The 144,179-nt window shown below is 48.1% G+C and overlaps 1 protein-coding gene and 1 pseudogene across 1 annotated transcript; both read right to left on the minus strand.

Moving 5' to 3' along the window:
* Positions 1-18,374: 18,374 nt before the first annotated feature.
* Positions 18,375-90,631, minus strand: ST8SIA2 (ST8 alpha-N-acetyl-neuraminide alpha-2,8-sialyltransferase 2). Its single transcript, XM_065906303.1, has 6 exons — positions 90,522-90,631; positions 49,512-49,574; positions 47,185-47,313; positions 40,273-40,530; positions 36,489-36,782; positions 18,375-19,720 (listed from the first exon to the last, which is right to left on the minus strand). The coding sequence occupies exons 1-6, from the start codon at positions 90,617-90,619 to the stop codon at positions 19,435-19,437; spliced, it is 1,128 nt and encodes a 375-aa protein (XP_065762375.1). The 5' UTR covers positions 90,620-90,631; the 3' UTR covers positions 18,375-19,434.
* Positions 27,505-28,217, minus strand: LOC136147301 (cysteine and glycine-rich protein 2 pseudogene; annotated as a pseudogene).
* Positions 90,632-144,179: the final 53,548 nt, after the last annotated feature.

Consider the following 144,179-nt stretch of genomic DNA (forward strand, 5'->3'; position numbering starts at 1 on the left):
AGATCTTATTTTGATGCTTCTTACGGGGGGTGTGAGTAGTCCCAGAATGGAAAAGCAGAAGTACTGTGGCTTAGAAGAGACTGGTAAGTATGACATCTGAGTCACATCTACAACTAAAGTAAAGCCTTGAGTGTTTGGAGGGATTGATGGGAAGAGTGGACCACAGGTATGTAAGAGAGAAATGCTCGTTTTCCCATTTATTCAGGATGAAGTGATTGAAAGAACATGGAACAGTGGTCTCGTTATTTCTCTACTTTTGACCTTGAACAAGTAATAGGACAATGTTCCTCACCTGTACAACCAGGGAGTCAAGTAGAACTGGCCAATCAATTTCATCTTTGGTGTCATCTTGCATTGATGTGTACTGATTGAGGCTGGGATTTGTGGATGCAGCCACGTGGTGAGATAAATTAATTGTTTGACACGAGTCTGGGACCTAAGACTGAGTGTGTTTAACTTACTTGATCCAGCTTCAAATGTCTCCAAGGTCTCTTCCGGCCATAACACTTTGTAACTATGATTTGGTTTGTTCAACAATTGACTTTCAGAAGCCTGGGCATTGCTGGGAAAACTCCCAGTCACAGAAAAAGGACACTTCAGTTTCCAAATCATTCTCTAACCCCAGGAGAGCTTCTGTGCAAACTCTATTTTCATTGGCCCATTGCTATGAGGTTTAACTTCCTGGTTAGGGGACGGTTCTAACAACAAACCATTTGATGCCATGGTAACACAGATGCAGCTAATCTGGAATTCTGATTTTAATGAGATTGTAAACCAGAAGCAAGAGGCAGATAATGGAATTTCATCTTGTTTCAGATTGCTAAAATATGGCCCACATCTTCTTACAGTTCTTCAAGTTTCAATCAGCTGTGATCATGGCTCTCGAGTTACCATATGTCTATTTTCTGGTTCCTTGGAGACGGAGCTCTAAGTACAAACTCAGGTCTCTGACATTATCTGACCCTGTAGCATGGGCTTTCAAGTAAGCTGCCTGAACCATTACCTGTAACAGCACATTGAATTTCTTTCTTTTAGCTGAGATGCCAAAAGCCAAGAACAAAACAAAAGCAGACACACACCTTCATATTCCAAAGCCAGGATCTAGACATCTAAACAGGGTTTACAAAGACAGTGACCTAAAAACCAGTGTCTTGACCCTTCATCCATCACCCATCTCAAAGGTATAAAGTAATTGAAACTGGAAATTGGAAAGAGAAGGTATTTGTGGGGAGAAATGTTGGTATGTGATGCAACCCACTCTGTACCCCAATCTACACTGTAGGGGAGCGAGGCCATCTGGAGCACCACCTGAAAATTGGAGCACCCTGAAATTGGGGAACATAGTTGACTGTGACCTGATATATATCTGAGTTAGAAATGAAGGCACCAGGTTGGGAGAAACAGGGATGCTGGGTGATGGCGTGGTATATTTCTCAGGAGTCAAAAAAGATTTATCTAGAGATTCCCTAAGAGGGACTTCGACAAGAGATACAATTGGAAGGGTGATGGACCAGATACCTGAGCATCTTTGAGTGCTTGCCTTTTGCCATTGTACACCTAAATGGTGTTTGAAAATCCTGCGTGTGTGCGCATGGCTTTGTGTTAGTCAGGAGAGACTAGACTTGTGTTTTGAAACAGCCTCCAGTGGCTTCACACAATAAAGGTTAATTTCGCACATAACACAAGCAGTGAAGTTTGCTATGGAACGTATTCCACGCTCAGCGACCCAGGCTGATGGAGGGTGCCTCATCCTGGAGATGTTTCATCTGGATCCTGTGGTCTGTTTGTGCACCTCATAGGGAAATAGACAGCCAGATGGTTGCGTGCTGGCTCTTATGCTTCATTCCAGAAGTATCATGCCACGTCTGCCTATAGTCAGCTGGTCAGATCTAGTTACAGTTACTGCTAAATGCAAGTGGGTTGGAAAGCATGGATAGCAGACAGAGGGCTCACTGACCATCTTAATGACCAATGGAATGCTCACTGCTGCCTTTGCCACAGGCTTTGGTGTTTTTTTTCAAACTTTTAAACTATTTTGTATTGGGATATAACCAATTGACTGACAATGTTGTGATGGTTTCAGATGAATAGCGTAGGGACTCAGCCACATGTGTACATGGATCCATTCTCCCCCAAACTCCCCTCCTATCCAGGCTGCCACATAACATTGAGCAGAGTTCCTTGTGCCACAGACTTTTGGATTGTGAGCGTCAGTGTACGGAGATCTGACTGACCTCTAACGTCAGTATCTTTGTGTGTTTCTCTCTCGAGTTGGTCATACTCCAGAAGAAATCTCTTCTACCCTCTTCCCTGGGGAGTGAGGCATAGTAGCCCATCTCTGGAAGGAATCTGGAACAGTGGGCGGGGAGTCTCAGTCCTGAGTGTGCACAGGGTCACTCAGTTCCTCTGTCCTATGCCTGTTCTTTGGTTTCATCTGCTTTAAATTTAGGTGTGTATAGAGCCATCATCCAGTTTCTTAGAGGGGAGAGGGAATTAGAGGGTCTAATCATTTCTTTAGGGTCTTTTAACCAACTTTCCTGTTTTTAGCCTCATCTCCATCTTTGCAACCCCATGGACTGTAGCCCATCAGGCTCCTCTGTCCATGGAATTCTCCAGGCAAGAATACTAGAGTGCATAGTCATTCCTTTCTGCAGGGGATCTTCCCAGCCCAGGGATCAAACCTGTGTCTCCTGCAAAGCAGGCTGATTCTTTACTATCTGAGCCACTAGGGAGGCCCAATCACTTCTTTATGGTCTTTTAACCAATTTTCCTGTTTTTAGCCTCATCTTCATACCCCGGTTTATAGGCACCTGGAGCCACCTTTCCTGCTGCCAGCCTATAGCTTAGCCAAGTCAGTTCCCATTCACCCATCTGCTTCTCATCTTTCCAATTTCTCATTTTCTCTCCCATTCTGTAGGTGCCAACGAATTTGTATCCCTTTTAAAATATTTTAATATTGAAGCAGGTAGAGGTACATGGATGCTTTAAATCCCCATCTTGGTGCAGACTTATTCTCATAGTTTTTAAAAAGCGCCATTTCCAATTGGACACCCACACCTGGACTGTGCATGCATCTTACTTCAAGTTGTTTTTATTGGAACTTGGGACAGCTCTGTCCGACTATCATTCAGGAAGCAGAAAGGGCATTTTTACTCATGCTGTCTTTCTCCTCTTTAGCTAGGGTGATAAGCAGATTTTTTAGCTTTCTGTAATATTTTTTGTAGATGGCAGAACATGGTTAATTTAAGGAAGCTTGGTGGAGTGGGGTCAATGTAGTCGGACAAGGGCTTTTCCTTTCTCATTATCCAGATCACAAATTCATCCACCCAATATGCCCTCAAGACCTAAAACATAGCTTGTGCTATAACTGGTACTATAAACCTTCAGGGTGTGAAAGAGAAGTACAGTGTGGCTTTTTAAAAGTGCTTTTCATTTTATTTCTTAAATTTATTTTAATTGGAGGATAATTACCTTACAATACTGTGTTGGATTCTGCCACATATCAGCATGAATCAGCCGTAGGTATGTGTATGTCCCCTCCCTCCTGAACCTCCCTTCCACCTCCCACCACCGTGTGGCTTTATTACAAACTTTTTCAACATAGAAGAGGCAGAATGTCTCTTAAGGTTTTAAGAGTTTATTTAGTGGTTTATTTAAAGCTTGATGAAAGCCCACTTTGTTCTCTTTATAGGGAGTCATAAAAGAGCTGATTTCCAGAACACATTGTAATTTAGCCAGTTCTTTTTTTCCTCTTGGAGGATATGGCAGGATGAAGGGAGATTGGGGAGGGGGTGGTGTATGTGAGACACAGAGACACGATGTTGAAGTCACAGCCTGGACTGGGCTCTCACGGGCTTTACTTTGCCTCCAGCAGAAATGAGCCATTGCATGTGCTTTCCAAAGGGAAGACAAACAAGTGTTTTTCGCTTGGAAATTAGCTTCTGAAGTCTGGTACAGCTTTTGGAAGATTACTGGTGGTGGTGGTTTAGTCACTGAGTTGTATCTGACCTTTGTGACCCCATGAACTGTAGCCCATCAGGCTCCTCTGTCCATGGGATTCTCCAGGCAAGAATGCTGGAGTGGGTTGCCATTTCCTTCTCCAGGGGATCTTCTCGATCCAAGGATCCAACCCACATCTCCTGCATTGCAGGTGTATTCTTTACTGCTGAGCCACCAGGGAAGTCCTTGGAAGATTATTAGGACTCAGTTAATTGACACTGCTTTTAACCCACCTCTGGATACAGGTAAGTCATCTGGGGTCTAGCCCTTATAAACAGATTTACACACGAATGTTTGACATCTTCCTCTTCCCTGGTGTGCAGCTAAGGCCCTTCTGAGTTGAGCTCTGATGGGAGTCACCTGATGTAACGCATAGGAACCAGGGGCTGGAATTGTGGGACTGAAACAATGTCCTCCACACCATCTAGGCTTGTTTTCTGCCTCTAGCACATGCAGGAGTAAAAGTCTGGTTGGAATCTAACCTATGTTTAATGTTTCCATGGGAAGCTTCATTGTAATTCCATAATGGAAGTCATTGTTCTTGAGTCTCTCTCAAGCTTGGCAAGGGCGATGCATAAGTCATAAGCAGGCAGTGCCTGCTTTCCTTTGTGCCCCTGTTCTAGAAAAAGGTTAGATCCCCCTCAGTGTGTGTGTTCTTTTTAGATAGGCTGAGTTCAGATTCACCATCTGGTATAGGCAGGAGTGGAGTTGGTGTCTTGATTTTACCTTGCTTCTTCCAGCATCTTTTCATCAGTCTTGTTGATTTTCCTGTCAATTTATAATAAATTCCTTACATATGAATGAATTCTGTCCTGAAAGTGTGTTCTAAAGTCCAGCAAAGTTAGCCTAGGTACCCAACTAACACCATCGTCTATATAGGACTATACTGTAATAGGTTTATAATACTTTTCACACAAATAACACATAATAAAACAAACAGAAAATATTTTTAATCTTACAGTTGCTGTTGTTCAGTCTCTAGGTCATGTCCAACTCTTTGTAACCCTCTGGACTGCAGCACACCAGGCTTCCCTGTCCTCCACTCTCTCCCGGAGTTTGCTCAAATTCATGTCCGTTGAGTCAATGATGCTATCTAACCACTCTATCTTCAGCTGCCTGCTTCTCCTTTTGCCATCAACCTTTCCCAGCATCAGGGTCTTTTCCAATGAGTTGGCTCTTCACATCAGGTGGCCAAAATATTGGAGCTTCAGCTCAGCATCAGTCCTTCCAATGAATATTAAGGGTTGATTTCCTTTAGGATTGACTGGTTGGATCTCCTTGCAGTCCAAGGGACTCTCAAGAGTCTTCTCCAGCACCACAGTTTGAAAACATCAATTCGTTGGCGCTCAGCCTTCTTTATGGTCCAACTCTCCAATCCGTACATGACTACTGGAAAAACCATAGCTTTGACTATATGAACCTTTGTGGGCAAAGTGATGTCTTTTCTTTTTAATATGCTGTCTAGGTGTGTCATAACTTTCCTTCCAAGGAGCAAATGTCTTTTAATTTTATGGCTGAAATCATTGTCCACGGTGAGTTTGGAGCCCAAGAAAATAAAATCTGTCATTGCTTCCCCTTTTTCCCCTTCTATTTGCTATGAAGCGATGAGATTGGATGCTGTGATCTTATTTTTTGAGTGTTGAGTTTTAAGCCAGCTGTTCCACTCTTTTTCACCTTCATCAAGAGGTTCTTTTGTTCTTCTTCCCTTTCGGGCATTAGAGTGGTGTCATCTGCATATCTGAAGTTGTTATTTCTCCTGGCAAGTTAGTACAATACCTTGGAAAGTACAGTAGTACAGGACAACAGCTGGCATGCAGGGGCTGGCATCGGGTGAACAGGCAAAAAGAGCTGGTGATGGAGGAGGGAGAGGAGGCGGGAGGTGGTAGAGCTGAGGGGTTGTCAGCAACAGGAGACAGAGGGCAAGCTGTGATTTCACTCACACACACCTGACATTGATGGAACACACATTCACATCTTTGCAAGTTTGAGACTTAAAGGTTTGTATGTAGGGGACTTAAGGTGTTACCTTAAAGAGCTTTGAAAAGCCACCACTTTGTAGAATGGGCTTCTCTTCTGTCCTCTACCCTCATCTCTAGATATGATTCAGGGGAGACACTCCTGTTAGTTTTTCTGCCTTCCTTTTTATCTGAGAAAGCAAATTGCGAAGCACCCCACTATTTACCAAACTGCATTTATTCCTGCATTCATCTCTTCCTCTTGTAAGCAGGGTGGGGGCTTGGATTTAAGAGTGTATGTACTTCATGTCCATGGACAGGGTAAGAATAATGCCTTTGTTCAGGATGGGAAATTGGAGATAAACTCATTTTAGTGGTGTCCTGACTGATGATATCATTAGGTGCTGAGACGCTGCTCCTCGTCACCAAGATTGGTCCTTTTTTCTCTGATGCTGCTGCTAAGTCGCTTCAGTCATGTCCGACTCTGTGCGACCCCATAGACGGCAGCCTACCAGGCTCCTCCATCCATGGGATTTTCCAGGCAAGGGTACTGGAGTGGATTGCCATTGCCTTCTCCGTTTTGTCTCTAGGGCAGAAGAAAAATCATAGGCTCCTGCTAGCCCAGCTGAGTAATTTATGGAGCTCCCACTTCTTTCCTCCTCAACTCCTCTTCTCTGTCTAGTTTGACTGCCATTAGAAGGTGGCGGGAGACTTCTATTATCTCTGAAAAAGATCAGGTGATAGCCGAGTTGCACCTGAATGGCCTATGTAGTTGAAAGCAATCTTGGGAAACTCTAGTATTTCCTCAAAGACTGTAATGGGGACTCAAGAGATTTTCAGAGGTCATCACAGACCTTCTGAAGAGGTGCATTAGAAGTTGAAGTAGGGGCTTGTGGGGACTCCCCTATGTACCAGCTTGGAAGTTAACAATATCAAGTTGAAAGTGAGCAAACGTCACAACTAGGGATCAGTTGAAACAGAGAGGTGGGGTTCAGGATGGGGGGGCACATGTATACCTATGGCTGATTCATGTTGATGTATGGCTAAAACCATCACAGAATTGTTAATTAAAATAAATAAATTAATTCTTAAAAAAAGGAAACTGGTAGAGGAGATGTGGACATCCAGCATCAGGACCATCTGAGGCAGAATATCACTGGAAAGGGGAGACAAACCAGCATGGAAATGCTATGAAATAAGACATCTAAACTGACTCCTGAAGTAGGAGAAATTTATTCCTGGATAATTTCTGAAGATGCACTGCAAGAGGATAGTTTTGGTTATGAAAGTTTGTGTCCTAAACATTATATGAGGCAGGAGAACGTTGTAGAAAGAATGTGGGCTCAGAAGTGAGGTCAACTCTCACTTGTTGATTGTACGTCCTTGGACAAATTACCTAACAAGCCTGAGCTCCACTTCTTCATGTGGAAAATGTGGAAATGTAGAAGAGCTGTCTCTATCTTTCTATCAGTGTTTACCGCACTAACATAGTACTTGGAAAAATGTGGACACTTGGTGTGTTGGTTGTGGGAAACTAACATTCATCCCTATTTCCTTATAAAGTCTGCTGTATCTGTGGGCTTGGATTCTGAGAGCTACATTTCCCAGCATCCCTCATCAGCAGGATTCTGATTTAGACTCAGAATGGGAGGCATTCAACGTGATTCAGAAGCAGAAAATAGAAAGCAGAAGTCATTATTGCACCTGCAAATTTTTGGACAATCACATGAACTTCAGAAGACAGTAGACATGAGCTTTTGCCAGGGTCTTCTCAGATCACCCCCTAAAGATGATGTACTTTGTGGCGATGAGCAGCATAGATCACCCGTGGCCATTTTAGGGGTCTCTGTATTTTCTTATTTCCTCAAAGTTAGTTTTGGTTTTCCCTGACTTTATCATCTCTGTTTATCCAATAATATTGCAAGCCTCTAACTCCCTGCATTAAATCTCTTCCTGCTTAAAATACCTAGATAGGTTTCTGTTTTCCTGACTGAATCCCACAAACATATCTGAGTTTGGAAAATACAGAAAGATTGGTCAGAAGGAATGATCTTATGTTTTCCTAATAAAAAGAGGAACATTTGAAAATCTGAAAGATAGACTCTTGCGAAATCTTGGCTCAGATTTAACCAGGAGAGCTTGAGGAAGATTGGATGGGAAGTCATAGGCATCTGGGTAAGAAGTGAAATTTTAAATTATTTCTCTCTTGCTGCCACTGGACAGGGAATTCTTGACAGCAGAATGATCTCAAGCAGAATGAATTGAACAAAGAAAAATGTAATTGGAGTTGAAAAATTATCTTCCTCATACTGATGTGCATGAGACTGTAGGTGGAGAAGGGGAGGTTGAAATAAAGAGATTTACTCCATAATAGACAGAGGTGCACCCGCGTAACCTGTGATGGGAGGCAGAAACCTATAATTGCCATGAAATGATCTCTCTTTAACGTTTTACGGGGCAAACCTCCTGGCCCTCAGAAGTGACATTAAATAAATGTCATCTGCACCCCGTTCAAATAGCCCTTTCAGAGTTGGCTAAACGGTAAGATTTGTCTTTCTATTATCTGAAGAAAAGCATGGGCCTTTCCTCCCAGGCAGACCACAAGGCACTTCATGGAGAGGATCTCAGGCTGCAACTTGGTGTAACAGAAAGCCTATAATTTTGATACGTTCAGCGGTGGACGCGGGGTTGTCAGTCTTCTACTTATGTGAATTCACTTCACCCTCTTCTTCCATGCAGCTTTTTGGTAAAGACAAAGGCTTATTTTTAATTGAAGTATAGCTGATTTACAATGCTGTATTAATTACTGATATACAGCAAAGTGATCCAGTTATACATTTTTAATATTCTTTCCCATTATGGTTTGTCATAGGATACTGAATATAGTTCTCTGTGCTCTACAGTAAGATTTTGTTGTTTATCCATTCTATATATAAAAGCTTGCATCTGCTGACCCCAGCCTCCCACGCCAGTACCCCCTCAACCACCTCCCTCTTGGCAACCACCAATCCGTTCTCTATGTCCACGATTCTGTTTCTGTTTCACAGGTAGGTTCATTGGTGTCACAGTTTAGATCCCACATATAATTGAAACCATATGGTATCTGTCTCTTTCTGACTTACTTCACTTAGTATGATAATCTCTAGTTGCCTCCATGTTGCTGAAAGTGTCATTATTTCATTCCTTTTTATGGCTGAGTAATATTCTATTGTATATATGTACCACATCTTCTTTATCCATTCATCTGTCAATGGACATTTTGGCTGTTTCCCTGTCTTGGTTGTTGCAAATAGTACTGTTACGAGCATAGTATTGCATGTATCTTTTTTGAATTATAGTTTTGTCTGGATTTATGCCGAGGAGTGGGATTAGTGGATCATATGGTGATTCCATTTTTAGTGTTCTGAGCAATCTCCATACTGTTTTCCACAGCAGCTGCACCAACCTACATTTCCACCAACCATGTAGGAGGGTTCCCTAAGACAAAACATTATTTTAAACTCTGAGTCTGTTATCTTATTTTCTACAAAAAAATCAGTTAAGATAAAGAAGCAAATATGAATCAGTAACAGGAGTGTGTCTCTTCCATGATTTGTTCATGGTTCCCCACATCAGACTGTGGTTGAGAGAACAATTTCAATATTTTCAATTGTCCAGGTGGCTCCTTCGATCTGAGCTTCCATTTTCTTCTGAGGCTTGAGTGCAATTTCCTCCAATGCCCACATCTGATTGGTTGACAGTAGAGTATCTAATGGTGAAGTCCAGGAAATTCCCATCTTTACAAACCTAACCCACCCAATGCTTCCCTTGTGGCTTAGCTGGTAGAGAATCTGCCTGCAACGTGGGAGACCTGGGTTTGATCCCTGGGTTGGGAAGATCCCCTGGAGAAGGGAAAGGCTACCCACTCCAGTGTTCTGGCCTAGAGATTTCCATGGACTATACAGTCCATGGGGTTGCAAAGAGTTGGGCATGACTGAACGACTTTCACTTTAAGCCACAGAAGGGAAATTTCTTTGGAGAGATTCAGAGATGAGCCAGGGCGCTCAGTCATTCTGGGGTCCACTCAGTGTACCAGGCCAGGTGGAAGAAGGTCATAATGAATGGATACAAACTAGGGAGGATGTGGCTAGTCAAGGTCACAAGGAGTGGGAAATGGAGATGCTGTAGCTAGAGACTGGGCATAGTGATGCCAGCGGCTCCAGATGTGAGGGGGAGCAGACTCAGAGCTCATCCTGGCCATAGTCGGAGGAACTTGTGATTGCTGGGTTGGGCATCTTTCATGTATAATTTTGAATTGCCACGCCAGAATGCATTAAGGGTCTAGCTACTTCTCACTCCAACTTTTTCTACCATTGGGTAGATGTGATCAGATATCTACTGCTTTGGAGGACACACATATATTAGGATAAGCAATGAACATGTTGATAATGCTTGAACATGTTGATGATACTTTCTTAAGAAACTATTCAGGGTGTTTGTAAAGACTTAAGATTGTCCTTATTTATACATGGACGTATTCTGACCATTACCTGGATAGAATTAAAAGTGTTAAGTAAATCAGGAGAGCAGATCCCCTATAGCAGGGACTGGGAGAAAGAAGAGATTAGGAGGAGGGCGCTGCAGTGCAAGGCCACAGTGAGGAGGTCCAAGAGCACAGCTGACTGATGCTTGGGTAGAGCAGAGGGCGTGCCAGGAACACACTCAGCAGTCCCCCCTCCCCTTCTTCACCCCCCCAGCCCACTCCAGCTGCTATGGTTAGAGGGTCTTCTGCAAGGAAAATAACGGAGTCCTGCCCCGCCCTCCCCCCAGCTCAGTGCAAGAGCTGCCACTACTTGCATCTTTAGCGCCTCATTTCTATCCACTTGACTCCCACTGGTGAGCAGCAAAGGACTGCAATCCTCCTCTGGAAAGACCAGGAGAGGATGGGGCTTCAGTAGCTTCTGGAGTTAACTGCCATTCTGGGAAATGCTGCAGCATTTCCTCAAGGACTGGATGGGTGATGGCTTTTACAGTGAGAAGAGCTGAAAACCAACCAAGGTAACTGACTAAAAGCGGAACACCGAGGTCTTGGTAGCCCCACCTCGGGGGAAGGCACCAGGGGAAGAGGATGAGGGCATGGAGGGTGGGCTTGGATTGCAAGAAACAAGCTGACTCTGTGGACCCCAGCTGCCGACGGAGAGGGAAGCTACCTGTCCTTCCTTCTCCTGGCTCGGCAGACCATTACCACACACAAATCAAGGATCTCAAGGATCCAGGTGGTCTCTCCAGGGACAGCATCTGGATCTAGAGGGGTGGCTGGACCAATGATAGCATAGCTGATGCCTTTGGTGGCTTCTGTGAACTGGCGGAAATTGGCAACAATATGCTTGAGTCATCCCCTGTCCTTTGCTGTCACCAAGGAGGGGGGAGACTTCCTAGAATGGGTAGTCTAGTCTGTCCATTTCTCAAAATTTCACTCATTCGAGGCCCAGCTCATCCAGCATCTCCTCTGTGAAACCCGCTTTAAATCCCCCCAGCTTGGATACGTGGTTCCATTTTATCTCATTCTGCCATTGGTTGGGCTTCCCAGGTGGCCCAGTGATAAAGGACCCGCCTGCCAGTGCAGGAGACATAAGAAACGTGGTTTGGGTCCCTGGGTCAGGAAGATGCCCTGCAGGGCCCAGCAACCCATTCCGGTATTCTTGCCTGGGAAATCCCATGGACAGAGGAGCCTGCTGGGCTACAGTCCTTGGGGTTGCAAAGAGTCAGACACGGCTGAAGCGACCTAGCAGGCTGGCAGGCCATCGGTTGTGCATAATTGTCCCATTAGACTTGAGCCTCCAGGGGCAGAGGTTAGATCTCCCACAGTGCCCAGAACAGGGCTACCTCCTTGCTGGGGTGCAGTGTGTCCCTGAAATTGATTGAATGACTGAAAGCAGATGTCCTTGGGCATGCTGGGAGCCTCCTCCTTACCTGTTCCTGCTCGCTCCATCTGTTGAGCGGCCCACTGTTGGGGGTTGGGTAGGGTGCATGTGGACTACACCCGACAACTCCCCCAGGACTGAGTGCTCACCAATCTTCGGGTATGTGAGAGGGGAGGGGCCAGAGTGTCTTTGTGTGTGTGTTTAGAGGAAAGGGGAGCTGCCTTCAAAGGTATGTGGACTCAGTCCCTAGGGCTTCTTTCCAAGTTCTGCTTCCTCTCAGTAGTAGAGGTTGTCACAGAGAACAAATTGAAGATGAAGAGGTGGATTAGAGAACTACCAGCTAGAGCTCAGCGAAAGGGTTTATGCTGGCCATCACTTGGGGGACCACAGGGACAAAGTGTCGCCAGGAGAGTTCAGAGCTACTCTGCGCCTCCGCAGAGGGCCAGGAAAGCGGTCTGCTGCCAGCACCCCAAGTAGAGACATTATCCATAACCCTGGAGGGTGGCCAATTCCGCTACCCAGGGCACAAGCAACTGCTATGGAAAAGAAGTCCCCACTGAACATTTTAAAAGGGCAGACGGACAATAAACAAGGGAGCAAATAGCAAATACGTCAGGTTTTCCCAACACTGGCTCTGCACTAGAGGGTTTTTTTTTGTTTGTTTGTTTTTAATACTGAGCCCCTCATTCATTTCTAGAGATACTGTGGACCCCACTGTGGCCTTGGCAAGGGGGTCTGTTACAAATTTTCTGCAGGGTTGTATACGTTGTGCTAAGTTGGTTCAGTCGTGTCTGACTCTCTGCGACCCTATGAACTGTAGCCTGCCAAGGTCCTCTGTCCATGGGATTCTTCAGGCAAGAATACTGGAGTGGAGTATTGCCATTTCCTCCTCTGGGGGATCTTCCAGACCCAGGGATAGAATCTAGTCTCTTATGTCTCTTACATTGGCAGGCAGGTTCTTTACCACTAGGGCCACCTGGGAAGCCCTTCCCCAGGGTTGAGAACTACAGAATAAGTGAGATGATTCAGATGGTTTATAAGGACCACCTAGCAGAACAATGTGTATGTAATAGACAGTGATTGACTCAGAGACCAGGGATGGTCATTCCGGGAGGTAACATTCAGTTTGAGACTTGAAAGACAAGGCAGAGGTGTCCTGCAAGGATCTGGAGAAGAAGCTTTGGAGGCAGAGGACACAGAATGTGCAAAGGTCCTGAGGCTGGAATGAGTGTGGCGTGGCAAGTCCTGGGAGAAGCAAAAAAGCCTGTGTGGCTGGCATGTAGTGAGTCAGAGGGGAGAGGAGCATTCAAGACTACATGAGCAATGAAAAGATGCTTTGAATTTTCTTCCCAGGGTGAAGGAAAGCCACTGACAGGTTTAAGTAGGGCAATTGCGTGAGTAGAATTCTGAAACTCAGAGCTGCATGCATTTCATTTGCTCCCACCTACCCCCACTGGACTTCCCTCTCTGCCCAATCCTTTATCTGCATTTTCACAATAACTCCTGCAAGGAGCTAGTTAGATGTAGTTAGATATCTTCTCCATTTTACAGCTGAGAAGGCACCAGTATTGAGTGTCTCATCCATGTTCCCCGGGCTCTTGAACTGGATCCTTTGGTACCCGTCCCAGAGCTCTTGCCTAGAGATACTCCTGAGCATGAGGAGCTGCCTCAGTTGCTACACTGAGTTACACGCACTCCAACCCTGGCCATCAGGATGAGAAAGCTCAATCTTGGCTTTCCTTAGTGAAGCAGATCGCCCCCAAATGGGTCTTCCTTTCAAAAGGTGCTGAGTCAGCCATCCCATGTCAAAGGCGGCCCAGCAGCTCCAGTGTGACAACCTCGGTCTAGAAAATGATGATGCTTTGAACTAAAATAAAGAGGTGTTTTGCAGCATGAGTCTCACCCTGACTCACCTGGAATCTGCACTCCTCATTGGCTGGGCCTGGCCTGCCTGGTCCACATGGGACACGGGGCTGTCTCCCCAGAGCCTGGCTGCCAGCTCCTCATAATCTATTACTGCCCCAAGGTCTGGCTGCGGACAGCTGGTGCTGGATCAGTGTTAGAGAAGCGAGTTTAATATTTAACACTGGACTCATCTTCATGGCTACAGTATTTGGGGTTTTCTTGACACACTTCTTGGAACCCCTTGGGAACCCCATTTCCCACCCCAGGTTCCAGGGGGATGTGCGATGGATGGCTGGGGAAGTGGCAAGGAAGACCAAGAAAGGCCACCAAGGATCTTCAGCATCTTTGTTGGGTGGGTCTGTTGAATTTTGGCTATAGATCTGGATGATCTGAGGTTGGCGAGCTCGATGCACTGTGTGTGGAAACTGGCCTCACCACCTAAGGATGGAAATAAGACTCCTACCCTCATCATGAGGCCCAAGGGCAATGAAAACATTGCTTCTCTACAGTAGCCATGGAAACCTCCCATTGCTGTGGATGTCCTTTCCCCACCACCAGAACAGTTTGTTCAACGGCCTTGAGGGCCCTTCTGCCTCCTTGCTCCGTTGCTCCAGGCCAAGCCTCGGGTTCCCAAAAAGAGCTGTAACTTGGCTCTCCAAGTACCCACCTGATTTTGGTGGGTACCAAGGGAAAGAGCCCTGGAGAGGAGAAAACAAAAGGATGGGGATAAAGATGGGAGGAGATGATGACACCCCGCAGTGCTGCTGAGAGCCGGGCGGGCTGGGGCAGGCTGTCAGCGTCACCGGGAATGCAATCAGGGCACGTAGGAGGCAGCACGCACGTCTGGAGCCCCATCTGACTGGCATCATTCACTCCCCTTCCTGTTCTATTCATTCTGGAAGGGGAGCCTTAATTAGGCATGAAGAGATTTATCAAACAGCAGCTCCCGTGGAGCGGGTAGTCTCTTTTGCCATCTGGATGGACAGTTTCTGCCCTGTGACAAAGGCAGTGGGAATGATTCATGAGGTCCCACAGCTCCACCCCCTGGGCCTGGAAAAACCTGAAGGGCTCTTATCCTCTCCAAAACAGAGCGAGATTTCACCTGTGCCGCTGGGCACACAAGCGGCGGTTCACACCGAGGTTCTCCTGACTCTCTGACTGATGCCCAGACTCATGAGAGCCAGGACTGTGCCTCGGGTCGGTTTTCAGTTTACAATGACTCAGCGGCACTGATTAACAGAAAAAGCCCTGAAGTGGGAACCAGAAGACCTGGATGCAAATTCTTTTGGTGACCTGTGTGGCTTCACATGGTTTTTGCCTCAGTCTTATGATCTACACAGTGGGGATAATGATTTCTGTATCCTCTCAACTCACTGATTCTTTGGAGGTTCCTGTGGCATCATATGAGGCAAAATGATTTTCTTAATTATATAGTCCTTGATAGGCATTGAGGATTTAATCCAACAAACATTTATTGAGCAATTGCTGTGTGCTATGCACCACCCCTGGTGCCGTGATGGACATAGATGAATAAAACACGGTCCCTGCCCTTGGCGAGCTTACAGTCTAAGAACGGTCATAAGACAAGTGCACAATAACTATAATACAAGGCAGAATATGGTAAGTGCCGTGAGAAAGGTACAAATAAAGTGCTATGGTGGTTCAGCAGATGGAGAGATCCCAGTGGTTGGTCGATCAGGGGAGCTTCATGAAAGATGTGGTTTCTGCATGGGCCTTGAAGGAACCAGAAGAGAGTGTTCCCGGGGATGGGAACAGCAAGACCAAAGGCACGCAGACAGGGAGACCGGGCGCCTCTTTGAGGAATGACAACCATTCTAGATGGACCAGTGCACGGTGTAAAGGAAGAATGGGGCCTTCTTGGATGGCCTGTGATGTCAGGACAAAGACTTGCACATGATTTTAAAAGTTTGTGAATGGTTGGAGATTAAAAAGATAAATCTCGATGAATGTTTAGGATAGACTGGAGAACGTGCAAGCATGCCCAGAGGAACTTTGCAAGAGGAGACCAATGTTGAAATTGCCGGAGCAACCAGAAGGCAAGGATGGTGCAAGGGCAATGAGGGAATGCATGCAGAAGAAACCAAGATGACTTCAGGGTTTCAGAACTGGGTGGAGAGACTGAGGAAGAAGAGGAGGCAGAGATGACAGGTTTGGCTTCAGAGAGACTGAGTTTCTGGCACCGCCAGAGCAGATGGGATGAATGATCAGTGAGCAGTGTACAGGCAAGCCTGGAGCTCGAGGGAGGCGCTGAGCTGCAGGAAGTGGAGGATGGCTTCACAGCAAGGTGGGGGGTTGCCAAAAGAGCATGCAGGGCTGTGATGAAAAGGGGCCCAAGGAGAGCACACCACGGTGGGGGAGGTCTGAGTGTGTGCCAAGGAGGAGAGGGATACAACAGTCAGGTCGACCATGGCTACTCTCTAGATTAAGGTAAGGGTGTCAATAAATAATTCATAAATACATAAATAAATAAATACATAAATAAACAATGAAGGGGCAATGGGGAAGGGAAGGAAAATCATGAGAATGTGGCCTTCTGGGCATCCTGGGGACAGGGAACGTCCAGGAGTCGGTGCGGGGCTGAGCAATGCAGAGAGCTTGGTGATGAGAAGGGGCTTTTGACCTGAAGTCTCTGGTCACAGGAGTGTGGAGGCCAAGAGGGGGTTGAGAGGGAAGGTGGCACCAGCACCAGAGAGCCCCTCCCGGGCCTGGGGATGAAGGGGTGAGGCCACGGGGGTCAGGATGGGCGGGTGCGTGCCCGTTGGTGGAGAGAGAGAGCACAGAGGGCAGAGTGGCTGAGGACCAGCGAGGGGCTGGATGTCCCCTCAGAAATGGGAGGAAGGCAGTGAAAAGGGAGCAGGGAGGCCAAAAGATGTGGAGGAGACACTGCACTTCAGATGGTTCCATCTGCAGCAAAGGAGCAGGTCAAGAGCGGCTCATCTGGGGGCTTGAGGAGAACGCAGAAGGGCTGAGGGGCTTCAGGGTGGGTGAGGATGAGGGCACTGGGGATGACTTAGGGTCAGGGGGAGGCTGGCTGACTGCACCCGCTCCCGGAGGCCTGTGGCCACTGTCGTCACAAGGCAACAGATCAGGGTGCCGGATACCAGGTACCTGGGACTCCTTGGGGCTGCCCCAGGCTAGCCAGGCTGGGTCAGACGCTACTGTGGACTCTCGGGCAAATTGAGCTCTAAGTAGCAGAAGACGGCTGCCTCCTGATCGTGGTGCTCAGATGGAGAGGGGTGGTTGGGGAGGGGAAGCCAAGGCCTCGGAGCTCCTGCCATCACATAGCCGAAGTGTTTTGGCGGCACAGAGCCTGCAGGTTGGGAGTGGGGTCAGGTGGACTGTCCGGGGTCCCCAGCATTCTCTAGAGAGAGCCCAGAGGCAGACAGTCCCTGCCCCTTCAACTCTATTAGTTTCAGTTTAAGGAACCAAGACCAAGAAGAGACAGAAAGAAAGCCATGTTTTAAAAAGATCTCTGGCCCCTTGACTCCCCTGCAGGGGGGGACACTGACGGGAACATGGACGCAGGGTTGACTACGGACCTGACATGAGGCTCCTCTCTGCACTTGCCACTGGAACCTGCTGGAACCCAAGGCCTTGGCTAATCCCCTGAGCCTGGAAATTCTGCCTGTTCCCCAGGATGCTGGAGGCTTCAACAAGGAAACGTCTTCCAGGGCCTCTGAGATCTTCAGGGTGAAAGGCCCAGGAGAAGTGCAAAATACGAGACGTTAATTTCCACTTCTTGTGAGAAGTTCAAACCACTCTGCTCCCACAGAGGCTGTGAGGGCTGTTGCTTTTTAAAATACTCACTTAACAATGCAAATCCCAAATCTCAGACTTCAAGTGTCAACAAGAACAACAACAAGAGAGGTAACACAGAGATGCGGATGTGGTTCAAAGCTGGAGCGTCCGCGTGTGGGGTTAAGAGGTTCCGAGCATCCTTCCACCGCCCCCACTGGCTTCCCATCAGGCATTAATTTCGAGCAAATGTCCTGCTCTGAATCATCATTGATTATGTCTGGCCTCCTAGGCTTGGAAGTGGATCTTGATCCCTTTTCTTAACTCCCTTCACCTTCAAGACAATGTTGGTGGTGGTGTTTTTTAAACTTATCTTTCAAATAGATTTTAAAACACTTATTTATCAGGCAAGAGAATGAAGCTAACAAATCAAGCTGGCTAATGCTCATCTACACATGACCTGTGATTCTAGCCCCAAGTTATCCGCATGGAGCCAAGGTTTCCCCAGGGAGATTATATCCAGTATTTTGATACTGCATTTGGATATTCGGGTTTTAAAAAAAGTCTGAACTCTTCATCTTCATAGGATTTGTGCCAAATTCTAAAATCACTGCCTCTGTGAAAACAGGGAGGGGGGGATGGACGTTGAACCCTCTCCCCGGAGAGCTGAAAACCTCAGTGTTGGAACTCAGTGCTGGCTAGTGTGACCATCAGGATAAGAAAGCGACAAGAAAGTGACAGTGAAACAGCAGTCTAGCTGCAGCGGCCCCGAAGCGTGCATGATGCAGAAGCAAACAGTGGCCGCAGAGAAATGGAGCGCGGCGCTTACCGTTCTTCCTGGCCTCACACTCTGGGCCTCCCGAGGCACCCAGAAAGGCAATTTTAGAAGGATGACATTTACCTTTGCCATGCCCTTTCAAGCTTTTGCAGTGGCTTCCCTGGTGGCCGAAGAGAACAGGACTGTCCCTGTAGTGACATTCTAACAGGGCAAGGAAGGAGGCTAACCCTGAGGATGAAACCCCAGGTTCCCTTCCTCCATGATGGACTCAAGTTGCTTTAAAGAACCACCACCACACTTGGGACCCTCGTTTGCCTTATTCTGGGCCAGAGCACCAACTCTCTTGGTAGGAAGTTGTGATTTTTCAAAAACATGCTTTGGAACACCCTAGCAATTGGGTGTCATCTGCCTGCTCCCTGCCGGGTTCCTGGAGGTTCTTGCAAAGCCGGAATATGACCTGTCCACTGTGTCTTCTCCAGCCTTCTCCCCAGATCTGTGCAGGCCAGTCTTGGACAGGCAGGTCAACCATGGTTCATCCTGTGGACAGTTCAACTCTAAGTTCATAGAACCAAGTGCTCAGCTCTGATTTGGCCTCCGCTCCTCGGTGACCATGTGTTCCTTTGCTGGGCTGAACATGCCAACCTCCCTCTGCTCTAAGAACAGCACCATGTTAGACATGGGTCCAGTTTTCCCCTCTGGGTCTTGGCTCACCTAGAATCCACATTTCTCAGAGGCTCGGGGCAGCTGTCCACAGGTGACTCTCCGATCACCCATGAGCCCAAAGACCTCTCCATTCCGGGAGGCAGCGTGCCATTCCAAGTCGTGGGACTGGCTTCTTTTCACGTCAAGTCCTTCTGCCTCCAAAGATGCACTGAGTCTCAATCTGGTCCAGGTGGGTTCTCCACACCTTCTTCTTGTGGCTTATCTGCCTAATGCTAGATGAACACCACACAGTTATAAATACTCAGGTCAATATATATATGCAGGAATAGATATATATATTCTGGTCACTGTTTTACACTTGAACAAAGAAAACCACTAGCCTGCTTGTTCTAGAGTTTGTGCCACCCCGACTCCCATCTGCCTATGGGGTAGCTGGCAGGAAACGTGAGCCACTGAGTCCCATTGGGTGCCCAGCTTACGTAGCCCCGTCGCACTGGCCGACAGTCAGTTTCAAAGCCCCCTGCTCGTGGAGGCTCTTCAGGGCCTTGAACTCCAGGGGCATGGTGTGGGGGCTGGCCTGGGAGGTGTAGCCGTACTTGAGGCTGTCGTAATAGTGGTACTTGACAGGATTCTGGTTCTGATCTAGTGGAAAGGGCCAGAAGCCATAGAGGTAGATCTGGTTGCAGAAACGCGTGGCCAGGGTGTACATCAAGAGCCCCGTGGTGGGTCTTTTGATGTGAACTTTGTTAGTCAGCCAGTATCTGGAGAAAAAAAATGGAAAAAAAGAAAAACACAAAAATTAACATGAGTTTATGAATTATCCTTTCCAGGAAGGGGGGGGATTTTTATCTTGCTCCACAGCCTGCCTCTTGCCACTCCAGGAACTGTAGATATCAATCAAGTGACTGATTCCAAGGTCCTTTCACAGAGGACTGACAGTCACCATTTTAATTAATTTATTTTAATTGGAGGATAATTAGAACATTGTGGTGGTTTTTGCCATACATCAACAAGAATAGGCCACAGGTATACATGTGTTCCCCCCATTCTGACACCCCCTCCCTCCCCATCCCATCCTTCTGGGTTTGGGTGCCCTGCTTCATTCATCGGACTTGCACTGGTCCTGTTTCCCATATGGTAATATACATGTTTCAGTGCTATTCTCTCAAATCATCCCACCCTCTCCTCCTCCCACAGAGTCCAAAAGTCTGTTCTCTACATCTGTGTCTTCTTTGCTGCCCTGCATGTAGGATTGTTGGTACCATCTTTCTAAATGCCATATATATATGTTAACATACAGTATTTGTCTTTCTCTTTTGGACTTACTTCACTCTGTATAATAGGCTCCAGTTTCATCCACCTCATTAGAACTGACTCAAACGCATTCTTTTTATAGCTGAGTAATATCCCATTGGGTAAATGTACCACAACTTCCTTATCCATCCACCTGCCGATGGACCTCTAGGTTGCTTCCATGTCCTAGCTATTGTAAATAGTGACAGCCATCATTTATCAAGTACTGGAAATGCCTTTAGACTCTGTGCTTTCATATATGTGATTGGATGTCAAGAACACAAGCCTGTGAATACATGCAGATGCAGACACGAGGTTGAGAGATGGAAGTGGCTTGCCCAAGGTCACCGAGGTAGAAAGGAAACGACCTTGTCTCGAGCTCAGCGCATAGCAGTTGTGTGCGCTCAGGCGTTTCCGACTCTTTGCGACCCCATGGACTGTAGCCTGCCAGGCTCCTCTGTCCGTGGGACTTTTCCAGACAAGAATCCTGGAGTGGGTTGCCGTTTCCTACTCCAGGGCACAGTCCCGACCCAGGGACTGAACCTGAGTCTCTTGTATCTCCTTCATTGGCAGCCGGATTGTCTACCACTGAGCCACCAGGGAAGCCCAGGCCTGTTGAAATCTAAAGCAGGGCCTGGCAAACCTTCTCTGTAAAGGGCCAGCTGGGTGGCCACACTCCTGGCCTCTGCCGTCACGGTGCTAAACAGAGCCACAGACCACACACGCGGGTGTGGCCGATCTTGGTGCTCTGGCCAACTCAGATAAGGGGCCACCTCTTGCGAGATGCCCACCGCCTAGCGCCATGCCTGGCTTTGGCAGGGGTGGACCTCCTTGCCTCCTAAGCATCATCAGGTTTCCTTCCCATCCCTGCCCAGAGGCCCCTTGACCCTCTGATGTGGGCTGCCCATCTCTGAGCACATGTGGCTTCCCTGGAGGGCTGGAGGCCGGGGGGAGGGAGCGTCAAACAGTGGCCTGCCCTATGCGGCTGGGTCCTGCAACGGAGTCTGCCAGGAGTGTTAGAGGAGACAGGGGTGGGGTGGGGAAGAGTGCTTGTTGTTGTCTAGTCGCTAAGTCATGCCCGACTCTTTGCAATCCCATGGACTGTAGCCCGCCAGGCTCCTCTGTCCATGGGATTTTTCAGGCAAGAATACCGGGGTGGGTTGCCATTTACTTCTCCAGGGGATCTTCCCGACCCAGGGTTGAACCCACGTCTCCTGTGTGGGGAAGAGTGGAGCCTCAGGCTAAGGCTTCCTGTGAGTGAGGCGCTGTGCTCCCTCTGTGCACAGAGGGCCTCAGCTTACCTGCACAAGAGAACAGTAAGGGAGAAACCACCTCCATTTCACCGACTAAGAGACAGAGGTTGGAAGGGGGTATCAGTGACAGTTCTGTCAACAGCCACCTGTGTGCCCTTGAGCAAGTTGCTTCTCCCTGCTGAACCCGCTTTTCTCGTTTATACAATGAAGGGGCACAGACCAAGGGATCACCAAGACAGCCTCCAGGGGCTTCTCAGGTGGTTTGGTGGTAAAGAACCCACCTGCCAATGCAGGAGACGCAGGTTCGATCCCTGGGTTGGGAAGATGCCCTGGAGGAGGGAATGGCAACTCACTCCAGTGTTCTTGCTAGAGAATCCCATGGACAGAGGAGCCTGGTGGGCTACAGTCCATGGGGTCACAAAGATTCAGACATGACTGAGCGACTAAACAACAACAACAAAGACAGTCTCCAAGTTCCATATAATCCAGAAGTGGGAAAACAGCCACTCTCGTTGTCATCACTTTTGTTCCCCTCATGGTTTTTCTCCTGCTTGGATTTAGAATGAGAGTGTGGTCCAACCTCTTTATCTCTAGTAAAACCTTCCACTTACCCTATGCTGAGCCCCTTTATTTTTTTTTATTTAAAAAAAATTTTGGCCACATCACATGGCATGCCAGATCTTCCTTGATCAGGTACCAAACCCATGCCCCCTGCGCTGTGTGTGGAGTCTTAATTATTAGATGGTCAGGGATGTCCTGAAGCCCTGTAAGTGTAATGTGCAGGCTCAATGGCACTGAGCTGAGCTTGGGGGGACCCTGTGACAGGGAGACAGGGAGAGTGCAAGGAGGAGAAGAATCCACAAGAGCAGCAGCTGGTCCCTGCTAAGTGCTTATCTATGTCGGCTTAACCACCTCTAGCAATGGGGAGCTCATCCCCTCCTGAGCTAGTCCACTGCACTTTCAGCTTTAACTCAACGCTTCTCACCCTAGGCTGCCCACTGGAATCGCCTGCAGCTTTAAGAGGACCGAAGCCTGGCTCCCACCATCCAGGTGCAGCCTGGACACTGAGATTTTTAAGACCTCCCCCAGTAAATTCAACAGTACAGCCAAGGCTAAGCAGCCCTGCTCTAAGTGGGAGGCAGTTCTGCTACAAGAACCTAAGAAGGAGACTTACTTAGAGAAAAGAGAGGGGTAAAAGTAAGCACGAGGCATAGTCACAGAGTTTTAAAGACTACTGGACCTGGAGAACTCATCCAGCTTAACAATCTGACAAGGGGATATAACAGAGCGAGCTGGGACATGTGTGGAGGGAAAACTGACACTGGCCTCTGTGTTGCCAAGGCAACAGGGAGCAGCATGACCTGCAGCATCTAACAGGGCACCCGGTTTTACGGCCGTCCTGTGTGGTGTCAAATTTTCTAGTTTTTTCAAAGCTATCCGAAATCTGGATTTTCAAGCAAATTATCCAAAGTTTTAAATGCTGGCAACTGATTTAAAACATTTAAAAAAAAGTCACGTGGGTTCCTCTTGAGTGAGTTAATAGACCACATCTGTGAGTAATCCACAGGTCCCCTGGATCAAACTCGTTTTCGTCTCTCAATGTACAGAGGGAAAAATGAGAATCCAGGGTGACCCGCCTGAGAAGAGGCAAACTTCTCACTCAGCTGGTCACATACAGCTCGGAAAAGTGCAGTTTCCCGGCTCCTGTTTCCTGGGCTGTTTGCGCGCCATGGTGATTCTGCGGGGGAGGGTGTCGGGGCTGAGATGAGCTGGCTGCAGCCGCTGTTGACGCTATCTAGAGACACACGAGCCATGGGCTGTGTCCCCACATGGGAGCATCTCACAGATTGCTCACTTTCTGAGATATTCAAGCCTAACAACAGCCACATGCCATATTTGGGATTTGCAGTTTGTTTATTTTCTGATCGCAAGGCTTTAGCAGGGTAAGACCTTTAGAAATTACTTTTTTTTTTTTCCTGGCTATCGATGCTCTGCCCAGAGAGGGGCTGGGAAGAATGAAATCAGTGGGGAAACGTCCAGGTGGCTCCTAGGTGGGTCTGAGGTTACCCAGACCTGTGCTGTGCCCTTCTCATAGATATGCCTGTCCCCTATGTGTCCTCTGGGTGAACTCTCTCCCCACCCCTGCCGCCCCCAAACTAAGCTCATGAATCACGTCTTCCTTGGAAACGCTCCCTTTGTTCCCCTCTCTTCTCCTCTGCTCAAACTGAGTTAGTCATTCCCCCGTTATTACCATGCGTTTTGCTCCCATGTTTCCTATTGTGCTTTTCAACCGGGGCTGATCCTTCATGACTGTCTGGGTTGGGCTTCCACTCGAAACTACACTGTGATCTCCCCAGGAATGGGGGCCATGCCTTACCCTCCTTTGTGGGGCGATCAGAGGCCCCTGGCTCGGTGTGTGCTGCAGGCAAGGCACTGTGGCAGAGACAGCATCACTCGACCAGTCTTCCCTGGGCTCGCCTACATCTCTCAGCATCCCTTGTCAAGGAACTGGGGTCACGTGACCAGTTCTGGCCAATAGGCTGCAGCCGGAGATGGCCCCCTGCTGGACTAATGGTTCCTCCAGTGCTTTTTTTTCCTGCCTTGGAGAACATCAGTGACTCCTGGAAAGATGTCAGCCTAAGATAGAAGAATCCTAAGTCCTTGAATCGCTGGTTGGAAGAGAGCCCCCACCAACCTGCATCACACTTTGCGAGGATGAGAAACTTCTGTTGTGCGAAACCACAAGGGCTCCGGGGATTGTTACTGTAGCATAAACTAGAACTGATTATCTTGGCTTCCATGGCGCTCAGCAAGTGTTGGACTTAAATGGAACTGAAAAAGGGGAAGTGGTAGAAAAGGAAGGGGCGGCTAGCAGTGCATGCAGCTTTGTGAGTCTGATCGGCTGGGACAGGAAGAGAAAGGCTCAACCTCTCAGATCTGCTGCCCAGGATCACTCAGGGAAAGGTATTAGGAGCAGGAGAGGCTCCAGAGTGAACTGAGCACAGAGGCAGGAGGGACCCTCTCGTTTCCGATTCTGCCTGTCTCGGTAAACAAGAACTCCTGAGCGAGGTCTGACAGGGACATGGGGCCGCCGTCTAACGAGCAGCTTGTTCTAGAAGCCGGCAGGGTGATGCAGGAACAAATCACTCTCCATTTCCTTTATCTCTCCTCAGCCACCCTGGCCAATTTAGAGACGGTGTGCGTGGCCGACTTGTAGACGATTTCTTTTCCTTAGGATAACAGCTGGGTGTTAAAACACAAACTAATTAATTTTGCCTTCCCAAATGAGGTTAGCTGGGTGTATCCGGGATGCTGCATTGACAATGCACCTTTAATATCCCAGTCTGGAGGTTTTAATTAGAAGGCAAAGTAATCTCCAAGAAAGCAGTAATTATTTTTCAAAGCGGTTACCCCAATTGCCAAGACGATTAAGCGCCATGTTTTACGAGTGTGGACGGCAATAAATGAGGAGGGCCAAAAATCATCGCCAAACTGCCTTTTTTGTCTTTCTCCCTGGATTCCCATGCTCAGCACATGGCAAGCATGTGGCGGTTGCCATGGTCAGAAAAGGTGGCTGAGAGGGCTTTCTCTAAGCTGAGACCACTTTGTGGGATATGGCTCATATCATCCCTAAGGAACAGGAATGTGTCACGGGTGGTCGTGGAGGGACTCTTGGGGATGCTTTGCACAGATCAGCAGCAAAGCCAGGAGCAGGGCTCTCAGACAGCCTGGTCTCTCGTCAACTACATCGCCAGCCAGCAGTGGTCCAGGGACCCCACAGCCCATCACTGTCCTTTCCGTGGCAGCACATGAGAGCTGTGGCGTCTTGGGGGGATCTCAGGATGCGGCTTTCCAGCTTTGTGGAAGTCGAGATCGGAGGTTTGTTTCAGAGGCGGGGGATTCTTGAGGCTGATGCCTGGTCTCCAGGCCTCCATGCTCATTACCCAAGTCAGCGCTCTCACTCCAGTGAGCCAGGCTAGCCTCAAGTCTGACCATGCCACCAATAGAGCCCCCGTGACTCCTGGGGTCCACAGGAGGACATCCAATACCCTCAGCCCAACTGGTGAAGCCCTTGAGATCTGGGCCTGAAATCCCTCCCACCACCTGGCGTGCCCAGCCACACCATTAGCAGGGATTTCCGGCTTCTTCCAGGACACCACTACCTCCTACTTCTCCTGACTCCTTCTTACAGTCTCAGCTTCAATGCCACTTCCTGCAGGAAGCCTTCCAGGACCTAGCTGGAAGCTCCTGTGTCCTGTGTGCTCTTCTTTTCCTATCCTAGCACCGACCACACTATAACGACTTGCTTACTTGTCTTTCTCCTCCCCTACAATTTAAATTTCTAAGACAAGTGGGTTGACTCTCTGCTTCCATACTACCCCAGATCTGAGTATAGCTCATCCACAAAGTGGGTGCTTCACAATCTTTATTTAATGAAGCAATGAGTGAAGATGAGCAGATAGAGGTTAGTGTCTCCCCTTGGGGGAACCGGCAGGAGAGGTAGAGTTCGGCCTTACCCTAAACCCTTCTAGGCAGACACTGAATCCTCAGGCTTACAGCATCCTAGACAGTATGTTGCCTAAAGAAAGGAGGAAAAGCAAGATGCTGGTTACTTAAGGGGTTCCTCCTGCTACATATGAGTTGGGGAGCTCCCTGCTCAGGGTGTCAAAAGACAGCCACTCTCACATAGGTATTACGTATGTCCCTAGGGGCCATGTGGGGACCTGGCAAAACCATTTCCTGGGGGTTTAAACCTTCTGGCTAGGGCTTTCCTGGTGGCTCAGTGGTAAAGAATCAGCCTGCCAATGCAGGAGACGGGTTTGATTCCTGTTCCGGGAAGATCTCACATGCCTTAGAGCAATTATGCCCGTGCGCCGCAACTACTGAGCTTGTGCTCTAGAGCCCCATGAGCCATCACTCCTGAGCCCACATGCTGCAGCTACAGAAGCCCTTGCACCCTGAAGCCTGTGCTCGGCCACTGCAACGAGAAGCCCGCACACCACAACTAGGGAGTGGACCCACCCCCCGCAACAGAGAAAAGCCCAAGCAGCAACAAAGACCCAGCACAACAAGAAACAAAACAAAACAAACACCTTCTGGCTAGATTCTAGAATCTAAACTGATGCCACTCCGAACAGAAAATATATATTTATACATTTAACCTCATTCATAATGGAAGGAATCCAGTTTCACACAACAATCAGATGTCCTTTTCTTCATCAGATTGGCAGAGATAGTAGGTATTAATAATATGTCATGTTGGTGAGGTTAAGGGGAAACAGGCATTTTCAATAATCATAGGTGGAAGTGTAAATTGGTACCTACCTCTAGGTTGGGCAATTTGGCAATCTCTAGGAAAACTAACAATGTGTGTAGCAAAAACCATCTCTTTGTAGCAACGGTGCATCTAAAAAGCAAGCCTACATATATACATATGTGTGTAGATGTCAGACTCGGATGATCTCTGTAATAATGATTATACCAGCAGAAGACTGGAAAAGCCTGTGATGCCCACTGATGCCTTCTGCTTACAGAAATTATGGTCCAGATATGGTGGACTGTTAGGCAGCTGTGAAGGAGAATGAGGTGGTGCATGTCGATATGGAATAATTTTCAGAATTTAGCAAATGCAGTACTTAAAACATGCTCCCTAAGGTGTGAAAATGGATATCTTTGGAAGGTTACACATAGAAAAACCAGTTTAACAGGCTGTCTCTGTGGAGAAGGGCTCACTTTTCACTTGAAATCCTTCTGTACTATTTGACTTTTTCTTTGGACTATGTACACTGCTATTAAGAAAAAAGACAATCCATTAAAAATGACCAAATGCCATCTGTGCTTTAACACCCCAGTCCTTCCTCCCTTCCTTTTTTTTTTTTTAAGTTGAAGTTTTATTTAAAATGTAAAAGAAATAGTTCTTGAAATACAGATGAATAAAGTGAAAAGATATAGTCCTGTCTTCCTACTAGTCAGCCAGCCTATCCAAGTACAGGGCAACATAGAGTACTTCAGTACTGAAGAATTTCACAGTAGTTTAGTGTTAGATTATCTGTGCCTAGATTATGTAGAGATTCTCAGTGTGTGATCTTTCTTGGTTCTGGGTTTGCACCTCTACTGAGCATGAACAAGGGCTCCTGCTCCTTGGCTGTAACCAAATCCCTTGGGCCCAGAGTTCTTTGCATAGCATGCTTTATAATAGATTTCACCTTCTCAGTCAGAGTTGTTGACTCAAGACTCTTCCCACACTTAGCACATCGGAAACAGTTTCTGTGCCAGGGCTTTCCCGCTCCAGTGATCTTCTCGGCAGCGTATACGGAATCCCCACATCTGGAACACTTCTCGGCACCTCCGTATTTCTGAGCAAATTTAGAAGTGTTTGGGTTTGTTGTCGGCCTGTGAGGTTGAACACTCTCACCCGGTCCATGTTGAGCGTGCCTGCACCCTGGCCATACCCGTAGCCTTTTGGCCCGTACTTCTTTCCGTAGCAGGATTTGCAGTCGATCTCTTCATCATGAATTGCCACTGTTGCACTATCTAAATGCTTCCTGCAGACCATGCACAGAAAGCAGCGGCGGTGGAAGCTCCGGCCGTCACACTGCACCTCCTCGGCGTGGTGCACGGTCCTCCCACAGGCCCCGCACTCGCTGCCGCCTCCCCAGACAGGCATCTCGAATCGGAAGGAGGACCACGCTGAGCGCTCGAGAACAGGTCGCAGAAACGGCGGCGGGAGTCTGGCCTTCCCCCCTTTCTTTAGGTAACACAACCATGAGATTCCCTGGTGGCTCAGCTGGTAAAGAAACTGCCTGCAATGAAGGAGACCCAGGTTTGATCGCTGGATTGGGAAGATCCACTGGAGAAGGAAATGGCAACTCAACTCCAGTCTTCTTGCCTGGGGAAATCCCATGGACAGAGAAGCCTGGCGGGCTACCGTCCAAACAGAGGTGGTAAAGAGTTGGCTACGACTTAGTGACTAAACCTCCACCATGGAACACACTTTCACGTCTGTATCTGTGTTCGCCGGAGGAGACTGGGGCAAACTACTACCACGTGCCTTGTGGCCAAAGAAACCAAAACATAAAACAGAAACAGTATTGTAACAAATCCAATACTTTAAAAATGGTCCACATCAAAAAAAAAAAAAAATTTATTAAAAAAAAAAACTTGTATATTGAAGTCATGTCTCCCAGTGCTTCAGAATGTGGCCTTTGGAGATAAAGGTCTATACAGAGATAACCAAGTTAGAGTGAGGTTATGAGACTGAGTTCTAATCTAATCCAACTGATGTCCTTAAAGCTGGAGACAGACACACAGGGAGGATGATGAGGATGGCCACCTACAAGCCACAGAGAGACACATGGAACAGATTCTTCCCTTAAAGCCCCCAGAAGAATTTCTAGCCTCCAAACTGTAGGTCAATGCATTTCTGTTCTTTAGGTCACCTGCCCTGTGGTGCTTTGTTACAGGAGCCCTTGCAAACTAACACACTCGCCGTATAATACGGATTTCCCTTTCCACAGCCCAGGAAGAAGCATGCCTTGCAGACTGGACATCTCCAAGAATGCGGAACTCATCCATTCCTAAGAGGCAACCCTCACTTCAGATGATCGTATTTGATGGAATGTTCTTCCCAGTGTCCAGAGGAAACTGGACTCACTCTAGATCAGGTGTCCCCAGCCTCGAGGTCACGGACTGGTACCTCCTGTCAGATCAGTGGCAGCCTTAGATTAAAGTGCACAATTAATATAATGTGCTAGAATAACACCATCCCCTATACCGGCCTGTGAAAAAAATTGTCTTCCATGAAATTGGTCTCTGGTGCCAAAAAGGTTGGGCTTCCTAGGTGGTGCTATTGGTAAATAACCAGCCTGCCAATGCAGGTAGACATAAGATACGTGGGTTTGATTCCTGGGTCGGGAAGATCTCCTGGAGGAGGGCATAACAACTGAAGCCAGTATTCTTGCCTGGAGAATCCCATGGACAGAGAAACCTGGTAGGCTACAGTTCATAAGGTCACACAGAGTCAAACCCGACTGAAGTGACAGCACGCATGCACACCAAAAAGGTTGTGGACTGCTGCTATAGATTCTTTCCCAGAACTCATTCTACACCTGCAGCCTCACAGCCCAAATCAGTGACTCTTTCAAGGCAGGAGCCTTCATTTAATGATTTTTGTGTTTCCCCAGCACAGGCCTGGAACCCTCAAGGTGCCTGTAAGCATTTGCTGAATGAAGAAAGACTGCTGTCATGCTCTTTGGAGACTGCTCTTTTCAAATCCTTTCAACTTTTGAATTTCTTTGCCCCTGTGGTCCCTCTCCAGCCTGGTACCCAAAACTGAATGAGGTTTTCTGAGTGGGATTTGACCAAGGCATAACTGAACTCCCTGACTCTCAAAGATAAGATGTTACGATCACGTTATCCCTTTGAGCGACCACACATCTGCTGATCCCTCTGTACCCGTACAATTGTTTGGAACCCAAGTAGAGAGTCTTGCATTCATTCATTCATATGAAATATCTTCCTCTTAGATTGGCTCATTGTTTCAGCCTGACAAGGGCTTCCCTCATGGCTCAGACGGTAAAGAATTCACCTGTGATGTGGGAGACCCAAGTTTGATCCCTGGGTTGGAAAGATCCCTTGGAGAAGGGAATGGCTGTCCGCTCCAGTGTTCTTGCCTGAAGATTTTCATTGACAGAGGAGACTGGCTGGCTATAGTCCAGGGGGTTGCAAAGAGTCGGACATGACTGAGTGATTAACACTTTCACTTCAGCCTGACAAGAGAAATTTGCATTCAACGCTGAGGACCCAAATATTGGGAATTCCCCAAAGTCACACCGCCTGTGAATTTGCTAATCAGACAACTGAGGCCTTCACATGCGTCTGTGCTGTTGTGGTTTAGTTGCCAGGTCTTGTTTCTTTGCAACCCCATAGACTGTAGCCGGCCAGGCTCCTCTGTCCATGGAATTCTCCAGGCAAGAATACCAGAGTGGGTTTCCATGCCCTCCTCTAGGGAATCTTCCTGACCCAGGGATTGAACCTGCATCTCCTACGTCTCCCACATTGGCAGGCGGATTCTTTACCACTGAGCCACCTGCGAAGCCCCTGCCTTCATGTAAGTCACAGGTGAAAAAAAAATGGGGACAGTTGGCAGGACAGGAGGCTGGTAGTCAATCAATTAGTGACTCTGGGGCATCAGTGGTCAACAGACAGAGATCAGTCTGTCTGTCAAGGACACGGGAACAGGGTGGCGGTGGGAGGAGCAGAGAACTTTGAAACCTCTATTGTGGATTCTAATCCCCCTCCTCCCCATCTGAGTGAGCTCAGGTGATTCTCTTTTAGCATTCCTGAGCCTGTTTCCTTATGAGTAAAATCGGTCTGGAAACAGAATCTATCTCATATGTTTATTCCGAGGTGTGCTGACCTTCCTGTCTGTTCCGCCCGGTGGGGAGGCTGACCTGTGTTTGGGACAATGGCACTGTGCCGGTGGAGTCTTGATACGCTGCTACCCACTGTGGTTTGCTCAGGCCCCCTGGGGAGTGCAGCAGTTCCCAGCCCCCTGAACTCACTCAGTTCAGTCGCTCACTCGTGTCCGACTCTTTGCGACCCCATGAACCACAGCACGCCAGGCCTCCCTGTCCATCACCAACTCCCGGAGTCCACCCAAACCCGGGTGGATGGATGGTGCCATCCAACCATCTCATCCTCTGTCGTCCCCTTCTCCTCCTGCCCCCAATCTTTCCCAGCATCAGGGTCTTTTCAAATGAGTCAGCTCTCTGCATCAGGTGGCCAAAGTATTGGAGTTTCAGCTTCAACATCAGCCCTTCCAATGAACACCCAGGACTGATCTCCTTTAGGATGGACTGGTTGGATCTCATTGCAGTCCAAGGGACTGTCAAGAGCCTTCTCTAACACCACAGTTCAAAAGCGTCAATTCATTGCCACTCAGCTTTCTTTATAGTCCAACTCTCACATCCATACATGACCACTGGAAAAACCATAGCTTTGATTAGACAGACCTTTGTTGACAAAGGAATATCTCTGCTTTTTAATATGCTGTTTAGGTTGGTCATAACTTTCCTTCCAAGAAGTAAGTGTCTTTTACTTTCATGGCTGCAATCACCATCTGCAGTGATTTTGGAGCCCCCCAAAATAAAGTCTGACACTGTTTCCACTGTATCCCCATCTATTTGCCTTGAGGTTATGGGACCAGATGCCATGATCTTAGTTTTCTGAATGTTGAGCTTTAAGCCAACTTTTCCACTCTCCTCTTTCAATTTCATCAAGAGGCTTTTTAGTTCTTCTTCACTTTCTGCCATAAGGGTGGTGTCATCTGCATATCTGAGGTTATTGATATTTCTCCCGGCAATCTTGATTCCAGCTTGTGCTTCCTCCAGGCCAGCATTTCTCATGATGTACTTTGCATATAAGTTAAATAAGCAGGGTGACAATATACAGCCTTGACATCCTCCTTTTCCTATTTGGAACCAGTCTGTTGTTCCATGTCCAGTTCTAACTGTTGCTTCCTGATCTGCATACAGGTTTCTCAAGAGGCAGGTCAGGTGGTCTGGTATTCCCATCTCTTTCAGAATTTTCCACAGTTTATTGTGATCCACACAGTCATAGTGTGCCCAAATACAGAAACTTGGTGACCTCATATAAGTCACAAAACCTGTCTGGGCATCAGGTTCCTCATTTGTAAAACAGAGAAACACGGTGTCTCAAAGTCAATTCCCACTTGACAGTCCCATCAGCAAGCACAACAATGTCAATTTCCTCCCACTTTTTATTTTCCACTGCTTTGATAATAGCCATCCAAGTGGGTGTGAAGTGGCAATGCATTGTGGTTTTGACTTATACTTCCCTAGTGATTAGTGATGTTGAGCACCTTTTCATGTACTTATTGGTTCCTTGTATATCTTCTTTGGAGAAATGTTTATTCAAATCTTTGGCCATTGTTGAAGTGAGTTGTTTGATTTTTTTGTTTTTAAGTTATCAGAGTTCTCTATATATTCTGAATGTTAATCCCTTGATAGATACATGATTTGTAAATATTTTCTCCTATTCTATGGTTTATCTTTTAACTCTCTGGTGTGTTGCTTTATTGGCACACACAGAGTTCTAATTTTGACAAAGTCCATTTTTATCTATTGTATTATTGTCATTGTTGCCTGTTCTTTTCAAGTCATACTTAGGAAACCATTGCTAAACCCAAGATCATAGACATTCGCCTACGTTTTTCTGTAATAGTGAATTTCTTCTGAATGAACTGTACACTTTAAAATGGTTAAAATGGGCTACTCTCAAAAAACAAAATAACAAATGTTGGTAAGGATGTGGAGAAATCAAACAACAAATGTTGGCATGAATGTGGAGAAACTGGAACTCTTGTACACTGTTGGTGGCCTGTAAAATGGTGCTGCCACCGTGGAAAACTGTATAGAGAGTCCTGAAAAAATTAAAAATAGAACCACTGTATAATCCAAAGATTCCATTTCTGAGTGTATATCCCAAGAACAGAAAGTAGGTTCTCAAAGGGATATTCGCACACCCATCTTCATAGCAACACTATTCACAGGAGTCAAAAGGTGAAAGCAACCTAAATGTCCATTGATGGATAAATGGACAAACAAAACATGACATTTATACACAATAGAATGCTATTCAGCCTTCAAAACGGAGGAAATTCTGACACGTGCTACAACACGGATGAACCTTGAGGACATTACATTAAGCAAAACAGGCCAGTCACAAAGCAGATACTATATAAGTAATACTCATATAAGTATTACTTTACTTACTTATAGGAGGTGTCTTTTAGGGGAACTAATGGGCTTCCCTGGTGGCTCAGATGGTAAAGAATCTGCCTGCAATGCAGGAGGTCCAGGTTTGATCTTCCTGGGTTGGGAAGATCCCCTGGAGAAGGAAGTGGCTACCCACTCCAATATTGTTGCCTGGAGAATTCCATGGACAGAGGAGCCTGGTGAATACAGTTCATGGGGTCACAAAGAGTCAGACACAATTGAGCAACTTACACTTTAATTGAGCAACTTTAATATGAGGTATCTAAAGTAGCCAAATTTATAGTGCCTGAAGTAGAATGGTGGATACCAGAGCTTGGATATATACAGAAAAGGGGACTTGTGTTTAATGCATACAGAATCTTGGATTTGAAAGATTAAAACATTCTGGAGATCTGTTTCACAACAATGTGAATATGCTGGACACTATTGAACTGTACAGATATAAATGGTTAAAATGGTAAATTTTGTGTGGTGCATATTTTACCACAATAAAAAGTGTTTATCTGGTCTTATCGCATAAACAGGGTTTAGACTGGATTAAAAACCTCATAAGTAGAGTTTTAATAAGGAAATGAGATTATTCTGCAAACTACAGCCCGTCTTGGAACTTTGAGGTGAAGGGCTCCTGACAGGTGAATTTGACTTGGTCCACTGTTCTTGAGAAACCTTTATCAGATGGAGCCTAAATGTACTTTCCTTTCTGTGGTTTCACCCTCTGATCCTAATTCTACCTCTCGAGGCTACAGAAGAAGTCTACTCCCTCGGCCGGGGGTTGGAGGCAGCTGCCGTGACGGCAGTAGCCATGCCTGACTGCCTGTCTCCCTGTGTGGCAGAGGCCACACCGTCTAGGACCGAGGACAGTACCTTCTGTCGTGGCTCCTGCTCCCCAGTGGACACACAGAGAAGGCAGGGCTTGTGAGACAAGCCGCCTGGTCAAGCTCGTCACGCATCTAAGGAGTAACTGAGCAGGAATGTGAACCCAGGTGTCCCTCCCTCCCAAACCCATGTTTTTGACGCTAGGCCAGATTGCCTCTTAGCCAGCTTCCTCCTGAGCCCTCTCCTCTATGACCCCTTGGTCTTTTCTCAGGGGCCTTTGCTCTGCCCCCCTTATCAGCCCATTCTTCTTCTTGCAGTAAACACCAGATAAGCTCCCATCAAGACAGAGGCAAGCCCTTCCTCTCAATACAGACACTGTTCATCTCCTCGATGATCCCCGCTGGACACAAACCCTACAAGGCCCCGCAGAGGGAGGGGGTCCTTGGCAGAAATCTGTCCCAAGCCCCCGAAGTCCTCATCCCCCACCTCCTCCGCTTGCTAAAAGAAGAAGCCCTCTCCATTTGTCTCTCCTGCACTATTTCCTCCTGGGAGTTCCTGCAAAGGAAGACGAGGCAATCTCAGGATTAACAGCCTGTTTGTTTAAAGGGTTTATTACTGGCTCTTAATGCTATTTTGACAGGTGAAAGTGAGTCAATTATAGCTGGAAATAGCTCTGGTTGCATCGTTTCTTCCAGGTGGTTGCCCATTCCCCAGCCAAGGGACTTTTTCTCTCTTTACCAACAGGCAGTTCATCTCCTTCCCTTATATCCTCTGACCTCCAAATCACATAAAGACCTCCTTCCAGGAAGAAATGACGTTAAAGGCATGGAGAATGAACCGATGAGTTGGGGTTGCTGCGGCAGCCCCGCCCTAGGAGGGGATGAGCTGAGCTGAAAGTTACTCAGTCGTGTCTGGCCCTTTGTGACCTCATGAACGGTAGCCCGCCTGGCTCTGCTGTCACTGGAATTCTCCAGGGAAGAATACTGGAGAAGGTGACCATTCCCTTCTCCAGGGGATCTTCTGGACCCAGAGGTGAACCTGGGCCTGTTGCATTGCGGGATGATTCTTTATTGTCTGAGCCACCAGGGAAGCTCCCTGTGGGGGCGGGGAGGTGAAGTGGGCGCTAACGGGAGGCTTGACAGGTCAGCCTCCAGGATGAGGGATGTGGTCCCAGTGAGCCCTGGTCCACGCAGGTACCACTCTGCTCCATCAGCCACGAATGTCTCTCACCGCGTGTTTCTCTGGGTCTTTCTTGGGAGCAATGAGTTTCTGTACTGATACCTACTCTAATGAGACCAGTGTGGGTCACAGGCTTGGGTGCCTCGAGGGGTCACCTTTATGAGAATAGCATGAGTCCTTTCTGGGTGGCTCAGAGGGCTTCCCAGGTCACACCGAGTTAGGCTAAGGCCCCAGTGAAGATCATTCCAATATGCCTCAGAAACTGTCTTACGACACCAGAGCAAGACTGTGAACTGCCAGGAGACTGGATGAATCATTAGATGCAGGACCAAGACGGGGGTCAGGAGTGTGGCGGGGTATATTTGTGATAGACATCTCATACTTAAGATGTCCAAGAAAAAGCTCTGTTTCTCAACATGCCCAAACACACACAAACTTCCCCCAAATTCTCCCATCACAGAAAATGACACCACCGACCAAGCATCTGCTCCACCTCTAATCTTGACAGTCACCTTAAGATTTTCTCTTTCTCTCACGCCTTGAGGTCCTTAAACAGAATCCATTGGCAAGTCCTGCCGCCTCTATTCCAAATGGCTTCCCTGGTGGCTCAGAGAGCAAAGAACCTGCCTGCATTGCAGGAGACCCAGGTTCTATCCCTGGGTCGGGAAGATCCCCGGAGAAGAGCATGGCAACCCACTCCAGTGTTCTTGCCTGGAAAACCCCACGGCAGAGAAGCCTGGCGGGCTACAGTCTGTGACTTTCACAAAAGAGTTGGACATGACTGAGCAACTAACACTTAGATGCTACTCCAAATGTTCTAGCAAATCTGGCCACACTGTGGCACATTCACGCCCAGCATCTCAGTCTAAGTCACTGTAAGTCCCAGCCTGGACTCCTGCAAGAGCTTCCCAACAAATATTCCTGCTTCTGTTCCTGCCCCCTTATGGTTCCTTCTCCGCTCAACAGCTGTTGGCAGATCATTCTCCACATGGCTCTCTGGGCAAGCAATACCCCTCGGTCAACACTGGCATGCCACATGCTGCCCATCTGCCGACCCACTTCTCCAGGACACGAGGCTCAGAAAGGCCAGGCGACTTGCAGAAGTTAGACAACTAGTGAGTGAGGGCTGCAGATGCAGCTGGGAAAGGAATACGGCCCCCCCACCCCTCCCGCACCCCGGGGCCGCTCACCCGCGGACGGCGTGCAGCAGGCGCAGAGAGGGGTATGCAGTACGCACGTTGACGCGGTGCTTCAAGATGAGCTCGTTGACCCACTCGACACGCTGCTTGCCGCCCCTGGCCATGAAGGCGGGGATCCACAGGATGCTGCCGTTGAGGCTGTGCAGCCGCTGCAGCAGCTTCTCTCGCCACGTGGCGTTGACCAAGTCCTCGAAGGCCCGCTGGACGACGGAGGGGTTCATGGTCACCAGGTCAGTCTTGAGCCCCACATCCCGGGCATACTCCTGCACAGGGGCCAGGTTGCACCTGCCGGACGAAAAGGCAGCAATGAATGACCCTTCGGGGAAAGCCAAGGCAGCACTGCATATCCTTAACTCTATCCATCCTTTACTCCCCTTGCTTCCTCCTCATCCCCAAACAAAGACCCAGGGTACCTTCCTGCACTTTCTGGTCCCTTCTGGCATCCCTGTTTCTTCTTCTCCTGCTATGTATATTTATCGGGTCCTTAGCATATTTGTGGGCTTCCCAGGTGACTCAGCAGTGGAAGAGTCCTCCCGCCAATGCAGGAGATGCGAGTTTGATCCCTGGTTTGGGAAGATCCCCTGGAGGAGGAAATGGCAACCCATTCCAGTATTCTTGCCTGGAGAATCCCACAGACAGAGGGGCCTGATGGGCTACAGCCCATGGGGTCGCAAAGAGTCAGACACGACTGAGCACACTCTCTCCAGCACATTCACAGAACCTTGCTGGGCCCAGGAGTGGTACAGTGCCTGCCTTCTGGCGCTCAGGATCTTGTAGAAGAGCCCTCAGCCCACATGATGACCATGCTATAAGCAAGTGTGACCTGGTCACATCAGGTGACAGAGCGTGGGCTCCAAAGACACACTCCTGGGTTCAGAATTCAGCTCTGATACTTTCTACCTGGGCTCCCCAGGTGGCGCTAGTGGTAAAGAACCTGCCTGCCAATGCAGGAGACATAAGAGATGCAGGTTCAGTCCCTGGGCCGGGAAGATCCCCTGGAGGAGGAAATGACAACCCACTCCAGTATTTTTGCCTGGAGAATCCTATGGACAGAGGAGCCTGGCGGGCTACAGTCCATAAAGTCACCCAGAGTCAGATACGACTGAAGCGACTTAGTACGTTCTACCCGTGTGACTCCAGGTCACCTGCTCAACCTCTCTGCTTTCTGAGAGCTTCCCCACTGCCTAAGGAACAGTCACAACAGCTTCTATGATGGAGATCACAGCAGGACCCCCTCCTAGGGATGAAAGGGCAGTGCCTAGACATCCACGGTACTTAGAAAGCTGCTGGGCCACAGGGAGAGCGCAGTACATGTGTAGTTACCAGCATCCTCCCAGGGAGGAGGCGCTTCGGGTGGTCTTCCGGAGGTGGGAACCGTGGCAGGAAGTCTAGGAGGACGGAAGAGCAGAAGCCCGTTTGTGGGTGAGGCTCCTCAGGAGAGTGTTTCTCCAGCTTGCAAGAGCTGGAGAATCACCTCAGGCACTGGTTAAAGATACAGACTCCCCAGGTCCCTCACCTGGAGATCTGGATTCAGCAGGCGAGTTGAGGAATTGATAGCTATTTTTACAAGCTCTTCAGCTGAGTCTTATAACTGGGCAGCTTAGGAAACATCACACTGCGGCCCCAGTGAATGTATCCCTGGGGCAGAGAGGTGTGGACACGTGCTGGTATGTAGGGGAAGGCTGGTGATCTGGTCTGAGAGAGGCACATTGTGCAGTGGGGATGAGGCTGGAGCGGCAAGCAGAGTGAGATGGCAAAGGGCCTGTGTGTCGCGGGTGCTGCCATCTGGCATCAAATGGAGGTGTGTACACAGCCGGGCCATCTGACTTTTGTCCCTAAAGACCACACAAGGCTGCCCCACAGACACGCAGATCTGCAAGAGCCATGGAGTCAAGGTCAAAGGACAACCACACGTTGCTTCAAGCAGCTCCCTCTTTTCTAAGTGTGTGTAGACCACTGCGGATGTGGGTCCCAGGAGAGGCAAAGCAGGCTGTGGCTGAGCCTCTCCAGGTGTGCTCCACGCATCGGCCCAAAGGCATTAGTCAGGCCTCACCCCAGCCTGATGACCCTGCCTCTTGGTAAGCTCAGGTGGTTCATACACTCATTGAAGTTCAGAGACCACCAGCCCAACTACCCATTTTACAGATGATGAAACCGAGGCCCAGAAAGGGGAGTGACATGCTCCGAGTCAAGTGACAAAAGGGCAGCAGAGCCAAGACCAGACTCCGGACACCATGCTGCTCATCTCTCTGTGCAAGTGTCCAAAACAAAATGTTGACTAGAACCTGCCGCGGCCTCTGGAAATCTTGGGGCCAGGCTGGGTGGAGCAAAGAAAGATCACCGTGAAAATCAGGTCACCTCTGCCCTGGTCCCCAGGAGGTCACTGGTCCCTTTGCATCTTTAACATTCTTCCTACCAAGACCTTCTCTGGTGGCTCAGGTGATAAACAATCTGCCTGCAATGCAGGAGACTCAGGTTTGATCCCTGGGTCGGGAAGATCCCCTGGAGGAGGGCATGGCAACCCACTCCAGTGTTCTTGCCTAGACAATCCCATGGACAGAGTAGTCTGGTGGGCTACGGTCCATGGGGTCACAAAAAGTCAGACACGAGTAAGCAACTAACACTTTCACCTACCCCTCACCTCTTCTCTGGCTTCAGATCAGACAAACCTGCCACTTCCCTCCCCTTCTTGCCTCCGGCTCCAGTCTTTAGACTCGAGGGCTTTGAAAAAAAGGACTGAGCCACCGGGGATGCCAGGCACAGACAGAACCAGGCAAAGGATAACAAATTAAAACAAGGGTGGGTGCTGGGCCGCGGTGGCGCGTCCAACACAGCGGACACAGGAGTCAGGACACCGTCAAGTCCCACGTCCTGAGGTCCAGGGAGCTCTGTGATAAGGCCACTTCCCAAAGCCGAGGACAAGGCTCTCTTTGCATGAAGACGGGCCCAATAGAAACATGAGACGCGGTTCCGCCAGGGCCGGGGTGTGTTTGGGATGAAATTTGAGGCTCTGTGTGCCCTATTTTTGATCAAGGGACAGCAAGGCCTTGTTTCTGAGTCTGGGTTGGGGGGTCAGATGTCAGGGCTGTGGGTAACTGGGTCCAAATGTGTCCCCAGGTGACTGGAAAATGAGAGCTGATACTTTGGAGAGAGTAACAGTCATGTACAAATCCAAATTTCTCTGTTGCCCCCTCAGTTCCCAGGTTTTGTCTACATGGTAATAAAGATACTAGTAGCATATACCTTAAAAGAGTTTTATAAGCTTGGACCAAAAACTGGCCAAGAGACTATTTTTTTTTTTTACCGACATTCTGTACTGGGCTCTGTCCAGGGGTCAGCAAATTTTTCTGTAAGAGGCCAGATATTATTTTAGGCTTGTGGGCTGTATGCTGTCTCTGTTTTGATTCTTCAACTCTGCCCAACTAATCCACTGCCGTGAGAAAACAGCCATTGAGGACACGAGCATGAATGAGCTTGGCTGTTGTTTCAATAAAACTTTATTGATAAAAACAGGCGGTGGGACAGAGTCTGCCTGCTTCCGTTCTAGATCAGCGATACTCAGTCTGGGTTGAACATCAGAAGCCCTAAGGCTCCCTGGGCTCTGACCCTTTAGATGGATTTAAATGGTCTGGGGCACAGCCTGGACTTTGGGACTTTTCAAGGCTACCCGAGCAATTCTAATGCACAGGAACCTAAGCCAACTAGCCTGGTTTCAGCCTCTTGGGATAACTGGCAATGCCTGCCACTTTGGGTCCAGAGCACCTATTGCGGTTACCTGATGACAAAGCTGTGGGTGTCAATCTCCTGCCCACAGCCGCTGTTCAGCAAGACCCCGGAGTTGCCCACGATGGCACACGTCCCGAAGTGCTTGTTTTTCAGTGGAGACGTTCTGGGGAGGAGCTCATAGAGGTTCTGGGACACGTTCATTGTGCTGTCTCGGTCGAAGATGTAATGAATAATATCTCCAGGTTTCAGGGTCCCCTTGAGGACAGAAATATCCTTTTCAGCATCCAAGAACTTTAAGATTTGCTTCCTGCAAAAGCCAAACACACATGAGGAAAAAGTCTGCTGTTGCCAGCTGCCTTTTGCCCACCTGGCTTTTCCTCTCCTCGGTCACCCTGCAGAGCTGCCGCAGACCCGCACCCAGGTGAAGTGAGAGGTCAGATGCCCTCAGAACAGGTTCCAGGCAGAGACTGGCAAAGTGGCCCAGAGGCCAATCTGGTGGCTGTGCTCACACCCCCTTTCTAAGAAGACACCCGCCCTGGGAAATGCCGTCATTAGGACTCAATGCGAGTTCATCACGGAGGGATCTTGAAGGAAGGGTGACCCATCGAGCTGGTTTGCCTAGGAAAGCACGGTCTTAGGCTGAAAGCTCTGTGCCCCAGGGACAAACTGTGTCCCTGAACCTTGGGCAAACCCAGACTGCAGTCATCCTATGTCAGACCCCCTTCTCTGAGCGGGATTCAGGGTCACCATCTGACAAGCAGTCCTGAGTTGGAACCGGAACCCAAGGTGACACCTGTCCCTTCTCCTCAGGGCCCGCTTTCCTCCTTGGCAGCCGTGTCTGGGCCACAGGGGCCTCCCAGACGGCAGGGGGGTGTCAGCCACTCCCCCTCGGTGGGCCCGAGAACACGGCCTGAAGTCTCGGCGCTGGTCCGTTCTGTGCTGTGGGCTCTCTGGCCCTCCTCACTGCTATCTAGCTTGGCGTTTGTCAATTGCGATTTACGAAGCCCAAAGAGGTCTGGTCTATTAGTGCAGCACTGCTTTGTGTGGAGGACAAAATAAGAGGACAGCTCTCTCGGCTCCAGGGTGAGTTCTGGGGGGAAAGTTCCAGAATCATCCAGCAGAGCACATAAATGGGATGGGATGTGGTCAGACCGGAATCTTCTCAGAATCCCCTGGGGAATTTTATCCCAAGAAGTTGGGGATCCTAACTGGAGGTTTTATTATAAAAACTGTATACTGTCCCAAGGGCTTCCCTGGAGGTTCAGATAGTAACAAGTCCACCGGTTAGTACAGGAGACCTGGGTTCAATCCCTGGCTCAGGAAGACCACCTGGAGAAGGGAATGTCTTCCCCCTCCAGTATTCTTGCCTGGAGAATCCCATGGACAGAGAAGTCTGGCAGGCTATACAGTCCGTGGGGTTGCAAAGAGTCGGACATGACTGAGTGACTAACACACACACACACACACTGCCCCAAAGATTTTTAGACATGATTCAAGTCATCAGGAGAAGGAAATCTGGTACCCAGATCAGCTGGAATTAACTTCACTTCCTATAGCAAGCGAGCCCCCATCTAGAACAGATAGGATGAGATTGTTCTTCATTTCCACCAAGCTCCAGAGGGACAGGACCATCACAGATTTTGCAAATGTAAGGATTTGCAAGGTGGCTGCCCCATTGGGCAGATGGTAACACTGATCCCCAAGAGTCCATGTTCTCTGAGATTGTCACAACCTGTGATGTATTCCTGTGGGGTGAACATTCAATCACTTGAGGAACCATAAAGAATTCAGAAGGTCCAGGTTGACACCTGAGAAATCCTGATTCTCAGCATGGTGCGGGTCTCAGCACCCTTTGAAAGGCTCCACAGGGGACTCTTAGGTGGGTCCAGGTTTGGGAGCCTTTGGCATTGCCCAGGGGTGGCTAGAATGCTTGACAGGGCATGATGCTCTTCTTCCACTGGTCTTGCCTTATTAATGACCTGAATCTCATGTTTTCATGCATGGGAAACCACCTTTGATGAATAATTTCTATCTCTTAATGGAAAACAGAGGCATTGTTTTTATTTACTGAACCTTTACCAAAGATGACGCAATTGACAAACTAATATGGCTTGGAAATTGCTGAAACTTTTCCAATTGCTTACCCCAGAGTATTTAAAAGCAAAGAGCCCCCAGAAAGCCCATAGAGAAATTCCTCTGTGCCTGAATTAATTTCTAACTAATTATGAGAAATTACTACCAATTATTAAACAGCATTCCAAATCACTCACAGAATCTTTATTATGAATAATGTTGGTGACTAATTGAAGGAAGATGAAGGAGATCCTTTTCCCCGCTGGGTGAAGGCACGTTGTTCCTGCCGGGGTGGCTGTGCGTTTGCACGCTCCCTATGAAGGCCACAGTCTGTTCTTCTCCAAAGGGGTGGGGATGTCTTTTCTCTACCCAGTGGTGGGAGAAAGGGTAAGTGGAGATCACAGGTGGGCTTGTTCTGGCAGAAAGCTTTCACTCACAGCTGGTGCACATGTCTGCTCAGTCACTCATCATGCCTGCCTCTTGAGACCCCGTGGACTGTAGCCTGCCAGGCTCCTCTGTCCATGGGATTTTCCAGGCAAGAATACTGGAGTGGGTTGCCATTTCCTTCTCCAGGGGATCTTCCCAACCCAGAGATCAAACCTGCATCTCCTACATTGGCAGACAGTTTCTTTACCACTGAGCCACACTGGAGTGAATGAAAGTGAAAGTGTTAGTTGCTCAGTCATGTCTGATTCCGTGACCTCATTGACTATCGCTCACCAGGCTCCTGTCCATGAGATTTTCCAGGCAAGGATACTGCAGTGGATTGCCATTCCCTTCTCCAGGGGATCTTCCCCACCCAGGGAAGGAATCTGGGTCTCCTCAATTGTAGGCAGATTCTTTATCATATGAGCCACCAGGCAAGTCTGGGGTGAATAGGGGCTCCCCCAAGTACATGGGGCTTCCCTGGTAGCTCAGCTGGTAAAGAATCCACCTGCAATGCAGGAGACCCTGGTTCGATTCCTGGGCTGGGAAAATCCCCTGGAGAAGGGACAGGCTACCCACTCTAGTATTCTTGGGCTTCCCTTGTGGCTCAGCTGGTAAAGAATCCGCCTGCAGTGTGGGAGACCTACGTTCGATCCTTGGGTTGGGAAGATCCCTTGAAGAAGGGAAAGGCTACTCACTCCAGTATTCTGGCCTGGAGAATTCCTTGGACTGTATAGTCCACGGGGTCGCAAAGAGTCAGACACGACTGAGCGACTTTCACTTAACTTTCACTTTCCTAACCCTTGAGAACTGTGAGGTGCTATATTTGGAAACAGCATCTTTGCAAACGTAATTAAATTAAGGATCTCGAGGTCATCTTGATTACCCCGCTGGGCCTAAATCCAACGACAAGTGTCCTTATCAGAGAGAGGAGAGGGGACGCACAGACACAGAGGGAAAGGCTCTGTGAAGACGGGGTGGAGACGAGTGGCTCAGCCACACGATGGGGAGCGCCTGGAGTCAGCAGAAGCTGGAAGGGTGAAGACACGGTCTCCCCTGGAGCCTTCAGAGGTCGCACTCACAATTCTGGCCCCCAGAACAGTAAGAGAATGCATTTTCTTTTGTTTGAAGCCACCAAGTTGGTGGAAATTTGCTACAGCAGCCTCAGGCCTAGTGCTCCCCGGGGCCGCTGACCGGGGGTCAGTAAGGGCAGGCTAGCAGCTATTGGGGTGTAAGACGAAGGCCGGGCCTCCCTACCACGGGGACCTCAGAAGAGACCCTGAATGAGGGGGGCAGAAGGGAAATGACAGGGGTCCACTCCTTCAGGCGCTTTGTCAGCTGCCAGCCCTCCCAGCTCATCCTCCCGACTCCCCACACCTCCTCAGGTCCCAAAGCCAAGCTTCAGGAACCAGGGGGTGGGGGGCATTTTGACAGTGAGCCCACCTGAGGGGGCAGCTCCCCATTCCGCGTGGTGGCCGTTCCGGCGGCTAAGGTCCAGGCTGACTCCTGGGCCCCCACCCCTCGTTCTCAGCCTCCCCGTGATGTCAGAGCTTTCCCGCCTGTTCCTGGCTACCACACCATCATCCCCTCCTCCCCTCCTCCCGAGGGGTGCTCCAGCAACGCTGAGCACAGACACCAGACTTCAGGCAGCAGCGTGGCATGCCTGGCAAACTCCTAAGTATCCCTCAAAACCCACTGCTCCTGGCAACTGTCTCCTGGCCGGCCCTCTTAGTCCCCTTAGCAAATGAAGCGCTCAGCTCAGTAGGCGCTTTCCCACCTATTCCTATGAAGTGACACAGCCCACTGTCAGTATCTCACGGCCAGGCTCTAGCTTTGGGACACTTGGTCTCCTGCGAGCAGGTCTGATTCATGTCAGCTCCCAGCACGCCTGCAAGGGAATGGATGCTGCACTGACCAGTCTGTGCCGGTCTACCGCGGCTCTGTCCAAGCCAAGTGGCCACCGTGCCGACCTCGGAATCCCTCCCCCACAGCTCCCCATTCCCACCGCCCAACAATGACCACACCGCTCTGGAAACATCGCTCTGCAAGGATCAGGACAGGAGGGGCTTCCCTGGGGGCCCAGTGGTGGTGAATCCACAGGAGACACGGGTTTGATGCCAGATCCGGGACGATTCCCCATGCCGAGGGGCAGCCGAGCCTGTGCACCACGACTGCTGAGCCCAGGCTCTGGAGCCCGGGAACGTCAACTGCTGAGCCCACACATGGCGACTGCTGAGCCCACATGAGGTGACTACTGATCCCACACGGGGTGACTACTGAGCCCACATGTGATGACTACTGAGCCCACACGTGGCGAGCACTGAGCCCACACATGATGACTACTGAGCCCACATGTGGCGAGCACTGAGCCCACACTCGATGACTACTGAGCCCACACGTGGCGAGCACTGAGCCCACACATGATGACTACTGAGCCCACATGTGGTGAGCACTGAGCCCCACACATGATGACTACTGAGCCCCACATGTGATGACTACTGAGTCCACACACGATGACTACTGAGCCCACACGTGGTGACTACTGAGCCCACACTCGATGACTACTGAGCCCACACATGATGACTACTGAGCCCACACACGATTACTGAGCCCACACGTGGTGACTACTGAGCCCACATGCAGTGACTACTGAGCCCACACACAGTGAGCACTGAGCCCACAAGTGATGACTACTGATTCCAGATGTGGCGACTACTGAACCCACACGGGATGACTACTGAGCCCACACGTGATGACTACTGAGCCCACACACGGTGAGCACTGAGCCTGCACATGATGACTACTGAGTCCACATGCGGTGACTACTGAGCCCACACGTGGTGAGCACTGAGCCCCACATGTGATGACTACTGAGCCCCACACACGATGACTACTGAGCCCACACGTGGTGACTACTGAGCTCACACGTGGTGACTACTGAGCCCACACATGATGACTACTGAGCCCACATGCAGTGACTACTGAGCCCACACATGATGACTACTGAGCCCACACGCGGCGAGCACTGAGCCCACACATGATGACTACTGAACCCACACGCGGCGACTACTGAACCCACACGCGGTGACTACTGAGCCCACACATGATGACTACTGAACCCACACACGGCGACTACTGAACCCACACGTGGTGACTACTGAGCCCACACATGATGACTACTGAGCCCACACGCAGCAGCTACTGAGCCACATGTGATGACTACTGAGCCCCACACACGATGACTACTGAGCCCACACATGATGACTACTGAGCCCACACATGATGACTACTGAGCCCACATGCGGCAGCTACTGAGCCCACACGTGGCGAGCACTGAGCCCACACATGATGACTACTGAACCCACACGCAGCAGCTACTGAGCCACATGTGATGACTACTGAGCCCCACACACGATGACTACTGAGCCCACACGTGGTGACTACTGAGCCCACACATGATGACTACTGAGCCCACATGCGGCAGCTACTGAGCCCACAGGTGGCGAGCACTGAGCCCACACATGATGACTACTGAGCCCACACGCGGCGAGCACTGAGCCCACACATGATGACTACTGAACCCACACGCGGCGACTACTAAGCCCACACGCGGCAGCTACTGAGCCCACACGTGGTGACTACTGAGCCCACATGCGGCAGCTACTGAGCCCACAGGTGGCGAGCACTGAGCCCATACATGATGACTACTGAGCCCACACACAGCAGCTACTGGGCCCACACGCAGTGACCACTGAGCCCACATGCCCTAGAGCCCGTGCTCCGCAGCAAGAGAATCCACTGCAAATAGAAGCCCACGCACTGCAACTGGAGGAAAGTTCGAGCAGACCCAGCACAGCCAAAAATTACTTAATGAATCAATTTTTTTTTTTTTAAAGATCAGGACTAGAGCTGCTCTTTGGTTAAACAGACCCTCCCTTTGTGGTTAGGTGTCCTGTCAGCTCCTGGGTCACCTGCTGCCGGGATGTGACTTTTCACTTTCATGTCATCAGGGAGGGGCTTGCTGACTCAAGGACCACGGGAGCGGACCACTCCCCAAAGGCAAACGGGAGGACCCTGGCTGCTGACAGGGGGGGATGGATGGAAGCAGCGAGGACTGCTGCTTCGGGCTCCTCTGGAAAGAAGCCATCTGTGATCTCTGTGCATCCCCTCCAATCCCCACCAGGCTCTCTCTGCTGCTGACCGAGCCTGGCTCCTCGAAAACCCAGGACCTCAGCTGGCTGCTCCTGCTACCTCCCGACTCCAGTCGCCGCACACACATGGGCTGCCGGGCTTGTCTGGGGTTTTTATTTCCAATTGATCGCTTAGAGATGAAACCTGCCTCGGCGGGAGGTAAACATTTTATTTCTATTCTGACTTTCTTAGGTGATGGAGAGTGGCAATTTGCCGGCTTGTGCCGAAGAAGGCCAAGTCTGTCTCTTGTCCTAGAGGTAATTACCACTACCTGATCCTCAGAGAGAGCGTCTGGTTGTGTCTCCATTTGGCCGAGGCTGGCTGGATGTTGTGCTTAATGCTTTCATTACTTCTGTCAACAACAGCTGGCGACGAGGAGCCATTTATCACAACTTCAGCTCTGGAAGAGGGGGGGAAAAGAGGAAGAGGGGAGACATGATCTGTTAGCAAGCCAATGACAAGCCTAATAGTTTTGTTTTTGCACGAGCTTGAATGTAAACTTCTTTGGAGGAGCAAAATTGCAGTTATTACCTGGGAAGGGAAGGAAGTCTATTTATCTTCTAGAATGCACCAACTCTCTCCCTCAGGTATAACCTACATATATTCTGGGAGACAGGAAGGGGGTGATAAACTATCTCTCTCCCTTCTCCCACCCACAATGTTTCCTCTGAGTGAAACTTAGCAGTCACTGTCAGAATAGTAATCCTTCTTCAGGCCACTTTTGCAAAACTCAGCAGAGCACTTGCATTAACAACCTCGTATCATAAGATGGTTTGCAAATGTAATAAAGAGGAAAACAAAAACTCATACTGGGGCAGTGGGATGTAGCCTTATCTCATTATCCCTCGTTTGTAAGATGTCTCTTCAAATACCCGCCTCGTTCCAGAGTTACGGAGCTCTGTTTCTCTCTCCCGCTAGACTGTCAGCAGGGGACCTCCCTCACTCGTTTCTGCATTCCCCAACGGTCTAACATAGCAGATGCTCAATAAATAAGTGCTTGCTGAATTTGAATTTGACCCTGGGGGAGCCTGGATGGATGAAGTTGCTGGCTGGCTCTGAATGCCTGAGGCCACTCATACATAATTCTGGGTGCCTACATCATCTTCCCACCTGACTCAGGCAGTACAGGACCTGCTTGAATTCAGCGGCTTGAAATCTATGCTAGTGGGTTTCTAAGAAACCAGGTTACAATCACATCTCTAAAAGCGCAGGAACCACAGTGATGCATGTGGGTCACATCACAAGTTCCTTTTGTGTGTGCTGACAGCACATTCTCTCAGTTAGAATGACAAGTGGATTTGTGATGCCAAATTCTGGAGCTTGAAAGGATTCAAACCAAACATCTATGTCCTCTGCATTTACCTTGGAACAGCCATGCTAAAAAAGATGAAATTCTTTTAATAGGTCTAAACCCAGGGCTCTATTTTGCCTTCTGTAGGTAGAGAAGAAATTTATTTGGGGGAGGCACTTTCTCCCCACATACCTCCATTCCCAATATTTCTGACTCCTCTGGCTGATACTACTTGTCAGAGATTCAAAAATACGCAACTTTGGCAGAGAACAGAAAATTCAAGCGTTTGGGTATTCCTCCAGCTGACAGGCCTAAAGGGAGCTATCAAAGGAAACAGAAGACCTGACCCTTTGCAAGTTTTGCTGTCTTCATGAACAGAGGCAGAGGGTGTAGTGGAAAGATTTCACAAGCTGTGAGACTACAGGCAAGTTACTTTATCACTCTGAGCCTCAGTTTCCCCATTTACAGTAAGGGGGTGTGCAAGAGGAAGATTCTCTGAATGGGGACTAGGCATGGTCCAACCATAGCCAGTGTTAAGCCTGGGCCTGTTGGCTTGTAAAGCATCTTCTCACTCTCCAGCATCAAGCTGTCCTCTGGCCAAAGACTGTCATTTGGGGAAACACTCTTTTAGATTTAGAGTGTGCCTTCAGTAATCATGGGTTTCCCTTGTGGCTCAGCTGGTAAAGAATACGTCTGCAATGCGGGACACCTGGGTTCAATCCCTGGGTTGGGAAGATCCCCTGGAGAAGGGAAAGGCTACCCACTCCAGTGCTCTGGCCTGGAGAATTCCATGGACTGCATAGTCCATGAGGTCACAAACAGTGGGATATGATTGAGTGACTTTCACTTCACTTTCAATAGTCAAGGTTAACAGTTCTGAGATGACTTCCTAAATATTTTTAAGAGATCTCAACAAAGTTTCTGAGTGCTCTATTTTCCATCTTTATCTCTCCCCATGAAACGGGCTGAAAATCCTGATTCCTGAGTCTCCATTATCTGGCTAAAATTCAAGTTATGAATAAGCTCATTGGTGGCTCAAGTGCCTCTAAGTGGGTGGGCTCCTTTTCAGAAAGACTCTTACCCATCTGAATTTTCCATCTCCTGCAGCCTCTAGACCGGGGGCCATTTCCTGGGCTCTTCTATCAACAGCTTCCCCCCACCTCACACTGATTAGGAAACGCAAAGCCAAAGTGAAACGAAACAGATCTATCTGCTAAGTAAGAAGGGCACCATCCAGCAAAGAGGAGAAGCAGATTAATAGCTGCCTTACAGCAAAAACAAATGAACACAAAATCTAATTTACAAACCTATTAGATTTGCTATGTAAGCTGTTCACAGCTGATCTGATTGTACCTCTGCCTCCAGAATTCCTGCAAGACAAAGGAAATGCATTATTTATAAATCCAGCTCTTTTTTGCAAAGCCCTCTTCAGTCGCCAGGAGCTCCTGCAGCCCGCCTTGGAGAAGTACAGAGGGAGGATGCATTCTCACCCCGGCTTCTCCAGAAGGGACAGCATCCTGATCTAGCCACAAACCCAAGCCTCTGACGGGAAGCTGACCTCAGGTCCTTTCCTGCCTCCCACTTGAGCATTGTTTCAATTCCCACCTAGGTTTCCACTTGAGAACTTCATCTGACTTTGAGACAGACTCCTCTGGGATTCATCCCCTCTGGTTAACCCCGCAGGCTAGCATGCTTTAGCAGGACTCAGCACCTGCTGTAGCATGACTCAGCCTTTACTCTAGCCTGACTCAGCATCAGCCCTCTGTCTTTTGTTTTCACTTACCTTGATGAAAGTGAAAGAGGAGAGTGAAAAGGTTGACCTAAAAATCAACTTTGTTCAAAAAACAAAGATCGTGGCATCCGGTCCCATCACGTCATGGCAAATAGATGGGGGAATAGTGTAAATAGTGGTAGATTGTTTTCTTGGGCTCTAAAATCACTGTGGATGGTGACTTCAGCCAAGAAGTTACAAGACCCTTCCTTGCCCACTGGAGGAAAAGATATGACAAAACCTATACAGTGTATTAAAAAGCAGAGACATCACTTTGCCTACAAAGGTTCGTATAGTCAAGGCTATGGTTTTCCCAGTAGTCATGTACAGATGTGAGAATTGGATCATGAAGAAGGCTGAGTGCCAAAGAATTGATGCTTTTGAACTGTGGTGTTGGAGAGGACTCTTGAGTGTCCCTTGGACAGACAGCAAGGAGATCAAACCAATCAACCCTAAAGGAAATATGCCCTGAATATTCATCAAAAGGACTGATGCTGAAGCTGAATCTCCAATACTTTGGACATCTGATGCAAAGAGCCAACTCGCTGGAAAAGACCCTGATGCTGGGAAAGATTGAAGGCGGGAGGAGAAGGGGATGACAGAGGAGAAGATGGTTGGATGGCATCATCAACTCAATGGACATGAGTCTGAGCAAGCTCCAGGAGCTGGTGATGGACAGGGAAGCCTGGTGTGCTGCAGTCCATGGGGTCCCAAAGAGTTGGACATGACTGAGTGACAACAACAACAGCTGGTGGTGAGATGTTGTCCGCCACACTGCCTCCAAACTTAAGATCTCAGAAGTTAACAGAGGTAGCGAGACTGACTCAACCAGTGCCTCCAACCAAATGTGAAAATGATTTGCTTTTTGGTGGCAGGAAAAATAATAGCAGTGTCACTGTAGGGGAGCAGGAGACGGGTGAGTATGAGTGTCCTTTGCTTCTTCCTCTAGAGGATAAGCTGTGGGAGCCGAAGCTCTCTAAGGCCCTTTCCTGTCCCCCCGTTTCTGCAGTTCTGTCAGACTCGGTCCTGGGTGGGGGCCACAGGGCCATGAAGTTTCACCCTACTTTGCCAGTGGCACTGGGTCAGGGGAGAGAGAAGTCTATCTGCCCTTGGTATTCAGCCCACTTTGTGCTCTGTGTGTGTTTTTATTAAAAAGTTGTATGTGAGACTGAGGCAGGAGGCAGATGGACCTCCCCCACCCAGGGCAAAGCTATTGGAGATTCATCCCCTATTGACTGAAATGCCAAGAGGAGGCTAGCAGGACAATTAAGGGAGGAGGCTGGGCCCTGCTCAGACCACTTGTCTTATTCCCAAAGTCAGGAGACCTTCCTGACCACACATGCACAGAAAAAGCTCCTTGGAGGCCAAAGGGGAGTCATGTTAAGGGAGGTTCTACCCAGACGCCTTTTTGGTAAAACTCACCTTGGCTAAGGGATGCATGCACACACATGGGAAGATCCTGAGATATATCAAACACGGGCTGTGAACCAGGCAAATCATAATGACTGGCCAAAGGAAACCCAGAAGAAATGTCCCAAAGAAGTAATGCAAACTGCCACGAGGGTGTGACTCAGCGACTCTGTTTCTCTCCCTGAGTCCACCCATGTGTCTATCCACATGTACTGCAATTCTTTCTCTTCTTAATATAATACCTAACTTGCTTCACTATTTCCGTCTTGGTTGGGATTCTTTTCTGCAACGCTGAACGCCAGGGCCCTGGTCACTGACCACTGGTCTAGTGGCTGGGATCCGGTGCTTTCACCACCGTGAGTGAGTGAGTAACAGTCGCTCAGTCATGCCTGACTCTTTGCAGCCCCATGGACTGTAGCCCGCCAGGCTCCTCTGTCCATGGGATTCTCCAGGCAACATTACTGGAGTGGGTTGCCATTTCCTTCACCACCATGACCTGGCCTCAATCTCTGGCTGGGACCCCAAGCCATTGCAGGCCAAGGCCGCCCAAGATCAAGACTAATGGTTAAATTAAATAATTTCCCCCACTGATTTGTAGGATATGTGGTTTGAGGAGACGTTTTTCATGCTTTTTCTATTTTTTTAAAGTTCCATCTAGACCTTCAGCCAAGGTGCCAGTATACTTCAAAGAAACAATTAAAATCACTGCAAAATCATTGTGATTTAATTAACATTTAACTTAATTAATTAATTTAAAGAACTCTGTGGGGGAAGCCAATGCCTATTTCCTCACTAGTTTTAAGTTTGAAACCAGAAATCCTAAATTTCTTTACGATTCACATACTTGTAGATATGACATTGTGTGTGTGTGTGTGTGTGTGTATATGTGAGTGCGTGTGTGTTTATGTTTCCCTGATAGATTGAAATGTCTTTTCAACACTGTTTGCAGTGAGAATCAATCTGCCTCATAGCCCGATAGCCGGCAGCAGGAAGGGTGCTATGACTCACCCTTTGTCTCCTTCCAGGCCTCCCTTCAGGGCTCAGATTTCATCACACACAGTCTAATTTTTAATTGCACAGAGTATCATAGGTTCCTCACGTTGCAATCAATGCGTAATATCTCTTTCTTGTCTCTCTTCATTTCCCCTTGGGATGGCAGATCACTCACACTTCTAATTCAAGGGTCTGGGACTACCTGGCCAGCTCCGACCTGTAACCATCATCTATTATACTTAGGTCAGAGCCCGGGGGCTCTCCTGGGCATGCTGCTGTCCACAAGTCACTGACCTTTCACCATGCCCTGACCCTGACCCCAACCCCTGTTTTCAAAATCAGCACTCCTTGTCGGGAGGGAACACTTGCTGGGCCAGATATTAAGTCAAGTATAGTAATTAAAAGTGTGGTCATAGCTCAAGATTAATGAAAAGTTAATGGAACAAAAAGATTGTCTAGAACTGATGTATTATTTGTTAAAAATTACATCAATGAGAAATTCAATAAATGGTTTGAAGTAGTTGATGAATAATCTGGAGGTGAGTTGGAGGGAAATCAGGTTAAGTGTTCCCTGATTTATAAATTTCAAGTGGATTTAACTAGTGTTTCTCAGACCCTAATAATGCTCCTATTCTTATCAGCAGTTTGCCATATTTTGTTTATTACCCATTCTACTATCTACTTAAGTTTTTAAATTGACTCATCTTTTTAAAACTTCTTAACCTAAGCAACGCCATCGGTGAAAATATGGGTTTCATATCATGAAAATATACTCATTTGAAAAGAACACAAAACCACCACCCCCCAAAATATTTATCAATGGAATTCCTAAGATCATCTTACATTATCGCTAAGAATTCTTGTAGCACCTCTGGAAAAAACTGAATTAAACAGTTAAATATTTAAAGAAGGCAACCCATATGAAATTGGTATGAAGATGGAAGAGAATATTTATCAAATCTTGATGAGGTATGAGGAGCAAATGTGAAGGACTTCTAAAAATCAGAAGTGTAAGAAGAAACCCTAAGAGGGAATGCAGACAGATGTGACTTCATAAAAATTTAAAATTCTGCTTATACAAACAGCAAAGCTCAACAAACTCTCTCCAGCGTCCTTCCTGGAATATGAGGGCTCCAGGTGAGGGGAACCCTGCATTAGGGTATATACCTGGTTTACTGTAACCAGGGGTTTGGAGAGGATGCGATGCTGAGTACAACTGCCTCCTACCATCTTTCTCTTCTCTTGCCTCCAGGCTGGGTGCTGAGGAGCACTCAGGTCTGCTGATGGGGTACCACAAGCCAGGCACTTTTTCATACCAAGAAAGTATATGAAAGTCGCTCAGTTGTGTCCGACTCTTTGCGACCCCGTGGACTGTACAGACCCTGGAATTCTCCAGGCCAGAATACTGGAGTGGGCAGCCTTTCCCTTCTCTGGGGTTTCACACTAAAACCTCCTCTAACCCTGGCTTTCCCCCGCCTCAGCACTGCTGATGTTTCAGGGTTGGTGTTGGTGGTCGGGGCAGCTAATTGTGCGCTGTAGTATGTTGAGCTGCATCCCTGGCCTCTACCTGCTTTAAGGCAGCAGCAGCCCTCCCTGCACCCTGCAAACTGTGACAACCAAAACTGCCTCCAGACCAGGCCCCTGGGCAGGGAGGCAGAATTACCTCCGCTTGAGAACCTCTGCTCCGACTCTTGTCTTCCAGCTGTGCCTCTGAGATGAATCCCCGCCCCTGCTCTCCCTCACCAGCCAACCCGTTCCATCACCTTCCCAAGCCCGAGTCCATGCCAGACTCCAAGCCCAACACCCGTGCTTCTGCTCAAAACCCAAATTTCAATGCTCAGCCGCCTTTTCCTTCTCCTCCCAAAGTGTCCCACTACAGCAATTGTCGCCTTTTTCATATTTAATTATTGCATGGGATCACAGATGGGAGACTTGAAAGAAATGTTGTCATTTACCTAGTCTAAACTCCTCCTCTTATAGTTGAAGGAACCAAGGTCTCGAGATTTGGTTCTGGTTTCAGCTTCCTTGGCTGCTCACCACAGTAGAATGGAAGCCCCTAGGGGGCGTGCACTAACCATGTCTTTTATTTTCTTTATCTGATGCTTTGACATCTGCGGGCTTGCTGATTTTGGAGGGACAGCTTCTCTCAGGGTTAGTAAATTCCTAGAGATAGTAAACCACTGGCCTGGGCGGGCACCTTTCAAATGCAAACCAACCAATCTGGAGCCCAACACCTCTCCTGCCCCACCACCTCCCTTACTGGGATCTCACACCCTGGGTCACCACCCACCTGCCATAATCAACCTAGAGCTAGGTACTTCTATGCATCTACTGGTTTAACAAACCCAGGAATTACAGTTACCCCAGACACACAGGGTCAGCTCCGATGCCCCATAGTCTGCTGAAGTTATCCAAAACAGCCAGTCCAAAGCTGCTTACCCAGCCTCACCCTTGCTTCCTCTGCAAACCACAATAAAGGCTCTTGTCCACAGTTCCCCCTTCCTCTTAAGGGACCTGGTGCTACTCCATAGAGCCCTGCATGATGTGGTATGCCACCTCTCTTGGGGTCTGGGAGAATAACAAACTCCATTTTCAACAGCAGCCATTTCCTGATCTGTTGGCCTATTATTATTAAATAATAATAAATTATTATTAAATAACAATAAATCATTATTATAGATATTATCTAAATAATAAATATTACATCTATTAATATACAATACATTAATAGATATTATCTATTATTATTAAATGATAATAAAACATAATAAAACAGGGAGACCTTGTCTTGTTCACCTTCTCAGCCTTGCACAGTACCTTGCTCAAGTGGGACTTTTCTTCCTAAGTCCTTCCAGTAGCTTGCATAGTGTGTTCCCACATATTATTTATACCTGTGCAAGACACTGTTTCACCTCTCAGATACCCAGAGAATGGGGCATTCAGAGAAACTGTCATTCAGAGAAACTCAGGCTGCAGATGTTTGGCTCAAAATGAAGCCTGAATTGGCAAGGGATTTTTTTTTTCTAATTAGGTTTGGCCTCTATTGTTATTAAAATAAGCCTGCATCCCTTGTGACAGGGGAATGCTGAGACCTGCTTGGTTGAGTGACAGAAGATGATCTGGTGAGAAAAATCTGCTAAAGATAATTAATCAACTTCTGAAATCATAGAAACAAAGATGCTTAGATCATCCAAGTGAAAAAAATGTATGGGAAAATGTATGCATGTTATAAAGAACTCTCTGATGTTAGTAACAACCACTGTCCACATGACCTGCCCAATATTCTCAGCCATAGTTAGGATGGAGGTTGATTACTCCAAAGCTCTACATTTTGAGAAGTTAGTCTCCTTTCCACCACAAAACATAATACTCTTTCCAAGCAGTGACTAAGATAATAAATAAAAACAGCATGTTAAAAGAGAATAACATGCATAGTTGGATTTGTTTTCAGTGAAAAACAATGAGCAAACCTGAAAACTGCACTTCTGTTTAGCCTCTTCATCCAAGCCCAGTTGTTTGTAGGTAAGGTCACGTTCTAGTGTGTTGGGATCTCATAGCTGTGTTATAATCTCCCACATCCTTGGTTTCTCACTGGAGAGTCAGGCTCGGTAAATGAACTTTCAAGAGCTGACAGCTTTAATTAAGAGTCTGCACCCAACTTAAACAGCTGATTAGTCCTGAGAATAGAAGATTAAACTGAAGCAAACTCATGAATTTGCAGGTGACTGATTCTTCCTTCCCAGTTTCGGGAGACTACTGAATGTGTGTGCTCAACCTGTGCACAGAAACCACTGGGGTTCCTCCACTGCTGGCCCTCTGCTGCTCCTCCAAGGACACATGATAGCTATGTGGCCCCGGACACATGGTGAGGAGAGAGTAAGGAAGAGAATGACTTCGGGTCAGTCACATGAAGAGTGAGAGCTCCCAACGGGGTCCAAGGGTGGTTTTAAAAATGACTTTTTCTTTTTGGGGGTTGTTGTTGTTCAGCATATTAAAAAGTTTGCTCACAGTGATTTTAGAACCCAAGAAAATAAAATCCGTCCCTGTTTCCGCTTTTTCCCCATCTATTTGCCATGAGGTGATGGGACCAGCTGCCATGATCTTAGTTTTTTGAATGTTGAGTTTTAAGCCAACTTTTTCACTCTCCTCTTTCATCCTCACCAAGAGGCTCTTTTTCTACCATTAGAGTGGTATCATCTGCATATCTAAGTCATGTCTGACTCTTTGCAACCTTAAGAACTGCAGCACACCAGGCTTCCCTGTCTTTCACTATCTTCTGGAGTTTGCTCAAGCTCACGTCCATTAAGTTGGTGATGCCATCCAAGGACACGCAAGTATGTGGTGCCCCAGACACATGGTGAGGAAAAAAGCAAGGAAAAGGATGATCTAGGGTCAGTCATGTCCAACCATCTCACCCTCTGTTGCCCCCTTCTCCTCCTGCCTTCAATCTTTCCCAGCATCTTGGGCTTTTTCCAATTAGTCGGCTCTTTGCGTCAGGTAGACAAAGTACTGAAGCTTCAGCTTCAGCATCAGTCCTTCCAATGAATATTCAGGGTTGATTTCCCTTAGGATTGACTGGTTTGATCTCCTTGCAGTCCAAGGGACCCTCAAGAGTCTTCTCCAACACCACAATGCAAAAGCATCAATTCTTTGGCACTCAGCCTTCTTTATGGTTCAACTCTCATATCTGTACATGACTAATGGAAAAGCCATAGCTTTGATTATATGGACCAAAGTGATGTGTCTGCTTTTTAATATGCTGCCTAGGTTTGTTACAGCTTTCCTTCCAGGGAGCAAGCATCTTTTAATTTCAGGGCTGCAGTCACCATCCACAGTGATTTTAGAACCCAAGAAAATAAAATCTGTCCCTGTTTCCGCTTTTTCCCCATCTATTTGCCATGAGGTGATGAGACCAGCTGCCATGATCTTAGTTTTTTGAATGTTGAGTTTTAAGCCAACTTTTTCACTCTCCTCTTTCATCCTCACCAAGAGGCTCTTTTTCTACCATTAGAGTGGTATCATCTGCATATCTGAGGTTGTTGATATTTCTCCCAGCAATCTTGATTCCAGCTTGTGATTCATCCAGTCTGGACATTTCACATGATGCACTCTGCATAGAAGTTAAATAAGCAGGCTGACAACATACAGCCTTGATGTACTCCTTTCCCAGTTTTGAACCAGTCTGTTGTTCCATGTCCACTTTTAACTGTTGCTTCTTGACCTGCATACAGGTTTCTCTGGAGATAGATAATTTCATCTCTTTAAGAATTTTCTTCAGTTGGTTGTGATCCACACAGTCAAAGGCTTTTTGTGAAAAAATATGCATAACACAAAATTTCCATTTTGTCCTTTTTAAGTGTACAATTCAGTGGCATCCAGTCTGTTCACAAGATCGTGCAGCCATCACCATCTCTAGGATTTTTTCATCTCTCCCAACAGAACCTCTGTCCCCCTGCTTCTTTCTGGAGAACTCGCCAGACTGTGTTACCTGAATCTCTCTCCTAGACTTACACTCTATCTACCCTAACAGTGTGGAGAACTTGTCATAAGGGGAAGCAAGCTAAGGGTCCAAGCTCTGAGATAAGACTCCCAGGGTCTGCATTCTAACTGAACTAATCATGAGCTGTGTGATCTTTGACTACTGCTCCAGGCTTATGTTTGTTCATGGAGTGACTGTAGAGATTAAATGAGCTAATGAATGCAGAGATGTAGAACAGTGCATGACACGTCGCAAAGAACTTGATATTGATGTTATCCTTATTTTGACTTTTTGCAACCCTTTAAAAATGCAGAGACTTCCCTGGAGGTCCAGGGCCTGGGACTCCGCCCTCTCAGTGTTGGGGTGGGGCCCGGATTTGATCCCTGGTTGGCATCCCCCATTCAACTAAAGATCCCCCAGGCCTCAGCTAAAATGAAGATCAAGGATCCTGTGTGCGGTGGCTGGGGCCCAGCACAGCCAAATATGTAAATAAATAAGTATGTTTTTTTTTAAAAAAAAAGTCAAATCATCTTGACTTGAGAGGCACATGGTAACAGGTAGCTGCCCAGATTTGACCTGTGAGCTACGCTTTGCTAACTCCTTCTCTAGGATCAGTTCAGTTCAGTCGCTCAGTCATGTCCGACTCTTTGCAACCCCATGGACGGCAGCACGCCAGGCTTCCCTGTCCATCACCAACTCCTGGAGCTTACTCAAACACATGTCTACCGAGTCAGTGATACCATCCAACCATCTCATCCTCTGTTGACCCCTTCTCCTCACGCCTTCAATCTTTCCCAGTATCAGGTTTTTTTCCAATGAGTCAGTTCTTCGAATCACATGGCCAAAGTATTGGAGTTTCAGCTTCAGCATCGGTGCTTCCAGTGATTATTCAGGACTGATTTCCTGAATATTCTTCTCTAGGATGTTAGGAGCAAAATGCCCCTTCACGTGGCATCTTTGCCATATGTCTCCTGATGACATCCTTCTGGTGGAGGCAGGCTTCTACTGCCAGAGGAAGGCTTTCCTGAAGTCACAGCTCCAACAGTGAGGACTACAAACCCCTGCACTGCTAGCTCCTTATGTAGATCAGTACATAAGGAGTGATCAGGCCAGTCACTTCTGGACTGTCAGCCAGGATCCCGGGTAGGTATGGGGGCTCCCTCTCAGCAGTTTCAGCCTTATTGCTGCTATTCAGTCGCTCAGTCCTGTCTGACTCTTGGCAACCCCATGGACAGCAGCACGCCAGGCTTCCCTGTCCTTCACCATCTCCCTAAGTTGACTTAAATTCATGTCCATTGAGTCGGTGATGCCACCCGACCATCTCCTCCTCTGTCGTCCCCGTCTCCTCTTCAGCCTTACAGGCAGCAAATGACACTGCTGATAGTATGACACTTGCACCAAATTTAGGTTTATTCCCAGTGCCACCCGTGTCTGGCACCAGTGTGGTGACCCCCCTCCAGGTCCGCCCACTCCACCTCGGGCGTCTCAGGCCTAACAGTCTCCCTCAACAGTCCCTGAGAGGCCTTTCGCTGTTCAGCAGGTCTGATCATTGCCCCAGAGCCCGTGGGCCTCACAGAGACTGAAGCACACCGGTCACAGAGCTGTGAGGAGACCAGTGGTATCCTTGACAGTGGTGTTTCCATGGTGACCGAGATCTCTGGTTACTGGGTGTTACAAGTGCCAATGGGATGTCATGTCAGCAAGCTCATGGGCTTCTGTCTTCTTCTGCCCTCCTCCTGAACACTCAGCTCCTTCTTCTGCCATCCCCTCTCCCTTCAAGCTTAATATGGTTTGATGTATCCCCTGGATGTGATTTCAGCAAACTTTTGTTTGTGAATCGGCTTCCATCAGCTGGAACAAAAAGATACCAGCTCACTCTTGGCTCTCTCCTCTGCTCAACCTCAGGAAACATCCATGAGAACCGAAGGCTTTGATTCCAGCCAATTTCCCCAGTCTCTTATGCTAGTCATCCGCACATCAGAAAAGTAAACAAGCCACTGGGATGCCAAGCATTTCCCTAACACTTACTCCTGATCTTTCCTCTTTCTCATCACGAAACTGTCACCAACAACCAGAAGAGATACCAGAGAATTTGTCATCCATACCAGAACACTTACGGAATAAACCGACTCAACAATTGAAGCAGGAAAGGATACATGAATTGAGATGACCAATTCATGCAGGAATGGTCCTCCTCCAATTTACATTCATCTTATAAAGGATACAGACTTTATAATATAAAGATTTTTAAGAGAATGCTGCATTACAAATCCAGATCACTCAAAACCCTAGAAACCAAGGCAGTTACAACTCAGAGGTGATACATATCTACATAGCTGGTTGAGTTGGATATGTATCTATGTATGCAGTTGAGGCTGGTGAAAGCTATCATTAAAGAAGATTTCTTCAGTAATTTGTTGTTGTTTAGTCCCTAAGGCATGTCCTACTCTTTTGTGACCCCATGAACTGTAGCCCGCCAGGCTCCTCTGTCCATGGGTTGTTCCAGGCAAGAATACTGGAGTAGGTTGCCATTTCCTTCTCCAGTGAATCACCAGTAAGTAATTCTTGGCTGTAGATCCTTTTGTGAGTCCCTTGTCCCTCCCACCCATTCTGAAGACTCTGTTCGATAGTGAGTCAGCATCCCTTAACCTGTCCTGGTATCGTGGTCACACCTACAGCAAGGCTTTCCTTACACTCAGCTACCACTGCAGCTTCACCTAGCATGTGGCTTCCCTGCCTAGACTGGGGGCAAGCCCGGGACAAGGTCCTGCTCATCTCTGTACTGCCATGGAGCGGGGGAGGTCACGTATCTCCTGCAGATTCAACGTGCTTCTGAAGATGACTACTGGATGAATAGATGAGTCAAGAAAGCTGAGGCCATTCTTTCTCTGGAGAGAAAAGGGTTCAGCCCCTCTGGTAGCATGGCTCGGGGAGGAAGAAGGGAAACTGCAACCTCACTCCTACCCCCACTACCCACCTACCCATAGCTGCCAAGAGGGATCCAGACCCAGGGCCTTTGCACTGGCTGTTCTCCCTCCATGGAAAGTTTTTCCAACAGATAATCCATGGCTCCCTCCTTTCTTTCCCCCTTTTCCAAGTCTTGGGTCAAATCGAATCTTCTCAGAGTGGTCTTCCCTGCCCGTCCCATTTAACAAGGCAGCTGCTGTCCTCCTCCTCCATGGAGGTGCTCCTCTCTCCCATCTCCTTTTATCTTTACATCACTTGTTCAGTTGCTCAGTCGTGTCCAACTCCTTGTGACCCCATGAAATGCAGCGCGCCAGGCCTCCATGTCCTTCACTATCTCCCGGAGTTTTGTCAAACTCATGTCTATTGAGTTGATGATGCCATCCAACTATCTCATTCTCTGCCACCCCCCCTTTTCCTCCCGCCTTCAATCTTTCCCAGCATCAGGGTCTTTCCCAATGAGTCAGCTCTTTGCATCAGGTGGCCAAAGTACTGGAGTTTCAGCATCAGTCCTTCCAGTGAATGTTCAGGACTGATTTCCTTTAGGATTGACTGGTTTGATCTCCTTGCTGTCCAAGGGACTCTGGAGTCTTCTCCAGCACCACAGTTCAAAGGAATCAATTCTTCAGTGCTCAGCCTTCTTTACGGTCCAACTTTCACATCTGTACACAACTGCTGGAAAAACCATAGCTGCTTCCTCGATGGCTCAGGCAGTAAAGAATCTGCCTGTAATGCAGGAGACCCGAGTTCAATCTCTGGATCGGGAAGATCCCTAGGAGAAAGGAATGACTCCCCAGTCTAGTACTCCTGCCTGGAGAATTCCATGGCCAAAGGAGCCTGGCAGGCTACAGTCCATACTGTTGCAAAGAGTTATGACTGAGTGACTAACACTTTTATCACTATATCATGTATTATATGCATGGTCTTCCTTTGCCACAGGACTGCAAGCGCCATGACGGAAGCACTGTGCCTGTCTCATTGACTGCTATGCCTCTAGTGCCTGGACATCATGAGAGGTCTGTGAATATTTACAAATAGAAGGAAGCTGCCTCCTTCCATCCTTTGTTACAACAGGGAAGCCAGCTGTCCTTTTACCCAAACCCGATACCTCCACCTATGCTCTGAATTGCATCCTTTCCAGTCTTTCGTGATTATTACTTTATCACCTATTTCTTCTCTCTTCCTCATCTATTTACAGCTTCCTTTCAGCTGCCTAATAATTCTGGTCTTTATCTTGGTCTTTGTATATGTCAGACTCCATTCTGCAAACTTTATATTAGTTCATGTGAGCCTCACAGTAACCTGAGGATGCAGAAATGATGATGCATTTCTAACATGAGAACAAACAGAGGCGCAGAAAGGGGGAAAATCCTGCCCGGGGCCACACAACTACCAAGCAGGGATGCCAAGGTTTGAACGCAGCAGGCTGGCTTAGACCAGCGTCTGATCACCCCCCCATGTGGCTGGCTCATCCCCACTAGCATTTATGTATGTTTGCTTTTCTCACCTTCAGCAAACGACCCAACCTTCCTTCTGAACACCCCTCGGCTACTCCTGTGTCTCTCGCCAGCAGTTTGCAGGCTTCTACACTGTCTATGACTCCTCACTTCACCATCTCTCCCTACCATTCCATTCTGGTTCCTGTCCCCATCACGCTATCAAAAGCGCTCTTGTATGAACACCTTGTGATGGGCAAGTCTGTCTCCATCGTATTTGAACTCTGTCAACTTTTGATGACGGTGGCGTGTCTCCCTTCCTGGATTAGTAAAGTCAGGGCTTCCTGGGTCTGGCCACAGGGTGGGCCTGGACAAACCTTCTTCCTCTGGAGGAAATAAGCTACTGGGAAGAGACATGATAAATGGCTCCAAGTGGAGAGAAAGGTTAGAGTCCTCAGGGCATCTTTCAGATTCCTTCTGGCTCTGAAAATCCATTATTTTAAATCATCTCCTCACAAACACTTTAAGGTTCTACTAAAAATGACACAAAATTTCCCCTTGATTCTGTTCCCCTGACAGAGGGCACCCTCCCCAATTAAAATCTCAATTTTTCTCTATATTCACACCCAACAAGGTTGTGTACAGTATTGCTTTCCTTCAAAACACAGAAAATATTTTTCTTACAAAATATATTAGTTTTACAAAATTTTCAAATACTAAGTATGGTTGAATTATTTTTCAACAGCTTCCTGGCCCCCTCTCCACCAGAATTTACTCCCCAAGAGCGATGGCTTCACTGTTCCAGGTGACAATCCCAGTGGCAGACAGACATGTTAACAAAACACATCCTTAGGATGGGGATGTGGATTCCAAGAGAGCATGAAAATGATGAATAACTACCTTTGCTTGAGCTTCACCCTGTGCCAGGCACTGTACCAGTCAGTCAGTCAGTTCAGTCGCTCAGTCGTGTCCGACTCTTTGCAACCCCATGAATCGCAGCACTCCAGGCCTCCCTGTCCATCACCAACTCCTGGAGTTTACTCAAACTCATGTCCATCGAGTCAGTGATGCCATCCAGCCATCTCATCCTCTGTCGTCCCCTTCTCTAACTGCCCTCAATCCCTCCCAGCAGCAGGGTCTTTTCAAATGAGTCAACTCTTCGCATGAGGTGGCCAAAGTATTGGAGTTTCAGCTTCAACATCAGTCCTTCCAATGAACACCCAGGACTGATCTCCTTTAGGATGGACTGGTTGGATCTTCTTGCAGTCCAAGGGACTCTCAAGAGTCTTCTCCAACACCACAGTTCAAAAGCGTCAATTCTTCTGTGCTCAGCTTTCTTCACAGTTAAACTCTCACATCCATACATGACCACTGGAAAAACCATAGACTTGACCAGATGGACCTTTGTTGGCAAAGTAATGTCTCTGCTTTTAATTTCATGGCTGAAGTCACCATCTGCCGTGATTTTGGAGCCCCCAAAAATAAAGTCTGATACTGCTTCCACCGTTTCCCCATCTATTTCCCATGAAGTGATGGGACCAGATGCCATGATCTTAGTTTTCTGAATGTTGAGTTTTAAGCCAACTTTTTCACTCTCTTCTTTCACTTTCATCAAGAGACTTTTTAGTTCTTCACTTTCTGCCATAAGGGTGGTGTCATCTGCATATCTGAGGTTATGTTCAGTGGCATGTTAATTTGCATATTTTGGTTTTATAAATAGGACACACAGGCTCAAAAAGGTTCAGTGATTTGCCCAGGGTCAACCCTAGCAAATAAACTGGCAGAGCAGGGATTCAAGTTGCATGTGGTCAAACCTCGTGTGCCTGCAGAATGCTGGCCCCTGTACCCTGCCCTTCGCCTGCTGCACATAAGGATTTAATATACAGTCAGGGAGATGCTTGAGACTTAAGAGGAATCAAAGGTTGTTCAGGGCTTCCCCCAGTGGCGCAGTGGTAAAGAATCTGTCTGCAACATAGGAGCCACAGGAGATACAGCTTCAATCCCTGGGTTGGGAAGATCCCCTGGAGAAGGGCATAGCAACCCACTCCAGTATTCTTGCCTTGAGGATCCCATGGACAGAGGAGCCTGGTGGGTTACAGTCCGTGGGGTCACAAAAGAGTCGGCACAATTGAAGTGACCTAGCACACACACATGCAAAGGTTATTCAATAAGTAGTTGTGAGACATGTGACGAGCTAACTGGGAAAATATTCAAGTCAGATTCTCCACTGGCACCACACCAATAAGGATAAAATATGATCTCACCATGAAGAGTTATGCTTAGGAGCAGTTTTATATGAAAATTCATTCAACCGTATTTTAGTCCATTTGGGCAGCCAGAACGTAATGCCATAGCCTGGGAGGCTTATAAACAACCCTGGTTGATCGCTCAGCGTTCTGGAGGCTGGAGGTCTAAGATCAGGGTGCCAGTGTGGCTAGATGAGGGCCCCCTCCTGGGTCATAGGCATCTTGTATCCTCACAAGGCAGAAGGGGTGAGGGGTCTTTGGAGCCTCTTCTGTAAGGGCACTAACCCTATTCATGAGGGCTCCACCCTCATGACCTAACTGCCTCAAAGGCCCCAGCTCCTTATAACCGTCACATTGGGCATTAGGATTCCAATGTGTGAATCTGGTGGGGACAAAAACATTCAAGCCATCGCACTTCCATGCGTGTCTGCTACTGACAGTGCCTTTGCCTCCTGCAAAACCTTAATGGAGAGGTTTGGCAGCCCCGAAAACTCCTCATTTCATTCATGTCACATGGTATGGATAAATCCGTGCTCTTTAAAGAGAAGCAGAATGGCCATCCCACATGCCGCGCTCTTGAACCCGCCTCGCTGGGACTTGAAAGGCCTCTGCCTTAAGCCGGCCTTTCTTCCTTCTCTTTTGTTCACTTCTTGACGGACCAGCATTCAGAGGCCGTTAACAAAGTTGCAGCCTTTCCCCGAGAAAACCTCTGGAGGGCCCTCGGGTTGGGGAGGACTTTAAAGCCACTTTCCTCCCAGATGTTTGATGTGCCCCCTTCCCCACTCTGCTGGTCCCAACTAGCAGTCACCACTCGTGGAACCTCGCTGTTGTCTGGGAAGGGGACAGTGGGACGATCAATGAGGGGGCTGGAGTTCTGACTCTCATCTGGCTCTAGCTTTGCAGCCCTTGGCCTCTTGAGGTCTTGACGTCCTTCCTTCTCTGCAAAGCAGGGTCCTGCGGTGGGATTACAGCAAGAAGCCCTGGGCAGACGTGAGTGTTAGTTGTAATATTGTTATTGAAGGTGATGGCTGCTGCCTTGGGAATCAGAATAAACCACTGCCGCAGGCCACCGACCCCCTCGGAACAGCTGTCCTCAGGGAGGCTGTCTCCCACCAAGTGCGGTCCATTAGGGAGAAATCAAGCACAGGGAACACAAGAAAAGGGCTTCCCAGGAGGTGCTAGTGGTAAAGAATCACCCTGCCAATGCAGGAGGCAGAAGAGACAGGGTTTGACCCCTGGGTCAGGAAGATCCCCTTGAGGAGGGCATGGTAACCCATTCCACATGGCAACCCATTCCGGGATTCCTGCCTGGAGAATCCCACGGACAGAGGAGCCTGGCTCCAACTTAGCACACATGCACGTCTGGACAGAGGAAAACGGGATGCAGAACCCTGATTCCCGCTGCCACTGCTGCGCTGTCTGATGTCTCTGAGGCCGTCCAGTGGGGAGCCCTGCCCAGGAGTAAATTAATGCCCTTTCTTCTCTTCAGCAAGATGTGCTCAGCTGAACAGCCCAGAGGCATCTCTGACAGTCATGTTGCCAAGGCCTGGGTGTGGCCTGTCCAAAGGCCATGAGGCCGTGCTGGATGGAGCGCCTATGGGACCCGCAGAGCATGGCCTGGCCCCTGGGTGGGTTAACTACATATCATTTCTCCTGAATGGACCCAGAAGTGTCCCCTAGGTCATAGGTCCCCTCCTCCTTCATCACGAGTCAACACCTTCGGGTTTTCTTTGATACTCTTCTCAGCTGCTCCTCCCAGCCCTTCCTTCTTAGACCCTCCCCTACATATCCCAGTTTCTCAGAGCCTACCCTTAGGCCTTGTGAAGCCCCCTCTTCCATCGTTCATCTACATGCCCACAACTCCCAATGCACCTCCAGGCATGGTGCGCTCCAGGTGCCAGAATCACAGAAGAGCCCAGACACACACCCCCCGCCCCCACAGACCTCAGACCTGACCGGCACTCATGCCCCAACCTGCCTTCTCCCAGGGTTCTCTCATGGGATGGCACCCACCAAGTCATGTGGGATCAGGGTGCTGGGGGTACTCCCCACCCTCTCTTCCCAGGTTTCCCCTCAAGATTGCCCAGCCTTCAGACCCTCCCACTCAAGGACAGCAGGGCCACTCCCTTGGGCCCTCTGCCGTGGCTTCTATCTTAGCTCCCTGTCTGCAGAGAAGCACTCCTTGCCGATTGCTCCCTTGTAAGACCCAGATTTCCAAAATGCACAGTGCAACATGGCGCTTCCTCCTCTCATCGAGTCCCACTGCTTTCAAAATGAGTCAGCACAGATCCTTAGCACAGCACAGGAGACCCTTTCTGGGTTGGCTCTCTCGGTCCTCACCTTCACCTTCTCACACACCCACCAGCTGCCTCCACGGAGTGAGGGGTAGTTTCCGGAATGTGTCAGGTCACAAAATCATCCTTTGAACACTATCCTCTCTCCCCAGAATCCTTTATTCTGTTTTCCATTGACTTAAGTCAGCATTTATGACCTGCCAGCCTCAGGTCGTACCTGGCATAAATATGTATTGGGGGGGGGGGGTGGCTTGTATAATGTTAAGTCTTTTATAATTAAAATGCCAATGGTGAAAACTCAAGGGAATAGCCATTATAAAATATGAAACATTGGGCTGGCCAACAAGTTTGTTCGTTTTAAAACTTTTTTATTTTATATTGGGGGATAGCTGATGAACAATGCTTGATAGTTGCAAGGAAGAGGCAAAAGGACTCAGGCATACATACATGTATCCATGCTCCCCTAAACCCCCTCTCCCATCCAGGCTGCTACATAACACTGAGCAGAGTTCCCTGTGCTACCCAGTTGGTCCTTGTTGGTGATCTGCTTTAAATACAGCAGTGTATGGAAAAATCCGGGTGCATTTTTTTGCCAACTCAATATCAAGTTGGGCTTCTTTTGAACAATTAGTAGTGGCAGCCCTCACCCACTTGAATTGGTGGAGATGAAAGCAGCCGTGCCTCACCAGGGGTGGGCGGGTATGAACCATCTTTCCCACAGTCCACACCACTCGCTATTGTCTTCACTGAGCTGTTTCACTTATGTGACCTGCCAAGACTTTGAAGGCATCTGACTCTGGTATCCCCAAACCCGCTACTACTCAAGTAGCAAAAGTCAGCTCATGTCACCTTCCTCATGACCTTTCCTGACCCAGAAGCCTCACTTATGCAGGTACAGCAAGCCTATAGGCCCCGAGGGTGTGTAGGCAGTGGTGTGTGTTCATGCTCAGTGGTGTCCAACTCTTTGCAATCCCCTGGACTGTAGCCCGCCAGGCTCCTCTGTCCGTGGGATTCTCCAGGCAAGACTACTGGAGTGGGTTGCCATGCCCTCCTCCAGGGGATCTTCTCGACTCAGGGATCAAACTGGCATCTCTTGTGTCTCCTGCATTGGCAGGAGGGTTCTTTACCACTGAGCCACCGGGGAAGCCCAACAGGAAGTGGCGGGGGTTACCAGTTCCTTGTTCTCTTTCAATGACAACTGACACGATGCTGACTGATAAATCAATCACAGCAGAAGAGGACCACCCAGGCACTGTCCTCCCCACTCCACACACAAGTTTCAGAAGACAAAAGTTCTGGAGGTGAAGGTTTGGGAGCTCCTTCCTCTGTATGAAGTGGCACGAGGCTGCCTTCTGGGACTCGCTGGTTGAGTCACCAACTGATAAACCATTAAGAGGAAGCAGGCCTGGGGTCTGGAAGGATCCTCAGCCCCGAAGTCTCAGGTGTCAGCTGCAGTCTCCACCCACATCCCCACCCCGTGTTCTATAGGACTCCAGGGCTCTGGACAGGAACTAGGGATGGGACCTGCCCTTCAGGTCCTCTCTGGGAGCTCCTTTCGGAATGCCTGGGAGCAAAGCCCGGACAGCAAAGCCCAGGGACAGAGCTCAGGGCGGAGAAAATGAACGCCAGCCCTGGTGCGTGAAGGCAGGGAAACGGACTTCACCCAAAACACACCACTGCAGCTGGTGGCAGGTAGGGGGTGGGTGCAGGTTGGTGTAGGGAGATGGTGGCACCCAAGGTTGTGCCCAGGCTGATGCTAAATCAGGTGTCTGAACGGGGGTTTGAGGAGCACTCTCCTTGGGTGAACAGTGGAGGAGTAGCAGCAGAGTCAACACGGCCTGGGCACTCACCACGGGGCAGACACGGACCAAGTTCTCACTGTGGATTTTTCTCCTTTTGTCCCTATCGCAGTCCCAAGAGGTGGGCCTTTATATGACCCCTATTTTGCTTAGATAGGTTAAGCAGCCTATCCAAGAGTTGCAGGATTTGACCCTAACTCTGTCTGATGGATCATTGCCAAATCAGGAAATATTGCAAAAGGTGGGGGTGGAGGTGAAAGCCTGAGCTCAGTCAAAACTGGGGCTTAGTGTAATAGGAGCAAACCCCGAAGAGAAGCTGGAGAGCAGGGCCAGGCAGTCCTTCTACCTGGGACACCATACCTGACTCCGGAAATGCTCGCAACATCACCTGCCTGCAACATCGCCTGCCACCACCTGCCACAGCTACGAGAAAGAGGTGTGAAGCCAAGTCAGGACACGGGGAGTGTGCAAGGGGCCTGGGGTCGTCCCATCTGACTTGATCCCTACCTCCTCACTCCAGGAGACTTTGACCCTAATACTTGAAATGTTTCCAGCAGCCTCAGACAGGATGTTCAGGCTGTGCAGAAGGCTGGGAAACCGGTTTCTGTTCTAAACAAGCATGAGGGAGAGGAACAAAGGTGGGTTAACAGGGTACCCCCTCCTTTGCTTTTCCTCTTGCCCTTAGCATCGGTCCAGACGTCCAGGGTGGGCTGGGGCCCGGGGTGGCATCACAGTTACAGGCTCCCTACCTCCAGGGTCTGGGCTGGTGGCTTTGGATGGTGCCTGGGGGGACAGTGGCCCAAGTTCTCACTGAAGGCTCAGTATCTGGGGGCTCCCTCAGAGCCCACTTCTCCTGTTCTCACATTCCTGCAGGAAATGCCGGGGGAGAAGGCCAGGGTGAAGGGGTGACACCCTGGCCTCTCCCTGGGGCTTAGAATAATCAAGATGCAAAGAGAAGGGACCTCCCTGGATGCCCAGGGGTTGAGAGTCTGCCTGCCTAAGCAGGAGACTCGAATGTGATCCCTGGTCCCGGAGGATCCCACATGCCGCCTGCAGGCCACCTGGGCCCGTGCGCCCAACGACTGAGCCCGCAATCTAGAGCCCGTGCTCCGCAACGAGAGAAGCCACTGCGCCGAGAGGCCTGGCACCGCAATTGGAGAAAGCCCACGCGTGGGGGCGGAGACCCAGTGAGGCCAGAAGGGAACAAAAAAGATGCAAAGGGAATTCTTTACCTGCAGACTTCCCAGTGGAGTGACCGCAGTCGAGCAACAAGTGGACGGGAAATTTAAGCCTTTTCTTCTACCTAGTAAAACACCCGCACGTGAGCGCTTTGCATGGGTACACGCAGAACTGCGTGATGCTGCCGGCGAGAACCGGGAGGGGAGCACAAGGCCTACCCAGCACCTGGCCTCGGGGACCAGGGAACGAGGTCTAAGCCTCTAGTTCTCTTGATGGAAATGCCTCTTTGACCCAAAACTGTCAGGAAATGAGGCTGCCAGAAAGAACACAGGCTTTGATGAGATCGCTGACTCTTCCTTCAGTAGCAGAGCATTTCAAATGGAGCTTCCTCAGCCCTTAAAATGAGTAAACCGTAATGAGTAAAAGAGATGATGAGTATGTGTAAACAACTCGGCAGATCCTGTTTGTATTTAATTTTCATTATTGTTCCTGGTAAACCTTTTTGAGAGGAGGCTTTCTCTTCTTTTCGCTCCAATAAACGTGTGGTCAGGGAGCACCTACTTTGTAATGCGCCCTGGGCTGGGCTCTGGGGTCACTGTGGGGGATGGAGACAGTCTCCAGTCTGAAGGTGCTTAAAACTGAAATTTGGAGACGAGAATCTCACACTCGCATGCACAGGAAACACCCCAACAAAAGAACAGGATCAGAGCCCTCAGCCACAACACGGGAGATGCTGAGAAGGAACCAGGAGAAGCAGTGATTCGAGACAGAGGGTGTATGTGGGAGTGGGCAGGGGAGAGCTGACTGGGGGGTGGCGCTTTGTTAGAACCCTAAAATACAAGGGGGGCAGACTCGGAAGCACTATGGGAAGAGCATCACGCAGAGGAGTATGCACAAGCCAGGGTCCCAAAGCAAGAGGAGCCTGATGTGTTCATGGATCCCAGTTTTCTCAATTTAAAATTTATGTTGTTTCTGGGACCTCCTTGCCTCATAATATGGCCTGTGAATCTTCATCCTCACCTCTGTTTATTGGTCCCATTCTTGCCTCAAGATTGTGGCATTCTCCTATAACCTCCCCCCTCTTTCCTTCTCTTCCCTCATTGTTTCTTTACCTTATGTTTACAAATACGCTTTTTTATTTCTAAAATATTCTCCTCCTGACTGCTCTCTGCCCCTGACCTGGTTCTCTTTGCTTCTCAACCCTCTGGCAAGGCCGGACTGTAATCATGTCCCGATTTGATCAGGGAGCTCTCTGAAATTTCACATCACTTCACCACGCCGAGGAAAGTTCAGTTCAGTCGCTCAGTCATGTCTGACTCTTTGCAACCCCATGGACTGCAGCACGCCAGGCTTCCCTGTCCATCACCAACTCCTGACGTTAACTCAAACCCATGTCCATGGAGTTGGTGATGCCATCCAGCCATCTCATCCTCTGTCGCCCCTCCTCCTGGTGCCAGGAGCCCGCGGATGCCCCGCTGGTGGCCTTGGAGCACCGTCATCCCTGCAGGGCTGCTCACGCCCACCCTGCACCACCCAGGTGACTGCTTTGGTCTCTTGGTTCTCACACTTTTGGTCCTTCACCATGGCCTTTGCTCATTTTGTTCCTTCGTCCAACTCTCGTAGCTTAATCCTGGGATCTCAGCAACATTAAAGAAGGCTTCAACTATCTCCCTCCAGCTGGCTTCCAATCTCCATCTGAGCTCTGACCTCTCCCCTAAATATTATTCCTTACATACTGGTCACAGTTATCTACCATCTATGGGACCCTAGAGAAGCCCATCCCCATCTTGGGTTCTCGCTGCCACGCCTGGAAAATACAGGGAAACGGGCTGGCTGGCTTCTTTTGTCCCTAAGCTCCAATAATTGGTGACACAATGATTTTTAAATGTCTTCATTCCCACATAGATGAACTCTGTCCTCTTAAAATCATCATGTTTAAACTCCCCATTAAGGCACAGCTACCCCTCTGGATTCTGATACACACAGTGGGCTCAGCCATTCCTGACGATCCCAGAGTGTTGTCATTTCTTCTCTGTAACCAAGACTCCCTAATTCTTTCTTCCTTTCCATTCATAGCCCCCTGCCCCCCAGCCCTCCCTCCACGCTGATCCTACAGATGACCCAGGTGGTCCCCCCCAGCTTCTGCCCCTTTCAGCAACATACAATCTGCACATTCAAAGCATTTCAAGGGTCACACTTGTTCATAGCAGCTCGTCTTCAGCTTTGTGGGTTCCCTGGAGAATCCTTTAAAATGTATGGATCCTCTGTCCAGAAAAATGCCTAAAATTTCAAGAGGTTCATGGGCTTCTCTTGTGGCTCCGATGGTAAAGAATCTGCCTGCAATGCAGGAAACCAGGGTTCGATTCCTGGGTTGGGAAGAACCCCCTGGAGAAGGGAATGGCAATCCACTCCAGTATTCTTGCCTGGTGAATCCCATGGACAGGGGAGCCTGGTGGGCCACAGTCCATGGGGACACAAAGAGTCGGATTTCCCGAAATGTATCACAGGCTCTTTAGAGGTCTTTAGAAACCAGCTGAGACCAAAGCAACCCCTCAAAGAACCTCATTTTTTGAGTTCCAGAGCCCCTGACAATGTAACTCTGTACCCACCATTCTATCCTGTTTTCCTCCACCCTCAGGTCCTCCTGAAGCCCCCACTCCAGCCAAGCCCCAAAGGTAGCAGCAGCTCCTTGATGGGCACGTGAACCTTCTTTGGCTCAGGCCATTCTCCCCATCTGAATCATCAACTTCTTTCTTCTTGCAGCTAAGTCTTGGAGCATTCCTTCAAGTTCCACACCAATTCCACCTCCTCCAGAAAAGGTCTCTCTTGCTCTCCGCACCATGTGGACTTCCTCTTTGGAGCTCCTGTAGGTCTGAGTCATCAGCCATAAGCACGATAAGGTCCACTTTTGTTTCTATGACATGGTGAGGCTCACCCCTGAGGCCAGGGACTGTCACTAGGCTGAGATGCATACAGCTGATAATGACTCTTCCTGATGACTGCAGGAAGAAGGCTTCCAAAAGACTCCAGCTGGGCTCAGAGTGATGCCAGCTTTTCTATATTTTATTACACACACCCACGTGTTTTCTAAAACATAGTATGAAAGTGAAAGTTAGTTGCTCAGTTATGTCTCTTTGTGATCCCATGGACTGTAGCCCCCCGGGCTTCTCTGTCCATGGAATTCTCCAGGCAAGAAAAAGACACATGTATCCCAATGTTCATTGCAGCGCTATTTACAATAGCTGGAACACGGGAGAAACCTAGATGTCCACTGACAGATGAATGGCTAAAGAAGCTGTGGTACATATACACAATGGAATATTACTCAGCCATAAAAAGGAATGCATTCGAGTCAGTTCTAATGAGGCGGATGAACCTAGAGTCTCTTATACAGAGAGAAGTAAGTCAGAAAGAGAAAGATAAATATCATATACTAACACATATATATGGAATCTAGAAAGATGGTACTGATGAATTTGTTCACAGGGCAATGATAGAGAAACTAGAGAACAGACTTAGGGACACGGGGAGAGGGGAGGAGAGGGTGAGATGTGTGGAGAGAGTAACGTGGAAACTTACGTGACCATAAGTAAAATAGATAGCCAATGGGGGATCTGCTGTATGGCTCAGGGAATTGAAACAGGGGCTCTGTAACAATCTAGAACAGTGGGATGGGGAGGGAAGTGGGAGGGAGGCTAAGAAAGGAGGAGACATGGGCATACTATGGCTGATTCTTGTCAATCTGTGATAGAAAAACAAGAAAATTCTGCAAAGCAATTAACCTTCAATTTAAAAAATAAATTAAAAAAAAAAAAAAAGAATACTGGAGTGGGTAGCCATTTCTTTCTCCAGGGGATCTTCCTGACCCGGGGATCAAACACAGGTCTCTTGCACTGTAGGCAGATTCTTTATTATCAGGGAAGCATGGTATACTGAGCATGATTTATCTTGAACACCAGTCCTGCTGTAATAGGAAGATTCTCCAAGTGGTACTGAGATGTGGGGAATAAGGATGCTGTAAGCTCATCTTGCCTGCTCATCAAGAGGCTTCATTGAGATGTGAAAACACCTACTGAGATGCTGGGCATGCGGAAGACCCTCCGTGTGACTTTGCCTTCCTCCTCCTTTAGAGAGACTTTTTTTCCTTTTAAATGTAGAGCAGGTGGTAGGTGAAAATAGCTCAGCATCTATTTATTATCCTGCTCTAGGATTTCAGGGCAAGAAATTTAGAGGCATAGCAAAAGGATTAGATGTTTCCAGCGAGTCTGAACTCACTCAAGAGGGAAGGTACCCAGTGGTGACGCTGGGGAGCTGGAGAAGATCTGTGGTTTCTGGAAGCTCCTTTACAGATGGGGAAATTGAGGCCCTCAGAGCTCAGGGCCTGCCCTTGAGCTGACAGCTCTCCCAACTCTTACTCACCTGTGATGATGACATGTTTCTCATCATCACACAAGAATTCTCTCCTTCATCAGATCACAAACTCCTCGAGCACTTTTTCTGTGCTGAGTTTATCTTTGCTTTCTCTATGATCCAACAAATGTTGGTAATCAACCCTGAATATTCCTTGGAAGGACAGATGCCAAAGCTCCAATACTTTGGCCACTGGATGCAAAGAGCTGACTCACTAGAAAAGACCCTGATGCTGGTAAAGATTGAATGCAAAAGGAGAAAGGGGTGACAGAGGATGAGATAGCATCCCTGACTCAATGGCCATGAATTTGAGCAAACTCTGGTAGATGATGAAGGACAGGGGAGCCTGGCATGCTACAGTCCATGGGGTTGTGAAGAGTTGAACATGTCTTAGTGACTGATCAACAACATCTTTGCATATCACCAGCATCTTGCACAGGGTTTGTGAGCCCCTGCATGTGATAAATCAGATATTATGTGATGACTACACAAGGCTCATGGTAACAGGTACCAGTGAGCCATCCTGAGGCTTTTCTCCAGGGTCCTGTGATGCCTTATAAGGCTGCTGTTTCTGCTTCAAATCGGGAACAGACTGACTCTTCCAGCAGACGTGGCCCACGGCACAGTGTGCTGGCTAACTGAAACACTATATTTGAGATATAGTCATTGAACATTTATCAGATGACATGCCCTGGGTATATGGAGATGAACAGGACTGAATGGATCTTTCCCTCATGAAGAATCGTCTTGTGCAAGAGGAAAAAAAAGAAGAACAAAAGCAAACATATCATCATCTGATCCTGGCAGAAAAACCCTCTCCAGTGGCTAATCTCTGCCTATTTTCAAGACAGAAAATAAAAACAACACGCACAATGGAACTCTGATGAAGACCCCAAATCCAAAAAGTTCAACATATTTTACTTTATTTTATCTCAATTGATCTCAACTCTCAAATGCTCCAGCTTCAGAAGGTAAGATTAGGTACCATTAAGCCGGCTAGACCAGCATTGATTTAAAAACCCTCCTGGATACTACAGGATAGAGGAGGTTGCAGACCCTTATTAATCTCCTTGTTATCAGCATGATCTTAGCCTGCCAGGAGCCAGCTTGCTAGATTCCCAATTCTGGCCACATCCACATCTGCCTTGCTTCTGCGTACCAGGCCGTGGAGCTTGTATAGCACCGTGAATTACCCTGCTAAGAAAACTTTAACAGTGAGCTGGTCTTTGTCCATGGAATCAAGGAAGAAAGAAAAGTGGGTTTCCTCTATAAACCAGATGGAACTCAATGGGTCTCAAATCAGACAGTTACATGGGAGCCCATATAACCCACTGTATTTTCTCTTCTTTGACCATGGAAAGGAATAAATAAATGATTGTGGAATGCGGGTGGCAGTGGCTGTTCTGAGCATTTCTCTGAAACTGACTCCCTCCTTTACTTTCTTTGTTCTCCAAACCAGCACTCACTCTCTGCCAGGCACCGTGCAAGGGGCTGAAAGTACTAAACCAACGCAGCCCAGATCTGAAATGGTCCTAGTCCCCCTAAAGTCACAGTCCAGCAGGCAGGAGAGGCACCATGCAAGAAATGTGAACTCTGAAAAACAGGGCTTCCCAGGTGGTGCTGGTGGTAAAGAACCCATTTGCCAATAGAGGAGACGTAAAGGACATGGGTTCGATCCCTGGGTCAGGAAGATCCCCTGGAGGAGGAAATGGCAGCCCACTCCAGTATTCTTGCCTGGGAAATCCCATGGACAGAAGAGCCTGGCGGGCTACAGTCCATGGGGTCTACAAAGAGTTGGACACCATTCAAGTGACCTAGCAGCAACAGCAGAGGATGCTGGGAGCTGGGGGGCTGGGGGGCTGGGGGCCCAGGGGGTCTCTAGCAGTGCTGCTGGGGGCTGGAGAGGAGCTCAACCGTCCTTGCCTTTTAAGTCATCAACAATATTCTTTCATTGGAGGATTCTCTTTTTTTGTGCACTGGGCAATTTCCCAGATAGAGTGAGACATTGTATCTGGAGCTAGGTACTTTTTTGGAAGATTAACTCACTCTCTATAGAAGTTTTACAAGGACTTGTCAGGGCTCTGCTGCCAAGGGGTTAGAAAATAGTCCCAAAGAGAAGTCAAGCAAGCACAACATCACAGCGTCAACTTCAGTCACTTTTGGCGTCTACCTCCGTGTGTTTTGCTAATTCCCCTTTACTGACAATATTTTCTTTAAACTGACTCACTTAAAAACATAAATGAGTTTATCATCAAAGGAACCCTTAATATCAGTGCCATAAATAGAATACCAATATCCCTTGCCCTAAATAGAAGTTAACGGCAAAAATAAATAAAATTAAATTCCTGGCTTCCAGCCTGCCTCGAGGCTGTCTTTATCTGAAGTAGCAGATTGGTTTTAAAAGGCTCCCCTCTACTGGCCTTCGATCGCCCCTAGAGGCCTCCCTCATCAATTCCTCTGCTTTTTATAACTGAGGATGGAATTTGGAATTGGATTGCTGGCTGGGCAGGCCACCAAAACCACTCAGGAACCCCAAGAACTCTAGGGAACTGTTACTGCGCGTGCCAGCTGTGAAGTGGGGCCGTCAGCTGTGTGAATGATCACATCCAAGCCAAATGCAGGAGGGGGCTTAATGACACAGGCCAGGTGGCTGAGCAGTTTTCTCTGGAAATTTCCATCACTCGCCCCAGCCGTGGGTCAAGGTTATTCTGGTACAGACACTGCAGCCTCCTGAAGCTCACTTAAAACGTCAATTTAACACTTGTTTACGATTTCTCCTTGCCTTGCTTCACGGCCAGGGCCTCACTTTGGGAGGAGAAAGAAAGAGAAGCAGCTTAATCCACAGGGAGCTAGCCCTTGATGAAATTCAGTTATTTTTTTGTGTTTATTAAGCAGTTACTTTACACAAGTTTCAGTTTACTCATCCATAAAATGGTTTCTTTCCAGGGTTTCAATGTGTGTGTTTTTTTAGGTCTCACTGTGTGGCAGGTGGGATCTGAGTTTCTCAACCAGGGATCGAAACTGTGCCCCTGCATTGAAAGCTCAGAGTCTTAACCACTGAACCATCGGGGAAGTCTTGTCCAGGGTTTTATAATACACGTGTGAAACAGCATATGAAGACTCCTGGGTGCACACAGGCATCTGGCTGTAATAATAGCCATTATTGATTTTTCTGACATCCATCTAAGGGTCAAAGCCAACTCTGATGGGCAACAGGGATTGTCAGACAACTTTCCCCTGGTTTGACGGGTCAAACCAAGGTCTTTGCCTTGGGCTGGGGCTCTGCTGATAGACCCGGAGACCAATTATTCCCACCAATACAGGGAGCGTGTATACAATTTGCCTGGGGCCTTGTTCCGATGCAGATTCAATTCCATCAGGTGTGGGTTCCAGGGTGAGGCCTGAGGTTTGCATGTCTACCCAAACCCCAGATGAGGCACCTGTTGCGGGGCCAAGGGCGGCACTTTGATCGACAGAGCTCTAGCTCAACGGTTCGTCCAGTAGGGGTCCTCGGAGGGAGGGGCCAAAGGTATGCACATCACTTGCAACTTGTTAGTGACACCAGCTCTCAGGCTCCACCCTGGACCTGCTGAGTCAGAAGCTCAGGGGTGGGGCCAGCACTGTTTGTAACAGCCCCCAGCTCTGGCACTTCCGGCCCCTGCAGCACCAGCTCAGGTCTGCGGCTGTATGGGCGTTGTCCCACCTGATCCTAAAGGGGACAGACAGCTGCCTCTCAGCAGGTCCCAGCCCAACAGGATGATCTCTGGGGATGAGTATTCTGGGTCTCACCCTTGAGCCACAGACACTGACGAAAGCTACTCACACACAGGTGGTAAGGAAAAAGACCTCTGGGAGCCTGGTCTGGGAGGGGGGATGGTCTGGGTTGTCTGCACCCTTGGCCTCCCCTTCCTTCCCCTGCCCCCCTTCCCCACCACTCCATGACTTCCATCCAGTTTAGACTTTCACCAGACCATATGGGTCCCTCCACTGAAGTTAGACAGCAAGGCAGGCCAATGAGTATTTACAGTGTCCACAAAAAGTGTATGTTTGCACATACACTTACAAGCACATACACAGTCCTAAATCCCAGGTGTTGGGAATTTGCCCTCCCCCTCTAGCAAGTGTATCCAAATATACTCATAACAAAGTAATGGTTCACACTGATGTTTTTCTAATTCTAGTACCAGTTCTTTCCTCTTTTTCTCCCTCTGCTCCTTCCCCACTATGTTTTTGGTACTATATTATTTTATGAATTAAATAGCCATGGAATTAAAAGACGCTTACTCCTTGGAAGAAAAGAGATGACCAACCTAGACAGCATATTAAAAAGCAGAGACATCACTTTTCTGACAAAGGTCCATCTAGTCCATGGTTTTTCCAGTGGTCATGTATGAATGTGAGAGTTGCACCATAAAGAAAGCTGAGTGCTGAAGAATTGATGCTTTCAAACTGTGGTGTTGAAGAAGACTCTTGAGAGTCCCTTGGGCTGCAAGGAGACCAAGTCAACCCTACAGGAAATCAACCCTGAATATTCATTGGAAAGACTGATGCTGAAGCTGGAGTTCCAATACTGTGGCCACCTGATGCGAAGAGCTGACTCATTTGAAAAGACCCTGATGCTGGAAAAGATTGGAAGAGGGATGAGAAAGGGACAACAGAGGATGAGATGGTTGGGTGGCATCACCGACTTGATGACATGTGTCTGAGCAAACTGAGAGAGTCAGTAAAGGACAGGGAAGTTTGGTGTGCTGCAGTTCATGAGGTCACAAAGAGGTGGACATGACTTAGCGACTAAATAACAACAACATTCCTTTCTTATGTATACACCACATTTTGCTTATCTATTCATCCACTGATGGACATTATTTGGCTACTGAAAATGATAGTGCTATAAGCACAAGTGTACAAATACCTGTTCAGATCCTTGCTTTGGATTCTTTGCGGTATGTGCCCAGCCATGGAATTGCTGGGTCAGATGGTAATTCTATTTTTAATTTTATGAGGAACCACCCTACTGTTTTCCACAGCAGCTGCACCATTTTACATTCCCATCAGTTATATTTTACTGATGCCTCAGAACAGTATGAACAGGATACCATCAACTCCTTTAGAAAGTTTAGGGAGCTGAGGCTCAGAGAAGGGAAGCCCTTTGCCTGAGGTCACACAGGTCATGAGTGTCTCATCAGGGATCAGTGCCTCAGCCGTCCTGCAGCAGCTCCCAGGGGCTCCAGAGGTGCAGTCCAGGGTCTCGAAGCGTGAACAGTGAGTCTGGCTCATAGGAAAGACTTGCCAGTTCTTGGTGTGTCAGTCGCTCAGTCGTGTCTGACTCTTTACAGCCCCCTGGACTGTAGCCCGCCAGGCTCCTCTGTCCATGGGATTCTCCAGGCAAGAATACTGGAGTGGGGTGCCATTCCCTTCTCCAGGGGATCTTCCCGACTCGGGGATCGAACCCGGGCCTCCTGCAGGGCAGAAGGATTCTTTACTGTCTGAGTCACCAGCGAAGCCCCAGTTCTTACAGACAGGAGAAAAGGAAGACCCTAGGCTGGCAGCTGGGAGAGATTTACAATGAAGACCTAAGGGAGTCATATTCTAATGATGCTGAAGGGCAGAGCTTTGGCCTGGGTACCCGTAGGCTGGGGATGGGGCTGTAGCACCTTGGGCTGGCTCCATCCCCAAGGCTGGCTGTTCTTTAAGGAGCTACTTGTCAGAGGTCTGCTGCCCTGCTGCTTCAGGGAAGAGGCTCCCAGCTCTGGCCAGGACCTGCACACCACTGCGGGTTCCTCTCCCACCCTTCTCTTCACCTCTCGTTCGAACAAAGCCTAGGGACTGGGGTGTTGTTTGGACATAAGGCAGAGTTCACTTACGAGTCAGCTCCCAAACCTCGGGAGCCTCAGAGTGCAGTAGGAGAGGGTTTGCTGCTGATAGGAGAAGAGCAAACGCAAGTCACCTGCCTGATCAGTTTACCAGCTCATTTTCTCTGGGTGTCTTAGCCTCCCTGCTCCATTATTTAAGCCACTCTGGCATTTACTAAGCAAGAAGGTGTGAATTAATCCTGCGGATCACTCCTCTGAGCGCAGCCGATATTCTTGTGCTTGAAATTGGATATCGGAAACCTAATGGCAAGCACCCACGTGTCACTGGACTGTCCAAGGGTGTGTGCCCCTCCTCAACGTGGGCTGAAATGCTGCACCCACGTATGGGGTCGCCATGGTGTTTGGGAGGCTCATCTGACCGGCTGTGAGTCCTTTGCTGAAGTCCCAGTGTTTCCAGTTTCCTTTTGCAAAATGTCTTTGTGGTACAGAAAGTGGCCCAGGGGAGAAGGCGGGAGGCAGGGAACACAGAAGTGATGAGGGCGTGGTGATGGAGTTGGGCAACGCTGGTTGGCATCTCATTTCCTTGTTACTGGCTGTGTGACCTCAGCAAGACTTGGTCCTCTCTGGGCCTCCAGTCCCTCATCTGTAGGTGAACCACCTCGGCAGCTCCGAGCACAACGTCAGCCCCTGGGAAAGAGGCTCCCTGGGCCCCTACAACCTCCCTGCAGAAGTCTCCTCCTCACCTGCTTCCTTCCTTCCTTGCCAGGATCTGGGAAGCTGACCACCCTAGCCCTTCTGTCTTTCCCCAGAAAAAAATTCTTCCAGGCTTTAATCATTTGTGTTGTTTTTTTCTCTTCCATCAGTGTGTGTGTGTGTCTCCTATAGTGAGTTGATCAAACACACACACTCCAGAGCCACTCTGATGAGGCCCGGCGGGGGCAAGGAGGGGGCTGGGGGAGAGGGAAGGAGGGAAGGCAGCGGGGGAGCACCATCCAAAACAACACACCGTGGAGCTGGCCACTGTGAATCGCATCCATCTCCCGGGCTGCCATATTCCATTACAGCCTCGCCTCTAGCATCCTTCTCCGGAGCTCTCCTCGAGCGTGGCTGCTTCCCAGGTTTCTCTCTCTCCCACAGACCTCTCTCTCTCCCAGCTTTATCCTTTGCCGGAATGAGCATGCATGTTTCCCTCACTGGATGTCATCTCGTACATCAGTTATAGATCGCTCTCCTGATTCCCTGGAACCTGGGTTCACATCCCGGCTCTGCCACTGACCGGCTGGGTGACTTTGGTCAAGTTGCTTAACTGTCCTGTGCCTCGGGTTGCTCATCTGTATAACGGAGGTGATAATAACATGGACCTCATAGGATTGTTGGGAATATTACAGGCGTGAACAGAGCTAAGATGCTTAGGCTGTCATATACACGCAGCAGATACACCAAAATAATAATAATAAGACCACTGTTATTCTTTGCTGCCATCAGCCTCCACTGAGAAAAGATGTGTGAAGAGTGAGCCCCTGTTTCTAGAAGCAATGCCCTCTGTTTACAAGGTAAACTCAGATCCCAGACTATAGGTTTCAGCCATCAATAACATTTCCAAAAAAACTGGGGCTGGGAGGCTTCTGAGATGGTCCCGTGGTTAAGATACCATATTTCCAGCACAGTGAGCCTGTGTTTGCTTCCCTGGGTGGGGAACTAAGATCCCCCACTGCACTCATCCAAAAAAACATGTTGGCATTCAGTTTAGGAAGAATGTAACACTACTATCTACCATCATCCTCTTTTAGGAAAGAAAGGACATCAACACCCAAAAGAAAAAGAACATCATCTCAGAAGATAGAAGAGTTTTCAGGAAATGACAGGTTGAAAACTTGAAACTAACAGAATCGTCATGGCTACATTGTATCTCTTATTTTCTCTTTCCTTTTTCCTCCTGGGTCACCACCCATCTGCAGATCAGCATGGGGAACCGCTGGCCTCAGGGTCATTTCAGCCTCCCCTCATCAACTAAGAGGTGGAGGAGAAACTGCAGCCCTGAGTCTGTAAAGGGGGCCAGGAACCAGAGCTGTGTGCCTCGTGCTCCTGCAATAATGATAGCCAAAATGCTGGAGAACTCTGTGACAGAGCAGAGAGCTTCTTTCTCAAAGAGCAATTTCGGAACTCAAATACACACCCACACAGGGACTCGGGGTTTCCAGGAGCAGCCAACCAGGATTCCAAGTGCCAGAAATGTCCGGGAGGAGCCCACTCCCTGTCACCATGGAACACAGACACCTCTGGAGCAGTGCCCTTTGCCACTGCAAAGTCTGCGACAGCTGAAGCTAAGAAAATGCTAGGACAAACAGGTCCCATCAGGACACTGGGCCATTTCCTAGCTGAGTGACAAATTGCAGGAGACTGGGGAGAATTTAAAACCAGCCCAGCTGCCGCCCAGAAGAGTGACTAATCTCAACACTTAAGGACAAGCCCCAGACCAGCAGTCACTCAGACATAGGGGATGGTTTCCCTGCTTGCACATGGGGCTTCCCTGGGGCTTCTCCTGGAGACATGGATCTGTGCCCGCCTCCTGGTGGGAGGCTGCCACCCTCCCACCCCTCCCTCCCACCCCCACCCGCCCCCAGTGGCGTTCATGTTCCTACCCACCCCCATTCTTTGTGTTTATTTATTGGCTGTGCCGGGTCTGGGGTGCTGCTCAGGCTTTTGTCTAGTTGTGCCGAGTGGGGGCTACACTCCAGTTGCGGCGCATGGGCTTCTCATTGCAGTGGCTTCTCTTGTTGCAGAGCACAGACTTCAAAAGTTGTGGCACATGGGCTTAGTTGCCCTGCAGAATGTGAGAACTTCCCCGACCAGGGATCGAACCCATATCCCCTGCATCGGCAGGCAGACACCTAACCACTGTTTCACCAGGGAAGGCCCCCCACCGCCCAACTCTTTTCACTGTATCTTTCCACCTGCCTCATGAAGTCATTTTTGCCTGAGGCAGCTGAAAAGGGCAAGGTTCCTGAACCCCACTGAGGGTCCTCACAGCTGCTTAGAAGTGTTGGCCGATCCATCATGATTCCCTGGTTTGACCAGTGTTTATCAGAACACCACTTAAAGGTGCTTAATAGAGAAGATCTTTGAGATGATGCACATCGGTCAATGGCCATGAACTTGGGCAAACTCCAGCAGACGGTGGACAGGGAAGCCTGGCGTGCTACGCAGTCCGTGGGGTTGCGGAGAGTCGTACACAACTTGGCAACTGAACAACAGTGCATCAATCTGACCTCTTCTTTCTTTCTTCCTCAATGTTTCAAACAGACAACATCTTTCTGTTGTGTTTCTGTTCGGCATCCTTTCCAGGGACCAGCCCTTGGAAGGAGACGGCTGGCCTCAAGTTAAGTCTGCTCTCACTGCCAGTGTGGAGGTGATGAAGATGGACAGAGCGGGCAGTTCCTTTCCAGGCAAGAGGAGGACGGTGGGGGCGCTGGCATTATAGGCAGTGGCAGAGCTAGAAAGAGCTCTCTGGAGAAAAAAGAACTGGACAGAGTCTTGGAAGTGAAGCTTTATATCTTTGCATTGTTATCTGAACTGGCAGCAGGAGCCTTACCACGGGAGCCCCCTCTTTTAGAAACTAAAAAGTTCCTTTCATTCCCATGGCCTGCTCCCCAGCCTTTGAGATGACAAAAATTGGGCCCTTGACTGGGCTGTGACCTCCATGGTGGATCCACGTGTAGTCAAAAGCGAGGGGCTTTCTGAGCAAGTGGAGGATGTTTAATAGCTTTACAGTTGTGTGGACCTTTGCTGGCGGAGGGCTTCCCTGGTGGCTGAGATGGTAAAGAATTCGTCTGCAATGCAGGAGACCTGGTTTCAGTCCCTGGGGTTGCGAAGATCCCCTGAAGTAGGATACAGCAATCCACTCCAATATTCTTGCCTGAAGAATCCCATGGATAGAGGAGTCTGGTGGGCTACTCCATGGGGTGTCAAAGAGTCAAACACAACTGAGAAACTAACACACAGACCTTTGGGAACAGAAAGGGTGAATGCTTATATTTGCCAGGTGCTTGGCCCGAGACCAGTCAATCGTAAAGGAAATCAGTCCTATGTATCTATTGGAAGGACTGATACTGAAGCTGAAGCTCCAATACTTTGGCCACCTGATGCAAAGAACTGACTCATCGGAAAAGACCCTGATGCTGGGAAAGACTGAAGGCAGGAGGAGAAGGGGACCACAGAGGATGAGATGGTTGGATGGCATCACCGACTGGATGGACATGAGTTTGACCAAGCTCCAGGAGCTGGTGATGGATTGGAAAGCCTGGTGTGCTGCAGTCCATGGGGTCGCAAAGAGTCGGACATGACTGAGCGACTGAACTGAACTGGGGCTCAAGTTTGTTCATTCTAAAAATACTTTATGGGCTCTATTTACTAAACCATATACTTATCACCAGGTAGCTCCATGGTAAAGAATCTGCCTGCCAATGCAGGAGATGTGGGTTTGATCCCTGGGTCAGGATGATCCCCTGGAGGAGGGCACGGCAACCCACTCCAGTATTCTTGCTTGGAGAATTTCATGAACAGAGGAGCCTGGTGGGCTACAGTCTGTGGGGTTGCAAAGAGCTGGACATGACTTAGCAACTAAATGGCAATACTCATCCCCAGGGGCCATGGGGAAGGGGGAAAGACATAATCATTGAGTCTATCTCCTTAGGATACTGGGATACTAAGGGTATACAGAGGAGGAGCAGCTACACCAGACTGTCCAAGGAAGGTCTGGGGTCCTGGAATGCTTTGCAAAGGAGGTGATACTAGCTCTGAGTCTTAAAGGAGGAGTCAGAAGAAGGCTGGATGGATGGGGTGGGGTCAGGAAGAATAGTGTGTGCAAGAAGGCTGTTCCAGAAAGCAGTAAGTGCGCAAGCAAAGGCACAGTTGCCTGAAGTCATGGTATGTTCCAGGGAACTGTGAGCAATACAGAATGGCTGGAGACCAGGAAGACTGGAGAGACAGGCAGGGACCAGATTACGTATTATCTTGTATGCCACACTAAAAGCAATGGGAGCCTTTACAGAATTCCACTCTCTCTGAGAAGTATTTATAATTTGCAATCTACAACATCCCCAATTTGTAAAACCTAGGCAATTTTAAAACCTAGCAACCCTGCTTTACAAGGGGGAAGAGGCCCTGAGTGGCGAATTGGTTTCTAAGAAGGATATCTATTTACAATTTAAATTTGATGTTAGGAACAGTTGGCAACAAGGACTTGGAGCAAGTCAGTTAAAAACCAGACTTTCTTTCTGTCCTATTTTATCCTCCAATCATGTTTATACTTGAGTGAAGTACACGAGGACTGGGGCAAAGATTGGGCTTAAAAAAAAAAAAGTTGCCTCGTCTTGTACAGGTAGGTGTGTTTCTTACGGAGTGCCTGGACTGCAACCGTCCAAGGTCATTCCCTTCATCCCCACCCGGACTCATCCACCAAAAGGTGCACCTCACTCATCCTTGGCTGATGGCAGTAGTTGCCAGCTCACGGGTCTGATGATCAGAGCTGGTTCATTCATCACCTTCCCAGACAGCGTCTGATGTCTGACTGGGGTGCACCAGGACCCTGGCCATGATGTACTAGAGGGCATCAGTTCTGACCAATCAGATGTCCGTTCTAAGAGGGCGGTGCCCTAGAGGGACCAGTTAAACGTGTTTTACTGTCAGCCCTAGTCCAGAAGCCTGGATGCCCAATCACATGGTGTGTAGAAGTGAGGCAGGTACATTCAACTGACATCAGAATCAGCGTTGCAATGGAATGGGAGTTTTCCCCCCTTTTGAAGCTTTAGTCCAAGGCCCCACCCGAGAGTCTGGGATGCCCAAGCCCATGGCCAGTGAACTTGAAACCAGGGGACGGCACCAAACTGAACCTGAGTGGGCACTTTTGGGAGACGAGTCCCAAGTCCCTCTCAGTCGTCATCACTCACCTGCCCTCATTCTAAACTGCTGGGGCGGGGGTGCTTACTACTAAGTCAGACCACATCCTTAGGGAAACTGGGCCTTTGGAAGAACTCAGGGGAGTGAGTTAGGAAGGCCAGATCTGAGACCTATTCTATAATGCCAGTACAGGGGGCAAAGAATTCAGATAAAGGGCAGTCTAGGGCAATCAAGGGCAATCGAGACAGGGACTTGGGCTTCTCATAGAATTAGGGTCACTGGCTTTATCCTGAGCAAGTTATACAATCTTTCAGAGCTTCAGTGTCTTCACTGATGACCTCAAGGTAGCCATAGTACCTAGCTAGTTCCAAGAAGTTTGGCGAGGACTCAGTGAACTAGTGCCTTATTTATTTATTTTAAAAGTCATTTATTGATTTCACTTTTTAAATTTATTTTTATCTTACCATGCCAAAAATAATCCTGGGGGCATGTGAGGTCTCAGTTCCCCAACCAGGGATCAAACCTTCACACCTACAGTGGAAGCACGGAGTCTTAACCCCTGGATCGACAGAGAAGTCCCGACCTAGTGCTTCAAAGCAGTAAGTATGGCGTCTGGCACTATTTGTGGTTGACAAATAGTAGCTCTTGGGGCCACTTAGTAGGGGACCACTGGGTCTCCACAAGGGTGACATGCGTTAACATCTACAAAACTCTCGGCGTAGCTCTTGCTTCAAGCACTCAATAAATCAATAAACGTTAATGACCCTCATGGTCTTCATCTGTGCCGTTGCCATGCTTTCTATTATGGTTATTATTACTAGCTACATCCTCTTTGGGGCTTCCCAGGTGGCGCTAGTGGTAAAGAACCCACCTACCAACGCAGGAGACATAAGAGACGAGGGTTCGATCCCTGGGTTGGGAAGATCCCCTGGAGGAGGGCACGGCAACCCACTCCAGTATTCTTGCCTGGAGAATCCCATGGACAGAGGAGCTTGGTGGGCTGCAGTCCATAGGGTTGCAAAGAGTCAGACAGGACTGAGGGACTTAGCATGTGTGCACATCCTGTTTGTCCAGAGTTCTGTTATTCTTTTATGATTAGAGAACTCACTTGGGGACTGGGGCATGGGGTTATAAGCGACGACACCAGCTTAAATGAGCAGGCTTGCTCTGTCCTCAACCAGCCAGGGTGTAATCTTGGGTAAGTGATGCTACTTCTCAGGGTCAAATTTACCCCAATTACAAAAGAGAGGAGGTTTCTTAGGCGGAGCCCTGCACTCCCTTTGTGTTCCAAGACTGTGAGTGTTAGCCTTCCCTAAGGATGCCATGCATGTCCATCACCGGGCCAGACCCCAGGGGGATATTTATCCAGTAGATGCCTACTGAATACCTTCTGCGTGTCAGGTTCTGAGGCCACCATGGTGGGCAAAACAGCCATGCTCACAACTCTCTCTTGAAGGCTATACTCAAGACGAAAGCCCAAGGGATGATCAGAAAAAGTTTGGCTTATGATTTTGTCCAATGGACTCTAAAATTTGGGGGTGCTGCATGAGTTGAGGGGAGCTTTTACCAAAGTTCCACCCAATCTCTGATTGAGAATTTGAATTCACTCTTCAAAATCTTAGCGAAGAACTCATCTTTTTACATTTTCTTTTCCCATTCAACCCCAGGGAGGCATTTCCACAAGCAAGTAAGTTAGAAACGGAACTGTGAAAATCATTACTTAGCAAGAGACGTGTCTCTGGGGAAATAGCCCCTGGAAGAAAGCCGTGCCCTTCGCAACCCTTTAGATGATTCCTTGGGCAGGACAGAACTTCTGAGAACACCACATCAAAAGGCTTAATACTAAAAGGAATCAAGAGCTTAGCAAAAATGTATCTCAGTTTTGTTCCTCTAGATAACACACATGAAATCGTCTTTCCTTTTTTACTTCTCATTTGCTAATCCTTGGAAATTTTACTCCAAAAAGAGATTTTTTTCCCCCTTCCTTCCTTCTTAACAGATCACAGGGTCCTACCAGAAACAGTCATCCTTTAACAGAACCCCTATTTTCTCCTAGGGACCAGCACTGCGGCAGCTGATTTGCAATCTTCCTGGGCACAGGGTTGGCGCCACAGCCCCATGGTCTGAAGTTCGATTCCCGGTCTCCCGGGAAGGCAAGGCATAGGTTGAGGAAGACAGGAGTCCGATGCCTGGCGCCCCTCACTGGCTACTGTGCCAGGGCACGTACTGCACTGAGCCGCCACTGGCTGTCCAAAGTTGGGGTGCTCCCAAGGATTAAATAAGTGACTGAGCTTGCAACTTGGCTTGTAAGCTTGGATTCTGTTCCTGGGCTCCATGTTCTTCCTCCTCGAGTCATGGCAAATCCCAGATGAGTGACCCACGTGTGGGGCAGACTGGGGGTGGCGCTGGAGGAGGGCTGAGGGAGAGGACTGTCTCAGGCCTGGGTCAGGACTGGTCAAGCCAGGGGTCAGCCTGAGGACAGCAGCACCAGAGGTGGGGAGAGGGGGTAATGCCACACGATAGAACACATTTGACTTGTGTGACAATTTTCCCCATGGTGGGCCCAAGCAGAAATGTGCCCCTTCCCCAACCCCAATGAAATAGATCTAAGGAAACACACCCACAGCAGAGGGGCCCTGGCTTTTAAGCATATGGTAAATGTCCTTCTTCGCTCCCCTCTTGGAGCTTATTTCTGGATACCCTATTGAAACAACCTAACCTGGGGAGTGGGTTTACAAGGTATTTGGCAGGGAAACGCAGCATTATATGCCAAGTGATTTCCTGATCATATTTTACAAATTAAAAGTCACTGGCCTCTAGAAGAAATTAGGGAAAAGTTCAGTGAACGGACAAGCGAGCGAGGCCTAACAGCGCCCAGCTCTTAAGTTTTCCTGGCACAACGATGGGCAGCCGCTGTTCCTTCCCCGGTGGGTCAAGGTCACCAAGTGGCCCCGGCCAGGCAGAGCCCACATCTTGGGGAAGAATGGGGGTGTGTGTGTGTGAAGGGGGGAGCCGAGAGGAAGGCGCTCCCCACCGCGTCCTCCGTCACCCCAAGGCTTGTCCTACCGGATTTGCTTTCCGATCCACAGTTTTGAGACGAACGGCTACGGAAAGGAGCGTTTCTCTTATCTCCGCGTGGGAGCCTGTCGTGTATTACTTGAACAGTATTTGTGAAAGTTTTCTGAGCTCTTGGAGAAATGGAGGAGGAGGAGGGAGAGAAAGAGAGCGGGGTTCTTGAAGAGCAGGGGACTTCCCAGAAGAAATACTGGGGTGGCCAACCCGGGCAGGGGCGGGGAGCAAAGGCGAGAGCAGGCAGTGGCGCCCGCCCCCGGTTTCAGTCCTTAGGGCCTTGGCATCGTGGGCCAGGGCTGGCATTTCCCTTTGGAGGAACCTGTCGGCTCAGCCCGCCCTCAACTAGCGCCGAGAGTGAATGAAATAACCAGCGGGACAATGGAGGGGCGCGCGCGGCGCGGGACCAGCGGGAGGGAGCCTGCCTGGAGCTAGCCCCACGGAGGAAGGGACTTTCTGCCCACTCTGTGACCTCGCTTTCTCTCTGCTCTGGGCCAGGAGGCTCTCCAAAGGGCCTCTCAGAACCCTGGATAGCCCCCTCCCCACACTTGCCCATCGCGGGGTGGAGGCTCTTTGTGGAGAAGGGCTGGCCAGCGTGCGGGCGGCAGCGGGGCGGGGCGCGAGCCTCAGCCTCCGGTAACCACAGCCGGTGCGTCCCGCGCCGCGAGTGCGCACTCCTGGAAGTCCTGCGCCAGGACCGGGGCTCTCAGTCCCGCCCTTGGAGAGATCGGAAGAAAAGCGAGGACTAGACCGTGTGCCTGGGAACCCCTCGCCTCCGCCCCGCCCCAACCCGCAGCCAGGACAAGCGGGTGGCGGTCTAGACTTTGCCGAAATGTCTCCGTCTCCGAGACCAGAGCGCACAGGAACCCGGGGGCGCAGGGGGCGCGGCGGAATTAGCTGAACGTCCAAAACCAGGTGAGGGTGGGGAAGGGATGTCAGCTAACCCCTGCGCGCTCCTACCAGCCCGCGCCCCAGTGTGGGCTCCCGGGCAGGCGGGAGGCGCGTGTGCGTATCTGGGTGTCCTGGGGACCCTCGCCTTCCCGGGAGCCCGTGGAAAGCCCCCGCCTTTCGCCCTGGGCCCGGGGATCCCCTCCCCCAGCACAGAGATCCCCGCGCGCCCCCTGCCCACTTTGCTAAGGCGAGAAAGCGGCCGAGCCGGAGACAAAGAAACTCCAACCTCCTCCACTCTCGGCCTCTCCGCCCGCCCCAGACACTCCCCGGCGCCCTCCCTCGACCCCGGCGACGACGCGCGCGGACAGGCCGAGGAAGGGAGGCAGGGTGGGCGAGTCTGCTCCCCTACGCGGGCCAGCTGGAGACTGCTAGTGCTCCCGGCCCGGGCACTTCCCGCGGCAGCCGCGCCCCCGCCCTCCGCTGCGCAGACAGTCCCGGGCCCCCGGCACCGCCACCCGGGATCCAGATCATTCCCCACCTCTCCCGGCGAGCGACAGGGGGGCGCGGCGCGCACACAAAGCGGGTGCAAGGGTGGATACAGAGTGCCGGGGTTGAAGAGATTCCGCCCGGGCTCGGCACGGGCCCCGGCGCAGCTATTTATTTACCCGATTTCTTCTTCGATCTCCGAGATGTCTGCGAAGATGAGGAATACCACGAGCAGCGTGAGCGCAGCCAGCATCCAGCTCCGGAACTGCAGCTGCATGGTGGGTTCGCGCCCACCGGGACCCGCGCGGGCCGGCGAGAAGAGCTGGAGCTGGGGGGCGCAGCGGCAGGCGCCCGAGCCTCGGCGCGCAGCCGGGCAGACACGCTGCGCTCCGGCCGAGTCCGGGCCAGCGGCGGCGGCGGCAGCAGACAAGGGTTGCTCCGGCGCCGCGAGCCCGCTCGCTCGCTCTCAGCTCGCGTCCGCCCCTCCTCTCCACTCCCCTCCCCTCCCTTCCCCCGCCCCGCGCGGGGCCCCGCGCGCAGTTTGACAGCTTCGCTCCGCGCCCCTGCTCTCCTCCTCCCACTCTAGGGAACTCCAGTGTCCAGCCTCCGGCCTTTGCTTCTCCCGCCTGCCTTCTTTTCGCTCCCGAGGGCGCTGGAATGTGGCCGGAGCCAGCCACTCCCCACTTAGGGAGGCTGGGCTCGGGGGCACCGCGTGCGTCCGGGTACCAAGCGGAGCCCCAGGGAAGAGCGCGCACCGCTCGGCGCGCCCCGCCACCTGGCAAACGCCCTCCCTTCTCGCTCTTTGTCCAGCGCCCTCGGTTTCTCGCAAAGTTTTCTCAACACAAAGAGCAACACCTGGGGACAGCCCCCGGCGCGCGGCGAGGAGCTGGTTTCGGCCAGGCAGATGTTTCAGCAGTTGACGAATTAGGAGGGGTGGTGGGGGAAGGGGAGGGGAGAAGATATCAGAGACAGGCCAACTTAGGCGGAGATGCTGATTGCAATTTGTGGGCGTGGTGCTCGCCTCCCACTCCACCACCCCGCCACCCCGCCCTCGAGAGAAACTAGCCCCTCCAGGCGTTTCTCTTGGTCTCCATTGACAGATCCAAGGAGACTGGGTCCAGAGAGTGCTCGCTGAGTTGCTTGGGCTGTTGGAGCCTTGGCTAGAACCCCGATTCCTGCCTCTTGCCAAAGTGGCTGCTCTATCCACAGTGGCAGACACAGCGCTCACCCCGCCTGGGCCCTCCGCTGCTAGTTCTGAGCTGGGCTTCATCTTCCCAGCTCTTGACCTCTCCTGGCAAAATCAATACCCCCGGGGGGGATCCTACCTTGATCTAAAGATCTGCTATAAAATTTGCCTCTCAGGAGGGGTAATGCCCCCTCCCCCGCTGAATAGTTTACACTTCCCCAGTGAGACAGCCTAACTCAAATTACATTTTGCATCACCCATTAGCCTGAGGTGGGAAGGGCCCCATTAAGTTTTACTGGAATCAGATAATTACCCAACTTTTCTTCTTCTTCTTGCACTAATTGTAACAGTCCTGAAATCAGGAAACGTCCCAGAAATGATCAGCTGGCTGTGAAAGGGAGGCTACATGCAAGGGCCTCTCTGGAAAGCACTGGGGAATGAATGGGAGAGGCTGCTGCCTCGCCCACACTGAGCGAGCTCCCACAGGGGCTTGGAGCAGAGGTGGCTGTGGCTGAGCCCCTTCGGAGGAGCCCTGGGGTGGTACGAATTGGCCTTTTTGATTTCTCCTCCAAAGCACTGGCTGTGCTGAGTCCTTCTGCCTCCTTGTGTGTAGGAGCTGTATTTGGTATCATTTGGCCTGTTTTTTCTGAGATAAATGGTTCGGACATTGGAAGAGGGAGCGGACAGAATGGGAGGCAACCGTTATGCTGCTCCGTGTTTCGATCACTCCCCCATTCACTCCACTCACTTGGCAATATTTATTGACCACCTAGTCTGTGCCAGGCTCTGTGCTAGGGGGCTGGAGATAGTCTACAAACAGGCACATGTTTTCTGCCCTCTAGTGGTTCATAGTTCAGGAGGAAGACAGACCTGCACGTTTGTAGTAATGGAGACTACAGAGAGATGCGGGTTCGATCCCTGAGTTGGGAAGATCCCCTGGAGGAGGGCATGGCAACCCGCTCCAGTATGCTTGCTGGAGAATCCCATGGACAGAGGAGCCTGGCAGGCTATAGTCCATGGGGTCACAAAGAATTAGACATGACTGAAGCAACTTAGCATGCATGCACAGGGGATGAGAGCTACAATACAGCTATGGTCTCTTGAATGGCTTACCACTGATAAATGGGATCACCCCTCTCCCCGCAAAGCAAGAAGAAACTGGCTGGCCTTTCCTCTCTGCTTCTCTACCAACTACATTCTTACTGTGCTGAACATCATGGAGAGGTTGCCACCATCCTTAATTCATCCCAGTCAGGTAAACGTCACTGCTATAAGCTCTGCTATGACAGTCTATTTCCATTTTGTATTAGGTGACCTGTGTTATCATTCCAGCCTCAGAGGCTTCCTTTTTTGGACTCATTTGAGGAATCATAAGTGGCCAGGAGGAGTAGAAACTTGGGGAACAGTTCCATTCCTTATAGCAGGGGTTCCCAGCCTCCAGGATCTAATGCCTGATGATCTGAGGTGGAACTGATGTAATAATAATAGAAATAAAGTGCACAATAAATGTTATACACTCGAATCATCCCGAAACCATCCCCCCCCCCCACCCTTCGGCTGCCCTGTCCATGGAAAAATTGTCTTCCACAAAACTGGTTTCTGGTGCCAGAAAGGTTGGACACTGTTCTGTTATAGAGAAATCTTGTAACCAGTCCCACAGAGAAACATTCCTCAAGTATATCTGCTGGGAAGTAGCACTAGCTTTGTAACAGGGAGGCTGTCCTTGCACTGAGAGTCATTGAGATGGGATTTTACTCGGAGAGTTCTAGGGAACCCTTGTGATAGTTGATCGTGGGATGCTGTCCCTAAGCACGTGGGTTTGAATCCTCACGAGCCAGCTGCTTTTACAGTGATCTGTGTACATTCACTGCTCCTTGCAGCTGCCTCTGAAAACTGAGTTTGTTCCTGGGATCTGGAAAGAGAAAGAATGATTGGGTTGGAAGTGTCAAGTCTGCTGATACTGGGTAAACTGTGTGTGGGCACACACTTGGCGCTAGCCTCCTTTCTTTCTGAACCCTCTATTTATACACATTACTTTTTCCTGCCTTGGTTTGTCGGAGAAACTAGAAGGTAGCAAAGTAATCATTTCTTTAAGCTAAGTCATTGAGTGTTTGGGTTAAAATATAGGAGTTTATGGGAATGGCAGCAAGTCAAAAATCATTACTAACCAGTAACATTTTAGCTCAAATTAATAGTGTCTCTTGGGCTTCCCAGGAGGCCCAGAGGTAAAGAATCCACCTGCCAATGCAGGAAATGCAGGAGACAGGGGTTTGATCCCTGGGTCGGGAAGATGCCCTGCAGTAGGAAATGGCAATCCACTCCAGTATTCTTGTCTGGAAAATTCCATGGACAGAGGAGCCTGGTGGCCTACAGTCCATGGGGTCACAGAGGGTCAGACAGGATTGAGTGACTGAGCACTCATGCATATCAAATCTATTAGCTATTTAGGCACCTCATCAGGTCCCTAGAAATACTTAATATGAGGAAAAGAGGAGCAGGAAGCAGAGCCCCAGAGGGGCCAGACAGAGTTATACCCAGTCATGGGGCAGCCCCTTCTCATCCTGACACTGGTTAAGGGCTTGGCTCCCCTTTCAGGGACCAGGAGTGGGACCTGGCACCCAGAGCTGAAATTCAGGGAAACCCAAAACTTCGAGTACTATTTACACATTGAACTATCCCCCCTCCCCAGGTATGTATGTAAACCAGAACTGCTTCTCAGGTTCTCAGAAGAATCGTCCTGGCAGTCCTTTCACATGGGTCCCCACCTTCTACACTTGAAGAATCTGAGGCTCAAAAGAGCGAAATTGCCCATGATGGTTCGCCCAGCAGAGAGGAACTTTTAATTCAGTTCACCTCCCCTGAGCCTCAGCAACTTTTGGGATTGGATTGCCAAGGGTCCTTCCAGCACCCCGGGCATTACTAAATGGATTTGTAAGCTGGCATTGCCTTTGATTTTTGCCATATCCCCTTAGTTCTGGGATGTCAGGATAAAAGGAACAAATTTATCTTCACTCCCTGCACACTCTTCATCAGTAGAAAAGCCATGATCATAAATCTCAATTTTTGTCTTTCCACATGAAAGAGTGTAGGCCTTTCAGTCAATCCAAACTTGTTTTTAAAATAAATGATAATTTTCCCATTCAAAATTCTGACCTGGTACCTAACAGCTTTGAACTCTGAAAGCAGTTTAGAGTGTTAAGAATCTGCCAAGTGGTGATGATCTGACTTCTTCGTCATCTCTGAAGCAGAAGCTGTGAACAGCTATACCTGAGGCAGAGTGAGGTAGGGGTGTGTGTGTGTGTGTGTGTGTGTGTGTGTGAAGAGCTGGAATATTATAGTGGGAACAGACTAATAGACTAGACAGAGGAGCCTGGCGGGCTATAGTCCACGGGTTCACAAAGTGTTGGACACGGCTGAGTGCGCACACAGACACAACAAGACAAGTTCGGGGCACATTTGCTTTTCATCTGTAGCTTTTGTAAATGGCAACACTGTACATGAGTCAAAGTAAGGAAGGAGATGTATCCAGGCAATTGCTATAGCTGTTTCTGGGATTATCAGCAGGAGATCTTGCAAGGGCCTTGGGAACTGCTCCCCAGGGAACTGGAGATGCTAGCAGAGAGTGGGGAAATGGTTCATTTTTGTTAGGAATTTTCTAATCCTTCAAATGGTATTAAGGATGGTTTTGTCTTATATGAAAGATTAGAGAACTCATGTATCAAAAATTTTAGCAGCTTTTAATACTGGAAGAAAATGAAATGGAACATTTAAGCTTTGGGTGACTGACTTTCAGTGTAGAAATCTGTAACCATTCAACTACTGACAAAATGTTGAAATTATATTATAAATATTTAGGGGTTAGGAATCATACAAGTTACTTATCATAAACCATCTCTTACTTAAATTCTTGACAATGTGCTCCTGTGAAATAAGCAGATGATTTCCTAACTAGATAAAACTAAAAACCGAATCTGAAAAGATACATGCACTCCAGTGTTCCTTACAGCACAGTTTACAAAAGCCAAGACATGGTAACCACCTAAATGTCCATCGACAGAGGAAAGGGAAAAGAAGATCTGGTGTGTGTGTGCTAAGTCACTTCAGTTGTGCAACCCTGTGGACTGTAGCTCACCAGGCTACTCTGTCCATGAGATTCTACAGGTAAAAATGGGTTGGGTTACTGTGCCCTCCTCCAGGGGATCTTCCTGACTCGGATCCAATCCACATCGGTTACATCTCCTGCATTGGCATGTGGATTCTTTACACGAGCACCAGCTAGGAAACCCAAAGAAGATATGGTACATATATACAATGGAATATTACCCAGCCATAAAAAAGAATGACATAATGCCCTTGGCAGCAACATAGATGGAGCTAGAGATTGTCACACTAAGTGAAGTAAGCCAGAGAAAGACAAATATATGATATTTCTCATGTGTGGAGTCTAATTCTGAAGACAATACAAATGAACTTATTTATAAAACAGAAATAGACTTGCTGATATTGAAAAAAAACCCACCATGTTTACCAAAGGGAAACATGTGAGGAGAGGACAAATCAGGAGCTTGGGAAGAATATACACACTATATATATAATATATACTACTACATATAATGTATAAGGATCTATTGTATAGCACAGAGATAACCTATATGAGAAAAGAATCTGCACATGAATGAGTCCGTGTGTGAGTGAGTCACTGTGTGGCACCTGAAATTAAGACGCCGCTATAAGTCAGCTGTGGCCTGAGCCGGCCACCCCGCCCTCAGTCTGTGTCACGTCTCTTAGCCACTACCCCTTTAAAGAAAAAAAGGACTAAAAGAAAGTTTTTAAAACTGGCCACGTCTGTCTGCGTCTGAAACTGGCTTCTGCGTCTGTCCACTTTGTTCTGAATATGGTCACATGGCCACACCTAGCTGCAAGGGAAGCATGAAACAAATCTTTACTCTGGGTTTTACTAGTGCTCTAGGAAAATTACAAAAAAAAAAAATTAAAGTGGTTTTGAACCAAAGCATGAAGTCAGGTACCAGATGGAGACGATAAACCAAAGAGGATGACTTCACTTTGCTGTACATTTGAAACTAACACGACTTTGTAAATCAACTATACTTCAATAAAAATGGGTTTAACCAAAAAAAAAAAAAAATCATACAATTAAAAATAAAGGTATTCATGATAACAGTCCTTTGTCAGACACACATGCTAAAAATATTTTCTCAGGGTCAAAACAATGCCCTTTCTCTGTTCTGACCAGTGCTTCAGTGAAATTACCAGTGAGGTCACAGCATCAGCTTTCTCTGAGTCAGCTCACCCAACTGTGCTCAGAGTCCAGCGTGACCCTCTCACCCCAGCACCCCTGGAGGCACCCAAGGAGACTGACCTGAGTCGGCCACCCCTGGCCCTCAGTCATGTGTCACATCTCTTAGCCTCAGTTTGGATCATGGGCCTCCACATTTTCAGAGCTGGAAGAGTGGGCAGAGGCAGTGCCTGGCCATTTATTTACTTAACAAGTATTGCCGCATCACTTACCATGTGTCTGGAATTCCACCAGAGGGCTGGTATGTAGTGGGGATCTGTAGGCACAGTTTCTAATCTTGTGCAGCTCGGAGTCCTGGGTGGGAGGCCATTTACAGATGGAAAACCCTGGGATCCAGAGTCCAAGAGACTTGACCACAGCCCCACTGCTAATTTCAGAACTGGAACAGAATCCAACCCCCCTGTCTCCTAGTTGAGTTCAGTGCTAGCTCTCTTGCACACAACCACTTTTACGTAGTTCTTCATGGCATTTCAATGAGATTGTAAATTCCTGAGGGCTGTGGACTTTTGTTCCTCTTCTGACCCCATGTTATCCATCATGGTAGAAACCAAGTCAATACCTATCCCAGCCATGGACAATCTCAAGCCACAACCATCACCTCACTGAAGGCAAGGTTGAGAAGAGTTGATGTAGTATTTCTATCAGATAGAGGCCACATGTGAAATAATCTCAAGAACATAGGGAAAAGGTGGAGAATAAAATTAGGAGGTGGCGCCTTCTGAGTATGTATTGCGTTTGTTTTTAATAAAGTTAATTTAGTGCAAGTTTATATACTTTTGGTGCTTCCCTGGTGGCTCAGGTGGTAAAGAATCTGCCTGCAATGTGGGAGACCCAGGTTCAATCCCTGGGTCAGGAAGATCCCCTGGAGAAGACAATGGCAACCCACTCCAGTGTTCTTGCCTGATGACTTCAATGGACAGAGGAGCCTGGTGGCCCACAGTCCATGGGGTCACAAAGAGTTGGACACGACTAAGTGACTTTCACTTTGTATACTTTAATGTTGAATGATGGCCTTGTTTAACAGCTGCTTCCAGCTCAACACGGTGACCAGTGGCAACAGAAGCTGCACAGTCACCCCCGCCTGGTGAGCAGGCTGGTGAAACCCCAGTGCTGAAGTGCAGATGAGAGTCTCCAAAGCCGAGGCAGCATGCATCGTAGTATCCACCTGCTGAGATCTCCTCACAGAACACTGGCGAAAGGGGAGTGCCCCACGGCCCCAGGTGGGTTTCTTGTACAGTGTCCCATTAGGAGTCCTCTCCTACTTCTCCTCAAACGTGTTCTTTGTGGTTGGACACCTTCTCTTTGCAGTCCCCCCCAGGACAGGTTTGATGAAGCAGATTGGAAACGTTTCAGAAGGATGAAGAGACCAGTGGTTTTGCGAGTATATGAGTTTGGATGAAGTTTAGCTGCACGCAGCTGTAAACCCAAAATGCCAACGGCTTGTTTAAAACAAGTTCTTTTTTTTTGTCCCCCCCACCGCCCCGCCATGTGTAAGTCTCCAGGCAGAGAGCCAGGGCTGGTTTGTCCACAAGGCCTCTGAGGTCCTTCGGGACTCAGATCCTTCCACCTTTCCTCTCTCCCACCCTACAGTGAGGCCCTTTCCTCACGATCCATCACACCCAGGTTGCAGGCAATTAAGTGGAGGAAGAGATAAACACAAAAAGAAAGTTCTTCAAATGTATGGATACTAAGATGGGGAAAGGGGTGCTGGGAGGAACTGGGAGACTGGGATTGACATATATACATCACTGATATTATGGATGAAATAGGTGATTAGTGAGAGCTTGCTGTAAGGCACAAGGAACTCTCCTCAGTGCTCTGAGGAGACCTAAATGCGAAAGAAGCCAAAAAAGAGGGGATGTTATACAAGAGGCCGATTCCCTTTGCTGTACAGCAGAAGCTAATGAAACAGTGTAAAGCAACTATACTCCAACAAACATTAATTTAGAAAAGATGAGAATGTGGGTCCCAGAAGGTAAAGATTTGCAGCAAAACTCCCAGCAGGACTTTTGGAAGAGTCACCATGTCAGTCTTGATTTTGAGGATACTGTGGTCTGCTTTTCTCTGGGGATGTTTTCTAGGGTTACTGACATAAAGAGAGTAAATGGTGGGGGGAAATAAATAAATAAAACTACCCTTTTAAAGTTACAATAGGGGAAAAAAAGGACTAAAAGAAAGTCTTAAAAACTGTTCACGTCTGTCTGCGTCTGTCTAAAACTGGCTTCTGCGTCTGTCCACTTTGTTCTGAATATGGTCATGTGGCCACACCTAGCTGCAAGGGAAGCGTGAAACAAATCTTTATTCTGGTTTTTACTAGTGGTCTAGGAAAATTACCAAAAAAAAAAAAAAAAATTAAAGTGGTTTTGAACCAAAGCATGAAGTCAGGTACCAGATAGAGACGATAAACCGAAGAGGATGACTTCACTTTGCTGTACATTTGAAACTAACACAACTTTGTAAATCAACTATACTTCAATAAAAATGGGTTTAACAACAACAAAAAAAAACCATACAATTAAAAATAAAGGCATCCATGATAACAGTCTTTTTGTCAGATACACATGCTAAAAATATTTTCTCAGGGTCAAAACAAAGTAATGCTCTTTCTCTGTTCTGACCAGTGCTTCAGTGAAATTACCAGTGAGGTCACAGCATCAGCTTTCTCTGAGTCAGCTCACCCAACTGTGCTCAGAGTCCAGCGTGACCCTCTCACCCCGGCACCCCTGGAGGCACCCGAGGAGACTGGCCTGAGTCGGCCACCCTGGCCCTCAGTCATGTGTCACATCTCTTAGCCTCAGTTTGGATCATGGGCCTCCACATTTTCAGAGCTGGAAGAGTGGGCAGAGGCAGTGCCTGGCCATTTATTTACTTAACACGTATTACTGCATCACTTACCATGTATCTGGAATTCTGCCAGAGGGCTGGGATGTAGTGGGGATCTGTCGGCACAGTTTCTGATCTTGTGCAGCTCGGAGTCCTGGGTGGAAGGCCATTTACAGATGCAAAGTCTGTCCACTTTGTTCTAAATATGGTCACGTGGCCACACCTAGCTGCAAGGGAGGCATGAAACAAATCTTTATTCTGGCTTTTTGTGTCTTCAGCTAAGAAGTCTGTTGTGAGAGAAGGGAAGGACAGATGTGAGGGGCAGCCAGCAGGCTCTGCTGCAATGGGGATGGAAAAGACCTTGGCAGGTTTTTTTTCTCCCACCCCCAGCTTTGCATACAACCCCCCATCCAGCCTGCCTTCAATGATTGTGTGAAACAAGGACTTGCCAGAAGCTGCTGACCAGAAATAAGTATGTGTGTGTGTGGGCAGCAGAGTGTTTCTGTAGCTGTTTCATATTATGCATTTTCTATTTCTTAGCAGCCAATTTTCCTACCTTTATTTCATTGTTATCACCCCAGGAGGCAACGCAAATTGTCTTAAGCAGATATTTTCATTCTAATACTTTGACATCTGAATCCTTCCTGACCCTGGAGACACTGCCCTGCCCAGGGTCGTCAGTCCCTAGAGATGGCAAAGGATTTGCCTTTCACATGCAAGTGGAACAATCCAGGGTCCACACCCCAGCCACCTCTTGATGGTACTCTCATGGTCTGAGCCACTAACCCCCTGTCATAAGCATCTTAAGGCCAGTACCAGACACTAGGGTCAGCCCCTATGCTCCAGTGCCCATTGAAATTATGCAAACCAGCAAATTCTAAGTCTGCTTATCCTGCCTCACCTGTTCTTTTCCATGGAAACCACAACAACGGCTCTTGCCCGCATTTTCCTCCTACGCCTTCCACCTCCCGACTGACCCTGGTGCTCCCCTCGGTGGCCCTGCATGGCATGTTGCACCCCCTCCTCTTGGAACTGTGAGTAACAAACTATCTTTTCAGTGGCCCCCCTGATCCATTTGGCTCACCATAGCTGAACAACAAATCATAAGACCTACAGTTAAAAACATGGTTTACGTGGTTTAGAGCAGTGCTCCTCAAAGTATTCTTGGTGCAAGACCAGGATTTTCATTTCATTTCATTTTAAATTTCTCATTGATTGCAGACCAGTGCATGACCTCCTGGGTAATTAGTATGCAGTTCCACCATGACTCACGGTGTGTGTTGGGGGTCCCCAGACCTCTTCAACCAGAGGAGCCCCTGATGTTGCAAATGTGAAATCGCTACAGACGTTGCTAAGTGCTTGTCTTTACTTTTTTGTACTTGTCTCTGCAGGGATCAGTAACAGACAGTCTGGCACTTGTCCATGGACCACACTTTGAGTAGTTCTGGCTTAGAGTTGATTTTGAGATCATGCGAATCACTGTTCAGAACTTACCTTTTTGTGTGATCTCAATTCAAGTTTCAGTCTCATAAATATGAAAGGAAGAAAATAGCAATACTTAACTCATGAATTTCAGTGAGAACAAATTAAGATAATGTACCTAAAGTACATGGAATCCTAGCCTAAAGTGCTCACCCCATATGGACTTTGATTTATCACTTAGGAAAATACAAAAAAAGGAAGTCTATATATAACATGTGAGCAGTGGTTATCGCTGGATGGTGAAACTTGGGTTGATCTGTATTTTTCTACATACTTTTCTCTGTTTTATAAATTTTCTGCAATGATCATAAATGACTCTGTAATCAAGAAAAATGTCATTAAAATTTGTTGTGCCTATTTTCTCTGCACTGAATTTCTTTTTTCCTGCCGGAGTTTAATATTCTTTCTCAATAACCCAATATAAACACACATATTAAGTAAAGAAAATTGGTTTTGCAAACAAATTCCAATCTTTCTTTGATGTTTTGTAAGCATCTACCTCATATTCACGTTGCAATTTCCAATGAAAGAAAGCACAGCCTACAAAAACTTGCCCCACTCATCCCAGGAGCCCTGGAGATGCTTCTCACTCCTGTCCTCACCTGATGTCACTGACCATCACTTAACCTGGACTTCTCTGTTGATTGTTCTGCATCACAGCCCAGCCCCAGCTTTTGGAGCACCGGGGCGATTCAGAAGCCACCTGCAGGGAGGGGGCGTGCCACAAATCTTGTAACTCCCGGGGCCGCGGGGGTCACTTTCCCTTGGCCTTGTGCGTGCGTGCGTGCTGACTCACTTCAGTTATGTCCGACTCTTTTCGACCCTCTGGACTATGGCATGCCAAGCTCCGCTGTCCATGGGATTCTCCAGGCAAGAATTCTGGAGTGGGTTGCCATGCCCTCCTCCAGGGGATCTTCCCGACCCAGGGAGCAAACCTGCGTCTCTTAGGTCTCCTGCATTGGCAGGCGGATTCCTCACCACTAATGCCACCTGGGAAGCCCCTCCCCCAACCATTGCGCAAATTCTGCTGACGATGGTCTGATGCGGGCAGCAGTACTGCCGATCTGTTAAAATGAGGGGTGGAGGGTGAAAGAGACATGAAGATCATAAAGGCATCCTTTCTTTTCACATCTTCACAAAGTTCTTGGCCAGGTCTTCAAGGCATCCTGTGGTGCACTGCTCTCTTTGAGAAGAATAATCCTCACCTGAAATGCACCTATGTGACGACTACACATTTTGGAATATCTTCCATTTTTTTGCTGGGAGGAAATTTATTGACATGAAAAAGAACGCAGTAATTTAAGTTTCCCCAGACATTTTTTTTTAAAGAAATTTATTAAATCCAAATTGTCTCAAACTCTTCCACACTCTAAAAGGGCATTATTACTACTCAACGTTTATATGGTGACTGATTGTTTGAGATTACCTCTACCACCAAGTAGAGTTGCATGTTTTTATGTTACATATATTCTTCGTGGCACTTTGGAATCCCAAGTATGTTGAAGCCTAGACTAAAAGTTTACCAAGAGGGAGATAATTTTGACAATTCAGAATGATTATGGAGAGTGGTAGCTGTTCCTGCCTTTACAGCAACATATTTTTGGTGATAGTTGGTGGCTCAGATGGTAAAGAATCTGCCTGCAATGCAGGAGACCCAGGTTTGAACCCTGGGTTGGGAAGATCCCCTGGAGAAGGGAATGAGAACCCACTCCAGCATTCTTGCCTGGAGAATTCCATGGACAGAGGAGCCTGGTGGGCTACAGTCCATGGGGTTGTAAAGAGTCGGACACGACTGAGTGACTAACACACACACACAAGTCCAGTAACAGAACCCCAGCTGTAATCTTAAACCAGTGGAGAAATATAGTCCATTCTTGGGTTTCCGGAAATTCCCCGAGGGGATTGATGAGAACTGGGTCACTTTTCTGGCTGAAAGCTGTTTAGTAAGCTTCCCTGAGAGGCCCTGGGAGCAGCCCCAGCCCCTTAACCTCACCGAGAGGTAGACCTGGCTCCTAGCCGCCTCAGCGAGCGCTTCAGTTACTCTCATACCGAGTCGGAGAAATGCCGCGTGGTCTTCCCAGTATAGCAGCGCGTGGGTATGGGAGAGGTTAAGAAGGCCAAATTCCTTTCAGTTTTCTTCCAAAAGGAAAAACTGGGATCTCAGATCCAGAAGGGCCCCGTTGTGGGTTATTTTATCTCTCGTAGGGTCCATGAGGTCCTCGGCCACACTCACTGATTCAGCTGTTTGTAGGGATAGTGCTTCCTGAGCCTATGAGGAAGAGGGGGAGAGAGAAAGAAGAGGAAGGGGAGGAAGGAGGGGAGGGAGGTGAGGGAGGGGACGGAGGGGAGGGAGGGGGAGGAGAGGGAAGGGAGAGGGGGGAGGGGAGGGAGGGGGAGGGAAGGGAGGAAGAAGGGGAGGGAGGGGAGGAAGGAGGGGGGGAGGGGAGGAAGGAGGGGAGAGGGGGGAGGGGAGAGGGGGGGAGGGGAAGAAGAAGGGGAGGGAGGGGAGAGAGGGGGAGGGGAGGAAGAAGGGGAGGGAGGGGAGAGAGGGGGAGGGGAGGAAGAAGGGGAGGGAGGGGAGGAAGGAGGGGAGGGGGGGAGGGGAGAGAGGGGGAGGGGAGGGAGGGGAGGGAGGGGAGGGAGACCCATGGCAGCTGGAGAGCTCGGGAAGACTTTGTATACATGTCCTTCCTTTTCACTTTTCCTCTGTGTGTATAATCCCCATTTGGGCCGTTTGGGATGAGTTTTATAATTCTTATTTTGTGTTTTTAGGTGGTTTTTTATTGGAGTGTAGTTGATTTATGATGCTGTATTAATTTCTGCTTTATAGCAAAGTGACTCAGCCATACGTGTGCATATACATAGATCCACACCTTTTCAGATTCCTTTCCCATAGAGGCCATTACAGAGTACTGAGCGGAGTCCTTTGTGCTATTCAGGAGGTCCTTCTTAGGTATCTATTTTATATACAGCAGTGTGTATGTGTCAAAGCCAACCTTCCAATTTATCCCTTCCTCCCTTACCCCCTGGTAACCAAAATTTTATTTTCCACATCTGTGGCTCTCTGTCTTATTTTGTGGTTTTTAAGATAGGAGTGGCTTCCTCTGGCCTTTTATAATGGCCCTCCTACTGCCACATTCCCAGCACTGTCACCCTACTTTCCTACCTGAGTTGGTAACTTCTTGGCTCGGATGTCTTTTACAAGCCTTTCCCCCTGTAGTTCAGCTCCAGGCCCAGTGAAGGGAATGGCATCCCCCCCACCCCCCTTCCGTTTGTCAGGCACTGGGAGGGGAGATAGCCTTCTTGCAGAGTGAGTGCCCCAGGCTTAGACCAACGCTGGCCTCTGGCAGAGGAGTGCCCACAGAGGCAGAAAACAAAGGCAAAGCCACCTTCATTTCAAGCTTCATTAGGGGCTTGTGCTGGGGGAGGAAGTCAGTGGGATGGATGAAGCTGGTGGCTAAAGAACCTCTTTCCTTAGGTTTCTAGACTGGCATCGACCATAGGTAACTATGAAGCCGGAATCACTAACAGCACCTATATTTTAAAACAGGTAAATTTAAAAATCACACCGACAAACATTTTTAGTTATTTCCAAAGCACAGCTAAAGGGGAAAAAAAGAATAAATGATAAAAGGCTTACTGCCACTTGGTTCTTTTTTCTTTCACGTGGCGAAATATCAGCCAGGACCCAGGACGACAGTACTGAGCTAGCCATTGTGAGAGGGAGATGCTTTGTATGAAGCAGGAATTTTCGTTCTAAGGTCGCTGCAGCTGTTTGAAAGGATAAACTCTTAAGTATCAATAATATTGATGATTCATCATAATTTGCTAGATAATAGAAAACCATTTACAGTTTTGCTTTCAGACGCCTATAAAGGGAGGACTTCCATAGAGAATGGTTAACCACTCCAAAGTCACCCTCATTCCCTAACAAAATGCAGTATAAAAGGTGTTTTCAAAGATGTGGATAAGAATATAGTTTTGATGTTTGTTAAACTAGTCCCTACAGAATCAATCCTTACTCTGCATTCATACAACTTGTGAATTTATGGCCATTCCACAAAAGGAGGAAATTTTTTCTATCAGTCATTTGATTTCTTTCATGCAATGGTCCTCAAAGCTTTGTTTCCATTCATTTGATGAGCTGCACCTCCCCCCGTCCCCGCCCCGCCCCGCCCCGCCCCGCCCCGCCCCGCCCCTGCCCCGCCCCCGCCCCGTCCCACTGCTTTTGTTGTCCTGCTGTAATAGCAGAGGGGAGCCACCAGGTGGCACTGTGCAAGATAGTTCAGTTCAGTCGCTCAGTCGTGTCCAACTCTTTGCGACCCCATGAACCGCAACACGCCAGGCCTCCCTGTCCATCACCAACTCCCAGAGTCTACCCAAACCCATGTCCATCAAGTCGGTGATGCCATCCAACCATCTCATCTGTCGTCCCCTTCTCCTCCTGCCCTCAATCTTTCTCAACTCTTTTTCAATGAGTCAGCTCTTCGCATCAGGTGGCCAAAGTATTGGAGTTTCAGCTTCAGCATCAGTCCATCCAATGAACACCCAGGACTGATCTCCTTCGGGATGGACTGGTTGGATCTCCTTGCAGGCCAAGGGACTCTCAAGAGTCTTCTCCAACACCATAGCTCAAAAGCATTAATTCTTCAAGATTGAAGAATGTGCAAGATTGTGGGGGAGAAGGGTTGGGGGGGTGGGTGTAGGTGTGCCCCAAATGAAGTGGTATCTCTGAGCTGAGGCAGTACCAGGGCCAGGGAGAGTCAAAAGGGAAACTGAGAGAATTGAGAGAAAGGGAATATAGGAATATAGCGAGGAGGAGGCAATTGCCTAAAGGAGCACAAATCCTACATGTTGCTTATTGAGCCATCTCAGTAGCCAGTTTCAGAGGTAACTGCAGGGCTTCCCTGGTGGTGCAGTGGTTGAGAATCTACCTGCCTCAGCAAAGGACACAGGTTCAATCCCTGGTCAGGGAACTAGGATCCCAGATGCCCTGGGGCAACTAAGCTCTTGTACTGCAACTACTGAGCCCCTAGAGCCTGTCCTCCAGAGCAAGACAAGCCTGTGCCCCGAAAGGAAGGGAACCCCCCGGCCCCTCCCCCTTTTGCCACACTTAGAGAAAGCCTCCTTGTAGCAACAAAGACCCAGCAAAGACCAACAGGCAAGTGAAACAATGTAACTGAAATTGAGATGAAAAAGTAGATACAGTAGTATCTGGGGAAATCAGTATTCCAAGGCAAACTGACCAAGGGGAGATGGACCTGGATCATCAAAAACTGTTGGAAAATCCCAAGTCATTTCTTCAGAGGAGTCCTTTTCTTAATGCCCCTTCTAGGTCTGGTGAAGAAATTAAATTTGAGCGGTTCTTCAAACAATCAAGTAACAAAAAATCAGTAATAGAATGACACCTTACACCCTCAGTGAAAATCAATAATCAGTCCATGCCTGACCTTCTCCCTGATTTGGTCACACCACAGGAAGACATACCATTTCTAGCTTTTTAAATAAAAAAGTCAAAAATAGGAAATGTCCCCACATCCCCCAGATACCCTGACATACAATTAGACCCGAACTCAGAGGTTTCTTCTTGACAGCTCTTCCCCTCCCCAAAGAAGAGGATGTGAAACAGCAAAGCGGATTCCTTGAAGGAGGAGGAAAAGGGAGTTATTCATACAGTATTTGTGTTCTCACAGTTCACACACCTGCCATCAGGTCCTAGTAAAACCTTCCCCTTATGTGCCCAGCACTCTGCTTTTCAAGAAATGGAAACCAGAACTTTTCCCTCAGAGTCTTTGCAGAAGGTTCCTGATTCAATTAGGGGGTGATGCTTGTCACATGTTGCAGATATAGCTGCGCCCAACCCCTCATTAACTTAATGGATTCCTATAGTCAGTCCTCCAGGGATGTGGAGTGAAGCTGCTGAGATTCACGACAAGTGTGGGTGTATTTATAAATGCATCTCCCATCACTCCCAGGTTCTGAAAGTGAGTGAGCTCCGCGCCTGTAGCAGGTAAGGAGGAAGGGAGCGCAGAAAAGCAGTCATCGTTTGTTCATTCACTTATGTTTTTATATGACACCTACTTTTGCTTCCTAAGAAGAGAATGCTTATTAATTTTCAAGCCCTTTGTCCATCTTGGGGTTCCTGCCAGCCCATTTAATGTGACATTTTTGGAGTAAAGACTATAGGGCCAGCTGTATGAGGCAGTTGGTTTTGCTTAGGGAATGCTTCTTTTCATGTTCAGAGGCAATAATTATTTTTCAACAAGTATCTTTCAAGTATAAACCATGGATCATAAACTCACAGCCCACGTTTAATCTGAGTCACAAAAATATTTTCTTGGGCCAGAAAAGTGTTTAGAGTCTAAAGACCCTTAGTGGACCACAGACTTTTTATTTCTCAACAGGCTCTACCACTGCCTGTTGTTGTTGTTTTAATTAATCAATTTTTCATTGAAGGATGGTTGTTTTACAGAATTTTGCTATTTTCTGTCAAACCTCAACATACCTGTTGTTTTAACATTTAGTCTGATTCACACATGTATGATCTGTGCCCAACTCCAGGGTCCTCTAAGAACTGGAGTCACGTGAAACTCAGATCGTTGTTAGGAAAATAACCCAGAATGTGTGCAGTTTATTGAGGACGGGTCAGCACCTTCTCACATAACAGATACTAAATACAGGGAATTAATTCCATATGCTGTTCACAGGAGGGTAATTTGGAGCAACTTCTGTGGAGGGCAATTTAGTGACATAATGGAAGTCAGGTTAGCAGCGGTCCCCAACCTTTTTGGCACCGGGGCCTGGTTTTGGGGAAGACACTTTTTCTAAGTAGGGGATGGTTTCAGGATGATTCAAGCGCATTACATTTATTGGGCACTTTTCTTCTATTGTTACTGCATCGGCTCCACCTCAGATCATCAGGCAGTGGATCACAGAGCCGGGGGACCCCTGTATTATGGGACTCCTGTTCTCTAGGGTGACTGATGGTCCATGAGAACGAAAGTATGCAGGACCTCCAGGAGGAGCGGGACTTCTGCACAGCCATACGACTTACAGAGAGGAGTAAAGGCCTTTAGTTAACTGAAGTCCATTGAATGGAGACCAATTAAAAACATTTCATGATATAACAAAGATAGCATTCTTAACATGTTTGGGGGCTGCAAATCACTTAGATGTGACACTGACAACCTTTTATATTTTATTCTGATGAAAAATGTGAGATTTTGACACTGTCATTGAATAAACAGAAGGGTGACTTAACAGTTTACAGTGTACTTGGCTGATTTCATATACTTATGACAGAACCATTATGTCTCCGAGGTATGCTCTCTATTTATGATGGGGGTGTGACTTTGGGTGACTTTAATTCACTTAATTTTCCTCCTCTTTGTTGCGATTTGTGTTCTCGGGGGGCAGGCACCAAGACAGAGCTTAGGTTACAAGGTATTTGTTAGGGATCAACACCCGTAAAGGGAGAGGGAGGAGAGGGACTGCGTAGAAAGAGACAATGAACGACTGTGCAGGTCTGATAATGGCTCATGCACCCAGAGGGGAAGTCTGCAGCCAATATTTTCTATCAGATGCATCTTGAGTGGGGTCGGAATGGTTGTGCTAAGAACTGGAGCCGTGTGAAACTCAGATCGTTGTTTGGAAAAGAACCCAGAAGTTGTGCAATGTATTGAGGAGGGGCAGGGCCTGCACCTTCTCACTTAACAGATACTAAATACAGGGAATTAATACTGCTCACAGGAGGGTAATGTGGAGCAGCTTCTGTGGAGGGTTACCTCTGTAGCCCTGTTGCTCAGCCCCTGAACGAAGGCTGCTCCAAGAAGGCCGTGACCTCTCACTCACCCCGCAGATCTGGAAGAGCCGGCAGGGGGAGAGCCTGTTGACTGTACCTCCCACCCTGGACAGCATGCCCTCCTTCCCGGCTTCTTGAGCAGCTCATCCTGCATGGACTGCAGCGGAGAAGTTGGAAGGCAAGCAAGGCTGGGCTGAGGGAGAGTTGCTTTGGGAACCTCCCCAAAGCTGGGCCAACCACGCAAGGAATGCTTGCCCATCAGAATTACCCCCACTAGGTGGAAAAGGCCAGATTTATCTTCCCCACAGTGGGTGATTGGATGTGTTAGCCTAGGAAGGGCAGGCCGTTGGGCGAGGTCACCCTGCAGCTGAGGCCGACCCTGAAGGCACTGACAGCTGGGCAGTCTTCCTGCAGCACTGCGGGAACAGGACTTTCTTCTCCAGCCATCGTGGTGGACGTCTGTGTCCGCAGACTGCTATTTGGGCTACTCAGAGCCGCTTCTTCATTCGCATTCTCTAGCAGCTTCCCCAAGATTCCCGTGAGCTTCTTCCTTCCTGGGAGAAACTTAGGAGAGCAAGAGGTGAAGCAGCTAACAGCAGCTGGTCTTGGGTCCCCATCTGGAGCTCCGTGTTCTCTGCACCACCACCCCGTCTAGATTCCTCTCACCCTCCGCTAACACTCTTGCTGGTCTCAGGGGCTGCAGCAGCTGCTGCTGAGTCGCTTCAGTCATGTCTGACTCTGTGCGACCCCGTAGATGGCCGCCCACCAGACTCCTCTGTCCCTGGATTCTCCAGGCAAGAATACTGGAGTGGGTTGCCATTTCCTTCTCCAATGCATGCATCCACGCATGCTAAGTTGCTTCAGTCCTGTCCGACTCTGTGCGACCCTATGGACAGCAGCCCAACAGACTCCCCTGTCCACGGAGTTCTCCAGGCAAGAGTACTGGATTGGCTTGCCATTTCCTTCTCCAGGTCTCGGGGGCTCACCTGCTCAAATACCCAGGGAGGCTGCATTTATTCATTTACCTTCACCATTTGCCAGGAAGGACCAAAAGACACCCAGTAGGTCACCTGGAGCTCTGCCTTCTCAGTTTCAAGGACAATTACTGCTGTCTACATCAAGATTCCTCACTTCCCCTGTTGGTCCCTGGACCTAAGGAGGTTGACAAGACCAGGTAGCAGCCATAGTTTCTGATTCAATGGGACTCTTGGTTTGGTTCTGGCAATAGAGTACCCCTGTTGGGAAACAGGACCTGTAGCTCTGGAAAATCCAGCTTTGGAGAGATGAGAAGCATGGTGTTCTTCCCTGGGACACATGTTAAATATGGCCATTCCTGTTTCTACCTCTTGGCTCCTAGACCCATGCAGTGCTCCTACTGGGCAGACAATACTGTAGAAAGGTCTTTAACTCAATGGAGTTATTGCATCCTGGAGTGTGGCACCCATCCTCATGGAGTATTGCATCCAAGTTGGTGCTTCAACAGAGCCTTCAGAAAACTCTTCCATTGCTCTGTGAGGCTGGCAGCTTCTGGGTGGCTTCTTATGTGATATGTCCAAGTGATTCCATGTGTGCCAACATCTATACCTCCTTTGCTGCAAAATGTGTTTCCTATCACGGCTTTCCTGGTGGTTCAGATGGTAAAGAATCTGCCTGCAATGCAAGACATGTGGGTTCGAGCCCTGGATTGGGAAGACCCCTTGGAGAAGGAAATGGCATCCCACCCTAGTATTCTTGTCTGGAAGGACTGAAGCAGCCAGTTGTAGTTTTTGAGGTATGTTGTATCAGTGCTCAGGGTGGTCTCTGGGGCTGGCAGATGTACATTGCTACCCCATGAACTGTAGCCCGTCAGGCTCCTCTGTCCTTGGGATTCTCTAGGTAGGAATACTGGGTGGGTTGCCATTTCCTTCTCCAAGGGATCTTCCTGACCCAGGGATCAAACCTGGGTCTCCTGCATTGCAGGCAGATTCTTTACTGTTTGAACCACCAGGAAAGCCAGTCTAAACCTGATCACCTCCCAAAGGCCCCTTCTCCTAATATCATCACATTGAGGGTGGGCACTTCAATGTATGAAATTTTGGAGAACATAAATATTCAGCCCATTACACTGACCCATCTGTAAACCAAGCTTGGGTTTTTCCTCCGGTTGGTCACACTGGCTCCTGTATAGGATGAGCTGAGTGAAGTCATGAGGATCTAGACTATCTGTTCATACGGCTTGCTTGCACTCTCTGGGTCAAATGCCATTCAGTCTCATCCCACTCATTTTTGTCCGGCTGCTGCTGGGCCAGCCCAACCTGAGGGCATGATGACAGGCTAAGACCAACATGGAACATTCTGGATTCATGGTCACCTGGTGTTCCATTTGCTCCACCTCTACCAGAGGCTGTTTTCTAAAGGTGTATCATTCTCCACTGCAGATGCTGTGGCCTTGCAGAACCTTGGGTTCTGCACCGTGGTGATTGCCCTGTTTGTTACCATTTGCTTCACACAGCATCTTTGCCCACCACCACCATCAAGTCAATAACATAGGTTCTGCTGGGTCAGACAGCGCAAGAGGCAAGGCTGCTTGCCCTGTACCCTAGACTTGCTGCAAACTCCTTCCTGGCTCTGGCTGTACTCAAGATACACAGTGTTTCATTTCATCCAGTCTATGAGCTGGAATACTACTGCAAAGTATGAAACATGATGCTTCCGGAACTTGACAGAATCTACCAGTGTTTTGTCAAGCTCTGTGCTTCCTTCCTTCTCCACGGCGGGAGGTATAAGATGCAATTGTTTACCTTTTGCTTGGGAGGAGATGTCTTGGCATGCCCCTGACCTCTGTACCCCTAATACTTATATTGATATGGCAAACTCTGATTTTTCCTTTCACCCTCAGGAGCATATGTGTCATACCAAAGCATCCACTGTGCTAGCCAGTTCTTTATCTAACCCAACTTATCACAATATCATAAATGCCAAGGGAAGATTGAATGTGCTGGTCTGTGGGATGTTTTCTTTTGTGTGTGAGAGGGTAGGTACATACATCCCTGAGATGAAGCTGTGAATGCATATTCACATGTGAGTGCAAACTCTTTTCTGGTAGCAGTATAAAGGAATTCATTTATCAAATCAATGGCTACATATCGTGTGCCTGAGGCCATGTTAATTTCCACTAACAAAATCAATGCATCTGGCGTGACAGCTGCAACTGGGACTACTACTTGGTTGAGTTTGTGGTGGTTTATTGTCATGCTTCAGGATCCATCTGGTTTCTTCCAGGGACCAGACTGAGTCATTTATGGAGATCACATACACTGATATCTTTAGATCAGGAGTCAGCAAACCTTTTCTGCAAAAGGCCAGATAGTAAATGTTTTAGGCTTTGTGGCCATACAGTCTCTGTTATAACTACTCAACTATGCTGCTGTAGTGCAAAGACAGCCAGAGACAATGTGTAAGCAAATGAGTGGCTGTGTCTCAATAAAACTTTATTTAGACTGGTGGGCCAGATTTAGCATGTGGGCTGTAATTGACCAACTCCTGCTTTAGGTATTTAAGAGTAGCAGCAATTCCTGCCATCCTTTTCAGGATGTTTTTGATTTGTTCTCTTGTTTAGCTGGGGGAGGGCGTATCAGGCCAAGCAACCAGACAATTAATAAGGTTTGTGTTCTGCACTTCCATATATTTGATTGGTAAGAGGACATGGGGCAAAATATATTTAGACAATCTATTTATAAGTCATGGCACAAAATGTTTGCATGGATTCCCACTGCCCCCAAGCTCCATGGGGTGATGAGAGTGGACTCATGTCATAGGCAATGAACACTGAGCTTAGGAGACCCTAAATCCTATATGAGGCTGCTGGCTAACACATCCATCTTCCTCTTCAGAGAAAGATTAAGGTTATTATTCTAGAAGGTAATAAAATCTTCTGGGAGCAGAGAGATTTTTATCATCCTGAAATGTGTCTGAGGGTCTCTATCTAGGAGAAACTATTTCTAGCTACTAAGACGGTCTGATATAGAAACAGTCTTGCAGGGTGCTTGGCTCAGAAGAGGAGCAGAAATGCCATGATTATGGAGAATCACCTCCAAACAAGGATACAGTTCTAAGGCTTCCCCTTGGCCTTTCCCACTATGACAGTTCCCACCCCACTGGTCAAGATTCCTATATGGGGTTTGCACCAACTACCAAACACATTGATCCCAAATATACATTTGGAGCTCCAGAAGTGACTACTAGGTGGGTCCATGGATATAGTGGATCCAATGAAAGCCAGATCTTGGCCAGGACTCCACTTGTTACCTGACCCCCTCTCCCCTCTGGGCTTCCCTGGTGGCTCAGATGGTAAAGAATCTGCCTGCAATTCAGGAGACCCAGGCTTGACCCCTGAGTCAGGAAATCCCCTGGAGAAGGGAATGGCTACCCACTTCAGTATTCTTGCCTGGAGAATTCCATGGCTAGAGGAGCCTGGTGGGCTACAGTCCATGTGGTCGCAAAGAGTCGGACACGACTGAGCAACTAACACCTGTACCCTCCACTCTAACAGAGAGGGAAGGGGAATGATGCTTTGGGTTTCTGAGATCAGTGTTAGCTCAGATTTGTGTCCAGCTGTCCTCCAAATGTTTAACTATCCCCCTTCCCTCAGTGTATATCTCGCCAGGTAAATGGCTGTAGGTCCCTTTGAGGAGGGACAGTGGGAGTCATCACTGTGTGCGATTTGCCATGGTGGTGTTGGCTCCCTCCTCCTGAAGAAGAGGAGGAGGAGGCAAACCACCTTTTCAGTTGATTGGTCTGAGTCTGAAAACTGGCTCAAACCAAGAGTACAGGTAAGAGGGTGTGCTATTTTACTGGGGTGACCGCCTTCAGCCTCCTGCTCACCTATCCTTGCTTTCGTCTGGTGATACATGCTTAATGTTACCTTTGTTGGATGCCCGTTTGTCTCACCTCTAGTGACATTCTGTTCTGTTGTCTGCATAACAGGAGTTTTCTGTGGGTCTAGTCCCCTTGGTTGCCATTCCTATCACAATAGCTCGGTCATCATCAGAATAACTGTACCATCATCACAATAAATGTATCTACCTGGTTTTATTTTTCCAGGACCCCCTTATCCCCATTGCCCTCATTGTGCCCTCGGCTTTATTTTTCCAGGGCCTCCTTATCCCCATTGCCCTCGTTGTAACAGCCTCCCCACCACCAGCCCTGGCTTACAGAAGAGAGCCACCCCTGGACTTTGTAGTGGTGCTGGTGCTCTCCAACCACTGACATTAGAAAATGGTATCTTTTTCGAGACTTCCTTGAAACTTGTATTGAAACTTCTGGATTTACATCTTTTCTAAGACTTTTAACCCCTTTCTCCAGCATCTGTCTTGGTACCTTGGGCATTTCAGCTTCCCTTAGCATGAGCCATCTCTACTCCCTGCGCCTAGGTGTCATTCTTTCGGCATCATCTAAGAGATGCCTTAGTTTTCCTTGTCCTCTCACTGTAGGAGATGAAAGCCTCGCCTCAAGGAAGACCTCTGAACTCTCACACTTGACTCCTGTCAGCTTTTGGTAAACTTTATTTATCTAGGGCATCAGTGGTGCTTCAGTAGCCATCCAATCCATTGCCTTTATAGCTACTATGCTCCACCCCATCCCAATACACTCTTGATAAGTTGTATCAGCTAATGCATCCCTTTGGGGGGCTCACCATCCCAGTTCATCAAAGGTGAGAATTTTAACAACTTAACTCTGCATTTCACCTACCACCAGTCATAAGGTCCTTATTGCAAGCCAATTGACCAATGATCCTCCAGAACTTCATCCTATCGCCTGCTTTCTTGGATCACTCCAATACCAACTATCCCAGGTTGGGTTCTCTCCAAGAAGATGCCGAGATGGGAGTTTTTAATGGAGTCCAACACTTAGGCAACATGATGGGGTGAAGGATGGAGAACCCCTTAGAGAGCTCTGAACATGCAAGTCCTGTAAGTTGTCTGCTATGGGCTGAAATGGCCAGACATCAGTGCTGAGTGACTAGGCACAGACTCCCCTGGGACGGGCACATCCTTGGGCAAGGTGGTGCTGAGGAGCTGAGGCAGACACTAAAAGATCTGACAAACGGAACTGTTTGCTGACTGCACACTCGCTAACTGGGGCAGCAAGTCTTCCCTAGAATGGAATCTGGGTGAGGCATCCCCATGTCCACCTCACTGGTAAAATGTAATTCCTCATTTTTGCCCCCTACCATGTTCATGTATTATTTTTCTAACTAAATTAATAAAAAAGAAAATAAGACATTTATTTTTTATTTCAAGATGAAATTCAATTCAGATCAACTTTTCCTAGCTTATTTGTTTCAACCAATTTGGTTATAATTTCTAGGGTGTAATGTAGCATGTATGATCACGATTCCAAACATCTACTTAGAAAGGGGTACATTCAGTAGATCAGTTGATCAGTAGATAATTTTAACACCTTCGTGGAACCCACCACTGGCACGTGGCCTCTCTTGGGTTCATTACATAAAGGGCATTTGGCACCCACACAGAATGAATTCAGATTTCACAGCCATCCATATGGCCCAGGTCTTGGGAACTAATACCGTCGAATGTCCTTGGGAAGACGATGAGTGACAGGTAGATCATAACCTCAACCCAGTCTGGCTTTGACTTTTCCATGTACACTCATTTTGGGACTTCTTATTATCTGAGTCTGGCTTAGATTCATGTGGCCATTAGAGTCAATCCATTTGCACAAATACTGATTTATTAACCTGAAACAATCAAAGGGAGGGAGTGTCTATCTTTCTTCTTGTTATCTCTTTGAAGGTTCTCTATCTGTGAAAGCGCTTGTGGGAGTGAATTAGCAGAAGTCCTTTGCTTTTGAAGATACGGAGACCTGCCTGGGGCCTCATCCCTGCTTCTGTCTAATAAGATCTCTTTTCTAATGAGAAAAGTTACCTCCTGACAAGAGGCTTTGACGAGAAAGTAGGGAATTTAGTTTCCTTCCAGTAACTATGGGAAAACAAACCCAGAGGAAAAAACCTGAGAAACGGGAGGATCTGTCTGGGCGAGGGGAGATAACATAGGATTTAGTGACAGTCGGTGTCAGAGGTCAAGGTTTAAATACCACTCATCTGTATGAGACTTTGGTCAAATCATATAAAGTCTCTGAAATTCAGTTTCTTCCTGTAAATAATCAAGAACCTGGTGGTGGCCCATTTCTCTGTCCCTTTTCATAGCAAATGTCCTTGAGTGGGCTCCCAGTTCTCTGTCTCCATTTCTTTTATGCTTTCTCTCTCGTCTTCCAGTTCCCCAAAATGCTGTGCCCTACCTTTCTGCTGAAGTGACTCTCCGCATCCTCACCAAGGGCCCTCAGTTTTGGATGGCTCATGAGCATCTCCAGCAAATGCTTATTTTACCCCACCTTGCTGAGGAACCCAACATCTTCCTCTCCTTTTTGCTTTGCTCCCATCACAGGGGCTGGGAATCTGGCAGCTCCATCTCCCCAGATCCCTGACGATGGGTTTCCAGTTTAGATTCCACCAACAGGAAGCCTTCGTATGAGATTTGGAGGAAAGAGGAGAAGCAGAAACCAAATAACTGCTCCTCATGGACTTTAGCAAATGAAAGGTTTTTGCAGTGGCCTCCAGCATTTTCCTATGAATCATCTATCTACTTCTGAAGTTAAAGCTCTTCCAAGAGGTTTCCTGAGCTTCCACAGCTTCCTGGCTCTCTGTAAGCTGGAGGTAAACCAAGCTACCAGGGACACTGGGCTTCCTGGATCTGTGTTCCTTCTCCCTTTCAAAGTTTTTGTAAATACCAACCACCTTAAATCCTTCTCTGCTTAATACCTTGAATTCTTTCACTTTTGATATGTTCTCCAAAACACCAGCCCTCACACACTAACATGCATCAGAAATACCTGGACATTTTGTTAAAATAGACTGGTGGGCCCATCACAGTTTTTTTGTTTTTTTTAAATTAATATTTTAAAAAAATTATTGGAGTATGATTGCTTTACAATGTTGCATTAGTCTCTGCTGTACAACAGAGTGGATCAACTGCACGTATACATTTATCCCTTCCTCTTGAGCCTTCCGCCCACCCCATCCCACCCCTCTAGGTATCACAGACCACGGACTTGAGCTCCCTGCGACACACAGCAGCTTCCCACTAGCTAGCTATTCGGTCTTTCCGATTCAGTAGGTTCGGGGTGAGAGTGAGATGATGCTCATGCTGCTGGTCCAGCGGCCCTCTTGGAGAACCACTGACCTTTGAACTTTGAACCATTGAACTTTGCTATCTGAGTTAATGGTACCACTATCTGTACATATTGCTTAGGCCAAATACCTGGGAGTTATTATTGATTCCTCTCTTTCCTCCATGGCCATGATGCTGGTTATGTAGATGACGACACTGAATTTCAGGGCATCTATGCTGATCAAGGTCTTATGCTGACATGTGGCATTTAAACCCATTTACCTCTGAGGCTGATTGTTGCCAGAACCTATGTTATCTTCCTCCCTCTGTCCATGGTAGACCTATCACAGTTTTCTAAATTGGGGAAACAGTTTGTATCTGCATCTCTTTCTCCATGAAGACAGAAGAAGGGTCTCCAGCTGAAAGAATTGAGAGGCTTAAGAAGCGAGGGGCCTGTATGATGGGACCACTGGACTAGGAAAGAGTGGTTGAATTGTTAAGCCTGCTTGGGGTGCGTTTTGAGATCTGATGTTAAATTTTTATTTTTCACTGAATTATATTTAATTTATAATATCCTGTTAGTTTTTCCAGTATAGGTTATTATAAGATACTGAATATAGTTCCCTGTGCTATACAGTGAATCCTTATTGTTTTTCTACTTTGTATATATGTACATATGTCTTTGGTATATACATCTTATATATATGTATCTCTTAATCCCAAACTCTTAATCTATCCCTGCCCTCCCCTTTCCCCTTTGGTGACCATCAGTTTGTTTTCTATACCTGTGAATATGTTTCATTTTTGTAAATAATTTAATTTATATTACTTTTTAGATGCAATCTTTGTCTTTCTCTGTCTTACTTCACGTGGTAATCTTGAGGTCCATTCATGTTGCTGCAAATGGCATTATTTCATTCTTTTTTATGGTTGAGGAGTATTATATATTTCATTATATATATGTGTGTGTGTGTGTGTGTGTGTGTATGTATATCTTTATCAATTCATTTGTGGATGGATACTTGGTTTGCTTCCACATCCTGGCAATTGTAAATAACGCTGCTATAAACACTGGGGTACTTGTACCTTTTCAAATAAGAGTTTTCATCTTTTTCAGATACATGCTCAGAAGTGGGACTGTGGGATCATATGGTAACTCTGTGTTTAGTTTTTTAAGGACCTTCCATACTGTTTTCCACAGTGGCTGCACCAGTTTGCATTCTCAACAACAGTGTAGGAAGGCCCCCTTTTCTCCACACTTGGGGTGAATCCAGTGAGTTCATTCTACATAAGCATGGAATTTTCTCCAGGAATGTTTGCGTGGGCCACTGTGGTTCTGAGAGAGCCCTAGGAGCAGAATTGCTAAATCAAGGATCATAAACACTTTCCCTTGTGGTGGTATCGCCAAAAGCTATGCAAGTTTACTCTCCCATCGAAATGTTCTCCACACCTGCTAATACAGTGCTGCATCAAACTTGCGGATCTTTGCCAAATGCTAGGTGAAAAATTTTATTTCGCTGTTTTAAGTGCAAATTATTTCATTATATGTGAGAATGAATATGTTTTTGTACGCTGCTTCTGTGAACTGCCTACTCATGATGGGCACTAGTTATGAATTTGGGGATGGTCACCTTAAAAGAAAAACACATTGTCCAAGCTACCGGGCAAATTTGTTGTTATTATTGTTCAACTGCTAAGCTGTGCCCAATTCTTTGCAATGCTCTGGACTGTAGCACATCAGGCTCCTCTGTACTCCACTATTTCCCTGGAGTTTGCTCAAACTCATGTCCGTTGATCTGGTGATGCTGTCTAACCAGCTCATCCTCTGCCATCCCTTTCTCCTTTTGTCTTCAATCCTTCCCAACATCGGGGTCTTTTCCAATGAGTCAATTCTTCTCCTCGGTGGTCAACCTACTAGAGCATCAGCATCAGCCCTTCCAATGAACATTCAGGGTTGATTTCTTTTAGGATTGACTGGTTTGATCTCCTTGCAATCTAAGGGACTATCAAGAGTCTTTTCCAGCATCACAATTCTAAAGCATCAATTTTTTGGCATTCAGCCTTCTTATGGACCAACTCTCACATCTGTACATGACTATTGGAAAAATCATAGCTTTGCTATACCTACCTTTGTCAGCAAGGTGATGTCTCTGCTTTGGAATACATTGTCTATGTTTGTCATATCTTTCCTTCCAAGGGACAAGAGTTTTAAACTTTCATTTCAGTTTCTATCAAAATATCAAGGAGGAGGTCCCAATACCCTGGGGCTAAGGTTTAGACACTGGCATCAGAGGTGTGACTTTTTCTAGAAAGTAGGCTTCCTTTGTCCTGGCCAGTATCATTTTGGCTGGGGCCACAACCCTCCTGAAAAATGTCATCCTACTCAAGTGTATGTACCAGCCAACCAGAGACTGGTACCTTGATTCCCAGCTCCCAGCTCTGCAACCTGATCACAGGTGAAATTTTGCCCATGATACAGCCCTAGGGAAGCACTGAGAGGGAAGAAAAAGCAATGAATAAAATGAAACAATAAAATAAATCCTCTAGCTTATAGGTTCAGTGGGAACTGGGAGTCAGAATTATGCATTTGGCAGCATAGAAACGATGCTAATGAATGCAAAAGTTATGATCATACACTTTTTAACCCACTGTACAGCTCCTTAAGAGAAAATAAGTCTCCTAAATCAGTAAGTTTGTCTAAACTGAGCCCCGTGGTGCATACATATACTGTGCTGTTCCAATTTTTTAACCTGGAGTATGAAGGAAATAAATCTGGATTTCTTTTCCTATTTTTGTCAGGGGAGAGCGATACATAGATGCTGTTGAAAGGGGGCTGAGATTGCTCTAAACCCAGGCTTGGAGACAGGGGCATGGTGCTGACATCAATCAGAGAAAGAGCACAGGGCATGGGGAGAAGATGCTGGTGAGGAGGTAGACATCTGTCCTGAGGGTGTGGTGGTGGCCCCAGGAATCCAGACTGGAAAGAGGAAAAGAAGTCGGTGTGTTTGGGAATGTCCAGGGGCCTGGTATAATGAGCAAGTGGTAAAGGGAGGGGAGAGAGACCGAGACAAGCCCAGAGAGGGAGGCATCCTAACAAGGATGCTGCAGATAAGTGCAGCGGGATGAATGACTTCCATGTCACCATCCCAAGTGTTCAGGTGCAGGGAGATGAGGAAGGCAGGGAGCAGTGAGTCTATGCCTGCTAAGTCACTTCAGTCGTGTCTGACTCTTTGTGACCCTCTGGACTGTAGCCTAACAGGTTCCTCTGTCCATGGGATTCTCCAGGCAAGACTACTGAAGTAGGTTGCCATGCCCTCCTCCAGGGGATCTTCCCGACCCAGAGATCAAACCCATGTCTCTTCTATCTCCTGCATTGGCAGGCAGGTTCTTTACCACTAGCAGCACCTGGGAAGCCCAGGGAGCAGGGAGAAATACCTACAAAGGCAGAGTTTTACTGCCAAAGGGAGTGAGGCATGCGGGTTCCCTGGATGCTATGGCAGGTGGGCACAAAGCTAATTAACCGTATCCTACATGATCCCATTCCCGGCTGTGTTAAATCTCTTCCTTACTGGGGGCCTCCTTACTGGGAGCCCAGTCCATGGAACTTATGGGATGATGGAGTTAGTGGCTTAGCTGCAACCAAACGATTACTCTTTCTGGAGCTGCACAAGTCTTCACCAGAGCGTTTCACAAGCACCCTGCTGGGAAATAACCCCAGGTAAATGTCTAGGCTTCCTTCAAGCCCCCTGACTACAGCAGCGCTCCTCTGGGACCACTCTCAGGCCTGTGTAATGCCAGACTCACCAGGGGCAGAGCAGAAAGGGTGTGGTTGTCCCTAGAATCCCTCTCCTAGATGAGAGAACTGGGACCGAAAGAAGTGATTTATTCGAGGAAACTCAGGGAGTAGGAGGCAGAGCTGGGAGTAGACCCCAAAGGGAGGGCTGAGGAATTGGTTCTAACATTGAGTCAGGGTCACTGCACCTGATCTGGGTGGGCAGAGCTGGTGCTGTTTCCACCCTGGTGGTTCCACTTGGGCTGAGTTAACAGGAACGTGCTCTCCAGGACAAGGGATTGGTTTTTATTCCGCTCACAGCCACAGCGGGAGCACTGCGGGATGTTCTGGGGGAGCCCAGATTTAAGGTGCACACCTAAAATATCTAGAATGCGTTCAAAGAGTGAAACCAGATGGCAAGTGGAAGTGGCAGTGGGCATGTGGACGCAGGTCAGTGGGATATAGAGGAGCTGTGAACCGGCTGTGCAGAACATGATGATGTTGTTGTTTAGTCGCTAAGTCGTGTCCAACTCTTTGTGACCCCACGACTGTAGACCGCTAGGCTCCTCTGTCTGTGGGACTGCCCAGGCAAGAATACTGGGGTGGGTTGCCATTTTCTTCTCCAGGGGATCTTCTAAACCCAAGGATCGAACCCGTGTCTCCTGCATTGGCAGGCGGACTCTTTACCACCGAGCCACCAGGAAAGCTTGCAGAACATGACAACTGAGTCCAAATAGATGAAGGACTGATGTGAACAAGCAATGCACTTTGCTTTGTTTTTGTTATTTTCTCTATCATTAATTGATTATCCTATTGCCTGGAGCTACTTCTCAGGTTTTATTCTAAACATGCAGGGCTGTAACTCCTGCACACCCTGCTCTGGGGGACCTGTGGGGTGAACTGCTGGGGGCCTGACTCATCCTATTGAAGGAAGTGTCCCAGCCCTACGTGCACGTTTTAGAGGCATTGCCTTTTCCATACTCCACCCCAGAATTCTTTTATTTAATTTGTCTGGGAGGGGGCCCTGTGGTTATCCATTTTAAGTACAGCGGTGTGAACATATCAATCCCAAACTCCGTAGCTATTTCTTCCCCTCACCGTGCCTCACCTTGAATTCTTGACTTTCCAGTCTGGATGCCAATCAGGTCCCTTGGACTTGAAGTTGAGATTGCTCTCCTCTGAATAGGAAGCTCACTTTTTCTGGCAGACTTTGATTGGGCTCCAACATCTAGCCTAGCTCAGTACTCAGTCATACCTGGGGAACAACCTTGATTCAGGCTCCCTCCTCCCCAATCATTCAATCAGAATCTCTGGGGTGGGACAGAGGTGTCAGAATTTCAAACGCTCGCCAGTGGCCTCCAAAGGGCAGCCGGGGATGAGAGAGACAACCTCTGGCAGAAACCACCCACCTCGTAGCCCCCACCCCTACCTCCATCCCCTGAAGCTTTGGTTACCCCACCCCGCACCCCCAGATGCTGGTTTCTTCTAGGAAATTTTAACATAGTAACCATGTCTCCAGGGAATACAAGAGTTCTTTTAAATATCAGTCCCAAACTGGTTGTTCCCTTCCCCACCCGCAAGGAGTAGAAGGTTTGAAATACACCCCCAATCATCAGGTTGCTGGCTGAGTACAGAGGCAGCTGGCCAAGGAAAACGGAGCGCTGAAATGAGAGCAACATAGACAGAAAGCTGCAGGGCCATGCAAAATAGGAAGGGAAGCCATTCCCCGTAATGAGTAACCGGCGGCAGGCACTTTACAGAGCAATGCAGTTGATAAATACTCTGTACTTAAAGTGAACTTTGAACAAATGCATAAGCAGAGATTGAATGTTTTCTGCAAAGAGAAGCAAGCAAGGGCTTCCTACAAAGAAGCCATGGCCCAGTACAGACTGAAGTGAGACAGGAAGACTCAGCAGAAAGAAAGTAGCCAAACCTAGGCGGTAAAATAAACTTCAAAACACCCAGATCAATTAGAGGACAGGCAGGCTTCTTAATGATGGTGAAGAGGGGTTGCACGCCTTTTGTAGGGAGAAGACAGTGTGAATGCTTATCAGAATCTTAGGCTTCCCTGGTGGCTCAGTAGTAAAAAGTCCACCTGCCAATGCAGGAGATACAGGTTCCATCCCTGGTTTGGGAAGATCCCCTGGAGAAGGGAATGGCTACCCACTCCAGTATTTTTGCCTGGGAAATCCCATGGTACAGAGGAGCCTGACGGGCTACAGCCCGTGGGGTCACAAAAGAGTCAGATACAACTTAGTGACTAAACAACGACCAGAATCTCACTGTATGTATTTAGTTTGCTGTATGCTGACTGTATAGTAAGTGGTTTACCATTTTTCTTTCTACAAGGTGGGCTCATTGTTTCCCATCCATTCTTTTGTTGTCTTCACAACAAAAGATCAGACAAAAGAATCCCAATGGGTTCTCTATAGAAACCTACCTGGACAGAGGGGTTTGGATGTCCAGCCCGGGGGCAGACCACATAAATAGCTCCCTTTAGAGAATGGGCCCTCAGCATCCTGACTTCTCTCTGGGTTACTGAGAGTTATGTTAGCACTATCAGCTTCCAGAATAGAGGATAATCAGTGGCTGTGACAAAAGAAGAACGTTATAGTCCCAGGAACAATGTGGTTGGGATTGGCTTCAGTGAGACAGGAAGCCAGAAAGACCTGGGAGGGTACTCGAACTGGAGAGGTTGAGAGAGTCAACCAGAGTGTTTGTCCAAACAGTCATGCCTGCCTTTCATTGAGATGGAAAGCCAGGTACATCTTTTCCTTGAGCAGTGCCAACCATTTTCAGCAAGGTGGCCCATAAGTTCTAATGGCTACGAATCAGTGAAAAGGGGACCCGACTCCCTTGTCTGCCAGGACTGGGTATTGATTTGAGTTTCTGATGGAAATAAACAGGATTCGCTTTTCTCAGTGATTTAAACAGACATCATTGAACAAGAAACATCAGGGCTGAAAGTAAAGTGCCGTGAATGGATCTATTATTTCAGCTTTGCCTTCATTCCTGCTCCTCGAGAGAGGAAGCTCTTATCTCCCCCATGGTTGGGGACTCTCTGAGCTTCTAGAAACTCAGCAGAGGACAGGGTTTCAGCGTTGTGGCTGAAAACAGATTAAGACTAAGTGATAACACGAGAGCTGGGCTGCAACCAAGCCCTGTGCTGGTGGTCACTCTTGATAGCTTCACAGGGTTACGTGGACGGTCCCCTTGGCTTTTCACAGAAAAGGGCAGATTGTCAGCAAACAAAGGGATAAAAAACCCAAAGCTTAAACAGCTAGAGAGAAGCCAGGTGGGAGAAATGGCCCTTGCTGGGTCCTGTCTCTTGGAGCCTTTGAGGCTAAATCCCATTTCACAGAAGATTTAATGGAGAATTCTTCTGAAAGTCAGGATCTGCCCACCGCCTTTGAACATCTTCCTTTAAGTAGTGTTAATGAGCTCGACTCCTTCTGCAGGACCAAGGCCCCCCCTTGCTGCCCCAGTACCTGAATGGAGATCCAGTTTCACCCCTGATTTTCCTTTTTTTATATTCCTTTATCTGAGAAGAAAAGAATATTTAGACATTTAATTGGCATGTAACGAGATAACTATAACAAGTTAATTAGTTCTCAATTAAGTTGCATTTACTATACCTCCTGAATGTGTTCTCAGCAATTAGGGGTGTCTAATGAACTTGCAGAAGCTGCCTGCTTCCCACAGGCAGCAGTACCATGACAGCATCACTCCTGGGGTCTGAGGCACCACAGCATCGCTTTCTCGAAAGCTAGCATCAGTCTATACATCCAAGCTGTTTTAGGATCCAGTGGATGAAATGGCCAGTCAGTCATGGAAACAAAACCTGGAGCAGCTCCGTGAAAATGAAAACATAGAATTGTGGAGTTCATGTGATATAAAGAACACTGGCTTTGGAATCCAAGGGATATGGGTTCAGGTCTGGACCACTACTTTCTAGTAATGTGACTTTGGGCAAGTCAGTCAGTTCAGTCACTCAGTCATGTCCAACTTTGCGACCCCGTGGACTGCAGCATGCCAGGCTTTCCTGTCCAGCTCAACTCCAAGTTTGAGCTTGCTCAAACTCATGTCCAATGAGTCGGTGGTGGCATCCAACCATCTCATCCACTGTCGCCCCCTTCTCCTCCTGCCCTCAATCTTTCCCAGCATCAGGGTCTTTTCCAATGAGTCAGTTCTTTGCATCAGGCGGCTAAAGTATTGGAGTTTCAGCTTCAACATTAGTCCTTCCAATGAACACCCAGAACTGATCTCCTTTAGGATGGACTGGTTGGATCTCCTTGCAGTCCCAGGGACTCTCAAGAGTCTTCTCCAACACCACAGCTCAAAAGCATCAATTCTTCGGTGCTCAGCTTTCTTTATAGTCCAACTCTCACATCCATACATGACCACTGGAAAAACCATAGCCTTAGGTGGATAAGGTAACTTATTCATTTTATCCTGGAGTTTCCCTTAAGAGGCAGTGAGATAGAGATCAGGAAAATGATGCGGTTTATCAGTTAAACACTAACTCTGGGGAGCAATCATGAACTAGTCCCCTCTGGGGAGAGTGGTGGAGGAGGGGACGCAGGGGGCAGGGGGGTAAGGCTCTCAGGGAAGCAGCATTACGTCTCAGTGAGTGTCCAGTGTTCTGTCTCTCCCTCTCTTTACCTCTCTAGCCATGGGTTCACCTCTCCTTCAGCACCAGCTATGATTAAAAAACCATGCTGAGGAATCATCAGAAGGAGGGAAAAAAATTTACAAACTCATTTGCATTTTAATGAATTTTTAATTGAACCAAAATCTGTTGTTTCTGTTTAAAGATGCAGCGCTGACTTTGTGGTCTCTGCTGCTGTGGGCCAGGCGGGAACTTAATGTGATAAAAACAATGATAATGCTAAGCTTAATTAGGTTTGAAATCTTGTCTAGAAAGGCTGCTTGGAATCTGGGAACGGCAAGCATTTGCCAGCAGCAGGCTGAGATGCCAGAGTGTATTGGTAGATACCTTCTTCCTAAAACCACCAAGAAGGCACCTAGATCAGCCAGAGTGGGCCAAGAGGACACCCTCAAACACCCTCTCCATCATAGTGCTTTTGGGTTTTTACGTGTGAAAGCCAGACAAGCCCAGCGAGCGGGAGGTGGACTCTAGATTTCCGCCCTGACTTTGGGTTTTGTTTTGTTGATTTTTTTTTTTTTTATCATCAACGGCTTCACTCTTCCTTTGTATCACTTAACAGGGTCCCACTGAGATGCAGAGATGCTAGTCAAGGTGATCTGTGTACCCTTTGGGACAAGGCATTGAAAGGCCACCCCTGAAAAGAGTTGCTAATGGTCAGGGATTTTATACTACTTAGATGCGAACACATCATGTTTCCATGGATGCTGACAGGAGGCATGACACTCCTGGGTCAGAGACAAAGGACTTTATCACTCATAGCAAAATGTAGTCAGAGCTTCATGTTTATACCAGTTCCCTGTGACCTGTGGTTCCATGGAGGTAAGGGGAAGTGACACAGGTGGGCTTGAACGGCTGCTTCACAGACACTGACGTATGTTACACTTTGTGCCTGGAGGACTCATCCCTTTTACAGGGAGGGGAAGAAAGCTGGGTTTGGGGAGAGCGATGCTACCTCATCCCTTAAGGTTACTGGCTGCAGACCCAGCCCTGGGAAGTAAGCCATGTCAGAGCAGTTAGGGCCTTGCACTCCTGGCACCTTTAACAAGAACATGCAGTGATGCTCAGGGTCCAGGGTGGGTTGTAATTCCAGCCACCATGCCCATGTGCTACTTCTACATCTTTGGCAATGTCTCAGTGGATTTGAAGGCAGTGGGCATAGTAGGTATATTGGGAAGAGGTTTGCTTCTTTACTGGAAAGGAAGGAGGTGTTTGTTGAAATAATTACCCAGGCAGTCCCCTGGGTTTTGTTGTTGTTGTTGTTTGTATTTTTGCAGTACAGAAAATTCTGGAGTTTTAACTAATGAGTACCTCTCCACTCCAAATTTCTCCATTTGCTCCAAACATCCTGCTTGCTTTCTCTCCTTCCTTCGTCACCAGTTCTGCATCCCTCGGCCCCAGCAGTCAGATGTAAGCCTGGTTCACCCCAAAGTGATGACCCCAGGAGAGCCAGAGGAAAAGATATCACATATTTGACTTTGAAGACTAAAAAGCCACTGCCCCAGAGGTGGCAGGAATATTTTGGAAGGATGTTTGTTTACCAAGCATCTGTTTCTTCTCCAAACACAGACTACACAACAACTCCATTGACTGAGGTGAGGAGAGAATAATCAGAGAAGAAGAAATAGGTGTGGGGCCCTTAGGAGGGTCCCTTAAGTTGAGTAGGGGATGCCTACTCAATAGAACCATCAGATAAATTTAGGGATAAGCTATAAAAGGTAGTTTCCATTCCAATCCCAAAGAAAGGCAATGCCAAAGAATGTTCAAACTACCGCAAAATTGCACTCATCTCACACACTAGCAAAGTAATGCTCAAAATTCTCCAAGCCAGGCTTCAACAGTACATGAACTGAGAACTGCCAGATGTTCAAGCTGGATTTAGAAAAGGCAGAGAAACCAGAGATCAAATTGCCGACATCCTATGGACCATCAAAAAAGCAAGAGAATAACAGAAAAACATCTACTTTTGCTTTATTGATTACACCAAAGTTTTTGACTGTGTGGATCACAACACAGTGATGTGGAAAACTCTTCAAGAGGTGGGAATACCAGACCGCCTTATCTGCCTCCTGAGAAATTTGTATGCAGGTCGAGAAGCAACAGTTAGAACTGGACATGGAACAATAGACTGGTTCCAAATAGGGAAAGGAGTATATCAAGGTTGTAAATTATCAACCTACTTATTTAACTTATATGCAGAGCATATCATGCAAAATACTTGGCTGGATGAAGCACAAACTAGAATCAAGATTGGTAGGAGAAATACCAATAACCTCATATATGCAGATGGCACCACCCTTATGGCAGAAATCGAAGAAGAACTAAAGAGCCTCTTGATGAAAGTGAAAGAGAGTGAAGAAGCTGGCTTAAAGCTCAACATTCAGAAAACTAAGATCATGGCATCTGGTCCCATCACTTCATGGCAAATAGATGGGGAAACAATGGAAACAGTGAGAGACTTTATTTTGAGGGGTTCCAAAATCACTGCAGATGGTGACTGCAGCCATGAAATTAAAAGACACTTGCTCCTTGGAAGAAAAGCTATGACCAACCTAGACAGCATATTAAAAAGCAGAGACATTACTTTGCCAACAAAGGTCCATCTAGTCAAAGCTATTGTTTTTCCAGTAGTCACGTATGGATGTGAGAGTTGGACTATAAAGAAAGCTGAGCACCGAAGAATTGATGCTTTTGAACTGTGGCGTTGGAGAAGACTCTTGAGAGTCCCTTGGACAGCAGGGAGATGAAACCAGTCCATCCTAAAGGAAATCAAACTTGAATATTCCCTGGAAGGACTGACGCTAAAGCTCCAATACTTTGACCACCTGATGCAAAGAGCCGACTCATTGGGAGACCCTGAAGCTGGGAAAGATCGAAGTCAGGAGGAGAAGGGGATGGCAGAGGATGAGATGGTTGGATGGCATCACCGACTTGATGGACATGAGTTTGAGCAAGCCTCGGGAGTTGATGATGGACAGGAAAGCCTGGTGTGCTGCAGTCCATGGGGTCACAAAGAGTCAGGGACAACACTGAGTGACTGAACTGTGACTGAGTGACTGAACTGTAACAATGGGAGCAAAATGGTGTTCTGGAAAGTGATGGTAGAGAGAACCTGAGAAACTCACACATTTTTTAAGGTGTGCTGGGAGAGCTGAATTTTCTCCATGGCCTAAAGTCAGCTTCCACAGGTGGCCCGATCATCAAGGTTGACGGGAGATTTAGTCCAGCCTGTGAGTTTCAACTTGTCCTTGCTCTCCCTCATATTACATCCATCTTCCCTGCGTGACTACCAGTTCTGAGGACTTCAAGTGCAGTGTCAGAAAACAACCTCACAGGACTGCTTACAGGTACTTAAGGTCAAATCCCTGCGGGAGCTCACCTGCCACCTACCCATCCATGTGACACATCTACCCACCTGCGTACCCCTGAGCTCATCTGCCACCTACCCATCCATGTGACTCATTCACCCACCTGCCTACCCATTCACCCAGCCATCTACCCATCCGTCATCCACCTACCCACCCACTCAGCCATCCAACCACCCACATACTCACCTATCTACCCATTCATCCACCCATCTACCCATCCTTCCATCCACCTATCCACCCACCCAGCCATCCAATCACACACCTACCCACCCACTCAGCCATCCAACCACCCAGATACTCATCTAGCTACCCATTCACCCACTCACCTACCCCCTCATCTACCCATCCATCATCTACCTACACATGCACCCAACCATCTAACCGCCCACCCATCCATCTAACCGTCCAACTACCCACCCACCCACCCAACCATCTAACCACATGCCTACCCACCCACCTAGCCAACTGCCCACCTGCTCATCCATCCAAACGGTTCAAACTGTCTGTGATTTATTTAGGTCACTCTGGTTCCATATAAAAAGGAACACCTGGAAAAAGGTGGGCCTGTGAGCATGGAGAGGAGAGAAGGATTTAAGAGGAGTTTCTTTTCCACGTTTACTCTAATCACTGAACTCTTTCTTGCCCCAAATCCTTTGAATGCATACGTCCTCTCATCCTATAGAAGCTCTAGGACAGAAGAGGGAAACCAGGCCATTTTCACTGTGGCCCAGACTGGGAAACAGGACCATGTCTCAGACAGAGGAGTCAGAGCAGCCCTCCTGATTTGACAACTCTTCAAATGCATCCCTTACAATAGTGAATCCAACCAGAGAGTCAATGACTCACACCAAATAAGCCTAGTTATTTTCAGTACCTCTCTTTTTATAAAGTGGAAGTATAAATTTTTGTAATTTTCTGGTGGTCTACTGGGAATTTTCAAAGATAGGTATAGAAAGTATTCTGAACATTTTATTTTCTTTCTAAATGAGGATACAATCTAGGGAAGGCAAAAATATAAAGGGTTGTCAGAGGAGATACTTGATTAAGATATTGTCACTGGATGCTTGAAAAATAATAATTAGCTACCTATTTATCAAGGTGACTATGAAATATTTTAAAACAACAGGCTTATAAAGCATCTGAGCTCTTTTTATGTGATGAACCTCTGTTGTTTTATAATCAAGGACATAATAAAGTAAACATAAATCTCAGACAGAGGCATAGAAAATGATTCTGCTAAAACAAAGAACTTTCACTATCTAGGAAGACTGCACAGAAGATAAAGAATATTCTTTTATATTGTGATAATGACATTGGTCAGTAAATCAAGAAGGTCAGCCCTTCAAAGTCAAGAGAACTTTGACAAAATTTGACATTTTTATGGTTTCTTTTTAGAGTCAGGTTATTAGGTTGGTGCAAAAGTAACGGAGGTTTTGTACTGTCGAACTTTACCATTTGATATTGGAATATGTGGGCTTCTCTGGTGGCTCCCAATGGTAAAGAATCCACCTGCAATGCAGGAGACTCAGGAGATGTGGGTTTGATTCCTGGGTCAGGAAGATCCCCTGGAGGAAGTCATGGCAAAACACTCCAGTATTCTTGCCTGGAGAATCCCATGGATAGAGGAGTCTGGTGGACTACAGTCCATAAGGTTGCAAAGAGTTGGACGTGACTGAAGCAACTGAGCATGAACACATTCTTAAATAAATGTGGCTATGTTATACACCATTTTAATGCACATTTCTCACTTTGGTTTTTATTATTTTTTGCTAATGACTTATTACTTGCTGTTTATTGTATATCTATTTTAGACTGGGGAAATGATGTTAGACAAAAAGCAAATTTGAGTGATTTTTTAAAAAGTAGCCTTTCCCTTCTCTATGGAGAAGGAAATGGCAACCCACTCCAGTACTCTTGCCTGGAAAATCCCATGGACCGAGGAGCCTAGTAGGCTACAGTCCATGGGGTCACAAAGAGTCGGACATGACTGAGCGACTTCACTTCACTTCACTTCGCTTCTCTAAGCAATTTTCCCAACCCAGGGATCGAACCCAGGTCTCCCGCATTGCAGGAGGATTCTTTACCAGCTAAGCCACAAAGGAAGCCCTTCAAGTTCAAAATAGGTCGTAAAATAGCAGAGACACCTTGAAACATCAATAATGGCATTTGACCCCCAAACTGCTAATGAATGTACAGTGCAGTGGCAGTTTGAAGTTTTGCAAAGGAAATGAGAGCCTTGAAGATGAGGAGCGCGGTGGCTAGCCGTCAGAAGGTGACAACGACCGCCTGAGAGCATCATCAAATCTGATCCTCTTACAATTACACGAGAGGCTGCCCACGAACTCAACCCGGCCGCTCTGTGGTCATTTGGCATGTGAAGCAAATTGGAAAGGGGAAAAAGCTCAGTAAGTGGGTGCCTCAGGAGCTGACCGAAAATTTAAAGATCGTCGCTTTGAAGCGTCGCTTCTCTTATTCTGCGCAATAACAATGACCGGGCGACTTGCGCTTTCACTGTTTGGTGGTCTGCTGCCCGTCTGATCCTCTAAACTTTCTGAATCCCAGCAAAACCATTACTGAGAAGTATGCTCGGCATGTTGATGAAATGCACTGAAAACTGCAACCCCTCTCAGCTGGCACCGGTTACCAGAAAGGGCCCGATTCTTCTCTGCAACAGTACCTGACTGCATGTTGCACAACCACTGCTTCAAAAGTTGAAAGGATCGGGCTATGCAGCTTTGCCTCATCTGACTTATTCACCTGCACTGAAGTTGCACTGAAAGGTGCTCAGTTGTGTCCGACTCTTTGCGACCCCATGGACTATACAGCCTATGAAATTCTCCAGGTCAGAATACTGGAGTGGGTGGCTGTTGCCTTCTCTCGGGGAATCTTCCCAACCCAGGGATCGAAACCAGGTTCCCCACATTGCAGGCGGATTCTTTACCAACCGGGCTATCAGGGAAGCCATATTCACCTCACCTCTTGCCAACCGACTACCACTTCTTCAAACATCTCAACAATTTTTTGCCAGGAAAATATTTCCATAGCCAGGAAGAGGCGAAAAATGCTTTCCAAGAGTTTGTTGAATCCCAAAGCATGGATTTTTACACTACAGGAATAAACAAACTTGTTTCATGTTGGCAAAACTGTGTTGATTGCAATGGTCCCTATTTTAATTAATAAAGACATATTTGAGCCCAGTTATAATGATTTAAAATTCATGGTCTGAAATTGCATTTGTTTTTGCACCAGACTAAATATAAACCAAGGCAAACATATCCCACTTTCCAAGTTGTGTCCTTCTCTTACCCTCATTTATATCGTAGAAATGAAAGCAAATAGGCACTTTCATTTCTGTCACTATGGCTCCTAGTATAATCTCAACCATCCATATTAGTTACGATTTCTAACTAAAGTAACTAACTTCTATTTCACAGAGAAAATTATGGGGTAAATTATCTGAGGACTGTCAGTCATATCCAAGCATTTTAGCAGACTAACAGAACTTTTGATACATACAACACAATTTTATTAGCCACAGATGCCACTTTTACAATTTAAAATGAACATATTTATTAACATGACCCAAAGATTTAGCTGTATAGCTTATAAAAATGAGGAGAAAAAGCACAAAAACTTTAAATCATAATTTATAACCAAGTCTCATCATTCTATATTACTTTGAAATAATCTAGATATCTAAGAGTTATCCATTAATTCGTTCACTGTGATATGTGTCTAAACTTTTAATTCACCTAAAGATGCTGGAAGTTATGTCTAAATGGTTCCGTACAAAATAAAATTACTGTTGATAGGAAGAGTTGGTCAGATAATCACTCAGTTTAGTTGAATGCAAATTCACATTTTTCATAATCTTAAACTTCATTGGGAATAGTGCTAGCTTATTTGATTAGTAACCTATATAAAGTTAGGAGACTCAGATTTTTTTGTTGAAAAAACAAACCTAAGTAAAATAAAATGTACTGTTATTTCACTTAACACCAATCAACAGAGAAAAGATATAGCAAGTGTTTCTTGTGATTTGCCAAAATTTACTGTAATTATGTGAGTTTGGTTCCCTAAAAGGTTTCTGAGCTAACAATTTATGTAAGATGGATTTTCTCAGACTCTAGCACATTGAAGTATCAGAAATTCAGTGTTTCTATTTCCTGAGAATTTTAAGAATATTCCACATATGCAATGATTTGTGTTTATAACAAGCACTCTTATAACCTAAGAAGCATAATTCATATCTTCCAAAAGTAGGAAAATATTTTATACTCTTGCAAATGAAAAGTCAAGGCCTTTGTCATGGACAGTCATATAGAGTATTTGTAGCTCTAGCTCTACAACTTAAGCTAGAAGTCAAAAGTAAATGTAGAAACAAAAAAACTCACTGGTCCAGATTTAAAAGAGCTGGTCTTCTCCCGTATGGGCTGAAATTCTTAATTGATCAGAGCTTCAAATAGACAAATAGAGCAACAAACGAGGTAGAAACAAGTCTCCTGTTTCTTCCAGTAGAGACTTCATCATCCCTCTACAGAGATTACACATGGGCAAGTCATGAAACCCAAACTCCAGTCATTACTGCCACTCCAGGGATTCACTTATTGGTGCCAAGTGAACTAGAGACAGGCAGCGTATCAAATAGGTAGAAGGAAAAAGCTTCCTCTTTCTGCGTGTCCTCTTGACTGACCTTCGTGTTCAGAACAAGGTTCCGCTGCCGTGACCGAGGCACACAGGCAGGCTGGGGAGTGGGTCCATTGTGATATAAGGCGACCCAAGTGGTGTGTTGATCTTGGTGTGATGCTCTTAGAGTGACAGAACCCATGCTGCCCTGGGAGCCAGTTAACACACGCCCGAGGCAATAGGGGCTTCCTAGGTGCCTTTGTGGGTAAAGAATCTGCCTGTAATGCAGGAGACACACAAGACACGGGTTTGATCCCTGAGTCGGGAAGGTCCCCTGGAGGAGGGCCTGGCAACCCATTCCAGTGTTCTAGCCTGGAGAATCCCATGAACAGAGGAGCCTGGTGGCCTACAGTCCATAGGATCACAAAGAATCAGACATGATGAAGCGACTGAACATGCACGCACGCATGCTAAGCCAGCAGAGAAGGAGGGTTCCCCCATGGACTGAGAGTTGGTAAGGAGGTCAGGCAACTTCCTACCCAATGTTGTCATCTGCAGGACGGGAAACTGGGCCCCTAAGAGGCCAAGACTCTCGTCCAGGGTCCCACACCGAGTCACAGGTAGTTTTAAGACCAGAAAATGCAGACCTTCTGTCTTCTAATCTTCATAGTCAGTGATGTTCATAGTAAGTTATGTCAGGTAGCCAAGTTATTTTTCTGGTGCTGAAAACCCCTAAAATCCTCACAGGTATTCAACACCCTGGCCAGTTATTTTCACTGCTTTTGTAATTATTGGGGTCTTTGAGTCTGTAGAAATTTGAGAGGAAAGTCAGGTACTGTGTGCTCAGAAATGGTCTGCTTTTTTGGATTAAAGATAATTATAATAATAGAAATTCCACTCACTGAGTCCTTTCTGTAGGCTCGATATTCTACTATGGGCTTTGCATTGGTTCTCTCGTGCAATCCTTTACAATAACCCTTCAAGGAAGGCACAGTCATTGCCATTTATAGATAAGGAACCTGTGGCATGTAATAGGAGAGTAATCAAGGCCAAGGTTTCACAGGATTACATGGCAGTATTGGGATTTGAACTGGGATCGGTCTGATTCTTGAGCCTGCACTCTGACCACTTTTCAAGAATATTAAGTCAAGGTTCTGGCAAGTTTTGCATGTCGGGTTGTTCAGTCTGGATATTATCTTCTAAGCAGACCTTTTTCAAAACTTGTTCTATAAGATCACCTTGAGATTTTAGCAGATGTTACAGAGGGCAAAGAAAGTACATTTTGTAGCCCAAGTCATTTAGAAGACTGCCAAACACAGAGAAACAGGTCTGTGTACTCCCTTTAATATGCCACTATACATGGTGAAACACAAAGAGAGGATCTGGTTTGTAGCCTCTTCCCCAAACTTACTTGCCCACATTTTCATATTTGGAATATCATCTGTGGACAGACTATGGTACTTATTCTTAATAGATAACTTGATAGATAATAGAGAGTCTTAGATAACTTCTGAGCAGAAACATAGTCAGATCTGTGTTTACAAAGGCATCTGAGGCAGTGGATTCAAGAATGGACACAGTGGTAACCAGCCTATGGGAGACCAGTTAGGAAGTAGCTAATTCTACTGAGAGAGAAAGAAAAGGAAAAAATAACTTCACTCATTCACTTGCTAATGGTACGACTGGGCTCCAGGAACCCAGAATACCATCATCTTCAAAAATCCTCATCCAGTTAAAAAGTCATCCTGTTTGAACAGCACTTTGAAAACCATGGGGAGCTCTATGCACACACACACACACACACACACACACAGCGAGCAAAGACTAGACATCAGAGACTGTGAACGCACAGGCAGGCTCCAGCCTATAGTTCCTTTTGTGTCTGCATCTCAGCCCACTCTCTCTGTGTGTTGATCCCAGTTGTAAACTCGCACAGTGCAGGAATGTAAGCTCCCACGCATCAGTCCAGCCACCAGGCTCACCGTGGACATTCATCTGCCTTGTCATTCACAGCTCCCTATACCAAGACCAAGCCTGTTCATCTGGGGGTGCCATCCTTTGGCAGAGCATATGTCTGGCACCAACCAATTCTCCAGCCACATGGAAGCACCCGAGGCAGTGAGTGGTTGCCACGGGTCTTTTCGTGCTTCTCTGGCAGGTGGAGTTGTGTGCGTTCAGTTCTTTGTATCTCATTACACCTCCCATCATTACAGACCTTGCTGGATTCTCTGGATTGTGGGCGAATTCTACTGAAAGCATGTCTAATCGGGAATATGTGAATATTTGGACCATTATTTTTGTGATTTCCTTCTAGGGGTCTGTTAAAACAAACCACAGCAGTGTGTAAGGGGAACACCTGGGCTCATGGTGGAGCCCATAGAACCAGAAAGAATGTATGGAATTTCCAACTCCAAGTCCTGATACCCATGGACCTTGGACAAATTACCAACCTGACTCAATAGACATGAGTTTGAGCAAGCTCTGGGAGTCGGTGATGGACAGGGAAGTCTGGTGTGCTTCAGTCCATGGGGTTGCAAAAAGTTGGACATGACTGAGCAACTGAACTGGACTGAACTGAACTCCAATTTCCAAACATCAAAAACGGGAATGTTGGCATTCTTTCTATAGTGAGTTTAAGGATTAAAAGAGGGTACAGCACTCAGTAAATGACAGGGCCCAATGCTTCCCCAATGGCTCAGACAGTAAAGAATCTGCCTGCCATGAGGGAGTCCTGGGTTTGATCCCTGGGTTGAGAAGATCCCCTGGAGAAGGGAATGGCTACCCACTCCAGTATCCTAGGCTTCCCAGGTGGTTTCAGTGATAAAGAATCTGCCTGTGATGCAGGAGATGCAAGCATGATTCCTAGACCAGGAAGATCCCCTGAAGGAGGGTATGACAACCCACTCCAGTACTCTTGCCTGGATTCCATGGACAGAAGCAGGCTACAGTCTATGGGGTTACAAAGAGTTGGTCACATCTGAACAACTAACACTTTCAGTGTCTGTTCACAGAATGGACTTGGTACTGAGTCCAGCTGGCTTCTGCTTTTGGCACAAATTTCTTTCTTATTTCACTTTACTTTTGCCTGTCAGTTAGTCCCCATTCAGGTCCAGTGGTTCTGATGGGCAGGAGACTGCCTTGGCTAACTTGTCTAGATGCTCTAGCATCTGGATATAGTTTTAGCCATATCTGATTCGTATCTCCACTTCAGGGACTTAAATGAAAATTGCTATGAGTATCAGCTCCATCAACTCTGGGAATTGCTGGGCTCCAAACTCTTCCTCCAGGGAGGCTTTCAGCAAGATAACTTAGGTTATCATACAGCTAATGTTTAGTCAACACCTGCTGTGTGCTAGGCATTATGCTCTCTGCTTTCACAAGTTATTTCACTAATGTTACAGAAAATGACAATTCTATGGCACCATCAATGGCTCAAGGTAGCATTTATACATATGTGTCCAATCCTAGTTGGGTAAAATTTCTCTTTTCCATTTTTAGGGGTAATATTCAATATATTTATCAATGTACACAGCTTGGGAACCAGTCAGAATGAGGCATCAGGGGGGTCTCACTTGGGAGGGTGGACTTGAGGAGAGCAGTTATTTACCAGCTGGAATAAAAATATTTTAACAATTCAATCTTCAATATTTTAATAATTGATGTGGCTAATCTGGGTCAGCCTGGATAAATATTAACCCCATCATTCTTCCCAATGACTCCAACACTGGAGAGATGGTAAAATATTTCTTTACCTCCTTCAGTTGCTGTTAGGGGGAAAATGCAGAAAATACTACCCTTGGGGGGCTTCCCTGATAGCTCAGCTGGTAAAGAATCCACCTGCAATGCAGGAGACCTCGGCTTGATTCCTGGGTTGGGAAGATCCCCAAGAGAAAGGCGTGGCAACCCACTCCAGTGTTCTTGCCCAGAGAATTCCATGGACAGAGGTGCCTGGCAGGCTATAGTCAGTGGGGTCGCAAGGAGTCAGACTAGACTGAGTGATGAAACACACACACACACACAGACACACACTCCCCTTGGGGCTCCAGGGAGAGAATGAAAATGAGATCCATGGTTTCTGGACTCAGGAGTCAGAAGCTGGGTGGCCCAGCTGAGACTGTGTGTACAGTGGCTAGGGGCTCGCAGGTGGCTCAGTGGAAAAAGAATCTCCTGCCAGTACAGGAGGCGCAGGAGACTCGAGTTCAGTGCCTGGGTCAGGAAGATCCCCTGGAAGAGGAAATGGCAACCCATTCCAGTATTCTTGCCTTTAGAATTCCATGGACAGAGGAGCCTGATGGGCCACAGCTCATAGGATCACAAGGAGTTGGACATGACTGAAGGGACTTAGCACTCGTGCACACACGCATGCACGCACACACGCATGCACGCACACACGCATGCACGCACACATGCATACAGTGACTACTGCTTCAGGCTCTGGATCACACGGACCTGGGTTGGAGGCCTCCCTCCATCAGTTACTATCCGTGTGATACTGGGCACATTATTAACCTTGCTGAGCCTCATTTCCCTGTTTTTGAAATGGTGATTACAGCCCTACCTCACAAGGTTTTTCTGCAGTTTTATAAACAGTACAGATGAATCACGTCACACTGTTATTGGCTATTAGAATAATTGAAATAATGTTTTCAAAATACCCCTCAAAGTTCTCTGTCTTCTCAGAAATCCGGTTTTCTTTCTTTGACTTTTCTACCCTCACTGCCTGAGAGAATGTGTGTGTGTGTGTGTGTGTGTGTGTGTGTGAAGTCACTCAGTCGTGTCTGACTCTTTGTGACCCCATGGACTATAGCCTACCAGGCTCCTCCATCCATAGGATTTTCCAGGCAAGAGTACTGGAGTGGGTTGCCATTTCCTTCTCCACATTGCCTGAGAGGGGAGACCAAGTATGTACAGAGGAAGAAAGAGTCGTCAGACAGGAAGAGGAAGTGGAGTTTCCACCATTGTTGGGACAGAGAAATGGGAAGGGAGATGAGTAAGGGATGTGACACAAATGTTCTTATTTCCCTCACCCTCCAAACCCTTGGGGAGGCTGAGGAGGATTTGCAGAAACATCCCATAATTTGGGTGAGTCCCAGCATAGAAGGACTTGCTCCCTGTTTCCCAGAGAGTAGCGCAGGAGGGCCCCAGCCTCTCGGCGGGAACTGGTCTAGATGGACCATTACAGAGGGTGGCGGACCGATGGCTGGGGGTGTTTGCCCCTGAGGGAGGGCCCAGCTCCCTTGTCCCCCAGTTCCTATGTCACCTGGGGCGATGGAAGTTCCTGCTTGTCTCACTCAGGAGGGACACAAAACACTGAGAGATCCCCGTGTCCCTCATGCCACTGGGAAGTGGCCCCAGCATGTGGGGACCTAAGTGGAGGCTCATGGCAGGGACTCCAGAGGTCAGCTTGGTCCTCAGTGGGATTCCCAAGAATCAAGGGTAGCCGTTTCCCCTCAGCGAACCCCAGTGCAGGAAGCCCAGTGCGGAGGGGAGAGGAGCCGCCCCAGCAGGGCGCAGGAGGACTCAGGGGATGGTGGGCCCCTCCTCACTGCCCTGAGGCCATGCCAGCTCCCCTCTGCCCTCAGTGCCAGCTGGGAGGGAGAAGGGGGAAGGGGAGCCCCTTGAAAGAAGAGTTGGGGAAGAGCTGAAAAATCGCTACCTTTATAGTTGGGGACAGGACTTTCTTGGTGGTCCAGTGGTTGAGTCTGCCTGCCAATGATGCGGATTTGATCCCTGGTCCTGGAAGATCCCACATCCTGTGGGGCAGCTAAGCTGGTGCCCCACCACTGCTGACGCCAGCGTCCCCTGGAGCCCGTGCTCTGCGGGCAGAGAAGCCACCTCAGTGAGAAGCCTGACACCTCAGCTAGAGGGCAGCCCCCACTCGCTGCAGCTAAAGTCCACACACGGCCACGAAGACCCACAAAGAGATGATGACATTTCCCTCCTCCCCACCCCTGCAGTGTCTAAAATGGGGGCTCAGCTGGAGCAGTTACAGACGTTAACTCTGTGTTATATAAATTTGGATAGCTACTATAATAATATTATACAGAATATTAATTGTATACAAAACAATGATGTTTTTGATGTAATTGTTAATATACTGAAACAACGATGTATGGTGGCAAGGGTCGTGTGTGAGGCAAGGACAGCACATAAACAGGGGGCCTTGATAAGTCCCATCAAGAGAATGTCTCTTGAGCAACCTGTCGCATCCCTCTAAGGGGGCCCACTGGCAACCACCTGCCCCAAAACCTCAGTGACCACAGCCTAGCTCCTCTGTCTTTCAGCTTCTGGTTTCACCCATTTACCTGGACCTGTTTGGAATGGTGACCTGAATTCACGCTCTCTTTCCTGGCCCACTGGATGCTTCCTCCCAGTGTATCTCAGGTTTGCTTCTATGGGAATCCACTTCTGAAATCATAACATTTCAGACATCCCATTCTCTGATCATAACCTTGCCGCCCCGCTCAGGTTTGTCATCAATCACGTGCATCCTCCTTCCGACAGCCTGTCCCTTGATCTCTCTATTTCCTTCTGTCCATCAGCAACTCCCATCCTTCCTGCCTGGAGTCTGGGATGCACGCTGAGTGTCAGCCACTGTCTTGCCAGCATCTTCATCTCAAGCCCCTGCTTCTCACCCTTCTGGCAAAACCCCACCTCTGGGTTCACCTCTTGGCCCTTTCTGCTGCATTGTAAAGAAAAAGAAAAAAAAGACACAGACTGCAAATTGGGGCCAAGATAAATTCCCAGTAATCAACCAGAAGTGGAGCTGAGGCTGCTCGGGACGACTTCTCTTTCTCATGATTGCTCTCTGCCCCCATTCTTCACAGTGGCTTTTGGCTTTTTGTTTTCTTTTACAAATTCCTCCTCTGTTATATTTATTTATATTACTTATTTATGGCGGCACTGGGGCTTTGTTGCTGTGCAAGGGCTTTCTCTAGTTGCGGTGAGTGGCAGCGACTCCCTAGTTGCGGTCTGCAGACTTCTCATTGCGGGGTTGCACGTGTTGCGGAGGGTGGGTTCCAGGTACACGGGCTTCAGTCGCTGTGGCTCATGGGCTTAGCCGCCCCACAGCATGTGGAATCTTCCCTGACAAGAGATCAAACCCACGTCTCCTGCATTGGCAGGGGGATTCTTTACCACTGGACCACCAGGGAAGTCCCACAGTGGTTTCAACTGATCCCACCTATACCCACCCTGTCTCAGCAGGTGATCGTACTTACGCTCTACCTCCAGAGGAAGTAACACCACAGTCCAGCATCCTCAAAACATCCTCAGACTCCCTCACACCTTCCCCGGATTTATTCCTCAATGGACCACTTCTGCTTTCCTTCTGCATCCCAGACTGCACCATCCCTGTGCCTTGGACTTCATCCCCTCTGCCTCCTCTATTTCCTTGCTCTATCCCCACTGTGGCTCCACACCTTCAACATCTTCTCTCCTGCCTCTGTCCCTCCACATGCAAAGATTCTGAAATCACCCCCACCCTAAAAGTAGAAAAAATAGAAAACAACCTCTCTTGGCTCTGCATTTCCCCTCTAGCTACTGGTCCTATCCTCCTTTCTTTTCTTGAAGTAGTGGTTTTTCACTCTTTGCTTCCACTTCCTCATTTTCACCCACCCCTGGAGCTCTGCAATGTGTTATAATACCACCACCCCTTTGAGAGGGCTCTGCTGCTGCTGCTTAATCACTTCAGTCGTGTCCAACTCTGTGCGACCCTATAGACCGTAGCCCATCAGGCTCCTCTGTCCATGGGGATTATCCAGGCAAGAATACTGGAGTGGGTTGCCGTACCCTCCTCCAGGGGATTTTCCCGACCCAGGGATCAAACTTGCTTAGGCAGGTGGGTTCTTTACCACTAGCATAAGTATCTCCAGTGTCTTTGAACTTCCCTCCACCTCCATTTCTGTGTTCAAATCCAGGTTCCATCATCTCTTGCCTGAGCGACACAGTAATCCCATAAGTGAAGTCCTATTTTCCCTCTTGCTACCCTCCAGCCCCTTCTCCACAAGGCAGAGTAATTCACCCCGGAAGTTGATGCCGTTCCCCTCTTCCACCTGTTCCTGTGGTTTCCATGTAAAGCCCATTCTCTTGGTCCTGGCTTTGGGATTCCACTCTGGCCTGCACCTACCTCCCAGGCCAGCGTATGCCCTCTATCCAACTATGCTACACTTTCCCCCTGCTCATCTGTGCCAAGCTCTGTGATTCCAGAGCTTTGCTGCACTCTTTCTTCTGCCTGGAGCATTCTTGACACCCACACAGCCCCTGTTGGGTCTCTGGGATAGCTTTCCATGGCTACTTGTCCTTCTTCAATCATAGATCTAGCACAGGCCATTTGTAACTGAGGTTTAATTTTCTGTTTCCCCAAGTAGACTGTAAGCTTCAGGAAAGCCAGGCCTGATTTGGTATTGTTCTCTTTTTCGATGTTGAGCGTGGTGCTGTCTCAGCAGACAGCAAGCAATATTTATTGGGCTGAATTGCCATGACCCTCCCCCAGCCCACTGTGCTTTAGGGTCTCAGGGACACCATCTGGACTATCTAGACATCTCTAGCATGCAAGGAAAAATCAGCTCCTATTCACAGGAGCCCCAGGTGCATGTTTTCATATCACTGGTGGGGCTCATCCTTGGTGGTGTTCTCTCTCCCTCACATGGTTTCGGGAGAAATCAAACTGGCACAATACTGGTTTTCTCTGAGTGGCTGGAGAATGATTCTACATCTATCCTGAGCCCTGGATCTAGTTCCCATGCTCATCATCCAAACCCTTAGCCGGGCCAGACCCTACAGAACCCACAACCATGAACTCAAACAACGTTGTACCTTTAAGACCCATACCTTATGCTCCTGGCAGCTCCCTGCCTGCCGCCTTTCCAGACACTAACGACGACCTATAGGGATGGGTTGGGGCAGAGGTCAGAAGATTTTTAATGGCTAATGAATCCAGATAATTAGAGATGAGACCATGTTACTAATACAGCATAAGAGGCAGATAAAGAGCCCCAGGCACGGGAAAATCCCGGATGCCCTCACCTCTTGCCCAGCTTCTTTCTGCCTCTTCCACTGCCTTCTTCCCGGTCTTTTAACTTAAACTCTGATTCCCAGGTCTGTGCCCTCTGCATGGATCTTAGACTTTAGGATTTCCTCTCTCCCTTTTGCTGGCCTGGGTATCATAGCTAGCACCCAGCTCGTGCAAGTTCATTATCGCATCAGCCTGCCCTTCCCCAACCTCATGATGGGATTGGGGAAAGTGAACGTGTGTGTGAGACAGAGCAGCTTAAGGAGTTTACTTTGCGGTCTATAAGGCTTCTCTCTCCTTTGTCCTTTTTAAAAAAATTATTGGAGTGTATTTGCTTTACCATGCTGTATTAGTTTTCTCTGTACAACAGAGTCAATCGGCTCTACATACACACACAGCCCCTCTTGTCTGGACTTCCTTCCCATTTAGGCCATCACAGAGCATTGAGTAGAGTGCCCTGTGCAGCACAGACTCTCATTAGTTATCTATTTTTAGAAATAGCATCAACTGTGTATGTACGTCAATCCAAGTCCCCCAAATCACCCCCTGACTTCTCCTTCCCTCGGTCCCGCGACAGGACTGTCAGAGGCCCTTTTCAGAGCCTCTGCTTCGCTGGTCTCACTGCCCTCCTTGCTCCTCCATCCTCACCACATTTCAAGACTCTGGCTGCTACATGCGGTTCCCATTCCTACAATGCCATTCCCACCTCCCCTGTTTTGCAAACTCCTGCCTGTCCTTTGGGAATCAGCACCAGTGCCCCTTCCCACTGCTGCAGGCAGAGATGGACGTGCCCTCCCTCCTAAACTAGCAACACCCCCACTGAGCCCAATTAGAACTCCTCCCATATTGTGGCCAGGGATTGGTTGCTGCTCTCTCTCCCGGACTCAAATGTCAGCTTACTCACCAAGTCTCACTCCCGCCTGGATTGCCCATGCCCAGCCCGTGACTGGTGCTCAGCATCTGTTACAATTATTCCTAGGCAAAGAGGAGAAAAGTCCCCACCCAGGAAGCCTCACTCAGCCTTGGGCAAGTAGGGAAAGTGGTACTCAGAGACTTAGGGGGAGGCAGCCTCCCTCCCCACTCATCCTCCGCCTGCTCCCACCTCTTTTGTGATTTAATTGGGATTTGGTGCTTCAGCCTCTTGGCCGGCCCCTTTAGAAAGAGAGTCATCAGCGGTGAAAGCCCTCCACATCACTCACACCAACAGGGCTTGCTGAAAGGATGCCCGTGGCCCTGCCTTCCTGGCCTCTCCACCACCTGCGCCAAGCGCGCGGGACCTGGCTATTCGATGTCCCTGCACCTGGCGGGGTCATTATCTTGGCGGTATTGGAGCTTAGGAAATTAATGAAGAAGGAACGAAAGGCCCCGGGGTCTCAGACTCGCAGTCAGGGGCTGGGCGACCCTTGAAGTGGGCAGTATTAGGGAGCTAACATGCTGACTGGGGAGGCTCAGCTGTTCCCAGTCCTGTGAGCCCCGCATCGCTTTCTCCTCGTGCCAGCCCATGAGCTGCTGGCCAAGAGGCAGCAGGCACGTTGCTGCAAATGCCAAGCAGAGGCAGCTGTGCCAAGATTTGCAGGAACAGATGATTCCTTCACAGTCCAAGAGGCTTAACCCA

This window comes from Muntiacus reevesi, chromosome 15, assembly GCF_963930625.1.
Source record: "Muntiacus reevesi chromosome 15, mMunRee1.1, whole genome shotgun sequence".
Lineage (NCBI taxonomy): Eukaryota > Metazoa > Chordata > Mammalia > Artiodactyla > Cervidae > Muntiacus > Muntiacus reevesi.

Coding starts and splice junctions, on each gene's coding strand:
- ST8SIA2 (XM_065906303.1), bottom strand. CDS start 90,619: ATGCAGCTGCAGTTCCGGAGCTGGATGCTGGCTGCGCTCACGCTGCTC. Junction 49,575..90,521: donor GAGATCGAAGAAGAAATCGG/GTAAATAAATAG, acceptor TTTGTCTTGCAG/GAATTCTGGAGGCAGAGGTA. Junction 47,314..49,511: donor TTACATAGCAAATCTAATAG/GTTTGTAAATTA, acceptor CCCCTCTTCCAG/AGCTGAAGTTGTGATAAATG.